Below are 144179 nucleotides of genomic sequence, written 5' to 3' on the forward strand. Positions count from 1 at the left end.
ATTTCTGTAATTCAGTTTTGCCAATCTTGGGTGGTATATTTTCTCTAAAACATAGGTTTCCACAAGGTGTTCTGCTTAGATAAAATCACATGCTTGAGAGAAACAACACTTTTCAAGTGTTTTATACTATTCATGAACAGTGAAACATTTCGGTCTTTCTGCAGTTAATCACAACACTGTTTACAGAGCTAGTAACTTTAGTTTAAAATGTGTTCGTTTGTTACCAAAGAATACAAACTTAACGCCTATTGCAAATTTAAAATAATTCCAATATACTGTATTTACTGATTGTAAATAGGAAATTTAACAGATAAAAAAAGTGGTCACTGATTTCTGACATGATTTAAATGGTTGGTTCAGAATGTGAGTTTTTAGAATTTTTATAGTGTTTTGAAAACCCAAATTTGTGAAAGACTGTAATTTTTAAATTAGAACAATCTTGAGAAAATACATGATTAATCTGCGGTTGTTATAAACTTGGCTCTCACTAGGTTTCATTATTGTTCACACAAGGTTTTAATATACTGTTTAAGCTATTAAGGTGTCAATACACAAGTGTAATGTACACATTCATAACCAACAATTGCACCTGCATTAACTCAGCAAGTTTGATAGCCACCTTTTATTTATGCATTTGTGACATATTGATACAGAACTGACTCAGCATAAACATAAGGGCTGAACTAGAAGCCAGTATATAGATTCTAAATTGTAAGTGATTTGTAATATTATTTAAAAAAAATGTACATTAAATTGAAACAATGTTTTGCTGCATTCTGTCTAAAAGTCAATTATCAATATCCTTGGATTATCCCGAGATGGCTTTTCAGATAAGCTTATATTTATTTTTTTGTAAAGACATTCAATGTATTTTATGTAATCTATGATGCAAGGATATTTTGTTTGATGAAACAAAAAGACTTACCCGAATTGTCTCAAGTGTGTTTTTCCTGCTATAATAAAAAAAAACTAAGAAAAAAGTAAACTTGGGTCTGCAAGTTCAGCAACATACAAAGAATTTTAGTTTTTACCAGAAAGTAGCTCCATTTTAAGTAGACTAACATAGGACATATTTGGAAGCAGACAGCAAGCAAGCAGTTTGAAATGCACTCATATTTAAATGGTAATCAGATTAAAAATTGCTTTGTGGGGAAGTATATGTCATTAAGACAAATGACAATTATAGCATTTACCTTTGCGATACCGCAAAATACAAATCTACAACCACATAGGAAGAAAACACCAAAAAAGAGAGTGGATTTACAGTATGAGTGAATTTATTTACAGAATTACAAAGTACCATGCAGATTCAAACACAGAATTTGTTGCCCATTCCCAAGACCCAGACTAACTTTCTGTACAGTTCTGTAAACATTTCAAACACTATGAAGAATTCAGAAATTACAAAAAAATAGCAAAGAGCTGATAAATTTTACAATGACCTATATGCACTAAATAGTCCAGAGGTATGAGGAGATGTCTCAGTATTTTCTTTATTTTTTAAAGCGCCCCTTCTATATAACAGATAATGTGATGGTCTAGGCATTCAGTTACTTTTCCTCTGCATGTACTGCATGTTGCCAGTTGGGATGAACTGTTAAAACTGCTTTTTGAAAAATTAATAATCACTTTACATTGATAAGTAGCAGCATGAACACACTTGCATAGCACTCTTCAGAGCTTGCCCCATGATTACTGCTGATGTGAGGGACACAGGAACTGCTTCACCAGCGGTCTGTCAGGGATGTAGCTGTATTTCATTGGACTCCTTTTGAAAGGACTTCCTCCTGCAGCCACAGCACTAGACACCAGCTCAGAAAATGTGCTTTGAATTCCATGCTGAAACACTTACAGGAGAACAAAACCATAACTATGTTCACCTAAATTTTGCAGCAATGTAATTTTCTTTTCTTTACTGCAGTTCCTCAATAAAATCTAAAATTAAGGTAAATATTGTCTATGTATACAATTGTGTTAACTAACATCCAATTAAATACATCATTTCTGTAATTCCTCCTCCATTCAACAGTCATTTATCACTCAAGGTAGTGTAGTGTAACATCATAAAGCCCTATCTGCATAATGTAGACGGATTGACCCTCCAATAATCAGAATTATTTTTTAAAAAATGCTGTAAAATACATTTCTGGACGTATTATAAGCCTGTAATTTAAATGCCCTTAAACTGGCGTAATATAGCTGTAAATAGTACATATAAATTTATCAACCACAAATCAGCTTTGGGGACCAATGTCTTCTGTCTACAAGGCAGCCTTAAAGACTGTGAGGTGTGGTGCCTGGTATCTGCTCATACAGAGATCACATCGATTCATTTCTGAAATGAGATGTCTGTGAACCAGGGTCAGTCACACCATGAAGGATTCCCACTGCACATCTCGCTTCATCCAGGCTACTGATTGTACTGCTAAGAAAAGCTTCATTTCTGCATTACTTCACAAACATTACATTTTAAAAAATCTAAACACTTATATATATAAATCAATTTATTTTAACAGAAAACATATGTAAAGCATTAAGAGTACCACTTATTTATACATTTTCTATTAATAACACTTCAATTTACACTTTTATTTTTAAATAGTTTAATATAATGTCTTCAAAGTTGTATGGATAACTCCTCAGCTTTATAAAGCATCTAAACTGTGAGCCAAGTGCAAGTCCTAACTTAGACTAACTAGTAAGGAACCGACTGCCCAGCAAACACACGGAAAAAGATTCCAGACAGCACCAAAAGATTTAAAAAGCATTGGAAGTCAAGGCAGTAGACAGATGTTCTCTGTACAAATTTGAATATTCACATGGATTGCGTTCCTATCCACATCTGGTTTGTCCCATGTACATTTGGCACAAACCAAGTAACTTTTCATTGCTGTTGAGCTTCAGCCTCACCTGACTAACACAAGGTAACTGTGTGAAGTGCTGTGTTTTCCCCACAAAAAGCTAAAACAAAAAAGTGCAAAAACACTGGAGTATACTGCACTTCATTCCTATAACTTATGAAAAAGCTATATATAAAGTGCAGTATTTCTGTAAACTGTAGCTGCTATTTAGTACACTTGTAATGAAACATACAGGTACTGTATGAGTTATAATTTAATAGTCTATACAGTATTCTGTATGGTCTTCATGAGTATACTCCAGTGGTTTTGGCAGCTGTACAGAGTGTTTGCTTCATTATGTACACATGTCCATCAGAAGCATAAAACTCACAATTAGTTGCTTTTCAATCACATGTTGAAGATTTAGTGAAGACTTGCAAACACACCTAAAGGCTAATGGTATTGCTATACTAGGACAAATTTAAAGTAACACTGCTTTTCATTTCTTCTTTTAAGCAGTTTAAAATCCATGTTATGAGCAGTTTAAAAAGTGCTATTAAAACATATATGAACATATCATTTTTGGATGTACACTTTTTTGGTTTTCTAATATTATGGATGTTATGTACAGTATAATCAATGTAATAATACAAAGGCATTTTACATTAAAGACATAAATTATATAAAGCTAGAAGAAAAACATCCTTAGATGTAGAAAGCAATTGCAATATATTTTTTAAATTTTGTGCAAACATTTTGAAAATTTGCTGTTGAAGATGTAGAGTAAGGCCCTTGAATTGAAAACCTCAAGACAATTGCAGCAGTTTTTGAATTTAAAACTGATATGATGAATGCTTTCTTAACATTAATTAGATAAGTGATGTTAGCCATGCAACAACATTATAACACAATCTCAGCTGTATGTGCTGTCTGCAGTTCTAGTCCTTGTGATCCGGGATGAAATGCAAGACCAGAGAGCAGGACAGGTATGCACATTACACACAGGGAAAAGGTGACTTCACCTTCCAGGCTCTTCTGCAGGATAGAATATTTTACCAAACCTGAGCAACATTAATGAAAACCTCTCCCTTTCCACCTAAAACTGGGTCTGGAGGCCCAGCTCCTCTGAACAGCCAGTAACAAGGTTTACTCTCACTTCAGAAACCAATCAAAATTAACCTCATGCAGCATGATGATAAAAAGATGATCATACTCAACAAGACTTTCATTCTCCCTTTACCCATGACTTCTGCAGGCAAAGAAAATAGCACTTAATGACATAATGCCCACCAACATCCTTTTAAACATTCTAAACCAACGGAGTAACAGATGACCCTACTACACTCTCTGAGACACCAGCAGGAATATCTTGTCTGTTTTAGGCTGTGTTTGCCCTCGGTTTGTAAAGAAATGATTTACTTCTATTGGAAAAGATTACAGGTACACTGGGTTTCAGCAGATGTGTTTTTTCTAACTGGATTAGCTAACGTCTCTGTAGTGGACAGTGAAACCTGGACCAAATAAAGTTAGAATGCAAAAGCAACTTACCATAGGTGAGTCGTTTTGCAAACCTGTTCGGTCCTAATTTTAACTAAACCAAAATGAGCACACCTATCCAGGAACTGTGATTCTCATAGCCATGGTTCATATGACTATATTCTTTGCCTGGATCTGTATCTAAACCTTAAAACACAGACCTTAAGTTTAAAAATAAAGTTTAAATTTGAAAAAGAGGCATAAATGTGGTGCACACTGAACAGACGCACTGGGTCTTACTAACAGTCAACATTTACATAACCATGGTAACAAACAGTCACCTGGACTAGTAATAACAGACAACCACTACAAAAGCCCGCATAAAAACTTAAGACAAACTGTAATAAATAAAGATGGTTTGTATAAACAGTTCCAAAGTTAGGTAAAATATTGCCAATATTTAATCTTTATATCATATGACTATATAATACAAATGCTCTTTTATAAAAAAATTCTAATGTTCTATATACAGTACATTTGCATTGTATCCAACATAACCTTTACAGTTTAATTTCTTTATAACCTTTAAAATGACCCCGTAATACCACATAATTTTTATTCTCTAGTGTCTAGCACAGATAAAAGGTTTTATATTAACGAAGCCTGTTACACAATGTGCAAACAATTTGCGAAATAAACAGTCACTCTATTCCTCGCCAGAATGTACAACAGGGTGGCACTCCCCTAGACTAGACCAGACCCCTAGACTAGTGTGTGGGGTACCAGGAAAGGTGTGTGAGTCTGGCCACTGGGCACACCACCATTTCTTTACACTGGCACCCTAATCTCTCCAGGCCTTTGTCAGAGTGCTAAGGAGTCGACCTCAATCGAAGACATCAGTGTGGGGAGATGAGAAAATCGGGGTTGCTAACTGGGCCTTCCTTCAGATGGTACCACTGCAACACTGAGTGGTACCTGGGATAAGGGGGCCAGAGGGGCAGTAACAGATAGGTCTCCCTCCTGGAAAAGGGGCAGGTGGGGAAGCTCTAAAGGCCTAGAGGGAGTGACGGGTAAGGCGGCTCTCTTACAGCTTTGGCAGTTTGCATGCTGGGCCCTGCGGACTGGCAGGCCTGGCCTGCGGGGCAGGTGCGCAGACTGCAGCGGGGAGACGGCAGGGGGTAGGCAGTGGACACAGCTGTGTCAGAAGCAGGCTGGAGAGGGGCGGAGGCGCGGGGTCACAAGTAAGGCTCCCCGAAGGTCCTGCGGCACTCCATGACCCCGGCACTGGGCGGCCGGTCACAGTTGTGTGTCAGCTTGACCTGGCGGGGGGTGAGCCGGTCGTATGCCATCTTGTACTCTCTGTCAAACGCATCTGTGTGGGCAAGAAAGCACATGCTGAAGAAACAGAGCCTGGAGACTTTATGAAGGAAAACTTTTTTGGCACCATTTTATATTAAATATTCATAATTATTTAATAATGACATTGATTAAACAAGTTATTTTTATTGAATTTGAAAATGAGACAAAACTAACAGACACTGAATTCTTTATATGACAGAACTAATAAAATTTCACTAATTATTATTTTTTAATGGGTTTGCTATATAGCATCTTATACCATGCTAGCTAGACATACTTTTAGTAGATATACTCAACTTTCTATTCTGGTTATTTTAGCTCAAGGCAGACCTTACAATGGAGCTCCTCTGAAGACTGTGTAAAGCAGCCCCACTCACCAATGTCAATGTTGTCTTTGCCCAGAGCGACCAGCGATAGGAACAGGATATCCCTGTACAAGCTCCTGTAAGACACACATTGAAAAGAATAAGACTTCTGTTACCATTGTCTATCTCTTCTGAATTACACACTCTCAGTGTTCAGTGAACACTTGGCCCTGTTAGTGGTATTCACTCCTCATTTAGGAAAAGTTTATGAAAGTCTTAGGATACATCCATATAACATGTTAGACAGGTGATTAAATATGAAAATAACAAAAATTGCAAATAAAAATTGCAAATATGAGAAAACTATCATTATATTATACTTGTACAGCATATATTAACTTAATATGTTAATGAAAAAGTCAGATGGATGACTAGAATTATTGGCCTACCACGTGTTTTTTTTTCCGGGCATGCACATCACTGAGCATGAAAGAGATTTTTTAGTTCCCTGGCCCTCACCTCTGCCTCTTCATGCCCAGCTGCTGTCCCAGGATCTCCAGGACCTGACTCATGGGCCGGTACACGTCATTCATCTGGATGCTCTTCACCACACTCTGCAGCAGCTCCTCTCCAAACGGCTCCTCCTCCTCTCGGACTGAGCTCATCACCGGGTAGTTCAGGCCTGCAGGAGGGCAGAGAGCATGTCAGACCTCACTGGGCAACACTGCAAGACTCACACATCAAGGCCAGCCCCACTCACACTACAACAGCTGAAACCACCACCGTTCGGAAACAAAACAGCAACACAGAATCAAATGCTGTGCAAGCAGCTAAAAAAAAAAAACCAAATACCATTACATCTTCAAATATCTGAGCATATTTGAAATTTGCCACAAACATTTGTCACTTTTTTATTCAAGAAACAGAATTCATGTCTATTTTATAAATAGAGACATAAATCCTACATTTAGAGCAGCAGAATTTTTAAAATGACTATTTTTTCCTACTTGTATTGGGGGATACAAATATAAAAGCTATAATTCATTAAAATATTTATTGTTACATTATTAATACACTTTTTATTAGCATCATCACTATCATTGTAAGGGTTGCCAAAAACGTCAATTAAAATAATGATCATATTAGTGCTGGTAGGTTTGAGGAACATCAGCAGCTATAAAACAAAGAGATGCAAATAGAAAGAAACATATATTTACAGCAAATAAAAAGCATTAAGGGTGAAACTGAGGGTAAACATGAACAAAATAATTTTGCTGACAAGTAATAGTCAGAGTAAAAACTCACTCTCTATTAAAAGAGTGCAATTAAGACCTGAAAAACAGAGAATAGAGTACTGTTAGCATCCAAAAGAGCTGTAATCTGTGCAGGTACTAGCCAAAGCAACTTTACATGACTTCTGAATGCTGCTCACCACCCTAATATGACACAGATACTGTGTATGACACAGTGTTAGCATTCACACTTGGCTCTGTTCAAGCAATGCTTATGCTCGAAAGATCTGAGATTACATGAGTGTTTAAGAATCTAGGTTGTTTCTTCTCTGCACAAGACAATGCCCTTTAATGCCTAGACCCATACCTCAATGTATGTGCTCAGGAAGGAACTACTGCAGTAGAGATAACAAAGCCAAAGTCGTTGTAGAAAGCTCACTGACCCGCCCGCCTCCAAGCGGCTGGTGAAACAGCTGTGGATCGTATCGGGTAACACTTACTGTGTGTGTTCCAAAGGATGTAGAAGGGCTGGATGGGGTCCTGGTGCAGTTTCAGATTGTCCCAGAGGATCTGGATTAACACATGCTTACTGTCTTCAGACATCCAGTGTCGAGGCACCTGCAGAAAGTACCAAAGCATTACAAAAAGATCTGTAAAAAGACAATAACTTTTTTATTTTCTGTGAAAGTAAGCACAAGATTTTTATGTTAGGTAAGAAGAGTCTTTTAAAATAGATTATTTTTCAAATCCATGCTTACTTTTTGAAGGCTTTTTTATTTCTATTAACAAAGTGACTTACATAGTGACTAGCTCCACATGACTGCTGTTTTCCGTAAGATAACTGAATTTGTGAATAAGTGCATTTGTGAACAAAATGGATGGATATAAACAAAAGCAAAAAAGCAAGGATGTTAATGTTTAATATTTTTCACTTTGCAATCTTTCTAAAGCATGTACTGCTCTGCCACATAGAGAAATTAGTTCAAATTATACTTAATAGATTAAAAGCTCTTGTGTGATGCTCGAATTAAAGCTGCAGGAAATGAGTTCTATTTTTTCTTGATGTTTATCAAGTGGAAGTACACTCCACTGAAGGTCTGACATCCCAGCAGAGAATGACATCGCGCCACTTCAATACCTAAACCAGTTTCACGGTGCCCATTCTGAACTGAATAGGAAATACAAGAAAATGGGAAAAGGCATGTAATGGACTATTTTCTTATGGCCAGGGAAAATATTTCACAAATCAGTGAAACAAAAGCTTGTTGGCCAAATTGGTTGTGTCAGTTTTGTGTCATTTTAATTTTGAAAACACAATGTACTTAAGCAGTTACATGCTATACAGTTATTTTATTTATATACAGAGACCTACTGAAAAAAGAATAGTGTTTAAATAGGACCAAGTAATAGGTTTATTCCATGCTGAAAAGAGAAGAGAGAAAACACAACATTTCGGCTGTGAAGCCTTCTTCAGCCTTCTTCACACTTGAATCAGCATGGAATAAACCTATTACTTGTTCCTTTGCTGACTATGCATGCTGATGCAGCTACCCACCTGAACTATAGTGTTTTAATACTTATTTAAAGAGAAGATCAACCTAATGTTCGGATTTCATCAACTTGTGACCCACAGTTCAAGACAAAGATATTGTTTTAACACTGAGTTATGTACAGACGCAAGCATTTTACAAAAAAAGACAGGATACTCTTTTTCTCCACAAACAATATAAATGTTTATACCAAACAATATAAATGACTAACACCACATAAATCAGATCTGAAGTCAACAATAAATACACTTGAGAAAAATACTGCTAAAGCTCTGTGGCCCTTAGAATGCCTAGAGAACAGTGAGCCCCAGTCTCTCTGTCTCAAAATGCCCACCTGGGTACCCCGATTGCAGTGTTCTGAAGTAAGGATGAGGCCAGGAAGGTTGCTGGGCAGATCCAGCCTGCGGAAATACCAAACCAGGTTCCAGAACACAATGGGATGGTGGTCCACAATGTCAGATACAGTGATGACCTGGTCCCCCTCGTTCTCCATCAGGCTTTCCAGTTCCTTCCATAGCACCAGTGGACTTAGGTATGGAACTGTTACGGGCTCAGGGTTGTGGAGACGCCAGTCCAGGCTCAGGGGATCCTGCGGCGGAATATCACAGGATCACAACAGATTTAGACACAGGCATCCAGATCTCACCACAGAAGTTTTTACCCATTCTAGAAAAGCTAGTCTATAGTCTCAACATTGGTAATAATAGTACAATATTGTTGACTAGTTGGCGATGACTGTTTATATGGTGATAAAGTATGGCTGGTATAGCTTTACCTGTCTATACTCAGGCAGTGCCATGATAACTGTTAACTTCCCTAATTACTTTTTTTATGCTTTCATCACAGTAGTCACATTGTAAGATGCAAATTACCACATACAAATTTAGTCGCAGTAAAGAGTCATTTATATAAATAGGTTACTAAGACCTTCAAGGCTCAAATGCAATCTTATTTTTTTAAATGTAACTAATTTTTCAAAAGCTTGTTTAAACATTTTTTTACCATTTTATTTTTTATCAACCAACTTTAGTAACAGTACAGTCTACATCATGATGTCTACATCATAAAAATTAAATTACTTTTAGAAAATGAGTAAACAAAATGTATTCATCATGATGTCTACATCATTAAAATTAAATTACTTTTAGAAAATTAGTAAACAAAATGTATTCTTTTGCAAGGAACTCTTTAAGCGGTCCCTGTAGGTCTATCAGTTCAGAGTAATGTGCTGCAGCATCTCACCGTGCTGTCGTTGAGCCTGCTGGGCAGGCTACCTGTGGAGACACAGTGGCCGTTTCTGTGGGGGCCTGGATGCTCCTCTAGGGGTTCACAGGTGCTGACACTGCGGACCACGGGGGCCCCTGAGGGCCCAGAGCTCTGTCGTCTCTCCGAGGGGATATTAATGCAGTGGGCAGGAGAGTAGCTAAGAGAGGTGCTCCTATAAGAAGGAAAACATTAAGCACGAAAAAATGCACAGAGGAGATAGAGGGCAGTAAGTGAAGCAGATTCAAATCTAGAATAAAATAAACCAGGTCACTAGGAATGTTTTATTTTTAAAATATAATAGGAAACAAGAAGGAACAAACCACTGTGTTATTACATATGTAACAACAACACGGCTCCAGTACAGTACTTCAGCGCACTCTTAAACACTTTTGCTTGTTTTTTTTGCTACACTTATCTTAGTTTCACCATGCCCTCATTGTCTCTAACCACTATTCTCTAATCTGTATTCTGTTTTCCTAGGGTAACCGTCTTTATGAGGAGAGTGGTGGATGGAGAGCTGGGGCTTGGCCATTGGCTGTTGTGCAGCCAGGTGCTCCTGTGTGAAGAGCTCTGATTTAAAATGCAGATTCAGCTGCAAACGGGCCCAGAGAGCAATTCTATCACGGCAACATCAAAGCAATCTGATAATCAGCAATCCTAATTAGAGGGGGTCGGAATGGATTCCTGATTCAATTAATACAGTCTGGAAACAGTAACAGAAAAATAAATAATAATGACGGTTTAAACAAGTCTCGAAAGCAGTTCATAGAATTGGCTATGTTTTCAGTGATGTGATGGAGCTGTAGGATTTTCAGTTATTTACAGAAAGGGGATTTATTGGCAGACTGATAACACTGGAAGATATTAAATGTCTGGCAGCATGAGTTTTTGTCATTGAGGATTTCTACCAGTCGAAAATAAGGCTGTTTATCCATCAAAGGACTAATTTGGGCTTATTAATGTGTCTGCAATATCTGGACAGATACCTAGCATTTTAAAGAACGAAGTTAGCAACATATGTACCACGCAAAGAGCAAAGACGTTTGCAAACCCATCTCTCACACAAACCACAGACTGGCAGTGTACCGCCCTGAGAAGAAATATGGCGTTATAAACACACTTGTGTCAGAAGACATCCTAGCATCCTTTAACATACAGTAAACATCTTTTAAGACATACAGTAGGATGTACATGGAAAGATGGAATGCTGTGGGAAAGGAAATAGTGGGAAACTGTGAGAGTTTTTAAAGCAACGGTAGCTACTGGTCCTAGTTTGTACCTGTTGCTGCTGGGGCACTTCTGCACAATGATTTTAGGAGATGTAGGGGAGAGGGCCATGGCTGGAAGAGGCGGGAGGAGTGCAGACTGCCCTGGCCCCAGCCCAGTAGAGACAGAGTATGATGACGACACACCCTCCTCTACTGACGGACTGTTCTTCAGGAAGTACCTGGACAGAAAGTAAATTGGGATAGTAGATTAAACACTGCAACAATGCAACAACCAGAAATGGAGTGAACAGAGAATAACTTAGAGAAGCCATCCTAGAAAGGAAAGAGTTAATTTTTTTTTGTTTTCCTCAGAAACAGTCTTAGTTTTTCCAAAACTAAACTCTAGCGTGACTCTTGTTTTGAAGCCTGGGATGAGGAGACAGTTGATGGAAAATACAGAAAAATGGAAATACACAAGAGCAAAGAAGACAAGGAAGGATGAAAGAGGGAAAATCACAGTTTTAGACAGAAGGAAGGCAACACAAATATGGAGGAAGAGACAGAAAGAGCTTAGAAACAGATAAAAAGAGAGGAAGACCAACCGAGAGACAGAGGAAAAGGGCAATGTGTAGAGCTTGCTCCTACCGGCCAGGCCCCCGCAGGTCCCGAATCTCCACGTTGAGGAAAGGCAGGAAGGGGTTTCCACAGAAGGGGCAGGTGGTATTAAGGTTGGAGTCATCAGCCATCCAGCCAGCCATGATCTCCTCGTCATATACCAGACAGTCACATGTCTTGCAGCGCGAGCAACTGGAGATTAGCACCTATACATACACATACAGTACAAATGTGTTCCAAGATCTGAACTTGCAGGAGCAACCTTACCGTGAACCACAGCTTCTCCACTGATAAGACAGTGAGCACTCAAATACCTAAATGGAGAAACACTATCTACAGGCGAACCATTATTACAGACATACTACATCCCTGAGATATAGTCTACACCTATTCCTCATCCCTAAAAAATAGGATCTCACACACCTTACAGATACACCTTTCACTCAAAAAAGGTAAACCACACCCACTTTCCAAGTGCTCTGCACTTCAGAGGTCTAAAAACAACACGCCATGTATGATAACATGAAACTGAGAAGATACGTGATGAAAGGATTATAGCTCCTCAGAACCCCAGCTGCAACTAGCTTACCTCCATGGCATAGTTCTGGAAGATGCTGGTGTTGCTGGTGTAACGTGAGGAGCCCAGCTCAGATTTGTCTGGCAAGGGGAAACTAGAGGCTGAAGACAGGAAACAGCCTGAAATGAAAAGGCGTCAGAATGAACAAAAATGTAAATAGTGTGATTTTAAACTTAACAAAGCCTCCATAGATGAAGGAGTTAAAGCGAATGGGGTTGCAATTTAACAGCACTTATCCTGTCGAGAAAAAGTGTAAAGTGTGTTCTCTTCACGGTGATTATACGATTTACCTCATTCACGACAAGACAGCACTCCATTTTTTACCATGACTACATTAAACAGCACCGCCATTCGCGGACTCCTAATCAACAAGGTATTCCTGGCAGCTGTAGTGCTCCTGGTTCAGAGAAAGGCATGTCTGGACTTAATGATGATGGAGCCCTTTTAGAACTGTATAAACAGCTGGGTGATTTGAGGTGCTCCAATCAGGCAGCACTTCTTCATGAGAAATTGACTTGGCTCTCTATTTAGCAAGTAAATAAAACCCTCACTCACTGGCCTCACTCTGAGAACACATTCAGAGGAACATGCTGCGCACACATAAAAATATTCTATTTCCCGGCATCCTGCTGCTGAGATTAAGAGCAGTAATGGTGACACATTTATTGAGTTTGCTGTGTTTCGGGCAAGCTAGTATACATGTATTCACCCAATGTTTTCACTAAAACTGATTAAACAATTCGTCACCTTGTTGCCTTTTATATCTCAACGTGCTACACGATTGAAACTTAAACCACAATATGATATACTGCTATTATATTACAATATTACAAGACATAAGATCTGGTCTAACATGCTCGATTATGCATATCATATCGATTATGCAAAACTGTGCCCAACTATACAGCAGTGACAGAGCGACCACTTTAAATGACCTATTTCTACACCTCTGAAACTGAATGCAAGTTTGAAACAATAAACGTAACGTCTGCCCAGGCATGTCTTTTGGACACAATTGAGATGTCTCATGGGGCCATGGGGTTTACCTGTGGGGCAGGGTTGTCGGGTCGTGCTGTGATGCGAGGGGGGGCTGCTTGGGCTGGCCTTGTTAGGGCTCTTGTTGGGGCCAGTGATGCCATTGTGCTGGGGGGACATGGCCCCCTCAGGCTCCAGACCGGGCTCGTCATCCAGCAGGGAGGACCCGTCAGCGTCTCTGGCCCCCACAGATGACACGCTGGTCCTGTCACTGTTCACATCTTGAGCCTAAGGAAGAGAGGGGAGAGCACAGGCTGAGACATCAAGCAGGACAAATGGCCACAATAACAAAAGACTTCCTTACTAACAAAAGTCAATTATTACAAAGACACATATAAGTGTATAAACGTCATCTATCATGTGTACCTAAACACTGCTCACCTCACTGTACATGTTGTAGTTAAAGTAAATACTCCATTTCAGGGCGCTAAAATGTCTACATTAACTCTCTCTTTCCTAGCGTTAATCCCGCATCAGCAGGGTCCGCTTGTCGGCACACCAGTCTCCATTTGGTGGTTTGAACCAAATCTTTGAGCTGACGTTGCCATTAACTGCGACCGAGAAATATTCCAACCGGCGCGTCGCTCCGCCTGCCGTCGGAGTGAAATGTCTACATTAACTACGATAAATAAATAAGAAAAAAAATGACTATGATGCTGAACCAATCTACTAGCTAATACATCACAAAATGTCCATCATTACACTTATTAAAAAAGCACATGATTTTTCTCATATTAAACTGGTATTAAAAAAAGCAACTTTAACACTAAGATTATATTAGGCCAATTATGTCCTCTAGTGGTGTACTTTAGTAACTGCAGAAAAAAGTTACATGGATTTTACAAAGCAGAATTGTTTACTTTTTTGTCATTTACCCTAACAAGTGGAATTGCTAACTGCTTCTCTATGGCCCAGGGATAATTCCTGCACCCACATGGGAGAATGAGGAAGTAAAAACAGGCTCCTTTGACCTCCTCATCTACCTGTGTTTGACTCGCTACAAACTTAACTACAATGTCTGGAGTCACAGGGGTTTGTATTTTGTTGAGAAAGTCTAATCCTAACCATTCTCACTGGCTGAGATTTGCGTATTGTGCACCACTGCTTGGACATTCTGGTTACAGCTGGCTAGTAAGGTTTGAACCTGTGACATGTGGATCACAGAGCACATCCTGGGCTCAGAATGAACCTTCACTGTGGAGGCGCTCAGAAAGCCCCAAAAAACAAGCAATCTGATACACAGATGTAGAAATATTAACCCAAAATAGAGTGCAATTTAATAATAGCATTTCTTTAACAGAAACATTTTCAGTAGGTCTCAACAGAGAAATGGAATCATTAGACCTATTAGTAACGATTAACTTCTGCGTTTCTTATGAAGCATGCTGATGAGATTAAAAACCAGAGACGGATGTCTCTGCCCTGTCCACTGGAGTACAGTACCTTGCTGGGGACTGTGTAGGTGGCGAACCGGGAGTACCAGCGGCTGGCTTTCTCTGCCACACCCTTCCCCGCGGAGAAGACGCTGCTCTTGAAGACATCCAGCGTGGGGGTGAGGAGGCTGTCCAAGGCAAAGGAGGAGGGGGAGGGAGAGGCCAGTGCCAGGGGATCTCTCTCCCGGTCCCTGCGAGGGCTGCCCTGGGAGAAGGATGGTGAAGACCACAGGCGGTCTCGGGGACGGCTCTCTCCTTGGGACTGGTAGGTACGCGAACGGGACAGGCCCGTGGGGCGAGGGGAACTGTGGGGCAGGCTGGAGCGACGGGAGGCAGGCTGGGGGCTCACAGGGTCCTGCAAGTCCATACTGGGTGCCCGGCTGCTCAGGGGACTGCTCATGTGGTTCATGTACATTTCGATCTCCTCAGCAAGGTCACGGCGGGCTGAGGGGGTGCTCATGTCTCCGCCACCCCCCTCCGGCTCCTCCCCCTGCTGCTGCTCCGTCTCAGCTGCCAGGAGTGACAGCGGGTCGAAGCCCTTCTTGATGCCAGTCCTCTTCACCGCCTGGCCCAGGAAGCTGCTGCTGCTGCTGCTGCGCTCCATGCGCCTCACTCGTTTGTCCCTTGCCCGAGTCTCCCCCTCACCTGCATCCCCATCCAAGTCCTCCAGGTCGAAGATAGCTGGAGATTCGGTTTTGTCGTCATCACTGGAGTCCCTCTCCAAGCTGTCTCTGTGCCTGTGAGCGCCCCCTGCTGTGGGCCTATGTCCTGAGCCAATGTCCAAAGTAGTGGGCCTTTGTGCTGTCCCTGAAACACCTTCTCCTGAGATGAGAGTATTTGGCCTCTGTTTTGTTTGGAAAGTACTGGCCAGTATCTTGGCATCAGCCCCCAGCTTTTCTGCAATCTTTTGCGGGTCTGTCTCCAGCACCCCTCCTCTGTTCATCCCCAATCCTAGCACCCCCCCTGCTGTGTCCCCACTCAGTCTCCGACCTCTGACCCCGGCCCAGTCCAGTGCCCCCGCCCCTCCTTCTGCTGCACTCTTGTGCCTCCGGCGCAGACTGCTACTCTGAACCAGCCCGATCTCTTCCAGGGAGGAGGTGAAGAGCAGGCCTGCCACATGGTCTGCAGAGTAAGGGAAAGAAAGTCAGAGAAGAATGTCTTTAAAAATCATCTTCATCCATACTGGATAATTAACAGAAAAAGCCATTCAGACTACATCAGAACTGAACTACATGGAACTTCCATTGGTTCTGCAAGATATGGTATCATATGTTATTCTTAAAGTCACAATATAATGGATTTTGGGCTGGCCTCCAGAAGTTATCTAAGTGATTGTCTGGTTCTTTATGATGCCTGAGAGGAAGAAGAACACCATACTGACCGCTGCTGGAGTTGCTGGCCTCGGTGGCCGAGCTGTCATAGGGACAGTTGGCACGGACAATGCCGCCGCTGGGCTGGAATGTACAGCTCGCCTCCGGGTAGCCCAGCTGGGGGAGGCAGTCCCCGCTGCCCTTGGCACTCTCGCTCTCAGACACTGCAGGGCAGCAGAGACAGGCGTCACTCTCACCACGCTGCACATACAGCCGCAGCCTGCGCAAAACTTCAAACACCCCACTACCCAGCGTTATTACTGTTATAACACTGACAAAGACTCAAGAACTTTAATGCTAGGTAAAATGTCCTAGAGATGGCATATAAAAGCCTCTTTGAGAGTATCCTAGCATTTAACATGCCAGTTTGGCATGGAAACCTGGGGTTGAAAAGCAAAACCAAATGGTTTGGTCCTGAATTGTGAAAATGGCAGGAAAAGGAACTGGGAAGTTGAGCAGCCCCATCTCAGCAATTTATATAAGGAACATCACAGCTGATTCTACACACCTAATCCATTCTCAATTCATAATACTCCCATCAGGAAGACGGTATAGGATACCAAATTCAAATAAAAACATTTATAAGTAGTCCTTAGTTCCCACTGCAATAAAACAAATCAAAGTGTGTAAATATAGTCCCCCCATTTATTATGTATCATGTACTGTTGTTGTGATTTCATGTGACTCTGCTGTTTTGCTTGTGTGTTTTGTACTTGTGTGGGAGAAGCCAAAGACACATTTCCACAGCAGTGCACAATAAAGTATCTATCTGTCTATGGGCTCATTTGCACCTTTTTATTTAGGCTTAGTTTATACATAAAATAAATTATTCAAATACAGAAACAAAAAACAAAATACTAATGACAAGAAAAAAAAAAAAACAAAAATTGGCATTTTATGTAATCAATTTAATAAATGGAGACACAGAGGTTAACTGAATAGATTTTTTGGGATGATCTATTTTAATAATAAAAATAAAGTTTATTATTATTATATGAGTGAGATAAAGAACAACTATTCTGTGGATTCATATAAAGAAATGTAATACATTCATTTCCCAACAGGGGGCAGCAGAGGCATGACTTTGGACAGCTTATTTTCTATGGTGATATCACTTCAATAAATTCTGATACAGTAGAAATGTACTGTTAACAATATCTAAATGTATATATAAATATAAAATGATATAAACTATAACTATAACTGCAGGATAAATCTAGCTGCAAAAGCCAAGTAAGAAAGGACACAAAAAATCATGTAATAGGAAACAGTCTATTCAATTGTAATTTAAGCATCTGACCTGTTTGAAAATAATGTTTATCTTGCTCCAGAGGGACCTGGCTACAGGACAGTGCTATATATATTTATGTGTGTTCAGCACAGTAAAAGCAGCGAGGTGTACTAATGTGTCTGCCACGATGGCCGATTCTGGTCGCACTCACAGGAGCTGGAGTCGCTCTCCTTCTTATCGTCCTTGTCAGGGGTGTTGTCCTGGCTGGCTGCGCCCCCCCGCCGCACCTCCTCCTTCGACAGTGAGTTATACCCCAGGTCAGACTGTCCTCCTGCGACACACACATCGGGACAGCTTTTTACAGGAAGCACATCACACAGGAGTTATTGCATCGACACCAGCTTTATCTTTAACTAGAAGCTTGTAAACCCAGTGTAGCAATAATGTTGGATCAACACTACAGGCAAAAAAACTACTTGGTCCCTTCCCCTACAGGTTTCAAATTACATGGCAAGGGTACACACCCCTCCCCACAATTAAAGTGTCAATTTCTAATGCTTTTTTTTTTTTACAACAAACCAGCAGCCATATCACCTTGCAACTCATAACTGACAACCCGCTGAAAGCAGGTGTGAGCCTGGTCAGTACCTGGATGGGAGACCTCCTGGGAAAAACTAAGGTTGCTGCTGGAAGAGGTGTTAGTGGGGCCAGCAGGGGGCGCTCAACCTGTGGTCTGTACGGGTCTTAATGCCCCTGTACAGTGATACTGTAAAACGGCCTATATATTGGATAAGACGTAAAACCGAGGTCCTGACTCATTAAAAATCCCAGGTTATTTCTCGAAAAGAATATGGGTGTTAATCCCTGTGTCCTTTACCAATCATGGCCTACTTAAAATCACTCTTTTAAGAACTACGTCATTACTCTGCCCTCCTCCCCACTGACAGCTGATGTGCACTCTGGCTGCCGTCGCATCATCCAGGTGGGGGCTACACATTGGTGGTGGTGGGGAGTCCCCATTACCTGTAAAGCACTATTAGTGGAGTTTTCAGAAAAGTGCTATATAAGTGTAAATATTATTAAACCACTTCAAAAGGTTTCTAAACCAAGGATAGTCCCAGGAAGTATTTGCATATGCCTATAAAAGAACAAACAATACTGATCGCTATTAATATATACTGTATGGGAAATTTTAGTAATGCAATCAAATCCTAAGACGCAGAACATTCCACAAATCCATGACAGTGAGAGAGAGAGACTGAGTGTGTCTGCAGTCAGCAGGCAGACAAATATGACCAGGTGTTGATTCCTGTTACTTATGTAGAATTTAATGATTTGAAGGTTACCCAGCTGCTGCAGCTAAAGCTCAGTCACTCCATAGCCCCTGATTATATTTCTTTCCCTTAAAGCCACTGCTAGAAAAATCAGTGAAGTTCGGGTTTCCTGGCAACCAGCTGCTTGATCTGGTCTTCAAACTCTCTTTCATCTATTTTGTGAAATATCTGTCCTTTGCTTTAGTTCTTTCTTGCAGGAAAAAAAACACTTAATGAAGAGGTTCTTTCTTTTTGATATACTGGTAACACTAACATATACATTTTTTTTCTCAGTGATAAGAGATAAGATAAGATCACTTTATTGGCCCTATACAATTTCTTGTATTAGGAATTTGTCTTTTTGCATACCCCAGCTTGCTCTCCATGAGACACACACAGGCGGGGAGAGAGAAGCTTGGGGTCAGAGCGCAGGGTCAGCCATTTATGCGGCGCTCCTGGAGCAGCTGGGGTTAAGGGCCTTGCTCAGGGGCCCAACAGAGTAGGATTCCTCTGGCAGCCATGGGATTTGAACCGGCAACCTTCCAGCCACAGATCCTTAGTCACAGTGCCATCACTGCACCTTACAGAGGTGCATTACACCTCTGTGGGTATGTCTTTTGAAAATGTATTCTACCATAAATACATCCTGCATTTAAACTCTACTGAATATACATACACATTTAATTGTATTTTAATCAGTTTTATGCTGCTGTTAAGGTATGATATGCTTTACACTAGCTTTAGGCTAGTACTAAAAACACACACCAAAGAAATTAACAAATTATACAAAAATATCTCAATACAGAAATTATGTTCACCTGAAAAGGATATGGAAGCACATAATGAGAAGGTGACAACTGGAAGGGGGCAAGTGGAGCAGACAGTGTAGAAAAAAGAAGACAGAGGAGACAGTTACCTGAATAGACGCTGATGTCTCTCAGGTCAGAACAAGTCCAGTGTGTAAGGGATGGCCATTTCTCCGTCCCCACACTGCCACACCCAGAGCTCACTGCATGCAGGGCAAACCCATGCAGGATGGGCGCGGACATGGGGGAGCGGGGCAGGAGAGAGGTGGTGTAGGCGGGTGGAGGGACAGGCAGAGGAGCAGGACAGATCAGAGGGATGTAAAAATAAGAACATTGATATTACATGAAAGGGAAGGGCCGTATGGAAGTGAGCATGGAGGGCAGGGAGAGGAACATCACAAAAGAATGAGAGAAGAAGACAGATTTTAGAATGATGAGTACAACTCATAGTCTCTAGGAACTTGGATAGAGGAATACCTGTGCTAGATCTATCATCAGTGGAATCTATTTTGATTAAGTCAGTGGAGAAGGGGCCCTGCTCCGCGGTGTTAGTGTCGTTAGAGCTATCCAGGCTGCCATGACTGACAGCATCCAGGTCACTGCCATCTGCTCAAAGATAACAACACGTTAGCAACTTTGCCTCTGGGCCACTGCACTCTGTGAGGTCCTGTTTCACTCGGTTATAAATAAAGATCTACATGTGAGGGACTGCACATACACTGCAAAGTAGAACCATATGAGACACTCACCAGTGACCAATAACTTGTAATGAAAACATAAATTAGGAGCTGATCCATTCTTAGTCTTTGAAAGCAAAACTCTTTTCAATATGTACGTCATAAAAAGAAGTGCAGAAGAAAATCTGCTGATTTTTCAAAAACAAAATCCTGGCAGAAATGTCAATCAATAAAGTCTTTGCAGAAAAAAGAATTGCAACGAATGCAAGGTGAATAGAAGATTGGCTCAGTTCCCTTTTCAGAATGTACTTGCCTGATCGATTTGTATTTTTACAGATGGAAAAAAAAAAACTTGTCTTTGAATGACTGAAGAAAAATGCTACACAGTCCTTTCTATGTTGCACAGACTTATTTATTTTTTCTTGAAGCCCTTCAGGGAAAAGTGCATGGCTGATGAGCCTTGCTGAGAGCTCTGTGTGTGGTAGATGATGTTCTTATAGACAAACCTACAGCCCAGTGGAGCTGTGACTGATGTATTCACTGATGTAATGATGTATTCACAGAAACAGGACTCTAAATCCACTTATATACATTTTTAACAAAATAATCTGGCCACCTTAATGAAATCTAAGCCTTTTTTAAAATACTCTTTTCAAAATATTTCATTGGAAAATAAAAATGTACTGGTGAGACTGAATATACACCATAAAACAGACGCTGGCCATTTCAGTTAGAACACTTAGATCTGCATGTTGGTTTCTTTTACCGACTACCTTGTAAAGGTACAGGGAATGGTTAAATCACATCAGTTATAGGGAGGGAATCCTGTGAATTGAGAAGCGGGCAGCTTCCTTATTACTGCATAATTGCTACTGTATATGAGCTGGGTGGCTGAGCTTACTTTCAAATTGCGAAGCTAATGGGAGACCTCAGTGACTGTGTTCATCTGACAGTGGAGTCAAGGTTTCCCATTGAGATAAACTGCTGGAAACTGCCAGTTACTGTCCTCCCGTGAAATTCAAGGAAATTACCAACTGAAGCAATAGCACAGCTCAATAAGCTTTTTAGTAGGAGAAACCTAACCATGAAAAACCTTTTTGTTCTGTTGCCTCATGCATTTCAATGATTATAACATGCTACTGCCATGGTTCTGAAAATTTTGTAGTGCTTGTTCAGTGCAAATCCATCACTCTGTCACACGAAAGTGCAGTATTCATCCATGCCAAGCACACTCCCAGGCGCATAACACTGTTTTTTCCAAATGCCCTCTTGACAACACTTGAGCGCATCAATTGTGTTAATGGGTCATGTTAACAAGTACTGCTCTGAGGAGAGATTGCATACCTGAGAGAGGGGTTTGCACAGGGGTAACGTGTTGTTTCTTTAGTGCTCTCCTGAACTGTGCCACCCCGAGCACAACGTTTCTTAACTTCATCCACAGGAAATAACCACCCCGGGTGCTGGAAGGCCAGGTACTCTCTAACACAGCCTAGGGAAGACAGAAGAGGTCTTCACTGCACTTTCCAAATATATTACGGCTGTATGGAAATTGCTGTATATGTAAGAAGAGGAAATCTGATTTGGGACATAAAAAATTAGACACACTGAAGAATAGAAAGCAAAAGATATATGAAATGATAATCACAGAAAACCACATACAGAGACAGACAGAAAGTCATAGACAAAATGCAAATTTCAGATCACAGATTAATGAATCTCTTTGGATATTTTCCCTTTTTCTATTAAATTCGTCCTTGGGAAAGCAGTAGCACAAGTATGTACTGCTAATGGCAATGTGTGACTGAGACATCACTCAGTCAAGTGTTCAGGGTTTTGGCATCATGCCATGTGTGGGCAGTTCTGTAATCAAATTCTCCTCGCCTTCTTTAAATAGTCAGGTGATCCCAAATTATTCCTTGCTCCTGGAATAATTGTGTCCTGGGAGTTTTATCCGATGTTTGGCATGAGCTTTTTGATCTAGCCAAGCAAATGATTCGAAAGATTTAATATTCATATATTTTCTCTGTTTACAAATCAGAGAAAACCAATGTCATATCAATGTAGGATACCTAAATCAATGATGAAACAAGCATTTTTTCAATTAAGGTGGTCTTTGACATGACAAGAGCTCTTATTTTTTAGACCTTAATCAAGAAATTTAAACTACACCATCATAAAAATACATTTTACTAAAGTACCGCACATATTTGCTATTTCTATAAAAACTTACTGTTACAATCATTGACATTCCAGTGTTTAAATCACCATGACAATTTCCTGTACTAGATTACATATGAATTATACCCGAAGAAGGCTACAAAGCCAAAATGTTGCATCTCTTTTTTTCCTTTCAGCATGGAATAAATCATTTCCTTTGCAGCCTATGCATGATGAAGCAGCTACCTACTCAAACTTCTTCATTTTATATTTATCTGTATCGCCAGGGCATTAGAGCTCTGTCCCTTTGATGACAACATACCTTATTGTAGTAACCATAGGTAATGGCATTAGGTTGAACACCAGCCTTCTTCATTTCAAAGAGAACTCGGACTGCTAACACAGGCTGGCCATACTGTCCACAGAGCTGCATCAGAACACGATAGCACACCTGCAGAAACAAAAGTAGAAGGAAGACATTTTATAAACAAAATATTTACTTAATTTTCAAATATTGTCCTTTGGTACAGCAAACTTTCCTCATTGAATGCTTCACTCCCAGACTGACATTGCACAGGTTTCACCACTTAAATAATAACTTTCAGAATCCACAGCAAAAACCAGACAGACATCTATCTTTAGTGGTTGAGAAACTCCCACATCAAGTTAGCTCTGAAGGACAAGGTTCCCTTTCGACTTTTTCTGACTGTTTTTCCCTCTTTTAACCACCTGAAAAAGCCACTAACAATTAGTTCAGAAAGAAAATCAAAGACTATAAAATGAGATCTCGGAAATCCCATACCTCATCAGGGGGCTGTAGCTTCTTCATCTGCATCTTCCTCAGCACGTCGTAGGCAGTACGGAGAGCGCGCACCTTTGAGTGGCACACCTTTACATAGGCGGGCAGGCAGATAAACCACAGGCCATAACAGTGCCGCAGCAGGCACTTAGACCACATCTGGGGAATTGACGAATACCTCTTGGCAATCTTGTGCGCTGATTTAATTTCCTGTAAAATGTGACAGTATTCAGAGACTCCTGCTGCTTTTCTGGAATATCTACCTGATTCATTTCTCAGAAGCTATGACATAACACGCTTCCAGATACAGTAAAGAAAGATGTGGAAGGGGATGTGGGGCTTTTTCTGGTACTTTTGAAAAAATCAGAACATAGTCCAATACTGAATGGAAGAATAAAAGCTGAAATGTCAGCTTCCCAGTGAAACCCTTACCCTCAAAGCAATGAAACTATTGACTTTCACTTCTGAAAACAACTATATTCATTCTGCCCTTCAAGGGCAACTAGTTTTAGAGCAACACTGTCACTCAGTCAAGCAATACTGTGATTCATAAGTGTTTAAGAAAGGCGATCCTGGTCAAAAGAAAGGATGAAAACTGACGATCGTCTCACCTGCTTGGTCCGGCGGAACATGGGTGCTGGACTGGTTGGGCAGCTGGGTCGTGAAGTTAGTCGGGTTGTGGGGATCCGCAGCCCCTCTGGACGGTCAAGAAGCTCAAGGCTCAGCACAGGAAAACCATTGTACCTGCACAGAATGTGGCACAATCTGAGACTGATGCATTGCAAACAAAACAACATTCCATTGTCTGGACTGTAGTTCTGCAAAGATTTCTTTACAGCCTTTTCTTAAATACTGGTAGGTTATTCTCCAACATTACATTCATTATAGAACACAATAATGACATAGCAGTTATGAAATTTTGCTACAGCTGTACTTTGGGATTGTGGCAAGCAAATGTCTCGGACATTTTAGTTGTAGTACATTACTATAAAGCTTTTCTTTCAGATACTTTTTTTCTACTATAAGAGGACCCTTTCTGGGTGTACTGAAGATTGACGTACCTATACTGCAGGGGATACTCCTCTCCCTCAGGCAGGGGGGGAAGCTCTGGGGGGGTGATGAACACGGTGTGCTCACTGCGGTGTGACTCATCCAGTTCGATTAGACGCGTCTCCTCCGGACGATCACTGTCCACCTACAGAGGGAGGAGAAATACTACCCTTGATGTGAGCAGTCACATTACAGCATTAAGAAAGCATGGTGTTGGGTTGTAAGAGTACTGCACTAAGCACAAAATCCAGATACTGGACTGCACATACAGTAAAAACAACACACAGTGAAGGTCTCTGACCATCTGGCTTTTTCAAACAGCTGTCTGGCAAGATTATACTTTAAAATCAGTAAGTAAGCTGAAACAAAGTCTTGCAAAAACTTTGTAACAGAATGAATATCAGATTATGCTGCTAACAGCTGGAAATTTATACACATATAATTATTGATATGTCTCTGGCTACACAACTCTAGCGAAGTACAGTTTATCATCCAGTGTTAAAGAGGTAGAAACCTTTGAGGTAAAAATTAAAGAACTGTTTTGGGGTGTGGCATTTTATCTCTAGGGCTTACAATCTTTTCAGTTCTATTTCAAGCCTGCATTGAGATTTTATGAAGACTGTGATAGAAATTATAGAATGCAGATGAGTTTTCTCATCTTCTAAAAAATTTGAATCCCTCCACAACACTTAATTGCATATTTATCTGCGTACAGTAGTGCTTAGTCCTGGGCCCCTCAGATTCTAGTCTCAGCACAGAGCTATAGAAGATGCTGTGGAGTTCAGACACATGAAAAATCCAACAAGCCTTGACAGATCTTGGCACTGGGCCTTGGTGCTGACACACCAAACATCTCATTAAGAAATAAGCACCCATTAACAGCCTGGAACGCTATTTATTTGCACAGTAATTACATTTGAATGCAACACATTATGTTGATTAAAGTTTCTGTTGTGCTCCCAATTACTTAATGTCCTTCCAAACAGGAAGCCACGGCACTGAAAGTTAGGTTCTCAAGTGTTTCTGGTGTGTGCAATATTAAGTACGTTTTGTTGAAGAAGAAGAATCTCACTACATGAGTCTGAACATGAGTAATACAGTACGTCTGTGCTTTAGTATTGCTTCTGGAAGGTATACAAACATGACAATGGCAACAGTAAGCTCTGTGCTTTGGAGTGTCGCATTACATTTATATAACTGAGATATCCCACTGTAAGTTAATAACTCAAGGGCAGGTAAACACCTACACATCAACCCCAACTGATTGAAAAGAAGGTGACCTGGTTCTGTAGCCAGTAAGTCTGACGGTCAGTGTTTGAGTCTGCAATACATCCTGGCACAATATATACTGTAAGGGCCAAATGAGATCAGCAATGAATGCAAAGCTGACTCACCTGCATCTTGTGTGTGAGATGGATTGGAGAACATTGCTATGCTATACAGTATGTATTACAGCTGTGGTATTACACAAATTAAAAACACTACATTATATAAAGGAATGATGGATACAACACCAGGAATAAGTAATTAATTCTTCCTAAAACAAAAATACACACCAAATAAGGGTAAATGTCAAAATGCAATTCTTAACTCTACTTACTCTTGTAAAGTAAACTACACTCAAAGTTTCTCCAGGTGTTTGTGTTTATGAAAGAGTGTAAGGAATGCTGAACAGCCGGGCCCGGAGTTCACAACATACAATTACAAACAGGAAAATAAAATTAAACAGATACTGTATGTGCAGGCAGGTAAAGGCTGAAGACTTTGTATTCACAAAGCTGTAGGTTCAAATCTGCAACCTTTTCAACTCTTGCATAAGAACATCCCACCCAAGCCACAGTCTGTATAGTGCTCAGAGAGCAGAGAGCATGGGAGGCTTAAAACATCTGCTTGGAGCTGCTTGTTTCATCACAGGCATTGCATAATTTTAATGAGCCCAGTACAGCTGTAACTTAAAAAGTTCCAGAAATCCACCAGAGCCAATTTCTCTGGCACTGCAGTATGCAATTAGATTTTCAATTATTAACAACCACTGGAAAGCAATGAAGTACATAATGGCCATGCCAATTCAAAATAGCAGGATGCTTCTTCTTTACGTTGCATATAAACTGAACGATTGCCTAAACAAACTACAATACCTCTGAGAGGCTAACTAAAAGAATGGCATTTGTTTCAATATCATTTTTTTAAAAAACAGTATTGACAATAACAGTCATCACTGTCATTACCAGAATACCATGTCACTCCTGGGCCATGTTACAAAAGTGACTTTGTCGTCTCTGAGCGAATGATATTTAATCTATTTTGTATGAAGTCTTTGCTCACTGTAGCTAGACTGCTAATGGCTCACCAATATTCTGTGCTGTCATGTGTATCCTTTTATTATCTATATTTCACTTAAACTCTCTCGCTTCCTCTTTCAATGTTTATTTCAGATGGGGGGACCGTCCTTAAAATCCCTCCACTGTACAAAATGGGTCAGCGGAGCTGTCAGCTGTAAGTAATGCAGCATCACTGCCACTGCTACAGGCCAGAGCCTGAGAGTAAACAAGCTGCTGGCCTCTCATTCCACGCATCAGCAATTCAGGTTTTCCACACAGAAGTAACAAAATAAAGGAACCATTCATAAAATTCCCCATACATAAAACAACACAACAAGGCAGAGATCTGAAGAAAGAGGAACACAATACACTGGGATCTAAGTTGCTGTGATTTTCCTGGTAGATTCAAAACTAATATTAACATAAGAATAAGTGTCACATTTTTATGCTTTTAAACTGAATGGAACAGTCTGCTGTTAAATATACAATATACAAAGCTGTAAACATATTTCTCCTTTATGAAATGTCAATTCTTATGACCAGCTATACTGGATATGCAATCAGAGTAGCTAAGAAAATGCTTATGGGCCTGCTGTTCAAGATGTAGGATCAAGATTACTCATGGGGCCTGATGTGGGGTTTTGAGTTCTGAAATATGACTCATGAACAAACACTACACCCAGAGTGCAGCCCTAATGATATCACGCCTTATTAATCACAGGCTCTATGCCTAGCAGAAGCTTCCAAAATTGCACCTCTATTAAGCTAGTTGGACAAGTACAATATGGCCTCACTCTGAACAAACTCCAGCCAAACCAGAGCAAACTGCTCTTTCCCAGTAAACCAGAAAAGGCTGCTCATGTCCAGTGAAACATACAGACACTGCTTACTGCTTCTTTTCAAACTATTCAAGACCAAAAATACCCAATGGTTCAATTGGAACACAGGTTGCAGAAACAAACAAAACAAGCACTGTCTCTAGCCAGCAAAACACTGAAAGGATAGGAAAACCCCTCGTTCAGCCATTCAGAGTAACCAAATCTCCCATCCTAAACAACATGTTAGAAAAGGTGTATTTCAAAAGAAATGCAAAACAGAAAATAATTTACTTTGAATTAGGATCTTTCATTCCTGCAAAGAATATATAGGAACAAAAGTTTAAAAAAAAAACTGACTTTCCTTTCTGCAAGCAGTTAACTGATTCAACTACAAAGGTGGTTTACTCATGCATAACAACTCTATATAGTGCTCAAATTAACAGTGACAGCTCAATCTAAGACTGCCACACAAGATCTTTCATACAAGCGTACGGCTGGTTTAACCCACTTTCCTGCTGAACGACAGTAACTGAATACATACCTAAGTAAGCATTTCACATTATCTCAGAAATGAAAGGTTACCTTGGAAAAAGACTTAAGTATACAGCACACATAAGTCAGCCATAAAAAAATCAGAACTTGTCATAACAACATAACAGCATTTTATAAGCTTTCCATTCTATTCTACTGCAGGGATTTGATCACTTCAGCCATTTTTCATATAATTAACCTTTAGTTATTTGTCAGATTGTACTGTTGAATATGGTTTAAATATTATTTTGAAGAAACTTTGCATTGATTCAAAGTGTCAAGGTGGTCTAAATCTGACTAATGACTAACCTAAATGACAATGGTTACACATGTGCTACGTCACATCAATAGCAGAACTATAGAAAACATAGAAAACCTCATTATCCCTGATAAGCTTACCTTGGTTGCTTTATCTGCACTGCGTTCTGTGCTGAACAGCTTCACAGACAGAGCGAATGAGATCAGAAGGAAAGAGAAGAGCCCAAGACAAATTCAGGTTTTAGAAACAAGTAACTTGAAAAACACAGCAGAGTGATGCATTACTGTGTTCTCTTCTAGACATTTTATAATTCAGCTTAAGCTAGATAAAAAAAACTTATGGAATCACAGAGGAAGTTTCTATTATGTTTTTTTATAAAAGTACTGATGGGTTACCAGAATGACCTTCATACAACATGGGTGGCAAATGAATAAACTAATTTCCTTTAAAACTGTACCGAATGCCTGTGAGATGTTTGCTGTTTGAAATACAGCAAGGGAAATAAAGGAAAGGAAAAATAATGAAGGGACAGGAATGCACAGAAAAGCAATGACAAAGTAAGGATCAGTCCAAAATGGAAATATTTACAAACGGTAAAAAGCTTACTTTATCAACGCAGTCATCAAAGAAAGCCAAACTGGCATCCTTGTCACTGACAAAGGAGCACTCCTCTATAAACCGGATGAACATCTGCGTCTTGGTCATGAGGGAGTAAAACTTCTGATGGGAGCGATCACGGCTTTTCAGGAACCCTGTAAGAGGACAGGATGATCTGTATGAAGGACCAGGTGACTTAAAGGCTAAGACACTTGACATTTTTCTGTGTGCTCAGAGACGAACCACTCCAACACCAAATAAGTCACTGTAAAGCCCCGAATGTCTAAAAATTATTTAAATGGAAGTCTATTGCACATTTCATTTACGCCGCGTGCTACAGATACATAATAAAAAAGATTTACTTCTTCACGTCTTAAAAGCGCAAGGCTTTTAAACCTTTCACGCCACTTCAATTTTCAAAGTGAAGATTGCTTTGGCTTTCATTGCTTATTTGTGGTGTTACAGGTGTTTAAGCTCTTAAAAAATCTTCCCAAAGACAACTCACCTTATGAGTCTTATGATGGACTTTGGTCTGGCTAGAGTCTAGTATACCCAGTCTGCACTAGAGTCTAGTATGCACCCAGTGCTTCTTGCATTAAAGTACTTCTCAGAAAATCAATATAAAAACCAGAAACAGAGCTCATGCTGTGCTCACCTTGCAGGTCAAAGAGGGAGCTGGCGTCAGTGGCCTTCTCAGAGGGTGCCTGTGTGATGGGCCGCAGGTAGGAGCGATAACCCTTTAAAATAGAAGCCATGAATCGCAGAAAGGCTTCCTGGATCTCCATTTCCAGAGTCTGCAGAGTCTTCCCAGAGTTGAAGTCATAGTCGTTCATAGTTAGCTCCATCAGCCCATCCTCTCTGGGTCTCTGTTGTGCTGGAAAAAACAGTCACAACACATTTAATCCATCAATACCCCTGCAATATTAAGACATTTGGAAAAGGTGTGACAATAATAAAACAATTACTGAACTATATAAATGGCAAATATTTAATTTATTTGTCCACAACTAGAAGTGACTGTCACTATCTTAAAATGATTTCTTACATTTTACATTTAAGCAGCACAACATTATTCTTTGTTGAAGATCTGGAATTTGTATTTTTCATTGGAGATTTTGTGTATATGATCATTTAAATAATGCATGAAGCACCCATTCACAGATTGGAAGAAGCTCTGGGAAATGTGTTTGAAAAAATAAAGGTTTTTCTGTCATTACTGTAATCTCATCAATGTGCACAAACCTTCTGCCAGTTGTTGGTAGAGATTATTCAGGACATTCATCAGGTTTTTGCAGGCTTTCTTTGGCAGGATTTTCCATGTCAAAGCCCTCTTATCTTCAGTACTGAAAACACAGCATCCATTAGGCACAGCAACAACAGCAGCAACAGGGGAGAGAACAAACATCTGAGATCCAGGGACCACACTCATACTGCACACAGAGCACAAAAGCAGCTTCACAAAACCAAACAATGCGAAGATCATTTTTACTGATAGAAATAACACATACCAATGCAGTGAAGCAAGAAACTATGAGTATTACAATTAATGACATTTCTTCGTAGATATATGCACCATGTTCCGTACACATTAGTTAAAAGACAAGGACAAACTTTAGATCCCAGTGTATTTTGTTCCTCTTGGAACAATGATTCTTAAAATGTTATCACACAAAATACAGGGCAGTGAAGCCTTCTGGCACCAATACAAAAGTTGTAATAGGTCTCTTGTTCTTAAACACATTCATACAAGCTTTCTGCTTACTGACGTGCTGAACCCTTCAGTTGACACTCACTGGGAGATGGTGTTAGTGTCCAGGTCCACACAGCTGACATCAGGAGGGGGATCATACAGATCAAAATACCGAGAGTCCACCCCTACGATGAAGGGGCATGGGGCGCTCAGCACATCTGCTAGTGACAGAGGGCACAGTGGGATGTATGGGCAAGGCCAGTGGAAAGGGAATATCATCTAGGAAACAAGGAATGAAACATCAGCCAATAATATAGCTCTGGGACATGATTTCAGTTTATATGAATGTGTGCATGTGGTTTGGTAAGCTGCAATGATTTCAGTGTATGTGCTATCCAATGCACTGCAGCTGTCCTGAGATGAGGGTCATAGACACTCACGGAAACGAGGGCCTCAGTCACGCTGGTCAGCACAGCTGGCCGTAGCGAGTGCACCAGGATTTTATGCTCAGTGACAGCAAAGACCAGCAGTGTGACGGCATTTTCAGGACCCAGGTTCTGCAGCAAAGTGGAGAATCGGCCTCCACTATGAGACACAGACACAGAAAACACCCACCATCAGAGACGGTATCAGAGCTCTCAAGATTGCTGAAAACAATTATCACTCAGAAAGTCAACTACATATTTAACACAGATGTAAAGTTATATCAATACAGTAAGAATATTCTTCCATTTCCATCGTCAATAGAAAGCATTTCAAAAGACAACTTAACTTGACTTAAGTTGACAACTTAACTATATACCTTTAGATGATAGTTAAAACATGCAAAAATAAGTTAAAAATAAGAAATAACAGACTGTGTTGTAAAGAAATATAGATCATATCTAAAGAACCCTTTGTCTAATAAAAATAAACTCAATGCAAGCTGTTCCACAAAAATATTTTTCAGATTTGAATTACACAATATATCAGACATACCTAAGTGGTAAAGGTGATGAAACAGGCTGGCTCAGCATCAGGCTATCGTGTGGGGACAGCTGTAAAATGCACACAGAGATTTATACACAGTGTTGTGTACACAGATCTAGGTACATAACACCCAGCAAAACAGTCGACTTGTAAAAAGCTTGAAGCATATTCTGGGCACATGCACATGGACAGAGGTGTTGATTTTCTTACCTGCACTAGAATCCTGGGTCTCTGAGACGATGGGAAAGGTACTTTGTGCATGAAATGAGATATGTGCCTGAAAAAGGAGAAAAAATATATTTACATAGAACACTGTAGTTTTTAATATTGAGAAATATTGACAAAATCACAATTAACCTGTGAATGTACTGTACATTCAAACATAAGATACTACAACCTCATACCATTAGAGACATTAAAAATAGCTAGTTTTTGAATAACTACAAACAGCAGATAGCTTTTAAGCTTTTGTAAAATTAATTGGACTTGCCATAACAATGTCTTTTTGTTTTCTTAAGTACTGATATCTAAAATGTCAAGAGCTAACTTAGGAAAGATATTTTAAACAAAACTACAGGAAAGCAATGACCAAGCAGAACCCAACACCCCCCATATTCCAATAAAAGCAACTCCAGGGCATCTTCAAAAGATTAAGCTGCTGAAATTCCACAAAATCATTAAATATTGAACTTTCAATTGTCTGGTCTGTAGTTTTTATTTTTCCACATGACTGCAAAAAGAAACAGCAAGAAGATATTTGGAAGCCATGGTATTCAGAGATTGACAAAGGCTTTTAAAACTGATTCATGGAACCTATCACACAGTGTGCCCAGCAGCAGGGGGAAGACGCTGGCTTCAATCAGTGCACAGCCCCATTCCCTGTGGCACGTACAAATACTCACTTTTCAATAGGCAACGCATGGGGTCCAGAAATTGAGTAGCGGTAAAGGAATGTGAGGAATTTCCTGAAGGCATCGAAGAAGGGCCAGTGGGACAGCAGACAGATGCACTTGTTGGTGTGTACAGCCTTCGAAACGATGGATTTACGGGTGGTGTTCGAAAGACCCAGCTGTGTCCGCTGCTTGTCTGTCAGTTTCTCTTGAGGATAGGACTCATAAAATTGAATGGCTGCACCATACACCTGTGGACAGACAGAAAGAAACACCATTATCCCTGACACTTGACGAACAGACAGGCAGAGAATCCAGATTAGTCAATGCAAGGACCTCCACTGCAGCTAGACTAGACGGGAGTATAATTTTAAGACTTTCCCAGTTAAAAAGTTAAAAGTTGTTGCAGATCTTATCTCAAGTGCTTGTATTGTCAGTGTATTTTTCCCCTACAGAGGTCATCAACATATCCCTGGCTTCACCAAGGCAAAAGTGTGGGAAGGTGAGTGAGCAACATCACCAAGGATGGACACTGAACTGTAAACCCGCAATGGTCAGGGTCAATATCTAATATGCTGACTGCTTAGCTAAATGAGCCGGGAGACTCTGTTAGCAAAGCTGATAGACATACACACATTTCAGTTCTGTCAGCAACTAGAAGACACATCACAGTGACCCTGAAATAAAGCTAAAGTTTTATTTTTATTCTTCCCACAGTCCTCCAAGTGGCTGCCAGGTATTTCCAGTTTCTCACGGCCATGATGTCCACAGACTGAGTTCAGCCAGCTGTCAGGCTGACTGAGAACAGAAGTTTTATATTTTGTTTCGCAATCTTTCGGCAATTAAAGAAAAACATTCAACGATCTTTTTTAAAAACAAAAGACTTTTTCTGCCCTGTCTTTTAAATTTAACAGTGCAGCATTTATTTTTTTCATTTTCGTCTACTACAGAAAAGTAATAAAGCTGGCTGCCTACACATCTGCTATAACTGCACAACTCGACCATTTACACCAAGAGGAACTGAAGGGCTGCATCTATGAGGACAGACGCCACCCCCATCCATATGTTACCTTTTCCCCCGAGGCACCTGTCAGTACAAAGGTGGAAAAGACAGGCAGGGAGTATTTGGTCTGAGAGGGCCAGCACTCGATGGTGGCGCCCATAGGCAGGCAGAACAGAGGCACGGACTCTGGCAAAGGAAATGATTCGTAATCCTCCTCTGGGTACCTGCACAGGAGACCTCCAAGCCAACAAAAAGACAAGAGCACATTCAACCCACTGTTTGGTTACAGAGGAAACCATAAACACTGCTCGCACATATGACTGAAAATAAAAATGTGTTCCACAAACCATTTATAAAAACATTTTTGATCTATTTATTATTTGTTTTTAGAAATTTAACCCTTTTTTTTTTTCAAAACCCATGTGTTAAATATTACATGCTGAGGACTCGCAAATGTCCTCCACTGGCCATGTTTACAAGAAAAACAAATCAGGGATCTTCTTAGTTTTAATTTCTTTGATCTGACTGACTTCTGGTGGTGAACCTTGCAGACAGAATCTTAAAAGAGGCTGCAAATGAAGAACAAATTAAAACCAGGATGACCCAGGCTGGCACTACACAATTACAAAACAGCTGTCCTTCATATAAGAAGGTACAGATTCAAGCTGCACTTTAGAAGTTACAGTTTTAATGCTGCCCTGAAAACCAAGAAAAGGCAGATTTCACAAATAAGCATAGGCAGTAAGATCAAACATGTGTAAGGCACTGTCTAATCTGTGAATATAGTATTCCTCTGTTTGTCCCTGCAGTAAGAATACAATGTTGTAATATGCAATGAGGAAAGTTACTCTGTCAGGATGCTATCAGCTCTACAATACTACCTTACTGTATGTGCTGATATTTAAAAAAAACAATAATATACAGTAAACTTCTTATCACAGCCAGCTTGGAAAATACCATTACTTTTATGATCTTTAAACATTTCTAGTCACAATCATTTCACTGTGCACTGCAACTAAAATGATATACAATGTATAACAAGCTACAGCGCATTGGTTTCTGAAAGATTAGATACACCAGGCAAACTGGCATAATGAGCAAGCAAACAAGGGGAAAACTTCCCACAGAGCAAAACAGATCCCTAGATAATTTTAGTTTTTCTGAAGCATGCCTAGTTGAACTTCAGTTTTAAAAGACTCATAAAAAAGTTAATCATATTTTAGGAAAAACTGTTATTTTGTACTTATTTTATTCAGACAGACAAATAATGTAAAGAAGTGAACAAGTGGTCTCAGCTTTTTTAGAAAATAAAGGTCTTTAAAATCTTCACCTGCTTCTGTGTATAGGACTAACTGTTACTGTAGAGTGCAACCTCGCTGACCTGGTATATCTTGGTGACATGAAGAAGAGGGAAGATGGACAGGACCTGCCTGTACTATGAATGTGAATATTTTGCAGGAGAACAACTCACCTGCTTTGTATGCAATGGTGTTGGTTTTCGCCACTGATTTCTTGTAACAAAGATACACTGATGAACCCCACTGTAAGGTGAAGACATGGGTTTAGGTTTTAAAACACAACAAAAAAATAGTCTGCAATCTTCTGTTGCAGGACAGGGATGCTCCCCTTTGAATACAGGACTACAACAATTACAGTACATACTATGGAAACATACAGTAAGTAAATATGCAACATTTTAAAATCAGCTGGGTTGAGTATTAAACTTTACAAAGTGTACAATATCATATATTGCACTAGAATAGCAGAGCCAGTGCTATATGGGTACGTGTTAACCAGAATTAAATGAGAATTCTTGGGCCAGGCTGTCAGTGCTGCTGTCACACTTCACAGCTTGCAGCACAGCCAAGCTGGCTGAAACCTCTCTAGAATGACTGTACCATTCTTGCTTTTAGTCTCACAGGCCTGCCTTTCTAGCATTGCTCCAGGGTATCTCAAGTTTGAGAGAAGATAGCAATACATAAATTAAAAAAGACACTGCTCACAAAGCAGAATGAGATTTTCTGCTGTTGTGTTAAGGTATTTGCTGTCCATAAACATGACCTAGTTTTGCCAAAAAGTCCTGTAAGAAATCTCTGCAAAAAATGAATGGTCTTTTTTAATATAACTGACATTTAACAATGGATTGGGTTTGGATTCACTACTTGAATATTGATTTTTGTTTAATTAGTGAATGTATGTCAAAATTGAGAGCAAGCTAGAGATGTGCTCTACGGCCAAAGGTGAGAGAACTAAAACTCATTAATAAGTGAAAAGGCAAACTTTCTGTTTCTCATTAGTGGATAGACATTACATGTGATCATTAGGGTCACCAATTATTAAAACAATACATATCACCCCACTGTTACAGTTTGAACGATGATAGCCAAGAATAGCCATGAAGGGACAGGATGAAACCATCACTGGAGAATCACTGATTTTATTGCTACCATCCCCATCAACACCTTCTGTCTAGCAGGACATGGCAATCAGGAAAGACCAACCAGCAGACCACAAATACATACAATTTGAAAATCTCACTGAGTGTTTAGGATAAAATAGCCATTATGAAATGATGGCAGAATTAATTACCAAACATAAACACAAATTATTAAGGCCATTTTATCTGCAGAAAAAATAAGGTAATTGGCATTGAAAATATTGGAATTATACACTTCATTGTAACATACCATGCTGCTGTTGAGGTTCTTGTCCACTTTGCAAAACGTGTGTGGGGGCGTCTCCCCTTTGCCAGGGATGATGATGCAGATGTCGGTGACGGCGAGGGAGGTGTGGGACAGGCTATCAGGGGCACGGCGGTACGTGACATATATTCTCTGGGATGATGTGCTGCTGATGTTGGCAGGGCGGCCTGAGGGCGTGGTCTGGATGATCTGGCAGCCCTGTTTCAGCCTCTCCTTCCACTCGTACAGGACCCTGGACAGACACACAGCACTATATTCAGAATGCCCAGTGCAGCTGGATCCTGACTGCATACATTACCACCTCCTAGTCCCATTAACGAAAGGTCTTTATTCAAAGTCACCTCTTACAGGAGATTAGGTCTTTTTGTTGCTTTTTTAAGTACACAAAATTGCAAAAATGAAAAAAGTAGAGGGTGAGGTTTTCTTAATATGCTTCCTCAGGTAAGCATCCTGATAAATCTGTGATATTAAAAGCAAGCATTTACTAACCTAAGAACTGCTTTCTTTAATTGCATATTTTAAGTTTGGTTTTTTTCATTTGCCATCCATTAGGCGTGACTCACAGCTCTCTCAGACATGCTGGGAGTCCTGATTACTGGTGGGCCAGGGAGGCCTCTTTCCGAAAAGACCTACAGGAGCTGAGAACTGCTACACACTGTTTACACAACAGAGAGCTCACACACAGTGCCACTCAACACCATGCCGGAGTACAATACAAACACGGGATTTATTTTGAATCACGTGAAAATGCCTGCACTTTGCTGTGTGAGAACAGGGAACTACTCTTTGGAAAAGGTCCTGAAACCTCCAGGGAGCACCGAACATTAAACACTATTGTCTCAATGTGATCTTTGGAAAGTTTGAGGGAAGTGATGCACAACTAGGATTTCCTGGTGTAACTTTTGCTATATGCTATTAATTTTTTTAATGCCAGATGCATTTTTTTTGTTTTTTTTCTCCATAGCAGTAGTCCCTGACAGCTTAATTTGTCAAATCCATTAATTGACACAATAATGAGTTTGCCTGATAAAGCCAAACAAAGACAGCTGACACAACAGAGATTAACTAAATCCTGTCAACTAAAGACTGTAAAAATGAATGCCTAATATAAATAAACCAGCAGTGTAGAAGAGGATCACTGAAAAAAGCATAGGAGTTCACAGTGATAAACCACAGGGATGGAAAAATGATTGCTATGGCACAGCCATTTAATCCATTTAAGTTTTACCAGCTGCAGGTCCCTGTGCAAACTGAAAAAAGTAGAAAAGCATGTATACATGTACACTTTTAATATGATTTGAATAGTGTATTGTCAGTCTTAGAATTATTCTTAACATTCACACACATCACACACATGTGCACTATGCGCCAGCCTCCCATCTCTCACCCAAGGTCAGTGAGAGGAGGCTTGTCCCGGCCCCTCCTGTAGCACAGAAATATCTGGGGACCCATTAGGCTGCCATTGTTGAGGTCAGCAGAGAGGCCGGAGGGTGTGGTGGCCACACAGGTGTACCCCTGGGGTACCTCCTCGCCCAGCGACCGGATGATAACAGCAACATCAGTTATGGGGGCCTTGGGCTTTGCTGTCTTGTGGCAGATGTCATTGAAGTGAAGCTCCTCCTCCAGAGGTGTGGATGAGTCTGTCAAGCCAGCTACCACAAAGTAGTCGGCAACACGAGGACCTTTGTCTTCCATCATCTTCCATCCCAGCAGGGTCTATCTGTTAAATAACAGAGACAGATGATTAAGAGGGGTTATTAGCAGTTTCATGCTCCAGGGCTACATCTGCTCTGTCATACTCTGAAAGTAATTGGAAAGTGATTAAACTTCAAATCTAGCAAGAGAGGACGTGGGTAAGGAAAGGGCATTTTTTATATAAACATGGTTCTGTAGAATGAATTGAAGTACTGTATATACAGTAGGATTAAAAAAGAAAAGTTAAGGGCATTGGATTTGTGAGCTAGGGTTTATATGCACACATGAAAATAAGAAATAAATGTAAATGAACTACATAAAGACAAAACACAACTATTATTTGTTAACTGAAGGTATGTAGCATCGGTTTTCCAAAATTAGTTCCATCTTTGTCTCTGAATGTTTCTGTGCTGAAGACTACAGGACTCAATATTACCATGTGATTGCTGTAAAGCCTGCTTACTTACTGAAGTCACTTCATTTCAAAAGCCGTGGGCTGAGCTGTCAATTATTGAGTGCTCTTCATTATTCTCCATGTCAGCAGGCCGACTGAAGAGCTGCTAGCTCTTGGTGTGGCTTTGATAGTCTCAGGATTTATCCAACATGCACTGAGACTAGCCAGCATGATTACTTCTAATACAGTATCTCAGTTACAACCTCTCTCAGTAGAGCCGTGACATAAATGAACCTGCACTGTTTCAGCTGGGTTACACATTTCAGAATAGCAAGGTATGTTTGTGTACAGTTCTGTTCTTTTGTCTTACATAGCTACCACAAAGCTACCCACATGTGTATTATTTAAGAAGCATGGCCACGTATTCTCTCTACTAGAAGCTGGTTTAGTTTAAGGACAGTCCAGCACCACACCTTTCAAAACAGGACTGTGACTGAAAGAAAAAAGGCACATTGGTTCAGTCACCATCTTTTATGTTATCATTTTCTTACTCTGTGTTAAAAACTGTATAAATTAAAAATTGCTGAGAAGCCCAGGATACTTGAAAGTGCTGACATGATGTGAAGAGCAATACTCTGACAAGACACTGCTTTAGTATTACAGGCTGTACTTGCACCCACACTGCTGTCAGCATTTTGGGTTGCACATCCTTGCACTTCAGCAAACAGAGAGCTGGAGAGTCAGGAATTCAAATTTTAAGAGAAAGCCTACAAAAGCCACTGTTGCCTGATTGCAATAAACAACTGAGAATAATGACAGGTTCCTCCCTTGCCCAGCTGTGGAATACCCTGCGTACGTACACCTTCTAACACTACCACCAAAACACACCTGTTCAGCCTGCAGAGTGCATGAATGTATTTGCTGCCACCAAGCATCTACTGTATTGATTTCTGTATTGCAGCCAATCCACTTCACTTCCTATAGTACTGTATGTCATACGAATGCATGATTTTATCACTGTGTGACTCCGCGTTCAGTGTTATGTCATTTACAAAACTTATTCGAGTTGCATCCTGTAACTGACCTTGTATAAAAAAATAATAGTAATAATAACATGGAATCCATCTAGAATAAGACACATAGGGCAGTTCAGTGGCATTAGTGTGAAAGGCAACAGCATTAACAGAGGTAGAATGTGTCAATGCAGAATGTTGCCTACATATTATAATATTGAAGCTCTCACTCTCACATGAGAGAGTTAAAGTTCAGAAATACATGCCAGACTAGCCTTTTTTAGTTGTTTTTTTAATTCCTGCATTTCAGAAACAAAGCTTTCTTCCTTCTTTGTTTTTACAAAATAGCTGTAGTCAGCGAAAGAAATCCTGCCAATGTATTACAAACGCATCATGTAAGAGGGTGGGAGCTATAGGAACACAGACTGCTGGATGTGTGCTGGGCTGCAGCATCATTCCTACATTAGGGAGTCTGCTTCTAATCATACTAAGGCAGGGATATTGTCTGTCCCCAGTTCACCCCATTCTGTCACTAAATAGTTTCAGAACTCACTATTCCCCAGTGACTCCACTGCCTCCTTTACTGACTGAACCATGGTGTGTCCCAAAGTCACCCCCATTCCATCCCATTCTCACTCTCGTTCACTCAGAACAACTCCTTCAAAATCTAGTGGAAACGCTTTTCTAGCAGCTGACTAGAATAATCATTTCCTGTGATCACTGGTGGGATAAAGCTGTGGGCTGTGCTCATCCTGTTCCCTCCCAGGCACCTCCACCCCACCATGAGAGGCCTCAAACTCCAAAGGTGAAATCTGACTGAGAATGGGTACCTTCAGCATAAGATCACTTAATACCTGTGGCTTCTAACAGATCACTATATTATATATGAAGATGCACTGTAGCACTTCATAAAAGTGTTATCCATACAAATGTATCTGAATAACAATATTAAATGTGTATTTAGCTTATATAAATTCCTGCAAATATTAGCTAGACTCTGCATGCTGTACCTCACATCAGGAAAACTAGGGTTTTTTTGACGTCTGGTGTTCCAACACACAGCTGCAACTTTACAAAGTAACTTCTTAATCCCTGGTATCCCTCAATGCCAAAGAACGTTTAAGACCTTCCGGCACCTGTGGCAAGCAGAGGATTTAAACTGGGAATTAAAGACCAAGCTCAGGCCAGAGGATTTTAATAAGGAACAGAAACACTGAAACCAAGTCCATCACCCTTTCAAACATATGTGTCTGTCAGGTGTTTCCCCATTGCTTCTATTTTTGCTTGCTGTGCAGTATATACAGTACACAGCTTCAAATGCACAGTATGGATTTTTTTAAAGAAAACTTTGTGGCAAAGAGGAATTAGACATTGATAACAATAAATGATGTGAAAATGCTCATTAAGGCCAAAAAATCTGGATTTTGTATCAACCAAAGTCGATCTCCTAAAATTTGCCATAACTTGAGAAGTACATGTGTCATTCCAAAGCCTGGTGACTGAATGCGTTCCATCCAACCACCTGCTTCCAGTATTAGACCTGCTACTGATGTTTTTTACAGACGCCATGTTAGTGCAGGTTACTGTACCAAGCGAATTAAGTTTACCTAAATCTTTTTCCTACCATACAGGCTCTATGGATTTAACAAGTCACAGGCTTGCTGAGGGTTTTTCTTGAGATGTTTATGTTTCCATAGAAAGATCCTATTTGTAACAGGATACGTTACCTTGCCAACTACTGTATGACTTCAATGATAATCTTCTATTTATTCACATCCGTTTTTTAAACCCATGTAATTTAACTTTCATCTCTATTTTGTGTCAGTTCTGTAACTTCTGTGTGGCGACGCAGTGGAAAACTTAGAAAGAGATTAAAATAATAATACTTAAAAAGACACAGCGGAAAAACAAGATTTAACAGGAGCCGTTGCTGAAATCTCCCGGGAGTTCCTCCACTGTTGTGCTCTGTGTGTTTAATTTTTTTTAATTTCATACAGCTACTCAATAAACCTTTGTTAACAACAGATAGTGAACAGGAGAATCAGCAAAAACTGTTACTGCTGCATTCTCAAGATTTTCTACATTTTATAAGAAAAAGGGTAAGCTCTATAGAGCATAATGTTTATGGTTTTTTAGGGAAAATTAATTTTGTACTTTGCAGTTGCTTAGAACAGATTCTGGGTTTTGAGGACTAAGTACTAAGGCCCTGTGCCCATTCTTGGCTTAGTTCTGAATTACATTTATTTTTGTGGTCGTTTCTTTATGCTTGCTTCTTTCTTTATATAGTTATGACAAGCAGATTTATGAGGACACATTTGAAGGCAAGGTATTTAAGAATTACCACCGATCCATCCATTTCCTAACCGCTTTATCCGATTCAGTGTCACGGAGGAGCCAGAGCCTATCCCGGCAAGGGATACGGGCACAATTACCCCTCTCCTGAGATAAATCAATGGTGGCTCAGTGAGTGGGCTAGGTGGTGTGGAACCTAACTATTTTGATCCCTATGGGAATGAACACTATGAGTTGGCACCACATGTGATGCAGAAAATAGACAATTGTAATAGTTTCAATGTAAAATCTTTGTATTTCTCATGATCACATCACTTTCAATAAATGCTTAATCAGCTCAGAGGCAGGAAGACCCGGAGCCTATCCCAGGAAAGCACTGGGAGCAAAGCAGAATATACCCTGAATGGGACGCCAGTCCATCACAGAGCATGTACAGACACAAACCTTTGTACTGTATTTGAACATCAACATTAAAAAAAAACCCAAGAAATTTAATGAATAAGTGAACCATACACAGCAATGAACACAGGCTAACCTATTATAAATTCTGGTATTTTATCTTTGGTTTATATTCTTTATTTAAATCCAAGCACTGTAGCACCAGGATTTCCCTGGATAACAGCCTCATTTGATCCATGAATTAACCAGCCAATGAATTCCAAAAAATCTGACTACAGAGAGGCAGACATCTACCTCCCAGGACCTAAAGCTTTTATTTATGTAAAGCCTTATCATGCCACTGCAACTCAAAACACTTTGCAGACAAGCATTTAAACAAAAAACTGACTGATATAAAAAGATATAGAATTTGAGATAACTGGATGGAAGGCGATAGCAAAAAAGTTAAATCAATTTAAACATGACAAAACAAAAACATATTTAAAAGTATTTCAGGATTGGGAAAGTTTTAATATATTGCAAGAACACTCAGAAATAATGTTTCCGCTGATATATTTCAGTACAACAACCTGCTTTTTTAATACATCCTGGCAGCATAAATGAGTTGTGAGGTCCAAAAGCAGTAAGTGAAGGATTGAACAAGGCACTGACATCACTTAGCTGATTCTCTCACAACCTGCTCGGCAGCCTCAGACGGTGGTGCTCATCCGTGAGAACAAGCTTGCTAAAAATACAGCAGAGAAGGCCGGGGAGCTGACATGTATTACATAAAGGATTTTATATATATAGCACCAGCACCACCAATCCTCCCTGTCTCCACTCGATTAGCACTGAAGTTTCAAAACGCAATGTTCACCATGGCAACAAATTAGAAAGCCCCTCACATTTCATCAAAGGGAACAGAAACAACTACCTAGATATATTTCTCTCCAAGAACAGGATTTTTTTGCATTCACTGTAAACATAAAAAATAAGGAGTTTTGCCCTTGTAACAAGAAAACATTGGAGTGCCACAAACTACCAGTGCGTACTAATTTCCTCCTAACTAATGCCTGCAGTATTCAAGACTACATCAGATAATACAGAACCAACAAAAGTCAAATGTACCTATTTCTCAGAATGCCAGTGAGAGCAAGGGAGTGCTGTCTTTATATGGATTCTGGCACAGACACCACAGTCAGACTCCAGAGGATGTGCTGGCCACCCTACCAAAGCTCTGTTACTCTTTCTTAGGAAAGAAAGGCCATGCTACAGTGGGCCATCATGTAGTCATGTCGCCAACACTGTGCTGCCAGGGAGCTTCAAACATTGCCTAGGAGAGGGTACTACTGAGACATGAAGGGAGTAATTCAGCTTACAGTAAGAAGGCCACAGCTTTTAACATTCACAATACTGCCAGACGTCACACAACCTGCCATAGACACAAGTAACTCCTAATACAGATGACGGCACAGCGTGCCAGGAAATGTTGCAACATTTTAGAAATGCTATCAGCCACATCACAGCTGTAGAGCCTGTGTCAAACACTACAAAAAGTGAACAAAGGGTGAATGACCTCTCCAGGTACTGCCTGTACTACACTAAAAAATGGACAAAAAACAAAAAACATTGATATCGGTACAAATGATACTGGTACAAAAAATTGTAGCTGTCAGAGATTGGAGCCTTAAAAGCCAAAGTTTAGGAACCATACTACAAATGACTTCCCTTCCTGAACTATTTCTCACTTATATCTTGAATCAGCTGCTTACCTTCAGGATGATGAACCTTGATAGCTATGTTCTGGTGCTTTTTCAGCTCCGCAGCATGCAGCACAATTGTTCAGTGATGACTGTGATTCAACGGGAATGTGTTCAATCTTGTTCAATGTGCTCCGTCACAAACATCCAGACATGTGGCATAGACTGTTGCTTTCATTTAGTAGAATTAGCCCATCGACAGCTCACAATTCTAAATTGCTAAAATCAGTCACAACAGGAGGAGAGACACAAAAAGCCTCTGATATCATTCAAAATATAAGAATACCACGCTCCCTGTGGTCCACTCACTTACATTAAACTCCCTCACACCACACGTCAATTCCTGTATGTCACTGTTCAGCTGAAAATGCAGAGGAAGCTATGACAACATTTTCACATGCTCAGGAAGTCTGAGAGTCTTCATTAGAAATCAGCACAGTCTGGAGAAAATGGACATCATGACCACAAGGGAATGACTGCAACAGCAAAGCTATGAACTGGAACTTTGCACAATGCCTACTTTACCATCACTGCTGCATTTAGGAACACACCACACAATTCAACTGCTGGGTCCTTTCTGAAATCACTTCTACTGCACAACCAAAGCACTTACATTCTCCAGTAATTATTTCATTAGCACTCAAACACTCCAGCTAATTCCCAATGCAACCTACCACACAGACATACAATTACAGTACTCATTTCAGTAACTGGAAGAACACTTGGACAATGCAGTACAACTAACTAGTCGTTAGTTTTAAAATCAATCACATAAATGAGGCAAATTATTAAAAAATGGAAAGCAAAGTTTTCTTTCCCACTTTTGCCAAAGCTGTTTGCTTTGTCAAAGGGAGGCAGTGATGTTCCAGTGAACACTGAACTTTTTAGAACTTTTACTTCTCTATTTTGTACTTTCTTAAACCAGTAATGGCACAGAAAGACCGAAATCCACATTTTGTAGTGGCTGCAGTTAAAAAGTAATTAAAAATCATTTGGCATTTCTGGGCTTTACCTTGAAACAAGCAGCTTTATCAAAAAGAGGAACATAGCCTACGCACATAGAACAAGCCCACAATGTTTTTGTCAAAAATGTATTCCAGCTGTGATCATAACTCCACAGAAACAAGCCAGGGTGACCTTAAGGGAACTCTCACTGCTGGCACCGCCATGTAATTTGGGAAAGATGGATTGTCCTGCCAGGCTCTGAGCAAAACAAAACAGAATGATTTCACGAGCCTCCACCTCCGAGACAATCTGTATGCTTCGACAGTTCTGAAGGATGTTACACAAATCAAGGCTGAAGTAAATATGTACGATGTACCAGCTTTTTTATAGAATTATCATCAGAGAGACATTACTGACATTACTGTACCTTCTTAAATCAGTACACTACACTATCTGCCAAGTAATGTTCTGCATCTCAGAATAAGAGACAATTGCAATGACACGCTACATATCATACTATATTTTCACACCACTGAGAATGTGAGCAACTACATGCATTGTCTCATTACTCTAACTTCCCCTTCTGCAAATATTAAAAGCAGCTTCTTGGGAACTTTACTAAACTTACAGGTCTCACCACTTGCTGAAAAATTAAGTTATAAAATTCCTATTTCTTTGGATTTATTATTTTTCTAAGAGCCATAGATGTTATATAGATATTTATTATATCATTAATGCCCTTGTAATTTTACAGAGTATTCTTGGTTTATTCGTTAACTCTGCCATTTGGGTGAAATTAAACAGTCACTTGGTTGAAGGCAGTCCTGACAGGCACTTGCGTTCATGCAGTTCTTGCTGGCTGGGCTGCAGCAGTTTGACATAGTGAGTTATTGATTGAACCCATCGTTAAGAGAGACCCACGAGGTTTCCTGGAGTCAAGAACTCGGAGAAGAGCTGTCTGTCCTGACCTCTTAAACAGGAAAAGAAAAGGAATTTCCGCCTGGAAACAGAAACACGTGCTGCCTTTAGACTTGAAGCCAGTAAAATCAGAGCTGCTCCAGCTGCATGAGCCCCAGGAGTAATGGTGGAGTCTGGTCAGAGAATCACTCTGCTTTCCACCCTGGAAATGAAGACCACTGACACTGTGCAGAGATACAACTGGTGGGTGTACAGCAGAAAGGACAGGGTGAATAATACGCAAAAGCTGGAGTTAAAATAAGTACACGAGAGCATATGCGCGCACACCTGCTTCTTCTTACTTACACATCAGCATTCAATCCCTTCCCCCCCAATGAAAACAGCACAGATGCACAAGATTTTGTGGAAAAGGGAAAAATACTCAAGAATAGTCTTTATAATCTCTGAACACAAAAATAGTTCAGTGTTAAATGATGGTCATGTTCCTGTTGCTGAACCAAACTGTTTCTTTGTCCTGTTCCTGTCTGTTACAGCAAACTCATTGTATCCATGTGTACAGTCTGTCGCAGTAGTGGACGAATCGTATATGTGTGCATGTACGCAAGAACACAAACAAGGGCTTTTTTGGGGGTGTGTGTGCATGCTCGAGAGGGAGCTGCAGGTGCACGGAACGTCCCTTCGTGACTCTGCAGAACACCTCTGCCTGGCTAACCTGAGTGATTTGCAATTATTAATAAATACATTTTTATCACTTCCAATTTTGTACAGTTCAGGATTTCTATGTAATTAAATCTAATACCCCGTCATATGAATTATGTTGCAAGGACACTATAAAAGCACCTGCTGGTTATTTTCAAAGTGAGACCCGAAGGATGTTCCTCTTTCCCAAGGTGAATTTTGTTTAATATTTCAAGGTTCCCTGAACAAGAAGCTCCAGACTATATAACTCTCCAAACAATGTGCAGGCATGGCTTGTTTCTGTTCACAACACACTTGCTTTTCAGTTTCTTAGTCAGGCTCCTGTGCGTTCGCCATGATGAATCTCCCCATCACTGGTTTTGCAGATGCAGTTGCTCGGCTGTGATGGTCTTACTGCAGCCGTGGCCTTTCTTCCTCCCAGTACCACTGAAATGATCTCCGGTTATTTCAGATGCTTAATCCCATCAAAACTAAAAGCATTGTTATTTGCTAATCAAAAAGCCGGTTATGCAGCAAACAAATCCTGGAATTTTTATACTTTGTAATAAAATTCTAATTCTATTAAACCAATGTGCTAAACACATACACATTTACACTGGAATAGTGTACATGGGAGACACAGTGTTCTCAAAAAGACTAACTCAAAGCCTGCCGCAGGGTCTGATCAACAGGCAAAGAATATGTATGTATGAATTGGTAGACAACAAGTCCATGAATTAACTTAATATGAACTTTCATCCATCCATTTTCTAACCCCTTTACATCACAGGGACACAGAGGAGCCAGAGCCTGTTACAGGAAGCAACATGAACTACATGTGCAAGGCATGAACTACAGCCATTTCATGAACTTTTTAAAACCAAAGTTTATCTGAAACAATCACCGTGATTTAAAATAAATGAGTTGATTCTTTGATTCTTCTTGGAAACCTCAAATGTTTTTCTAAACTTTTACCCAAAGAATCTAAACAATCAACAGCTAAAACGTGCCCCTCAAAACTCAGAAACTTGCTTTTTGGAGCTTAGAAAGCATCTGCACCACAGTTGCACTGTATCACAGAGGCCAAGTTATCATGAAGGCAGATAATCTCTTCAACATCTGCTGCTGAAGCTTCCGCAGCCACCAGGGTTACAAGTGCCACTGTACTAAAGCGTATTTTAAACCGTGCCAGACATTAGTCCTTCTGCTACTTAACTGCTGGTCACAGGCACAAGCTGCTGCCTAAGTGCAAGAACAACTGTACACTGGCAAAACAATTTAATCTCTCCTAAAGCATAAAAACCTAAACCTTTCTGCAGTTTGAATATGCTGCTGCTGCAAATTCTCTCACTGTAATGACATATTGGCCAATAGCAATGGAGCTGTTAGCAGTGGACATATTACTTGGATCCTTCCAAGGTATTTTTTATTATCCACTGTCTGCACAGAACACACTAATCTGCCCTTCGGTCTATCAGTACCCGTGTGCTATAAGCAGTCTAAATATGATCCAGAGCCCCAAACATCCTGACTGAAGCCGCTCATTCTGACCAAGCTAATGGACTAATTTACTTGTCTCCCACAAGAATGTAAAGAGAATTATAATGGACTAAAATCTGAACTCAGTCAGGACCTATCTCCTTTAAACAAAGTCAATTAGACAGCAAACACAAAATAGATGTAACTTCGCCTGGTCTATTTCTCTGACTATTCCAGGTTCCTGAATGGTTAGCAGTAAACAGTTTTTAACATAACATAAGTTTAACATACTCTGTTATAGTGAAGAACATTTATTTCTCCCTCATTCTACACTACTTCAGCCATGCAACACACATTCTATTTATGTTTACTGATATATACACAAAAAAATTAGAACAGAAGAAAGATTAAAAAAAAAAATTCTACACCTTGCAGTTTTTACCAGCCTCTGCACCTTCATGTATCTGCCTCCCTTGCTCTCTCTAGGTGGACAACATCCAAGAGATTAGTATGAACTGCAGAACCTATAATACAGTATGTTCTCCTAACCTGTGACTCATCTTTGGCAAGCCTCTATTAATTAGCCAGGTGCTGTTGATGAATATTAAACAGCACTTTTCCCTGCCTGAGCAGACAGGCTGAGGTTCCCTGCTGGCCTGTCAGGCTGAGACAGCCAACGGCCCAGCAGAGTCTGCTAGCACTGTGCCAGCAACCCAGCACACATACCCAGCTTTTCCCAGCACCATAACCCCCTACCACTATAACTCCAATTAACACAATGCACTCTAAATCCCAGGGAAAAGATGGTGGGATATTTAACTAAATTTGTTTTTTACTTGTTTAATCATCATATGCAGTATGTGTGCATGGCACAAATGCCCCCCAGAAGAAGACAGCAATGGGTCGAACTACTATTGTTTACGCAATGAGTCACTCCTGTTTTCTCTTTAGGTCAAATTAAATTGACACTTACTGCCATCCCAACAAAAGCATGCATGATCAACCAATAAGAAAAATGGGCAACTGCTGCCAGTGAACACTGGTAACTTAACTGATTCTTCCACAAACTGTATGTAACACCCATACCTGCTCTGTAGCAGACTCATCTATGTGCACACAGTAAAGGGTTCTGCACATAGTTAGCGTCATTCAGCTGAGGAGCTGTGATAGTTTTTGCTTTTGTTTGAATTATGTATAATTCAATGAATGTAACCTGGAGACAGATAATCCTATGGGCAGGGCTAGACACCATTATTTCAGCCTCCTTCTTGGTGTACTTCTCATATAACTGCCCTCAAGATTAATTATCCTCACCTTTGAAAAATCAAATCAGACTTCTGACTTCTCTGTTTGCACACTGTAGAAAAATGTATCAAAGTACCAAAAAAAAACAAAAGAAGTAAAATGTTCTCTCTCACTGCCAAACATCAGTGACTAATTTGGTCGTTAGGGAGTATATCAGAGAAAACACCCTTTCCCCTCTCTCCTTCTGCATGTTCTCATTAAGGAGGAGGAAACTGCTGGACACAGACATATGCAGTGACGTAATAACCCATCTCACATTTACAACAGAATATGAATCAGACGATGAAACGCGGTTTCTACTGCCTGTTTCGCCATGGTTTGCACCAAGATGCCTGACTTTGACTGTGTTGTAAAAATATGTCCACACACTGGTGATTTCGTTCTGGGCTTTAAGACACAATTTCCCACATCCTAGTATTTGATAAAAATTTAAATCAACAGGAAGGCCAGTTAAAAAATTATTTCATGAAATAATATATATATTATACTGCCATGCGATAAGCACCACTCAAATTGACGCTGAATCAAACACTATGCCAATATGGGCTAACCATTCAAAATTTCTCACACAAAATGTTTAATACCCACAGGTATCATTTAAAACATTTTAAAATGTGCTAATTGTAAGATCAAATTCGCTACTGCTTAGTTTCAATTTATATACTTTCTTTCAATAATAATATTGTGCCACTAATGTTCTGAATATATTACTGCATTTGTACCAGATTTGTTTGGTGACTGGCCTGCATAGAAAAGGGGAGTTTATTTTACATAATGTGTGGCAGATAATTAAAAGCAAACACGATAAAACAGTATTTCTGTAATTAATTTATGTTGGTTCCACTGTATGATTAATACAATGTTATTCATTTAGAAGCCATCTATAATAACATTTAAAAAAAATCTTATACTAATTTCAGATGGTACATGTGTAATTATGTAACCTGTAACACCCATAGTTTTAAAAATATTTACCCTATGATATGTTATATTTAATGCTTTGCACAGAGTAAATATGTCAGATAGAGCTGATTTAAAAACACACTGAATTAAGTCAGATTGTTGTTTGTGTCTGTTTTGTACATCAAACTGAAAATAAAGCCTTGTTGAAAAAGCATTGGGACACATCTGGCAATTAACACATTTTAATAGGTTTGTGTCTGTTCTAAGCGATACCAGTTGGTGCCAAAAATTATATTGGAGTCAAATGTAAATCTGGAAACAACAATATTGAGAACATGTTTTAGAGGGTAAGATTTGACCAAACCTCCATTACTTCCAAATGAAAAGGTGTCAGAGACGACGGGTTAATTGGTAGTAATAAGAACTACCGTCACATCTTTAGTTTCTATTGTTGAGCTGGTACAGGGGCATCATAGCAGGCTGAGGAGAACAGGCAGAGGATGCAAGAACCACTCTGGGGAGCCCAGCCCAGTCCAGTCACCAGGAAACCGCATCTCTGGAGCCTCTTCTGCACCTGGTTGATTTTACAATGCCTCCCAGAAAACCTGCCTAAAGAGAGCTTATTCTTTTAAGGCCTCTGAAATCCCCATGCAGACAGGTGCTTTCCATCTATATTTTCTGCTTTCCACTTCTAAGCCACTGTGTTTTGAACACATCCCTTTTTCCCAGGGCTGAAGTTGTTCTGCTTTTGCTTTCACCTAATCTTCCCATCTCTCTCTGCATTACAGGAAGGAAGAATTCAAGGTGAAAAAGCAAAATAATATTTTTGACTAGATTTAATTTCTTAAATGCTGTTTAAAATGTGTTAGATCTACCCCACAACAAACAGGATATGTTAATTAAATTTTTCTGAAATACTTTAGACTACTGTTTAATGAATCTAATTATCCCTGTGCCTGTAGAAGCATGTTTTAGCCAGAGTGTGAAAATTATCCTGTCTTCCAAGGGATTCTTGCTCAATCTTGGCCTAGGTACCCGGTAGACTGCATACTGGATTATTACAAAGGAAGATTAAAGACAGAATTATCCAGAGAAAAACGAGCAGCAACTGGAGAGACAATAAAAATGAAATAAAACGTAAAGCAAATTTAAACACTAAGTATAATAAAGAAAAGTACCATTCGTATAAATTAGGATAAATATAAATTAGATTCAGACCAAGAGGTAAAATTCATAAATTAAGTTACTGTTTGAAGCTTGACGATCACTTTGTATGTTGCAAACTGTGTCCAAGTGGAAAGCCATTTTTAAAACTTATGCCATCTTCATTCACTGGCAGTGTGATGAAAGTTAAAGGTAACTGCAAATTTTGCTTCCATAAACTCCAGTGGCACTCTGCTTATAGAGTTAATTGGGATTTTGGTCTTCAATCTATGCTAGAGCAAGACTTCAGAGCTCTAGCTCATCATCAGTGGAGTGCAGGAGCTGAAAGAGCCAAGTCAGCTTAAGCCTAGATCATTACATCATTGCCTCATGGAATCACAGCCTGCCTCCAGACAGCGTTGGGAAGAGGCAAAACAAATCCCAAATCCCTATCGCAAACAAGTACTGTGTTAACATCAGTACTGCATAAGAGAAGTGCCATTCCCGTATCTTCATTTATAAACAAGCTGTTACAGTTGTAATGTACTGTAAGTTTACTAAATGGATGTATAAACTACTTTAATTTTTAGATGCACAGTATTAAGTGAAGCCCAGAACCCCACAAGCCATAATGGCTCTCCCTGTTTGTATTGTGGTTGGCAGAGTTCCCCGACATCAAGACCCCCTTTGGTATTTATGAGCCTCACAAAAAAAAATGCAAGTCATACAGAAAAACACAAAAAACATGTTATACAAAGCCTTTGTGGGTTTCAATATTTATTCAGGCATCAACGACAATATCCTGTAAAACTCTTATTTGATTTCTGTCTGGAATTTGAGGCAGGTCTAAATTTACTAAAACCCAAACAGGAGGGAAAAGGGGCAGTATAAGCAGGAGGTCTGATTTTGACACTTTCTGATTTTGAAGTTACAAAACTACGTACTGCACAAACTACAGACGTATAACTTGATATGTTTCATGCCTGTAAAATGCATAATGTGCATAATATGAAAAACCAAAAAGTCATGTTCTGTATAGTATAAAAGTACTATATTAATTTTAATACAACTATTCCAGTTTCCACATCAGGGCAGAGAGATTAAAGCACCATTCTTATTCTTTAGTACACAGAGCCAAAGAAATGAAACACAAGAGAAGCCAGTGTTGTTAACAGGCTTGCTCACTCTGCTGATTTTCAGTCTCCACATGTGCACATTCTGGGATTGGGTGTGGACTCGTGGATAACCTTTGAAGAACATCCATACAGCTCAATACAGCACAAGCCTCACTGGGGTCAGGACTTCTCTGCTGCGGTCTTGCATGACGGAGTGCCTGTAACCTTGGGGTTAAAGAATGCGTACCAAGACACATGGTGACAGAGTGTGTATTTGGTGTCTTGTATTAGTAACAGGGGAAATGCCTGACTTCTGTTCTTTTCACTGGAGGCAGTGATTGTAGTAGGAGTAAAGCCATTTCACAGCACTGGTGAATGCAAAACTGCACATATTCAGACATTTTAATTTCCTCTAACACAAAGAAGGATTTATTTGAGAATGGCTGTGCCTTCCTTTGGGTTTGCAAGGCCATTCCTGAGAACGGCCTTTTTGCATTGGTCTTTCTCGAGAAGTCCAGGATTCCAGCAGTATCTAAGTATTGATCGCTGCATCAGGAGAACATTTCTCCTCATTCTTAAGAAAAGCACCACAGGAGCTGTGTATGAAGTGAGAGGTTACAGGCTACAAGGATTCATCATTGCAGCCATGTTCTTATGTGCATTATGTCATCACATCCCATTTTATTGAGCGCCCTCTTTGGTTGATCCCCCAGAAAACCTCAACAAGCAAATTTAGTCATTTAAGTATTCATGCTTTTTTTAAAATGCAAGTATTGAAAGGATTTAGTTTTGGACAACTTGACTAATAATGAAGCAATAGGAACTGACCGTTCAGGGAAAAAAGTCTAAGATGTTACACTTTCTATTTTCAAACTTTCATATGAAACCATGTCTTCATAAAGTGAAATAGAATTTAGGGAAAGAGAGGAAACTGTCTTTCTAGTGTCCATGTTTGTTCAGAACACTGCAAAGACCCCATGTCTAACCTGTCTTTTGTGCCTCTGTCTCATCACAGGAATTTTTGTTTTGGTCCAAATAATGAAAGAGTACACACCATTGAAATACTCCTGCCGTCTGCTGTCTGCATCACAGAAACACTTAACCTCTGCCAGAAAGACAGTTAAAGATTTGTCTTCATCTGAAGACTCATCGAAGTTCAGCACTCTCAGAGCTCTGTATACCGGGTTCTGCATTCAATACAAACTTGTGCCCAGGGTGAACATTAGCAATTTCTCTTCAAATAAAATACAGTGTCCTTATTTTTTGCTTCAAATGACTTTTCTACAAACCAATGCACATACCATGAGTGGATTATAGAAACTGAATATTAAATTACTTTACTGGGATAGTGCTGAGAAGTCACTGAGTTTTACAAGTCTACTACATCACATAACCTAAATGTAGGATTCAGCACATCATAGACTGAATCTTAATATTAAGTCAATATTCCTAAATCATAGAATTCATGATGCTTCACACAACAACTGAGTCACAATAGTGACAATTTAGTATCTTACCTAAAACAAACAACCTGACTTCATATCCGCTACGATTCTTAAAACACTTATCTGCCAGGTCGTCTCATAGGCAGCTCTCTTAAACTAGGACTCCGTTTACCGCAAATGACATAGTAAAACCTCCTATCCAATAGTGAAAACGAAAAATAAAAGGTCTGGAACCAAACAGCTATCTGCTGCTGATGATAACTTCAAAGAGTTCAATAAAATGAAAACTACAGTGTGCTGTAGGCAATAGGGCAACAGACGTCCTGTGTCTAGGAGCGCTGAGGCATTGAGTCACCCCGGCGCAGAGTGCCCTGTTATTGGAAACGGCTTTACCGAAATCCCCCGCCACAGTCACTAGCCTCCCTCGTCTACAGCCTGGACCTTAATTAGGCTCTGTGAGTCGAGACCTGATGCTAGCCTTGACATTACTCGAAATAACTCCTGAACTGACTGCCAAATCTCCCCCCCCGCTCGCCCATAGGAAGGAACGAGCAAACTCCGGCACAGTGCCGCTCGGCTGATTCTAAATCACGACCGTCGGACGGCGGAAAATAATTACAAACGAAGCTAAAGACGCAGCTCCAGTCGGAGGAGCCCCGACGTGCCCGGCCGTGCTGGGCAGGCAGCTCCGCCGCGCTCCGCGGCCATCTGCTCGCGCTGCTTGCGCGGCTCGAGCGCCTGCCCCGGCATATGGCGAGCGCCTCCCAGCCCCGTCACAAATAGCCCTACGGAAATGATCTCCCTCCTAACACGCTGAACTATTTTGAAAGCCGAGACAATAATTACTGCCTGTGGATTTACACTGCTAGGGCCGATTACTCCGGTGTCAACTTCAGCGAAAGCCACCCAGCGACGCGGTCCAAACCAGCTCACGGGCAAACCAGCTATGCCGTCCGTTAGCGATCCCAGCTGTCACGTGTGGACATATTAAAATACAGTATTTACGATTCAGCTACAGTAACGAGTCATTAACTTCTCCGACCTCGTGTTCATAGGCGAAAGACTTCACACACAGCATTTTGTCTACCTAGAAAATAATGGTACATTTAAAAAAAAAACTCTGTAAACTGAAAAAAATACCGTACTCTCTTCACTAAGAATAGCAGGATGAAACCGATTCCTTTTAATTCCTTTTAACCGATTTAATTCTGTTCTTCAGCTCGAAGCCGGTGTCTGCTGTGGGCAGAGATGTGGTAGACAGCTGAATCCCCAAACGCGTCCCATTCATTTCAGGAGGGGATTTAAACTAAGGCTACATTTCAGATTAAGGAATAAAAAATACCTCTCTCTTTCTTTTTTCTCCCCAGTTCCCTAGCCTGATTGCGTGACGGCGTACCGGAATGGCAATACTGACAAGCGGACACAGACCGACACTGACAGCTCAACACGCTACATCAACACAGCGGCTACACACAGGAGACGGGCTTTCTCGTTACGAGAGGGAAAAAAAAAAACCGGTTATCGTCTACTTACATCACCGGAAAAAACAAGGTCTCGTATCCTCTTAGGTAGGGAGAGAGGTTTGACTCCACTGATGTTTCATTATCGGGTTTTTTCCCATACATTTACTGAATTGTTTATTTTCAGTTCGATGCCGCCTAATTAATTCCAGCTCATCTTAAAGGCGAACCGACTCCTCTGTTCGCCATCTTGGTTGTGATGGCAATCCGAGGCGCGCGGCCTCTTGTGACGGGCTCCGCGTGTGGCGGGAGTCCGCGCGCGGTCCTAGAGGCAGCGTGTTGAAGTGCTTCCGTGCTTCGACGTGTTTTAATCGTCGTGTCGTACAGCGAGTATTGGAGCAACCTTCCGAGTGTCTGAGAACTTCAAATAAGTCCCAGCGTCTTTCCTCAACTCCGTCCAAACCCAAATTACTTCGCAGTGGCGACGTCCCATACGAAAACAAAGGTGAATGGGAACGTCTCTACAGACACCTGTATAGGTCGTGTATAGCTTAGTTACTTAAGGTTTTGTAACGGCGGGTTACAGTTCCTTAAAGCGCCGAAAACGAGGAGCGTATTCGATAGTAGAGCAATAAACCTCTGAAAATCACCATGCCCATTTGCTGTCGAGCAAGACTACATTCGTAAAAAAAAGTACATTTTTTCTAGACATCATTCTCTTTTATCGAGTTGCAAAAGGGTATTTTAAATAATTCCAGATTCATTTTTTCGACAAAAATAAAACACTTGCTACAGTATAAACTGTATAAGGAGAACAAAAAGGGGAGCCCGACCCAGAAATAAATATAGCTGAATAAATGTAGTCTGATAGGCAGGACACCACAGCTGGTCCCCCAAAACCGCGCACCTCCATCCAGGGCAGGTCTGTCACCTGGTCTCTAAATGAGGTATTATGAATCTCAAAAGTAACGAACTGGGAACACGACGCCGTTGTTGAGTAGAAAAAAAGGTGGATAAACACTCCTAAACTTACAGATGTGTTTGTTCAGTGAGGGATTGTGAAGACCCTGCAAGGTGTATGAACTGGGCTTTATTATTATTATATAGGTGGACGAGCAGTTTTCCCAAACTCGGTAGTGATGTTCTCGGCTTATTCCTTACTGCTAAAACCATCCCAGGGTGGAAAGGAAATGGAAAACGGCATCACAGTCGTTATTCCTATTCTCCCCGTCGTGTTTTAAGATGGAAACGCCATCTCCTCGTGTGATCACCGTTAACACTTGGTCTCTTTCCATGCCTGGTCAGAGGCTGGAGTCGAGGAGGAAGGCGGCCGTGCAGCCCGTGGCACCCCTCAGCCCCCGGGGGAGCGGCGCGCGGCGCGGATTCTCCACAGCCACCCGGTCCAGCGCCAGGACTTGACTGGCACATGGACTGGCAAAGCATCCTGCAAACCGCTGAGCCTAGCACACTCCTCTGGGGGGGGGGAGTGACATACAGGTAGCAAGTCGCTGCCCATCAATATTAGGACGACACAGAATATTTATGGCAACAGCATGATCGTAGTTTTCGTGTTCTTTATTTTCAGTTTGATGTTTTGATGAAGTGAAATATAATTCTTCCTGATCTCTCCACATACGACCTGTTGTGGTGTCTCTCCCTCAGACACACAGCCCGGCGCTAGCCGTGCACAGACTCCAGACACCAACAGTGTGCGAGACTGGCTGGAAATTGCAATCAGGTTTGAGCTATACTTATAAAAAAAAACCCTGAATGAACAGTTTTTGCAAAAATAAAAGTTATTTTGGCAGCATATAATGACTGTTTTATAATTAAGACCATTTGCCGAATTGCTCTGAGGCGCTGAGCTCAACTGCTTGCAACGTCATCACATCCCACCGCTAAAGAAAAACACATCTGTTAACTTTTATGCACGCACTAAAGGACGTAAAGATTTATGACTTATGACCATAATGGCATTCCACATTTCTTTGCATGGTCAACCATAAAAGTCACATTTGGAGCGCTAAGTCGACCACGTAATTGCTGCCAGTTTAAAAGTGGAAAAAATATACGGTTTCTCACACAGGACGTTCATGGACGTTCATTCGGAATATCCCCGGACTCTGCTTCGTGAGTTTGTCAGAGGTCTTGGCGGATGTCTGAAGGGCGTGAGAGGCACCATCAACACTGCCCAGTCACCCTGGTTGAGGTGCAGAACTCTGGGCCTCGCGGACCTTTCTGTTAACATCTGCTTTTCAAAGCAGACTTCTAGCAAAGTGCAAACCATATGTGTCCCGTATTTCACAATGCCTAAAGGAATAGGAGAGGTACCGAGATCTGAGACCGATTTAAGAGCCGAATTAACATGCAGATCCTCCATAGATTCCGGAGAGAGAAAGACAGGACTTGACGATGTCAAGACGATGGTATCACTGTATGGAGGAAACTACCTTCCTATTTCACTAAGGAGGTTTCCTGAAATCAAGAGCTTTCGGCTTGACGTCTCAGCTCTGCACTTCCTGGCTCTCGTGCGTCAGGCGAGCCAAGCGATCACGACAGGGCGAGGGAATACTATACTCTGTGAAAGAGTTATTTTCCACGCAGCTGTTGGGAAGGGTATCCTTCTCCTTCGGGCTACTACATGTGCTTACGACAGTCACTGTGAAACCCGGCTGACCTGGGATGTTAGCTTCTTCATCAAACAGTAAACTGTGCAAACAATTGTTCAAGCCTGCAGTAATAGGTATATACCAAAGCTTTTGAATTTTCTTATAAATTTAAAATAGAAGATCAATCACCTTAGCCTCACGGTCCTGCTGTGAACCCAGTGCTGCACGAGAATACACTTCTATTTTTTGATACACAAGTCTCCAGCTGGAGGTTCTCAGTGGCAGAGAGGTTATGACTTGGAGCACAGGGCAGCAATTTCCAGCTCTCTGGCAGAGACAGTACCACCCTGTCCCAAAACGCAAGTCACAAATTGATCCCTGACTGTCTCTTAAATGATAAAGAACCCCTGTGTGGAGTCCCGCTGCTCTCTTCATGTTCGTGTGGGTTTCCTTCCACAGTCCAAGACATACTGGAGCCTTAACTGAATTTTGGCAAAAGTGTCCCTGGTGTGTGCTTGTTGTACCAGTTCTGTGCCCTGCGATAGACTGGCTGTACCCTGCCTTGTGCCTGTTGCTTGCCGAGATAGGCTCCGTGACTCCAAACTGGAATAAGCAATTAGGAAATGGATGGATCAAGGTTTTGTGGAGGAAATTTCCTCCAATTTGACAGCAATAGAAGAAAAAAGTATGTGCATTACCAGAGTACCGTGCCTTCCATTTGTTGTAGTAGAGTAATTATTTTCTACAGAAAATATATTTTCTAATATTTTAGAAAAATAATATTTAGAAAATAATTTAGAAAAATAATATTTAGAAAATAATTTCCCCCTCAAGGCCCATCATTTTCACACTTTTAATATCTTCTGTAGCAGGTGGGATCATGGCTTCCAACATACTTTAGGAAATAACTTTTCCGAAATCCGTTATTTTCCAAAGTCACAAGGCGAAATTTTCACACTAGCGGATGCGGCCTGTTTTTAGAGTCACTGAGAGGCACCACTGAGCTCTCTCCCCCTCGCTCTCCGAAGAGCAAAATATCCAAGTCCTTCACTCCCATAGATCTTCCTATCAGCATACACTGCAAAACACTCCCGCTCAGAATATTTTGTCTGCTCTCTTCAAGTCTGTGAAGAAAAAGAACTGCTATTTTTTCCTGGGTTTGTACAGAGGTGTCTTGGAAAAAGAGCTGTAAAATTGATTTAATTTACAACGATAGCACCATGCTTTAGATTACATTTTATTCATGGTGGGTTACTGGGTTTATGTACAAGATGGTGTGGACATTTTATGCAATAGGTACCTGGGGTGGAGTGGTGGCTCTGTGGCTAAGGATCTGTGCCTGTGGCTGGAAGGTTGCTGGTTCAAATCCTGGCAGAGAAATCCTACCCCATTGGGGCCCCTGAGCAAGGCCCTTAACCCCAACTGCTCCAGGGGTGCTGTACACGCTGACCCTGTGCTCTCAGCCCAGGCTTCTCTCTGTGTGTCTGTGTCTCATGGAGAGCAATCCTAATGCAAGGAACTGTATATGGCTAATAAAGTAATCTTAATCTCTTATCTACCTTGTGTTGTTACATGTTAAAATAAGTTATATCACCATTAAAATAGCAAGTAAAAAATTAATTAGAAAATAGAGGATTTTTAAGCACTAACAACAGATGAGGAATATACAGATCATTAATCAAAAAATACTTTGCATCTCATGCAGCACTGAGAAATAAAAACTTCCATAGATTATTTCAATAGTTTTTAACTGCATCAGACAACTGAACCCACAACCCTGCTTTCTACAGTCATTTTTTGTGATTAGCCCCAGTACTTGATATACCAGGCTGTGTTTTTAAGACACTGTAACATTTTCTATTCACGTACAATGACAACCGCAAGGACACATTTCCCACCCTTACAAATAGCTGACCTTATGTGTTGATCAAGTGTCACAACTTGGAAAGAAAGCGGCAAGTCTGCCACCTAGTGGACACGGACAATGTTGACAAAAGCAGCGCTCTTCTCAGTGTGAAGAAGCTGTAGAAAAGCGAAGAGTTCAGTGTGGCGCATCAGACAAGGTAGCACTCTCTATTCTTGAGTGAGATTATTGAGTTATAGCTCCCCAGGTCAGAAGTACAAAGTTGGGTGATGAAATATTTCTACATACAAAAAACAACATGGACAAAAAAAAGTAAATACAGACTTTAATATGGAGATCACTGAAGCATATATGCAATTTGTTCATCCACAGCTTAAAAGTTTATTTTTTTATTTGCAGTTTCCCCTCTGTAACCCCAGGGGGATAGCGAACTGAGACCCAAACCTGCCCTGACCTGCTCACACTGAATACTAATGTGCAGAATCTGCCCACTGTATCCAGACTCCTTCAAACAAAACAGAGATCTACACCATTGGTGGTACTGAGCCAGTCCCCAGTTACATGCTTTCTGTGACCCCAACCCAGCTCACAAGGTCGTAATGATGTCTGCGCTGCAGTCTACCAGCTCGCTGTGTTCATCTCCGCAGGCCGACACTCTATAAGTTCAAAACACGGTATCTCACATACAACACACGCTACGTTCAAATCACGCGGAATCGTGATAGGGACGGTTTCTGGCAGCGGTGAGTGAAATCATGCCTTGCCAGCTGTAAGGTTTCCTCAGCTCAACCTGAGTAAGACGACAACCAACGGCAACCCTGAGGTGCTGGGAGCCGCTGTTTCTGTATGGCAAGCTGCACACCCTCTGCCGCACTGGGGAGGTGACCGGCAAGAGAAGGCCGTTTGGCCCATCGGGTTCCTGGGCTCAAAGCCTTTCCAGTGCCAGCCGGCGGCCGGGTCGAGTGCCCGCAGGTCCTGCGCCTCTGCTGGGAGCCCACGCGAGGCCGACGCTGCTGACCTGCGCCTCCGGCCAGCGGGGCAGGAGTGCTTGGAGACGGCCTGGCTCTTGGCGGTACAGTCCTTCGCAGGTGCAGGAGAGGCAGACGGGTGGGCGGGCAGGCAGTCAGTGTTGCCCTCTCAGTCAGTGTGGCACCGTGAGTGCCTGTCGCCTCTGCCCTCCAAACTCTTTTGTGGCTCCTGGCAGCTGGAGCCCACCTGTGGTGCGGGCCGGGCTGGGCCGGGCCTTCTGATATGACCGGTTCTGAGTCCCCATTTCCCACTGCTGCTTGGCTTCCATCTTACCCGCCCTTTGACCTTTGACCCAAACTGGCCAGGTGGGGTGGTACAGCAGGAGAAGATGAACCTACAAGGAGAGACAAGGGCCTGTTTCATCAGCAGCTCACTGCCGCTTTCTCCCAGACATGACACAGCCCTCACACGTCACATTGCAGTGAGCCCCCCGGCCACACAGGTGGAGAGGTATTTATGACACGAGAGCGTCTAGGGTCTGGTGCACGGCCCTGAGCATCAAACCGTGACAGGAGCTCATGCAGAAGTCTGGTATTCACCCAGAGTTGAGAAGGTTAGTCTTAAAAAGGTAACCCATTCCAAAGGCAAGTCAATTCTGCTTTTTAAAATTAACAAGATAGCGGCAGAGAAAAACTTTAAGATGTTGTCAGAGTCATCTATGAAGTGTGTGTACAGTTACTCTGCGAGGCAATACATTCTTTCTTTAAAGCAATCCTCCTTCCTTTAACTTCTTAATTGAAAAAGTTATCCCTTTCTGAAGTGCCTTATACAGTGCCTGAAACTGTCTCACTGACGTCTGGGACACTTCCTTTACGTTTAGGGTATCCTTACGTTGTAAGGCTCTGTATTCATTAATACAATCCTGTAAATTCTTCATAAATATTTATCATGATATGGTTATGTAGTCAGTTTTAGTACAACTTTTCATTCGATTTCATTTGTGTCAGATTTTTTTTTTTCACCGCTGGGTTGCGACCGGCGAACTTGAGAACTGACACGGACACAAAATCAGAATATTTTAGGGTCCAATGCTCTTGGAGCAAAAAATGCCGGATGGACGCCGCGTCTTGATGAGTTTGCATTCCGTTACAGCAGTAACCCTCCGAACAGTACAGGGCAGTGTCACAGAAACCGCTGTGGCTACCTGGAGAATTGTAACACACTGGGGTTATGCGCTGGGCACTTCAGGAACAACATTATAGTTAAGACTTTTCTAATGAAGTTTGAGGTTTCCGTGCCAATCTTACTACTGCCTCCTGCTGGATTCATACTTTTTATTGTAAACAGGCCTGCCGTTCCTTCTTGCCTTAATACAAACTGGGTCATCTTTACAGGCTCCTTGTAGAACTGCGTTCACAACAGTCGGAGGTCTGTAAGCGTATTAACCTGGTAGACAGTACAACGAGGACAGAAGACAGCGTGAGGGAGTGCAATAAAAACGGAAAAGACACAAGTTTTACAATCTAAAAGGGAGGATACATGCGCATTCCGCTGTTGCATACAATGCAACACCAGGACCGGCGCTACTCACTGCTGACTGACTTTCTGCAGCTCGTTTTCTGCATCTCAGCGAACCGCCGCGCTGAAGCTAGACCCACCGGAACCCTCCGCTCGAACCCCGCCATCTTCGCACGGTGGGGCTCCCGTTTTTCCTGTCTGATTGGTGCAAAATGGAGTATAGAACCTGCCCCCCCCCCGAGTCACAGCTACATTGCCTTTACTGCCATCTGTTGACACGATATTGAATTTCCGCTCGTCTAGTAGTAAAAATATTCAATTTAAACGTTTTTATTTAACAATTTCGCGTATCCTCGATGTATAAACGAGGACAGCATGCCAGCTATTTTACTGTGCTGTTATTTAAAGAATTAGGAAAAAAAAGTCAGGTTCCACCGAGATTTGAACTCGGATCGCTGGATTCAGAGTCCAGAGTGCTAACCATTACACCATGGAACCTCCTATGCACAACGCCCCTTGCATGAGCCTAAGACAATCTGAGCAATGACACCGTCGTTAATTCGTCATCAAATTAATGTTTTATCTGCAACATCTAGCAATGCACACACCAACGAGATTTACAAAGCACTCAGTAAATACCACTAAACGTTTATAAAGTTGAATCGTTTCAGTACGTATTCGTACGGGGGTATTAGACGTACATGATGCGGACTTGACAATTTCAGAGAGCTGAATTCACTACGTTTCTTCCCTGGCAGCAGATACATACAGTTGCATTAAGGTGCGCGTGTCACATTTGCAGGATGCGAAAACCTGTGTGTGTGTGTGTGTTCCTTTAATCAGGAGTCATAATCAATGGAGAGATGGTAAACGGGATAGTATGAATCTCGGGAACGCGGACCGTACCGCACTATCAAAGAGGCACACGCGCCCGGCAGCATTACGTCATAGCCTCCAAGGAAACGCTGCGCTCATTTCGTTTAGACGCCTTTGTAGGTTTCAGTAAACCGGACCTGTGTCAGGAGGACGTTTAAAGATCGTGGCCCAGAGAGGAGTGACTGTACATACCGCCCACCTTTGGAACAGATGCGCAATATTTAAGAAACAAATGTGTATCGATGGTGACCCCGCTGTGACCCCGGAAGTGCAGACTTCTTGACTCTTGCAGGTCTCGGGTGGTAATTGGGCTGGAGTGGGCAACACGGTGCGGCTGCCATCCCGTAGTTTCATTCTCACTTGGCTCGATTTACTCCGGAATCAAGATGGGAACCCGAGACGACGAATATGACTATCTGTTCAAAGGTAAAGGGAGTGCTACAAACATCGTTTTTTCTCATTCCGTAATGGTTGATGTTTAGATGTTAGCCTGCGCGTTAGTAACATTAGCTGCACTGATCGCACACGGTAAGTGCTCGGCACTGCCTTCATCGGGTTTTTGTGAGGTACCCGAGATGTCTGGTCTGCTGCTCTGTGAATAATATTACTGTCCATTAAGACCGGGGGACTAATCATCTGTGCCCCGGGCTCTTTTTAGCACACGTATAGCAGAAACAGTCGCTACGGTTGAAAGTTGAGAAATCAAGGCGAAATTACGACATGTTGTTACACTACGTCCGGGGAGCAGAGTCCTAGGTTGCGGTACACCGAGAGGTACCTGAGACAACCTCTTCCCACCTGCCTCTGTCACAGCGGCTGCCGGACGGTAACCGCAGCTGGCGGCGCCATTTCACACCTTAATAATGTGCCCAGACCTGGCTGCCTTCACATTGTAACGTGTAAGGAGAAATAAAAGCGTTTGAATACGCTGACAAGATGCTGAACTGCTCTGCTGCAATTAAGCTTTGATATCAGCTCCTTTAATTCTGAAACTGACACTGTTACAAGTTACTGTTTTTTTTTCTTTGATGAAGGTTGAGATGTTCAAAGCGATTCGCGTAATTCAGTTTTTGTTTTACGAGGCGACCTCTGTGCGTTGTTTTTTTTTTTAAAGATTCAAGACAGTGTCCGCCCGTCTGTACTCAGTTTGAGCAGTGTTAACACGGTACGCCGCCTTAACCGGGACCGTTAGACATATTGTAACTTGAGGTTGGTCGGGTTGTTCATGTACGATTGTGTATGCTGTGCTTTTCTTCACTATTTGCAAGACTCTTAAGATGCAAAGAGGCAGTCTTACTCTAGCGAGGAAGCAGAAAGCGTTGCTCAATGACATTCTCTGAGAGACACGTAACAGGATAACTGGGTGTGTGTTGGTCCGGCACTCGCAGCGGACGAGTCAGGGACGGACATTTGACTGTCCAGGAATCCACTAGCCCAAGCGCGGAAGGAATGCGGACTCTCGGACCCCCGCAGACGCTCATCCTTTAGTTTTAAAACGTTACTCACTGTCGTCACTGTGACCCCCTTTTTTGGGGGGGGGTTGATCATCATTTCCTCATGCTCTCTATCCAAGTAGGCATAAATGCTTTAACAGCTTTACTTAGTGTTTTCATCCGTTTGAAATCGGATACTCTGCCCATTGTTCGTGATGACCTATGCCCTGGTTGTTTGTCCGAGGAGTTGTTTTTGAGCTAAAGGTCTTGGAGTAAACGTCACTTGGAGGTTTGAAGTGAAGCCATTGCACGAGTCTTCCATCACCATAAATTGCACCAGTAGAATGACAACGATCTCTATGTTTCCCCCCAATTTTTACTTAAATCTTCAACTCCTCTGATATTTAACTGAAATATCAAGAATGAATTTCTCAACTTCTATTTCCGTCACTCCAGTATAGCGATTAACCTGAGGGTGTAGAGTCTGTTGAAGAAATACAGGCAGCAGGCCGATACAGGCATCTCCCTGTTGGTCACCTGCGTTCCACTGTAATGTGTCTTACAGTGATCCTGTGAGCCGGAGCTCAGTGACAACACAGGCCTTCTGGAACCTGATAGGCAGTAAGTCCTGATCGTAATGGACAAATCCTAGATTCTAAAAGAAAAGCAACAAGAAACAGGAGAAAGGGGTTGCGGATGGCCTGATGTTTCCACGGCTTCGGAACAAAGGGGTTTATTCATTGTCAGGAAGTATTTCATTGCTCTGTGGAATGCTGTAGCCTACAGGCTTTGTGAACTTCAGTGCATCCACCCTGCTACTCAGGCATGAGAATCACAAGCCATTGCGAACACAGATGCCATTTGAAATAAGCTTGAATACAAACCCAAATCACTGTAGCATGCACATTTTCTTTAAAAATGTTCGGGGCCTCCACAAGTCAGCACATACTGTACCTGCGTGTTTACTCTGAATGTTTAGCAGCTCTTAACCACTGTTCTCTAAGGTTGAGGTATTCACTTGCAGGACAGTAATAGTGTGTGTTTTAGCCTTGTGGAGTTACTGTACAACTGAAAGGTGTTCTACCACTTGCTGAGAGATTCATATCAGAGGCTGTTATTGCTATTTGCTCTAACAGGTATACTGAGATTCTTATAGTGCCCTATACCTTCATGAATAGTGCAGTAAAAACACTAGTGTGTATTTACAGTATCTAGGCTCTTTGTTTAGCAGAATTAAACAGGGCTGAGTTTAGTCTATTTACATCTGTATCTGTACAACTTTAGAACAATAAACAAAGGACTGTCACAGTGTGTTACTATCAGCAGCAGCTGAGCTACTGGGGTTTTATTCAATAGCACAGTTTATATCGGGAAAGGGAAGTTGACACAAGGCAGCTCCTTGTTCTAGGTGTGTTTTTTGAAAGTGCAACTTATGGTTCTTGGGCGCCACAAGCTCACAGCTCAGGCTCAGTTATTGATCCATCCATTGTAAGAAAGAAGCTTAGTCCTTGTAAAAGTCATTCAGGAAGCTGAGGCAGCCAGAAAGGACTGCATCCTGGCTGGGACATCAGTCCCCCGCAGGGCTCGTGCACAGGGCCTATTTATCAACACCAGTTGACTTAGCCAACACGTCTCTAGAGGGGAGGGGAAACTAGCCCCCCTGAGAGAGCCCATGTGGATCTGCTGAGAACATGCAAACTCCATACAGATGGACCAAATCAGGACCCCATGAGCTCTGAGACAGGAGTGCTGACTGCCACCCCATCCTGCCCGATTTCCTTTAGTGTTTTTTAATTTAAAATTATTTTTATTGTTGTTCACATGGTGGGGATTACAAAGGTAATCAATGAACACAGCCAATCATTTAGGTTTAGTAGGTTTAAGGATTTAATCAAGCTTGATAACTGTGAAAAGGGGCTTAAGGAGGCATCATCTAGAAATACAGGGAACATAGCCTGCTAGCCTTGCTAAATAATCTAGTCTACTTAATACTAAGGGATGTTGGCCTTCTACCTGGTAGAAACACTGCTACATTTCTCCAGCAGAGAACTCACGACCTACATAGCGTTCATGTCCTGCAAGAGAAGATTCCTCTTGTGATAAATCAAAGTCGTCCTCTCAGTGCGTGTCAGATGTCTGCATTGCTAGTTGCCCTTGGATACATGAGTGCAGTCAAACTAATTGGGAGCGTACAAGGGTGCTGATACAGTCCACTGGACTTGTTTTGTTCAAAAACGAAAGCCTGTTTTGCCATGTATTGAGTTTTAACATTTTTCATTTTTCATGGGACTGTTTTCTTAGCCGCTGAATCCTAAGTCTTAAGACTTCATATATTTAGAGATAGTTGCACATGCACAGAATACTACAATAAGGTCAATCATGGGCTGAAAGCCCTTATCAGGCATACAGTACTTTGAAGTAGACTTGAATTGCATTCTTTGCATGTTAGTGGGATGTTTATCTTGGCATTCAGGGGTGATTTGGCTAACTGCATACTTGCTGGGCACAATATGAATCACAGCTTGACTCCTCTTCGGCGCTGTGCGTACAGGATGACGTGAGCTGAAGCAGTTTATATGTTTGAAATGACCGAGAAGATAGAACTAATATAGGCTAACGCTAAAAAAAAAAACTTTCAAATCTCAAGTGACATAAGTCATTCATTTAAGGGGCCCTTCGTGAAGCGCCAGTGTTTTCGTTTTCTGATTTTGAAGGCTAATATTGAAAGAGCGTGTTTGTGAAATGAGCTTCACAAGGGGAAATCGCTACCGACCTGGGGGGTGGAAACTTCCTCCATAGAGGCTGGTGTGTGTACGGCAAATATTAGTCAGCCCTGCTGCACCGGCGGGCTCACCATGACCAGTTTAATCACCGGATGTATATTCTGCCATCATCCTTTCTAGGAAATAATGGGCAAAATGTCTCCAGTTGATCTATAATTCATCTTCCCACAACAAGGCAGAGATGTAAGACACATAAGAGACTGATTAGGATCATCATGTCTTCTGTTTGAAGTTCTGCGTGTGCTCGTGTTTAATATTGATATAGACGCTGCGAACAGCCGAGCTGACTCAGAGGAGTCTCTCCCACCAGACTTTTTGCTGCTGCACGGTGTGGAGAGTTTTGATAGCAAAACTATCACGAAACTACTCCAGGCATCGAAACACACTCAATTATTCATGGAGCTTGTTTACCAGTCGCCTGGAAGATGGGGAGCCTCTGCTTTTGAAGTGCTGAATCGCACTAAACATGTCTTTTTATACACGGAGCGTTCACTCCAGGGGAGCCACTGTGCACGCAGGCCCTGGTGTGAAGTAGGTTTCATTTTGTGCAAAGCGAAAGGCTTCCCAGTGAAATGTCTTTGAGGCTTATTCCTTTCAGGAGTGTTGCATCAGGTACTGTAGCGGTAGCATCCTGTTACACAACCTAAGGGAGGACCCCGCCATGTTTGAGGGAACCCTTACCGAGCCCGTGAGAGAGTACAGTGAGCTGGTAGAGCAGTGTGAGGCACTCTGGGTTCCAGTGATCTCTCCCTGCGTCTTCTTATCGCTCTGAGAGCTTATTACGAGCTCAGACAGGGCCTCCTCTACATCGCCCTTCCTCTGCGAGGTCTCCTGCAGGCCGCTTACTGCAGCTCTGGACATTACAGCGTACACCATTGCACCACCTCTCTACAACATCCTCGAGCACGATTGTCTGTGCGCGCTGCTGCACATGCATCCATACACTGAGAATACACTGGTGGGGCCTCTTGAGTAGCTCAACTGGTATGTGTGCCTGGGAGCAGGAGCCTGATCTGGTTACTAGCCTGCTGGGACCAGAGGTCCTGAAGTGTTGGTACATGTCGACAGAGCACTGCCGAGGCTGGGATTAGGTTTGCAGTGCCGTCAGTGAGAGACATGCCTCTCCTCCAATCAAAGCTGCACCTGCTGCATGGGGCTGAGCTTCCTGTGACATGTTGAAAGACGATTGGCTTGGAGGTGGGCGGGGCAGAGGAGTCTGCCCACACTTCCTCATTGTCCCACGGGAGACATGTGAGCTGAGCTATGAAAAACCACACACCTGGCTGTTCCAAATCAGCTGGGTGTAACAAAAAATATTGGTGATTCTAAATTTGAAAATAAAATGTATTGGTACTGAGATTCCAAGTCAAGGAATGCAAACTTCTTTGTGACAGTGTATTGCAGTTACATTAGCATAGACAGTGTAGTGCAAAACCAAGAGAAAAAAAGGAGAAAGAGAGTTGTACTCCCTTGTTTGCAGCAGACAGTGTCTGAAACAGGGAGTGTGAGTCTACAGCCGCAGTAACATCTTGATAGCTGAGGTTGGGCTTCAGTGAGTTTGCTCCTCAGAATAGCAGCTCGGAGGGGGCTCACCAGTGGGAGTGGGCCAGCGCTCACAGGAAGTCTGCAAGCCCAGCAGCTGCTGAGCCAGCGACTCGTGAACGACGGAGTGAAAAACCCACTGCTTTGTAATATTCAAGAGCTGTAGGTCACAAACAACTGGGGGTGGGGCTTGGTCTTTCCGAAATGCTAAGGAGGCCGAAAAATAACATTTCCAGAGCTGTCTGCAGAGCTCATGGGTTTCTGTTTCCTTGTTGCCCGACATCATTTTGCGCGTGACTCCCGCTGGCGTGGCCCGCAGGCGCCCTCCGAGACGGCGTGCCCGCCGCGCTCGCTCTGTAGGGTGCCCCAATAACGCCTCGTCTCCGCCGCAGTGGTGCTGATCGGCGACTCCGGCGTGGGCAAGAGCAACCTGCTGTCCCGCTTCACCCGCAACGAGTTCAACCTGGAGAGCAAGAGCACCATCGGCGTGGAGTTCGCCACCCGCAGCATCCAGGTGGACGGCAAGACGGTCAAGGCGCAGATCTGGGACACGGCCGGGCAGGAGCGCTACCGGGCCATCACCTCCGCGTGAGTGTGGGCCACGCTGCCATAGAGAGAAAAATGGATAATGCAGGGAGGAGGACTGCTTGCATGGTCACCCTTTCCTGTGTGGTATGACCACATTTGACAATCAGTTGTAGCAGTAAAACACAAGTTAGCACTTCATGTAAAAACAACTGCATTACTTGCTTGAAATACACAACTGGCATCGAGCAGCTTCACCCAATCAGGCCTTGCAGCCGAATGCGCTGTAATAAAAATGTCACCCCAGTCAGCTGCAATCCAGCAGCGTTGGCAGGATTTATATGAACAAGAGGAAACTGAAAACCGGTTACAGATGAAGAGGAGGAGTCTGGAGCTTTGCCCATTAGACCCATTGATTACTGTGCCAGAATCCAGGAAAAGAAGGTCCCTCTTTAGCTGGGGGGGGTAAATGAAAGAGCTCAATTATTGTCACTGTGGTTATTCAGTATTGATCAACAGGGCAGTGTTGATCCAAAGTGTCCCTGGTTTCTCCACTCCGTAGGTACTACCGGGGGGCCGTGGGCGCCCTGCTGGTGTACGACATCGCCAAGCACCTGACGTACGAGAACGTGGAGCGCTGGCTGAAGGAGCTGCGGGACCACGCCGACAGCAACATCGTCATCATGCTGGTGGGCAACAAGAGCGACCTGCGCCACCTGAGGGCCGTGCCCACCGACGAGGCCCGGGCCTTCGCAGGTGAGGACTGCGGCACGGTGCCCGACCCGGGGCGCCACAAACCACACACACCCCGACCCGGGGCGACAATGAGGCGCCATGCACACCCCGACCCGGGGCGACACCAGGGTGCTGCATGCACCCCGACATAAGGCGCCACACACACCCTGATCCGGGGTGACACCGGGATGCCACACACTCCCAGCCACCATGGAGACACTGGAGTGACACCAGGACGTCGCATGCACCCCGACCCAGGGTCACACCGGGGCAACAGTGGGGCGACGCACGCACCCTGACTTAGGGAGACACCCAGATGCCACGTGCACCCCTAAATCGGGGCAACACCTGGGGGCTACACGCACCCTGACTCTGGGGCAGCACCTGGGGGCCAGGATAGAGAGAGACGCCAGTCTTAGAAAGTTAGGGCAAGGCCAGTGCCACACATGGGCTTTTAACCTGGACCTGACCCGGGTTACTGGAGGAGCATTTTGGATGCAAGTGAGATGAATTCTCGGAGGCATCTGAATCGGGTCACTGAGCTGCACCCTGAACCTTAATTCTTCACTTTCTTTCTTTTTCTCCTCCCTTCAGAGAAGAACGGGCTGTCCTTCATCGAGACCTCGGCCCTGGACTCCACCAACGTAGAGACGGCTTTCCAGACCATCCTGACAGGTGAGGAGGGAGGGCGGTCGGTCTTTCCCACAATCCGTTTGAGTCCCACAACAGGCAAGCGAACTGTGAAGCAGTTCGGACCCTCAAAGGGCCCGGGGTCCCTGGGTGTCCAGTGCCGCAGCGCGAGGGATGCTCTGGGCTGAGGGCCAGAGCTGCAGGGATGACTGATCACTGGCTGTCCGTGCTGGACTAGAGCCACCAGTATCTCCGTTCTCTCTCTGCTGGAACACCAGGGTCAGCTCAGCCCATTAGAGTCAGTCCTGGCCCGGTCCACCGAGCTCAGAACTAGGGCCTTCCTGCAGAGCACATTTTGTCTTGCTTGAATGTTCAGTTGGATGAAAGAATATCTTGCACAAGAAGAGTCTTTAAAACTTCTGACTGTGAAAGGGGAAAAATCAGCAATAAAGATGTCTTTATAAAAGTAAAAAAAGATCTCATTTAAATCAAATTTAAATTCAGTAAAAAATTCAGGCGATCGAAAACGAGCACTTCAAAAGTGTTTTTGTTCGGATTCTAAATGAGAGAGAGTGAAGAGCTGATGTCATGATGTGTGTTAACTCGTTGACTGCTGGCTGGGCTGGGTTGACCTGTCCCCTCTCGCCCTCCCCCTGCAGAAATCTATCGCATCGTGTCTCAGAAACAGATGACGGACCGGCGGGAGAACGACATGTCTCCTAGCAACAACGTGGTGTCCATCCATGTGCCGCCCACCACTGAAAACAAACCAAAGACGCAGTGCTGTCAGAGCATCTAGCAGCTCCCTGCCCCGCGCAGCTGCCTCCTTCATACAGGTCCCCTCCTGTATAAAAGCCTACTGTGGTCCTGGGTCTAGCCGGCAGAAGCTCTGGGCCAGAGCGCTGTGAGCAGGGGTCATCAGAGAGAGAAGCAAGCTGAGTCACCATGGTAGACTTTTATATAGGCAAGCCCACAGTATCAACGATCCAACTCTTAGATCGTCATGGAAGTCTTAATGTCTCATTTTGGGGTTTCTGTTTGTTCGGCCTGTAATTTTTATTTTTATATTTTACTGTGCATCACGTGTTTTCCATATGCTGTATATGTTTACGGGATGCTCTCCAGGCCCCCTGGCTTTCGGAGCCTGTGAAACCTGCGCGCTGCCAGGGTTCGGAGAAGAGAGGAACACGGTGTTATCATTCCCTCACTGCTGGCTAACGTGTGGCATGCGAGGACAGAGGCAGACTGGCCTTGTACAGTAACTCGCTGTGGCAAGACCACGCATTATCTTGCATTATAGCATCAAAGATTTGGTTCCTTCTGTTTTTCCGCAGCAGAATACTCCCGGCTGTGCACAGGGTGCCCCTGTGTGCGCTGTGAATCGTACTGTTCCCACCTTGTGAGTGCAGCAGCTATCAAAGACAGGCTGACCGGGAGCAGCTGTGCACTGTGCCAACGTTAGCCCAGCAGTACAGTCCATGCTTGTGTGCTTTATCTGCGAGCTCTGTCGGTCACAGAGGACATTGCCTATGCACATGAATACTATATCAAGGGTTTGGTCTGGGTCCAAGAGTATATAGTCATATCACATTACTTACAGCTGAGAGAAGCCAAACTGCTGAGCTTGAACTAGGTAAGCCTTGTGAATAAACCTGTAGATCTTTCATGTACAGTATGGAATAATGTTTCATGAGAACAGTGCATTTATTTGATGTTAGCATCTTGTACTGGCAGTATGGTCGCCTGTGAATAAATCTAACATTTGTGGGTATTTATTTGTTCATTGGGTGTGAGGGAGTCCCAGTGAGGAAAAACCAGTTGTAGTTGTACTCCATTGTGCCAGGAGATAAGCGACCAGTGTTAGAGGCTAGTGTTGTGGTGGTCGCTCAGTCCTGTTTCTTGGCTTAGTTCCTCTGGGCCCTCATAGCTAGTGGACAGTTGTGATATTGGATCTGAAATACTCTGAACAAGCTCCAGTACTGTGTGCCAGGGCCTGTGTGGAGTTCAGGTGATCTGCGTCTAGCTGTGGTCCCCTGCCCTCTCTTCTGTGTAGTGACTTGCAGACTCTCAGATGGTCAGATAGGTTTGACCTTCTGACATGCTGTCCCGTCCTTAAAACCGAACCCTTTCTATGACACTGTTGTATGACAGGCAGTAGCATGGAGGAATTTCATGTACAAAGGTAACTTTGCCAGTCAGAGTAAATTGAAAGTTGTTCTCTGGGAGGCGGAGTACCTGTAACCTGCAGGTACCTGCAACACTATCAAAGAGCAAAAATTCAGTTGTATGAAAAGTGATTTCCCTTAAATTATATGTCTACAAGGACTAGTATGAACATATTAGTTTTAGTAAATACTTTAATTGTAAGGATCCCTAAATGGTTTAATCAGTTTTCTAGAAATTTGCATTCTAAAGAGGGCCATTTAAAAGATTTCTAAATGTAAACATGCCTGTCATTGTGGAAACTGTAGTCACTTTTTTTCCTTTCTGGAAGAATTAAACTGTATCATAGAATGTGACCTTGGCTTGACTTTCTTGTTCAGCGGTTAAGCAAACATTTGAGAAAGAAAGGAACTCTGTTAGAGCAGCCTAATCTACATCTGTGTACAGATCAGCACTCTGCAGCTTCTGCACATTTTCTTTCGTGGGCATGTATATTCTGCTGAATGTTTCTATAGTTAGATTGCAAAAGTGTTCACAAAGTCTCACCCTGTGATACATTTGGTCCTATCAGGTGCAAATAGGTACATTTAATCTCTGACTGGCACCTCTTTTTTTTAAAATACCCCCCTAGTTTTGTTTGGGTGCAGGGTGAAAACTTGTCTCAGGCTGGCTGCTCCTACGTCCTGTCAGTCTGGCCTGCAGTGCTCATGACGTGTGGTAACAGAGGGCACTGCTCTTGGAGACCTGTTGTAAGGCTTTTTGTGCAAAATTGATTATACAAAATATATATAAAAAATACTTTTTTTTTCTTGTACTTTTAGAGAGGAATCTGTTCATACAGAACATTAACCTCCTTTCATTCCAGGTGTCTTATATGCATGTGCTGTGATTCTCTTTATTTGATTTTTAAGATGATTTTAAAAATTGCATTCTAATCACTTAAATTAAAATGGAAAAAAATATTAAAAGGGGGATTTTTGACTCCAGACTAAAACGTAATGTGTGTGTGTGTGCGTGCAGTGCATTATGTCAAGTCTTTGATTACATTTAGGTATTTGATATCTGTGAAAATGTTTCAGTTAACTGAATAACTGGGTCACATTAACGATGATTAACAATGTCAGCGTCTAACAAAGACTTTTACCCAAGACTGACCCATTAAGACAGTCTTCCGAAAAGCCTGTCGCTACAAAAGAAGGGAGAAAAAAACACAGGCCGGTCTCTTCTAGCCAAAAGAAAGCATTCCACATTACTGCCCTGAGCTATTGTCACTTTATTGTGTGTTTTATTAAAGAAAACATCAAGCAGCATTTTAGTAATGACTTCCTTTCCATTTCGGAGACAGTGGAACCAGGATTCGCACACAAACAGAGCGTTTCAGCCACTGAGCACAATCCATACTGAATGATTGTCATTGAGTTATTGCTTTTTAATTAGGTGTAATGCAACCCAAATCTTGACCTTATAAAACAAGATTTCTGATTTACATTTCGCTGGTATCGCTTCTATTATATGATGAATACAGGACAGCTGAGTTCATCAGGAAGTTGGCTTTGCTACAGTGTCTCGTAATGGTTTGCTACGGATCTTGGAGGACAGATGACACATCAGAGAAGCCTACTGATTACGACAGTCTGGCTGGCACTTCAGCCGGCAGACCAGGAATCCCCCTGCTGATGTTGACAACAGGCCTCTTGCTGAGCACGTGACACCTGCTACCACAGCTGTACTGTCCTTCATGTCCGGTGTCTACACATGGAGTACTAAGTTTGGTCATGCTTGCTTTTTTTTCCCTCCATTGTATTAAGCTTTTTAGTAACAAAATCCACTAACACTACTATGAATAAATTAATAAATACAGTACATAAATAAAAAAACAAATAGTTCAAGATAAAGACCATGGTATTGTAAAAGAAATAAGCAGTAGTCTTAACTGGCTCTGTTCAGTAGACTGAAAAAGGAGTATACAGAACTCTTGCTACTTCAGTTGCATTTAACCATGCTCAAGCACCAGCGACTGGTGTCAGTACTAAGAAAGGGATCGTGGAGGGATGGAGTGAAATACCACAGCGGCTCCTGTCCATGGCTTTCTCCAGGCCAGGGCTGCGGTACAGTTCCAGCTGCTGGTCCTGGAGAGCTGTGGGGTTTTCCAGTTTCCATTACGATGTAAGAACTGCCCTACGAAGCACTGTCTGCAGGTGGAATCACCCAGCAAATCTAAAAGACAACAGCCTTGCAGGACCGGGAGAAGGCCAGTTCAGTCCTGGAACTACTTTCAAGATGAAGGGTAAAAGAGATGAAAGGTTGAAAACACCCGAACGATTCTGGCATACTTTTCATTTTATACATTGTTTTTACAGGTGTAGATAAAAATTGACAGGCGCTTTGTATCACGATTTGCTAGGGAGGCTTTTTTTCCCCCATTTGTTGAAACTGCCCTTCTCTATCACAGAGGGAAGTTCATTATTTCCCTCTCAGCCCTTCTCATTGTCCCCATTCAAAATATTCCTTCAAACACTTTTGTAGCTGAATACAGGAACACTTCATAGTCTGTTGTTCTGTTGAACATACGGATTTTTTTTTATAAAAAAAGGTTACACAGCTGGTTTTTTTGAGTTGTGGCTCCCAGTTTGAACGAAGAGTCCCATCTCTAGTGATCTGACCTGACAGCTTTCTTTACAGATCTCTTTAAAAAAAGCTCTAAACGGTGAAACAGAAAGAATGTAACATGAAGGCATGTCTCTTGTCAGGAGTTTGACAGTAAAGAGTCATCATGCAGCCGCAGAGAGAGAGAGAGCACTGCAGCTCTCTGCACCATGTAGTTCTACTTCAGTGTTATGTCTTTTCTTTTCGCAGTCAGCTGCTGCTTCCTCACTCAGCGCTGCCTGCAGCTGACGTGAAGAGATTGTCTGATGGCAGAACAGCTGGCATCCCCGGAGCCGCCCTCTAGGACTGCGCGCTGGGCTGTGCGTCCAGAGGTGGCGCTGTGTGCATGGGGCTGTGCCGCATGGGCAGCAGGTCGTAGTGGCTGGGGATGTGGCTGTTCCTGGGCAAGTCGTAGGGGTTCTGGACATAACTGGGGGTGACCCCACTGGCCCCCTGCAGCACACTGACGGTGGGCTCTGGCAGAGAGGAAGACACAGAGCAATCGGAAAGATCGCTGTAAAATGCATTTTATGTGCAACAGTGGCCAGAAATAGACCGTCTTCTACAGACACATGAATGTTTGTATCAGTGGGGAAGATAAGTCCATGCAAGAGCCCTTTTCACCCTTACAGTATGCAACACAGTGTTAGGCAGTCTGAGGCAGTCAAGCCACCCACCCGCCTGCTCAGTCTGCTCCCCCACTCACCCACTTCATAGACGTTCCTGGTGGCGGCAGGGGTGGGGACAGTGGGGGTGCAGTAGGGCAGGTCGCGGTGCGCGGGGGACTTCATCTCCACATAGCTGCTCTCGTGCTTGCAGGCCAGGCCCGGGGGGTCCTTGATGGTGGCGTAGGGGTTCTCACTGCTGTTCAGGGAGCAGGTGCTGGAGCTGCACATGGAGCCCTTCATGTAGTCTGACAACAACAAAAACACACTAGACGTTTCTATATGCTACACTATATATGGTACCGGATATGCTTCTTCTCACCATCATCTGCTGTACATACTGCACTCTATTACAGCCTGAACATGCTTTTTCCTTGCAACTGTTTTTTATTGTCAGGTCTTTGTTCTGGAAATGAAAGAGAAATACCATGTCAGTCATTCTGAAACAGGATCAGAATTTTGAGATGACCGAGTAGATACACATTCCCCCCCCTGGGGTTAAATGATAAGACTGCATCACCTTGGATATGCATTAACAGGAAAGATTGTTTGCACGTAAAAAAGGTCTGTCCATCTCTAATAGAAAAGAAACACATCTCTGCACGATGTTCTGGAGTGAACAAGAGGCAGTGAAAGCAGTACTGGAACAGAGTGGTTGGATCCTCTGTCTCAGGACCTAGAGGAATTAGTAACACACAAGGCTGGGAGATGTGTAGACAGGAAAACACTCAGCATGCACTTTCTCCCTTTTGCTGGGTGACTAATATCCTGCAAAGACAGAGACATGTTAACACCACAGTCAGCACCATCACTCAGAACAATGAGCTCACGATGCAGTATCGTAACACGCATGAAAATCAGGCACATTTGCCTTTACAGAGAACAAAGTAGATGCAAAGTGACATGCACTGTACAAATAAGTTGATCCTGCACTCTATTATAGAGTGGGAGTCCACTCATGGTCAACTGGACAAGCCCCCTTCGGACAGGGCTCGTTCATCTTCACGGCCTCTCTGCAGTAAAAACAGGGAACATGCAGGCAGACCTGTAGGCCTGTCCTGGGATAATGGGATCCTGGCAGAACAGTGCCTTACCAGCACTTTGTTCTGATGCAATCGGTAAAGATCTCCACAGTGAAATTCTGAAAAGTAAAGAAAATAATATTTCTCTTCTTCAAACCATTGTTAACTTTTAGAAAATTAATCTCTAAAGATTTAACATTTAAAAGTGGGATGAATTTAATGAAAAGCTGTGAAATTCACCATATACAGTACGTTGTGTTGCTGAAGTGCTCTTGACTGGCTGTGAGCAAGTTCCAAAGGTCGCTGGTACGTAAAAGCATGCTATTAAAGACTTCAGGGCAGCAAACAAAGTCTCAGATGCCAGTTCTTGCAGCTCATGCATCATTTATGAGGGAGGGTGAGTTTTGATAACGAGGGTAAAACTGATAACTGTTAGCATGAAGGGGTATTTGAGATGGCAGTCTCTCAGAGCCAGCGAAGTGACTGCTCTCCAGCCCCAACTGTGTCGACTGGTCAGGCACATAAGGTGGCACTGACGGGGTGCAAGGAACTTTATCTGTATCGCGATGTGTGATTCTGTGAGAGTATGTGAGTGCTGTGTGTATGCAAGGGGCACGTTGTTTGAATATCAGTTTGTATCAGTGCATTCTGCACTGCCTTTCCTGTGAGGATACACTAACTGCCGTTCCCCGTGCCTAAGAGGCTAGAAAACACAAAATGACCAAGTTAATCTGGAGATAGGAAGACCGTCATTGATCCTCGGTCCTCCATTCTCCTTGTATTAATGAAATGGAAAAGAGTGTGGGCGGAGAACAGGGGGAGGCAGATTATTGTAAACAGAACCTGCAATGACAATGGAAAGCCAGGGTGAGCCTTCAGACGCACTGCGTGGGGGCTGGCAGTGAGATGGAGTGCAGCGGAGAGGGGGTGGCTTGGAGAGACTGATGGTTTGGGACACGCTGTGCTGTAATACTATACCTTTGAAACTCTGCTCTACAATGTAAGTGTTGTGATGTCTGTCCAGGCCATAAGCACCTACAGGGAGAGGGTCAAAATGCCATGTTATTGTCTGTCCAGTAGTGTTCAGCACCATGAGAGCCAGGGGATCCCTTCTGCTGTCAGTCCTGCACTCCTCTGTCTAAAGATCTGGAACCCCGCTCTCCCGACGCAGGCACTCGCTCTGGAACCCCGCTCTCTCAGCGCAGGCGCTCACGCTCGCTCTGGAACCCCGCTCTCTCAGCGCAGGCGCTCACTCTGGAACCCCGCTCTCCCGACGCAGGCACTCGCTCTGGAACCCCGCTCTCCCGACGCAGGCGCTCGCTCTGGAACCCCGCTCTCCTGACGCAGGCGCTCGCTCTGGAACCCCGCTCTCCCGACGCAGGCGCTCGCTCTGGAATCCCGCTCTCCCGACGCAGGCGCTCGCTCTGGAACCCCGCTCTCCCGATGCAGGCGCTCGCTCTGGAACCCCGCTCTCCCGACGCAGGCGCTCGTTCTGGAACCCCGCTCTCTCGACGCAGGCGCTCACTCTGGAACCCCGCTCTCCCGACGCAGGCGCTCGCTCTGGAACCCCGCTCTCCTGACACAGGCGCTCACTCTGGAACCCCGCTCTCCCGACGCAGGCGCTCGCTCTGGAACCCCGCTCTCCTGACACAGGCGCTCACTCTGGAACTTAGGTCAGATCCTTGGAGTTCTGGAGCGTTACTGGAGTGGATCACCCACATTGGTGTAAATGCCTCCACACCTCTACACCTATAGCCACTGACGGGCTCACAACAAAGTGGCCAAAAACTGGGAGAATGAACTGAAAAGTTTTTATGTTTTATTGTGGTAACATACTTAGTTTCAAATCTTTTTTTCTCAATATTTCCCATATTCCCGTCCTTCGGATGAGACGTAAAACTGAGGTCCTGACTCTCTGTGGTCATTAAAAATCCCAGGGCGTTTCTCGAAAAGAGTAAGGGTGTAACCCTGGCGTCCTGGCTAAAATTCCCATTGGCTGTTACCAGTCATGGCCTCCTAATAATCCCCCTCTATGAATCAGCTTCATTACTCTGCTCTCCTCCCCACTGATAGCTGATGTGTGGTGAGCGTTCTGGTGCACTCTGGCTGCTGTAGCATCATCCAGGTGGATGCTGCACATTGGTGGTAGTGGAGGGGAGTCCCCATTACCTGTAAAAGCGCTTTGAGTGGAGTGTCCAGAAAAGCATTATATAAGTGTAAGCAATTATTATTATTATTATTATTATTATTATTATATACTCTAATCTTTTGTAAGTATAAAAGCAAATACAAATAATTAAGGGATTGTAGACATTAAAAGGTACAGGTTATATAGCAAGAGAGTGTAAGTGCAGAGAAGAAGAAGAAATACTTTCATATCTTATTTAATAGTGTTTAGGAATTGCAGATTTTATCTGACCGCAGAATAGGCAGAAAAAGTCTCGAGGACTTATCCCACTAATTAAGCTTATTTTATCTCATCTCTTTTGATTTGGCTTTTCCCTCGTTACATGCCTGATAAATCTCGCGCACACAGTCCCGAGCTGCGCTCCAGCTCTGCAGGGGGTGAGGCTACCAAAGACAGTCGTTGTTAAGAGCTTCAAGAGTAACATGATCAATGCTGAGCTACACAACTCATTTGTGCTTTCCCTCTCTGTTATACGACAGGTTTCACAGGCTTGTGAATGTTTTATACTGGCCCGTCATTTCAAGAGTCGCACATGAAAAAAAGAAAAAAAAACTAATTAATTCTATCAGTCAGAACACAGAAAAAGGCCTCTGGAGGTTTTGCATAGCACTTGAGCTGCGGCAGACCATTTCAAAACGTTATCAGTTCTTTTGCATATTTTTTGGCATTTGTGCCCATCCTCCTCACTGCTTTCCCTTGACCTGTGCTCTACTCCTGTGTGTAGAACAATACTCGAGAACAGAAATAATTTCCCATCAGAAATAAGAGCCCTGAATTCAGCAAGCACAGGAGCCACAGACTGTCTGTCTCTTTGTCACACAACGCCAACCTGAAGGGCCAGCGCAGACCGGAACTCCCTTTCCTGTGGTCAAAGCAGGTTCAAGTCAAATCTACAACAAATAAATACCTATTTAAACTGATTCACCTGTCTACGTGACTGATAAATGCACCGTACTTCTATTTTTCTGGCCTCCACAATGTGCTGCCAAGTCTGGACCTCTTAATGTTCAGAAAACACTTTTGCTCTGGATCAATGACTTTTTTTGAAGCAGTCAGCTGCTGATCCCTGCGGTTCCTCTTAATGAGCTAATAATGGCCAAGTTTCATCTCCGCCCCCGTCTTATCTATCCTGCTGAAATTCTTTATTAATGCAAAAAGGGATAAAATTAGTCTATCACACAGTGGTACCATTGATAGCGAAGACCGACTCTGCAAGACTTATCAACTCAAACAGGCTGCTTCCCCTGCACTGCACTGACTAGCATTTAAAAGGTGTTACATGTAGCTTGTGCTCAGAGACCTTCACAAAAAACCCACAGAACATGAAGTTTCACTTCACATCACATCTTATGTTGTTATGCTTCATTAAAAGAAGCTGAGCAAGCAAACACATCTAAAAGAAAAATCTTATTAATTACAGCTGCTGTCATTAAAAAGCCATTAACAGAACATTTAAATACCCAAACCAGAGCACAAAAGGAGAAGGTGTATTAACCAGTGGTTGCCAGGCTGGGACAGTGGCACTGACCTAAATCGTTGAGGTTGCAGTACGGTCTCCAGTCAGCACTCTCTCCCCCTGCCTTCTTGTTCTTCAGCTGTGGAAGAGAGAGGAGTGAGGGGGGCAGCACGGAGAGACACAGCTCCAGTCTTAGGGGGATCTGGACATACACTTCAGCACTGCACCAGCCCTCACAAAACAACACCATTTCTTCACTAAGAACACTTACAGTTATCACAAAATGGAGATGACACCAGAACTAATTATTTTTATATGGCAATCCTGATATTTGAATGATTGATTGCGTTAGCTACATACATATACTGTACATATATCTGCACAGAGCAATACTGCATGTGGGATGTGCCAGCAGGGCACTAACTCTCCTTGATGCAGTTTGTCCACTAGACCACCAGAGGGCAGGTATGTTCAAAATAACAACAACAACAACAACAGTAATAATAAAAATAAATCAATATATAATAATATTATACAAATCTTATATAATATATTATATAAGTAGTAGTATATTAGTAAGTATAAATCTAATGCTCATTCATGATTTATATGCCGATTACCTTGGCAGAGGAGCTGGAGTCCAGGTCGTTGGAGAGGCGGGAGGCCGTGCCGCACTGTGCCAGGGTGTGGTAGCTGGGGTTGGAGAAACAGTGGCCACTGCCACTGCTGTGAGAGGTGTCTGAGGGGAGAGCAAGTCAGCACAGTAGGGGAAAACACACACACACACACTGTCTCCCTCCCTGGAGGAAGGTCTCATTCTGCTGTATGAGGAACAGCCAGAGCAGCTTTCCATTTCATGAGTGAACACACCGATCTGTGCAAGAAAACACCTTTGACTGTTACACAAGTCCAGCTAGGACAGGACGCTGGAAGACCGCTGCAGTTAGGGATTCCTCTCTGCACAGCAGTCTTTCCCCCTCAGCTGGAAGCCAGAGGAGTCCACTGGCAGACAGAAACACAGAGCAGAAAGCAAAAGAGTTTGACAGGCTGAGAGAAAGGCTGTTCCTTTAGCTGCTGCAGATAAAAAGGTGAGGACCCCAACCCAACGTCCCTGTGAAATAGAGGATTAGAGACACCACTCATCACAGAACATATTCCTCATAAGACAGAAAGGACAGGTGCGACACTGAAAGAGAACGGTGAGTGGGCTTGTCTTGACGGCAGGAGGAGAGGCGACCAGTGCCCCTCTGAAATGGGAGCCACTGATCAGCGGGATGTGCTGTGCTGCCACCATGTGGCCAGTGTGAGCCGTGTTGCGCAAACCCAGATACTGAGATCTTTCAAACTTCAGCCTGACACAGCGATAAAGATGAGTGTATAGAAAAACAGTGAGATCCTACTGACGGCTCACCACACTAAATCGTCTTATTTTCCCAAGTCATTATTTTAGACATTCTTGTGTGCTTATTAATAGCCTTTTGTGTCCCACAATTCCTCAACTTAGACCAGGGGTGTCTAAATCTTTTCCAGTAGGGCTGGTGTTTCTGCAGGTTTTCGTTACCAGCTCCACTCTTAATAAGCTACATCAGCTCAATTATCGGCTCAATGACACCAGTTTAACAGCTTCTCCCAGCTCCTCTGGTGCTGCTGCTTTGAAAAGACCTAGAAAACCTATGAACACACCAGCCCTCCAGCACCAGGACTGCCCAGACCTGCCCAAGACTTCACTTCCTGTATTTATTCTTGACCTCTTCATGCTCTCTTGTTGTTGCAGACTCTTCCATTTCCCTGTTTGTACTGGTGAGACGGGCAGGGCGCGGGGCACCGAGGGGTGGTGCCAGGCACCACAGGACCCTTACCAGAGAGAGAGTAGTCCGTGTTGGTCATGCGGAGGCCTGGCGTGTAGGAGACACTGGGCATGTCGTGCCCCTTCTCCTTCTGTCTCTGGCGGTACCAGGCGAACAGGCTGAGCAGTGCCATGATGATCAGAAGCAGTACAATGATGCCCACTACTGCACCCACGGAGTGCCGCTCCGACACCAGTGCTGGGCTGATCTTAGTGTAGGGGTTCAGTTCCTCCATCATCAGGGCCGCTGCTCGGGGAACAGCAGAGAGGAGAGATGCTCACAGTTAGCACATTGTCCTTCACTCACATTAAGGATTAGCATGTATGTCTATAGACGTTTCAACCTTTTATGAATATTGTGTATAGGGAGAGATAGAGGAAGAGACAGAAGAGAGGAGAAGAGAGGAGATAGAAGATTATTTTTTTATATGTCTTTGTTGTAAAATGTCTGTAGATTTTATTTTACTTTTATCTTTGTTTTGTTTCATGTTAATTTTATTATTTTTATTTGCGTTGGCAGCACTGATTGTACCCATCGGTCCTGCTAATAAAGCACCTTGAATTGAATTGAATAGAGGTTTGTGGAGAGAAACAACAACTAGCCAGGGTGAAGACAGTATTGACTCAGAAGGAGAAGGAGAGAGAGAGGCACCCCAGAGGAGAGAGGGGGGAAGAAGAGAGTTACTGCAGGGGTCAGAGCTGCTGTGACAGCTGAACGGATAAAAAGGAGCAAGCTAAAGAAAGAGATATCATCCAGGTTCAAACAGAGAACAGAGACAGGCAGGAAAACCCTAAAATATCCGCGAATAAAGATGCAACAAGTGATCAGACCACGCGAGGGTGCAGCGTGAAGCCCACTATAGGAATCTCAACCGTCATCGTCTGGCCCCCTGCTCCCCCTCACCCCCCTCACCCTGGTCACAGCGGATGCCCTTGTAGCCGGGGCTGCAGTAGCAGGTCCCTGTCACGTGGTCGCAGGTGGCATTGTTCATGCACTCACACAGCTGCTGACACCCATAGCCGAAGGTACCAGGTGGGCACTCTGCGAGAGACACGGAGAAAGAGGTCACACAGGTCCTCTGGGAGGAGGCGAGCGCTGTATTCATCATTTCCGAACGCTGCTCGTTGTTTTACTGGCTCGGCTCAAGTCCTCTGCAATTACTTACTGCAGGTTTTCTAGATCTCCCTCTCCTCTATGCTGATTATAGCCCATAAAGAAGAACAAGGCAAGCTTTCCTAGACATACTAGTGAGAGCTTAAAGGAAGGAAACATGTTCAGAGACATGCACGGAAATTGTCTGATGGTGTTTGGCACTTATCAGCATCACTTTCAATATCCGCTTATCCAATGCAGGATCATGGTCTATCTACCCCGAGAAGCACTGGAAAGGCCATCAGAAACAAACATGCACACTCTCACACCACAGGCCAATTTTACAGAAGCCCATCCACCTACCAGTATGTCTTTAGGCTGTGGGAGGAAACTGGAGCACCCGGAGGAAACCGGGAGAGCATACAAACTCCACACAGACAGCACCGCAGGAAGTGCACTCAGGACCTGCTGTGAGGCAGCAATGCTAACCCCTGAGCCACCGCGCAGCCTGTGTTCATCATTTACCTTCCTTTTTAATTCAGTCATTATTATGCAGGACCCCGAAAGGATGAAGCATTCGAGAAATAGCTTATTCTTCACAGGCAGAGGCCACAGGTGACAGATTTAATCCAGGCCAGTGGGACGCTGGGATGCAGTGGGCCGCACTCACTCTGCTCACAGTGGGTCCCGATGAAACCAGTGCGGCAGGTACACTGCCCTGTGATGTGGTCGCAGTCTGCACCATTCTGACATCTGCACACCTCTCCACAGTCCCTACCAAAAAATCCCATGGGGCACCCTGAGAGAGACAGGGGAACGTGAGAGGCAGGTTTTCTCAGAGCATCTAGAAATACATGTTGGTTCATCTTGGATATTCTTCTCAAGATGCTTACATCACAAAGAAAATTAGAAGAAGCTTTGCTGGATGTGAGAAGAGTATCACAATTTGATTTAATAACAAACAAGTTAAAAACAAAGGAAGTGAGAGAATTCCACATCTAAAACATCCACATTTCCATAGGTACTGCTGTTGCAGTGCCAGGGGCTGCCAGCAGATGTCAGTGCTTGTGTGCACAAGTTAGAGAGAGAACGAGATGTCTGTAATATGTCTGTAGATTTTATTTTACTTCTATTTTTGTTTTGTTTCATGTAAATATCATTACTTTCATTTGCTTTGGCAACACTGATTGTACCCATCGGTCATGCTAATAAAGCACCTTGAACTGAATTGAATTGAATTGACTCACGCTGAGTGCAGTACAGACCGGTCCAGCCAGGGCTGCATTTGCATTCCCCATCATAGGCGCTGCACAGGGCTCCATTGTGACAGTTGCAGGTGTGGATGCAGTCAGGACCCCAGTACCCTGAGGAGCAGGCTGCAGAAGGCACAGAGACACAGGGTGAACCCACACATACAGTACAGTACCTGTCCTTAGATTCTGCTGGGACATGTTAGGACAGGACAGGCTTTTCAAGGAGTCCTTCAACTGGGATCAAATACTGTGGATGTCAAAAATGTAACAAAACATGTTTTTAAATAATGCACTTTATCAGGATTTTGGAACTACAGGGGGGCGCTCTCAGTTGTCTGAGACAGAAAGCATTCAGTTTTTATTTTTTCCTTTTAACTATAAATCAAATAAGGAAACTTTGCATTTTCCTAAGATATTGTCTGACTGCAATTATTGGCTTCATCCCTGTTTTTCAGACACTTCCAAATATCTTCTAACAGCGACACGCTTTTCAATTCCGCAGTCACCCCAGACAGCAAAATAACAAAACCAATTACAGCTGCTCCATCTTTTTCATCTTCTATCAGCAAATTTAAATAAGTTTCTGTGATGGCTGCACTGAGCGGGCGTCCCTCTTGCTCCTGCGTGAAGTAACGTTGAGGAGAGACATGATATTACCTCCCAGAGAGATTCCGGCTTCAATTACACTGCAAATTAAAAAACTGACACCCAATAATCAAGACATGCCAGTGACAACACACTGACGCAGGGCAAAGGAGCCTCTCTGGCAGCCAAAGCTGTCCTCGCTGTATCACCAGTCCTGACACAGGAGTGCTCTGATTAAGGGTCTGTGTGTGAAGTATTTAATATTCACGGGCCCTGCCCTCGCTAAAGTTTCTATGCCAATTCTGCATTGGATTTCATTTAGAATTAATTTCTCTTTGCTTTCTTTGTTATTTTACCACCCTCTCCATGAGCATAAAACATGCTAAACAATTATCATTTACCACTGTGAATTTTATATAAGAGTGGCACGTAACTGTACAGTTGCACAGTGCTTGTGGTAGTGTAAGCTGGAAGTGAAAAACTGTTGTGTAAGTTCACCACGGACTGCTTGCCTAAGGGTAGCCCCGGGGATGAGCACAAGTGTGCTGTGGTCAAGACAAAGTGAATACCGTGACAGCACCCTTTTCAGCAAGCTGGCAGAGGGACTCCGTTCTCCTTCCAGAAGATCCAGCAGCTTTTTGAGCTGTAAAGTTCACCCATGTTGGTTCACTTCTGCAGGTGTAGTATCTACTTGATGCCCACAGGTCTTTGTTCACTTTTCATCGTATATTCCTTTTTATCAGTGGCGACGCGCCTCTGAATTAACAGTGATACTGTGATTATCGTGACCTTTCTGATTGATCATGGGGCGCCCGAGAGGAGAGTTAAGCGACGATGGCCGAGGCAGCGGGGTGGGAGAAGAGCCGGAGGAGCGGGAGGTTACCCTGAGAGCAGTCGTCCCCGATCCAGCCCGGAAAGCACTGGCAGGAGCCGTCGATGGGATTGCACGTGCCGTTGTTGGTGCAGGAGCAGACTTCCGCACAGTTCCTCCCATACCGGCCACTGGCGCACACTGCGGGGACAGAGCTGTCAGCACGGGACTGAACTCCCAGACCCTGGTGCGCTGGACAGAGCCGCTGCAGAGAGCCCAGTGCTGGCTGCAGAGGTGACGCGGACCAGCCCACCGTCTCCTCACTCTGCTGTTCGGAAACAGAGGTGCTCTCTGCCAGGGGCTCCAGTCCTCAACCTGGGGACCCACACTCCTGCGGGCTTCTGTTCCATCTGAGCACTCCATTACATAACAGGACCTGTGACGGACCTAATAATAGGCTTTATTTGAGCTCTTTAATTGTTTTTATACCTTTAACATGAAGGGGGTCCTCTTTGAACTAACCGTGCCTCATTAATAATTTAAAATCTCTAATGTCCAAGTTGAATAACATTTTTTGCAAAGGTTCTAACCAAGGAGTTGAGCTGCACCATAAACCAGTAGTGTAGGGTGTAGGGGTCCCCTACGCTACCCTTCCTGGGTTTGGACATCTTGCACTACCCACGGCTTGAGGAGTGAGGAGTGACCAAGGGGCAGCTGCAGAGGTGCAGGTGGGCCGGAGGTGGGATGCAAAAAGATGTGTGTGAGGGAGAGAGGGGGATGCCGTATGGTATTTTGTGAGTGATTGCTAATTACTGACAACCATGTCTGAATGAACTTGGTTGCTGTCATCCCTCCTGAATTTTTGTTACTAACTCCATTAAAAAAAAACCAACTTAAAAGATCAAGTTAGTAGGCCTTTGATTTGCACATCCCTTCTTAACAAACCCAGTGAGATGCAAATCAGAGCAGCTGAAGAGAAAATGTCCCTAACAACTCTAGTGGATAACCAGGAAACACAGTGCTTAATCTTAGAGGTCCTGTTTAATAACTGGGATATGCACAGTTAATCCAGGCTGCTTAGATACTGCACAGACAAGCCAAATAACATTGAAGAGAATTAAAATAGAGCTTGTGTACATTTTTAATATAATTAATATTTATATGCTTCGTGACATTCTGTTAAATGAAATTTTTAATTTTAAATTAAACCTCACTGTAAGACACATCGTACATGATTTTGGACAGCGGGATTAAGACGAATTTGAGTTCAGCCAGGTTTCAATATGATCTGTTTTAGACGTACAACGGGACACACAGAAAATCGAAGAAACAAAAACATAAAAAATGATAACCTACTGTGCCGTGTTTAACAGAATCAGAGAAGCTAAGAAGATAAAATTGCAGAGTCGCAGTTTGGAAAAGGCCACTTGTTTGAGACAAAATGGTAATTAAATAATTTTTGATTGTCATTTCTTTATTATACTTCAACAACTCCTTTCCTCATTTCTCCCCTAAAGCTCTTCCAACATCTTCAAAACTGGCAATTTGCATTTCAGGCTCATGCAGGAGTTCTTAAAATCCCAGACAGCATTTTGTGGTGAGTAATTCATTAACACCTAAACCACCTCTCCACCTGACAGCGAAGGTATCATCGGATTGTAAGCACTGCTAGAGATAAGATTCTCCCTTTTCAAAGTAATTAAAATCAGCACAACTACTGGAAGATTTTTTTTAATTCTTCTTATTAATTTTTATATATATATACAGTAAGTCGGCTTTCAAATTCATGAAAATGAATTTTAGATATTCTGTCCTGCTATTTCTTAATTCATGCGAAGTCCAGTTAATTACTGTTAAGTGCTGTCTATGTTTTATCTCTTTTTAACAAGTCTCCCTTGCTCTGGGTGTGCAGCTTGGAAAGAAGGCAGTCATTAGACTGAAACCCTGAAGGCTCCTTACTGTGGTGTGGAGATTTGTGTGTGCCATCCCCGTGAACTGACTCTTATAGACACAGATCTGGACACCCCCAACGGTCAGTTAAGACCTCCTAGATTTTGACACGGCCTCTTGAAATAAGCCGGCAGTGACACATGCATAACCCTGTGTGATCTGAACCCATTTTCACAACGGGATAGACTTTTACCGTGCAAAGGCCCTACTGTAACAGCACCCAATGAGAAATGAGAAATACCTTTGTAAAAATCATAATATGTTTAACCTAAAGGGCAATGACTTACTGTATACACACATCAATAAATAAAACATGCAGCTGAGTTTGTACATCAGAATATATTTTTCAAGAAATAATTAAGCACGGATAAGTCTCTTCAGAATGGTGCATTGAAGTCTTACAAGATGGATGACTGCAAACTCTACTGTTCCAAATGGACTGCCTTAAATTGTCTGCAGTCAGCACAAAACTTTAACGTCACTTTCTGTAAGGGGTGTAGCTGCTGTAATGAGCTACAGTATGCTGATGAACTGACCTCACAGCACCGACAGACATGATCGGACATATTCAGGTTTCCTGCTCTGCAGACAGCCTGCGAGCCTGGCAGAGTTGAAGCTGGCTGGCAGGTTGCAGGCAGGAGGACTCTGCGGGCAGGCGACACCCACCTTGGTTACAGAGGGAGCCGAAGAAGCCAGGGAGACACTCGCAGTGCCCGGTGATGTGGTGGCATGGGCCGGTGCTGTGAACACACTGCGGGCACGTCTGGCTGCACCACTGCCCATAAAAACCAGGGGAGCAGACTTTGGACAGAAAGAGAAAGAGAGAGGAAGAGGGAAGGAGAGGGAGAGTGAAATCAGGGACAGAAGTTAGGAAGGGAGCGAACAGAAGGAAGGAAGCAAGGAAGAGGAAAGGAGACAGAAGAGGAGTGACAGGACAGGCAGTGGGGAGCGATGAACAGGGAGAGAGTTGGAGAGAAGGTACAGAACATTTTTAGAGACACAGAACTAAAATGGATAGTTTTCTTGTAAAGCATGACTGGGTTGTATTCATTTCAGCTTGACAAACAACGATGAAAGGCTTTCGTGTGGCTATTCCCATTCCTTTAAGTGTCAGGAGATCTGTCAGGTCCACACTGCTGGACACAGCCCTGCCTCCCTTTCTCACTGCAAAGCCATCTTTCTTCATTAAACTCATAACAGGCTTTAATTGATGTAGGCTTTAATGGTGGTGTGGTGTTTTTCTAGTTGACCTGTTTTTGCCCGCTGTTAGCTTTTGTAATTAAGGTAAAAGGCTAATGTTGGAGACACAATTAATCTTGTGGACAAACTCTGTCTTGTTTATGGTCTTAGCTTCTAAAGATAAACACAGATCGCCGTTGAGATCACTTGATCTTCACCACCTTCTAACTGGAGATAAAGTGAACAGAGGAGAAACACCTGTTTCTCTGCTAATAAGCCAACTGTGATGTTTCCCTACACTTGCAGTACCAAGACATAGACAACCTGCTTTCCCCAAGATCAGAACACTCATGTTTATTTCTCAAGAGTTTAATAATCACGTCATAATCCTGTATCAGAAAAGAAAACAGCGAGGATTATAAAGTGGCTTGTTATTGTAGGTATTAATGATTTAAGAAGGAATATTACCACTGGCTTTGCGAGACCAGGACCCTTGTAGTTAGAATGTTTGTATCGCATTGGAATGGAACAAAATGGGATTGGAATTCACTGCCCGGCTGTGATGAGACAGGTCTCTTACTTCTCTGGCAGGACGTCCCTCGGTAGCCAGGTGCACACTCGCAGGTGCCGTCCTCAGGCGAGCAGGAGCCCCCATTGTCGCAGTTACAGGACACAGAGCAGTTGGGCCCCCATCGGCCCTGAATACACACGTTGTCACAGTGGATTCCTGCAGGGAGACACAGCATGTGCCTTTGAGTGATTTCATTATTACTTATGAGAGATTACAACTCTGCCATGGTTTCCCCTGAATTTTTACAATGCATATTTTTCACTACCTGAATGAACAGATTATGATATCAACATCCTCATTACAATATCAACGAGCCCTCAGTTACACAATCAAACCCTTAATAACAATAACATTGATTTGAGCTGTTTGTTCCCCGCTCTTAAACATGTGGGACCTTTGACCATCGTATGTTTCAAGTGAATGTTTGACAGGAAACAAAATGCAAATATTCCGATGAAGAAACTTCTTAAATCAATTAAGGCTTCAGTGATCTAAGGAATGAAAACCAGCAGGTGTGCGGGTCACCAGGACCAGGACTGGAAACTGCTGGTGTGCTGTGTACTACCACTACGGTCGACACTACTACACAGTAAATCACAGCATTATACGGTTCTAGTAAAGTAAAAGGAGAAGACAGAATGGGACAATTTTGCATGGATCAGGACGAGAAAAACTGCAAGTGAGTTATCAGGGTAAGCTCTAATAAGTCATACGCAAAAGCCGAAAAGAGCTCTCCAGAAGGAGCCCCTGTTGAAGATTCCCTCTCACTCCGGCTGGCCACCTCTCTGAGCTGCATGTTTATCTCAGAGGAGCAGCTCCTGTCGCACAAAGAGAGGAGATCAATCCGACAGGGAGGCTCAGCCCGCTCTCAGGCCACTGCGTGCTGCTGCCTCCCCACTCAGGGGAAAACACACACAGCCAGCGGAGAGGCTGCGGTCGTGCATGGAGAGTGAGCACAGCCTTATTAGAAGTGCCTGCCATCTGCATTTCCTCCAGTTTGTTGAGGCATGTTTCCTAAATGCGATTTAAGAATGAAAACATTCTGCTTGATTAGCATTTTCGGCAAACATTTTTTTTTGGCCTGCAGAAGTATTCTCTGAATTCTCTACATTAGTTTCTATTTGAATATATTCTGAGATTTTGTTTTGTACTGCATTTTATTTAATACAAAACTTTTCCTATCACCATAACCAAAACACTGTAACATGGATATCTAAGAGAAAGAATCCCTTGTCTAACAGTAGGAAATACCCTTTGTTATTGTTTCTCTCTTAAAACCCTCGTTATAGAGATTATATACTGTACTGCAATAACTCCAGCTCTATCTCTTCATTAAAAGTTCTGAAGATGCAGGGAGCCTGTCAGTCCACCTCCTCTTCTCTCATTCTCTTTCAGCAACAGATTTAATGCGCCGAGCTCGGCGGGTCTGGAGGGACTCCCAGTTACAAGAGCGGGGAGCGTGATTCCGGCCGAACCCCCTCTGTGTCTGCCAGCCCCTGCCAGCCCCCAGAGGGGCAGACGCGCGGCACATTACAGCACACAAGATCCTTTTAAGATTGTGCTCGTTTGGAAAATGAGCCTCGTCTGTCTGGGTCTCATTTGAAATTTCCTTTGACTAGAAAATCTCTGAGTGCAGAACAACCATTAAGATGCCATTAATCAAATACCTTTGAATTAAACCTACAAAATTCACAATGTTAATTTCAAACTGGAGATTACAATGTCGTGAGGAGGGGGCAGAGAAGGACGCAGATCCCCAAACATCAAAAGAGAGCACAGAATTACACGGGGTGGCAGAGGTCAAAGGACCTTGTCATTTTCCTGAAAGACTCTTTAAACTAAGTGTCACACTTCATTAAGTGTGAAAATTAATCTGAAGATTCAAATTAATTGGCAAAATGAATTTTTCAGCCCCTTTTATTTTCAGCAGAAAATGAATGGGCACATAACACTCTGAGCCTAATGGCTAGAGGCAGCTGTTCCTTTAGAAACCGACAGAAACAAAAATGGAAAAAAAACTCAAAGTGTCTTCAAATAACTTTGCCTTTTCAACTCAGGAGATTGACATGTAACTGCAGCTTCCAACCAGGGGAGGAATACACTGCTCACATACAGTATGCTAGTCCCTGCCCCTCCCACAGCTTCTATTCCTTTACTTTGTGTTTAGTATATCATTGTGAAAGTAAGAAATAAGGTTTGTATTTCTGTCTGGGCTTGTTTTTTATTTTATTACTAAAAAATATTCCATCAACCGGTTACATTCTTTACTGCCAGTTTCTTCTTATTACTATATATTCATTTTGAGGCAACCGAAAATAAATATACCAGTAAAATAATGACTCTGTGCTCTCCAGCTATAAAAAACCCTGTCTAATACACAGCAACACATGCCTCTGCAATGGCTTCCTCTACCCACTACTAACATAGTTATTCCCTTTACATTGTTATGCACATTGAAAAGCACAAAATAGGAAAAACTGTACGCATTTAAAACAGAATAAATGCGTGAAGAGAAGAGATGCTCACTCCTGACTCTTGGAGGGTTAATGCCCTGCAGGCCTTACAGAGATCTTCAAATCCTCGGTAGAGCTGGAATTAGTTGATTTTATACCAATTAAGTCAGTAACTGATTCAATGAAGCCATCAGGAACTCAGGTGGGCAGAAATGTACTACACTCTGTGGCTCTCCTGGATATGGAGTGAGCCACGTCCCTCTGGTCATCACAGCTTTAGAGGGATGTAGCTGGGGAGACAGCCAAAACAGCACGGAACTATGCTGTTCACCTGGAAGTGTAACATGTTAGTCTCTAGAACCCTCCTTGCCCCCTGAAGGACAAGAAGGCCGATCCCTGAGAGTGGCCCTGTTTTGCATAGCTCCCTGGGATGTAAGAAGGGGTACACTCACAGAGCTCAGGGGAGCTGGTTTAATGCGTGTCCCCTCTTGACTGACAGTTGCCGCACTCTTTAAGGGCCGCTTCCTTCTTTAAAACTGAGCTTCACTCCCCAGGCCAAGTGCTTCTCTCTCTGGTTCTCCAAGACCCCAGTGACTCAATTACACTGGGCAGATGGCACAGCCCCTGCCGAATATTCAGAGCGTGAGAGTGCCAATGATAATGCTTCCTTCAGCAGCTAATTAAATTCTACCCTCTCTGTGAATACATGCCCTCAGCTCAGACACCTTACCAGTTAAAGACCTAAGAGGCCCTGCAGGCATAACCTTTGCTGCAAAATCCTTTTTATTTTTAATATAATAATAATACAGCTACGAGTCTTGGCTGGGTCTCTTCTCCCCGCATTAGTAATTCAGAGGGTAATGGTTCAGTAGAGAATATAATAATCCTCACCCTTGCTGTGACATTCAGTTTTTTTCTCCAACAATTTAACACCCACTGTTTTAAAAATATCCTATCTATAGATAAAAAAAAGAAAAGTGAAATATTTCAACTAAGCTCAAAGTTATTACTATATAGTCTATATAAAGTAGTTACTGTACTATACACTGTAACTGCTCTACAAGCATCTAATCTAGCAGCTTTATGAACATGGCATTCAGAGGGTAAAATGCTGAATTGTTTCAGATTTCTTCCATACATTCACAGCACCTTTACAGTTCTGTGCACCACAATAAAGTACATGAAGATACTCGGGGCATCCCACTTGGTCTTGGTCAATGATGTAGCCCAGACACAGATAACACAGGGCTTTAAGCCGAAACCCATGAGTGCAACCTTAACTGATTTCCTATTCTGCAACATCGTGTCATGTTGTGATACGTTGTTGTGTCACGTTGTGCTATAGTGTGCTGTCGCGTCACATTGTGCTATACTGTGCTGTCTCGTCACGTTGTGCTATACTGTGCTGTCGCGTCACGTTGTGTTATAGTGTGCTGTCTCGTCACGTTGTGTTATAGTGTGCTGTCCCGTCACGTTGTGTTATAGTGTGCTGTCTCGTCACGTTGTGCTATACTGTGCTGTCTTGTCACGTTGTGCTATAGTGTGCTGTCTTGTCACGTTGTGCTATACTGTGCTGTCGCGTCACGTTGTGCTATACTGTGCTGTCGCGTCACGTTGTGTTATAGTGTGCTGTCCCGTCACGTTGTGCTATAGTGTGCTGTCCCCTCACGTTGTGCTATAGTGTGCTGTCCCGTCACGTTGTGTTATAGTGTGCTGTCGTGTCACGTTGTGCTATACTGTGTTGTCCCGTCACGTTGTGCTATAGTGTGCTGTCTCGTCACGTTGGGCTATAGTGTGCTGTCGCGTCACATTGTGCTATACTGTGCTGTCCTGTCACGTTGTGTTATAGTGTGCTGTCGTGTCACGTTGTGCTATACTCTGCTGTCTCGTCACGTAGTGTTATAGTGTGCTGTTGCGTCACGTTGTGCTATACTGTGTTGTCCCGTCACGTTGTGCTATAGTGTGCTGTCTCGTCACGTTGTGCTATAGTGTGCTGTCCTGTCACGTTGTGTTATAGTGTGCTGTCGTGTCACGTTGTGCTATACTGTGCTGTCTCGTCACGTTGTGTTATAGTGTGCTGTTGCGTCACGTTGTGCTATACTGTGTTGTCCCGTCACGTTGTGCTATAGTGTGCTGTCTCGTCACGTTGTGCTATAGTGTGCTGTCGCGTCACATTGTGCTATACTGTGCTGTCTCGTCACGTTGTGCTATACTGTGCTGTCGCGTCACGTTGTGTTATAGTGTGCTGTCCTGTCACGTTGTGTTATAGTGTGCTGTCGCGTCACGTTGTGTTATAGTGTGCTGTCCCGTCACGTTGTGTTATAGTGTGCTGTCTCGTCACGTTGTGCTATACTGTGCTGTCTTGTCACGTTGTGCTATAGTGTGCTGTCTTGTCACGTTGTGCTATACTGTGCTGTCGCGTCACGTTGTGCTATACTGTGCTGTCGCGTCACGTTGTGTTATAGTGTGCTGTCCTGTCACGTTGTGCTATAGTGTGCTGTCCCCTCACGTTGTGCTATAGTGTGCTGTCCCGTCACGTTGTGTTATAGTGTGCTGTCGTGTCACGTTGTGCTTTACTGTGTTGTCCCGTCACGTTGTGCTATAGTGTGCTGTCGCGTCACATTGTGCTATACTGTGCTGTCCTGTCACGTTGTGTTATAGTGTGCTGTCGTGTCACGTTGTGCTATACTCTGCTGTCTCGTCACGTAGTGTTATAGTGTGCTGTTGCGTCACGTTGTGCTATACTGTGTTGTCCCGTCACGTTGTGCTATAGTGTGCTGTCTCGTCACGTTGTGCTATAGTGTGCTGTCCTGTCACGTTGTGTTATAGTGTGCTGTCGTGTCACGTTGTGCTATACTGTGCTGTCTCGTCACGTTGTGTTATAGTGTGCTGTTGCGTCACGTTGTGCTATAGTGTGCTGTCTCGTCACGTTGTGCTATAGTGTGCTGTCGCGTCACATTGTGCTATACTGTGCTGTCTCGTCACGTTGTGCTATAGTGTGCTGTCTCGTCACGTTGTGCTATACTGTGCTGTCCTGTCACGTTGTGTTATAGTGTGCTGTCGTGTCACGTTGTGCTGAAGCGAGACATATAATTTTCACCAGCCCCGGTGTCAGTCCTGCACATGCTGGGCTCCGGAAACTCACCAGCTAAACGAAACATAAGGAAAGTGAGATTTTGGCGTGGGGCGGGCGGTGGCAGCTGCGAGAGCCCTCCTCCTCCCTCCTGCCGTGCGCCTACCTGTCCAGCCAGCCAGGCAGCGGCAGTATCCGGTCACAGGGTCGCAGCCGTCCGCGTGGCTGCAGTCGCACCGCTCCCGGCACTCCAGCCCGTAGCTGCCATCCTATTGGCGAAGGCAACAGAGAGCAGTGGCATCAGGACAAGGCTCGGCGGGCAACAGCGGTGACGCGCGCGGGCAGGGCGGAGACTCACAGGACAGGGCTGCTCACAGCTGCTGCCCCTCCAGCCAGGGGAGCAGGTGCAGGAGCCGTCCACAGGGTTGCAGGCTGCCCCGTTCGCGCAAGCGCAGGACTGGTTACAGCCCAGACCCCAGGACCCGCTGGAGCAAGGAATGGAGCAGTCCACACCCTGCCAGCCTGAGAGACACAGCGAAGGAGCAGCCGGAGACGGAGAGAGAGGGAGAGATGACAAAGACCACAGTCATTATCGGGACCGTTCAGCTCTACTGTGCGTTTATCCGCAAGCAATGCAAGTGAAGATCTCTCTCTTGTCTTTGTGATTGTCTGTTTTTCTAAAATCAAAATCAGCAGTCATACACGTGTATGTGCTTCAGTTCAGTTTGTGTAAAATGCCTCAAAAAAGTTACATTAAAGTTGAAATTCATTAATTCTTTGCCAATATTAAAACATAGTTTAATAGAGATGATTGCTAGCAACATTAACATTACGGTTTCAGTGGATTTTTAATTATAAATAAGACCGCAGCTTAATGAAAAGAGTTTTTAATGAAGGATCGTTGGAGAAGGAGATCTAGTGTTCATTAATGGCTGCTCTGGGCAGCTCTGAGACTCTGCAGCTGGTCATGTGGTCTGTATACAGGAGCATCGCAGTCCAGCCTGATTTCACCACATAAAAAAGAGCTGTAGAGCAAAATATGGAGAAAGGGTATTGAGCCCACAGGCTCTTATATGGTATCACGGTGTGTGTTCCCTCTTTCATAAACACTTCACAAGACACTAGTGTCATGTTTCTGGTTTCAAAAACTTGTAAGGTAATACAAAGTGTTTCTTTTTGGAACTCTTGTTCTCTTTCTGAAACAAGTAAAAGTTCATTCCATGCTGAAATGAGAAGAAAAGAAACACAACGTTTCAGCTGTGGGGCCTTCTTCAGGTGTCACCTGCAGCCGAAACCTTGTTTCTTCTCTTTTCCTTTCAGCATGGAATAAACCTTTACTAGCTTCTTTGCAGCCTATGCATGCTGATGCAGATGCCTACTTGAACTCTTTCTCTTTTTGCCTGACATTTTTCTAACTGTAGCTCCTACATCAGGAGATCCAGGAGTTAGTTTGGTGAGTTGCTTCCTGATGCTAGTAATGCCAGGGCCCCTGAGCACTGAAGAAGAGCTAAAAATATGAATCTTAAGACCGCGATCATGACTTTCTACCTCACTTCTCAAAAATGTTCGTAAAACTATTACAATGAAAGGCTCGGGAATTTTATTTGAAAAAAGTATGCATGTCTGCCCGAGGCATCGCAGCACATCCTGAGAAGATCCTACAGCACGTCCAGGGAGCACAGTACCTTCCCTGCAGGTGCAGGAGCCATCCATGGGCGAGCAGGCGGCCTGGTTCCTGCAGGTACAGATGGAGGAGCAGTTGGTGCCATAGAATCCAGCGGGGCAGGGCAGGGAGCAGTCATCCCCCTGTGAGAAAGCACAGACTGCAATGCACCCTGGGAAACAGAGCCACAGCGGTTCGCGACTTGAGGGCAAACAAAGCCAGCCGGACTAGTCTCCTTCACTGGCTTGACCCTTGGCACATCTGAATCGGCACAGACAATTTCACACTTTTCTGCTTTGTATCCCTCCCTCCCCAGAGTCAGAGATGCACAGTAGCAGCTGTTTTGCAATCCAACGGTCTCTCTCTCTCTCTCACAGAGCTAATGAGCTCACTGAGGCTGGGAGCTGCTAGTGTTAAATATGCCAGCCTTAGTCGGCTGAACCCCAGAATCCCACAGAAGCACTAGAATAAAGTATCTTGTGAAAAAAACATAATATTCTCCACTAGAAACTGTTTCAGGCTAGTCATTTAAATCTCTGTTTTTAACTTTCAGCAGAGTGAACCTAAGAGACACCATGGTTTTCCCAGCATTGCATATCTTCTCTCCCTAGCTATGGACTTACAATATCAGCAATGGATCTGAAGGCCTGACTGACAGCTGACAGAGCCTCTTAAGTTCTCCATTAGCTGCCTGCTAGAGACGTGAATTGGACAGCCCTTGCTTGAAAGTATCTGGAAATCATGCATGCTTAACTTTTTAAATAACACTGTGAACTGGGTTTAAAGGAAGACCCTCCTAACAGCTGAAGCAGTAGTAGATACCACAGGTGCAGTAGGCAGCTGAAGAGCAACACATTAGCCAGACACCCATAAGCCTAACTGGTAAAATGTTTTAAACACAGCAATATTCCAATTTTGGTACTTAACCTTTGATGTGTTTAAAATCAGTATAGTTTCAAAGCACACAAAAGCAATCAAATGTAACTACTGCTGTGTGAATTACAGCTCCATACTGCTCTAGTACATAAAGGACCAGTGATATTATCTCAATAGAACAGTAGGATCTGGTGACCCTGAAGTCTCTGGGGTACATCCACCTATCCCCCCACTATTAGAAAGCCATTTATTTCTGGTAAGGGTCATAACAACCAGGAAGTAAGGGGGTTGAGGCAGAACAGCAGATCATATGGCACACACACATACAGCTGTGCACACAGGGACCACTTAGGGACACCAGTTAGCTAAGTCATCATGTCATTGCATGGTTGGAGGAAGGAAAAAACTATTAAAAATAAGTACACATATTTTACTTTTCTTCTTCATCAGCACAACTGTAGATTTCATTAAAACCTGTGCGATGACAGGGCTTATATACATCCCATTATGGCCAACATAGCTGTAGAGCCTGCTGACTTTACTCTAACCCAGAAAAGTGCACATGTAAAGCATAAGGATATTACAATGGAAAGATTGGACCTAAATGACCATTCCTGTCTGGCCTGCTGTCCTGCCTTCATTCTCCTGTCTTGGTAGCTTTGGTAACTGTGTCACCCTCCAGCTCTCCACAGCTCTCCAAGCATTCCTGCCGACACTTCTGCCATGTTTGATGTGATTCCCTATAAGAGTTTGTGGTAAATGTATTTATTAGGGGGTGTGCATGTGATTCCACACATCATCTTCATTTGTAAGCTGTATTAATTCCACCTGTTGTGCCATCAGATACATCATCTGTGTGAGGATGTGGGGAAAGGGGGGGGGACCTTTTTTGGTGTTTGACTAGTTTCACCATTAGTATTCCAAGCACTCTTGATCAGGCAGGACCTACAGTATAGGACTTTCTTTTCTCACTCCAACCTGTACTGTAGTTCTTCAGGCCTGTACTGGTGGATATTCAAACAACACACTGCTAATTACAACAGGTTTCACTTGCAAGAAGTTAATTTCTTTGTTTCTCTGAACTATTTAATGTTTAAAAGAGCAAAATGGAAAATATGAAAAGGAAAACCGATTACTACTATGCAGGTAGCGAGGATCGCGTGAACACTAAAAGCAGTATCATACGGCCCAAAGTGAGTTCATTTAACCAAGTCTTTTACTTATTCTGACATGAACAACAAGACCAGTACTCTATGTAACAAAGCTCAGCGAAGCGTTATAATTATCTCAGTTGATGCAGAATTAAGCTTTTTTGATTTTTAAAACTGTGCTTTCTGCTGGAAAGTCACCCAGCGCTGCGTAAAGGCTTACTTATTCCCCCTCACTGGGACTCCTGGCACAGTCTATCAGAAATAACACACACACCAGGTTTATTTAATTCCTCGAGCAATTCTGAAGACTTCTCCATTATCAGAGACCAGTGCATGGCTGGAGATGTGCAGGTAGGTGCAGATTCTGGCCATCACAGAGGACAGTCACCACGCCGGGCATGAGCTCTTCACCCCACTGCCCTCAGGCAAGAGATACAAAAGCATACGGACACTTACCACTAGATTCTTCAATAGCTTCTATCCACTAGCAGTGCGATTGGCGAACACATTTAGATTTAGCCATGCCCCTCGGACCACACCTACTGTACACCATCTACCTCATTATGATTTCTTATTTATTGCACATCTCCAGTCATTGTTTACATGTCTGCATTGTTTACATTCAAACTGTTTACTTGTTCAGTTGTACACTGTCGACTGTTTGTTTGTATATTGTCTTGATGCACTGTCTGCACTTTGTGTTTTTACACGTGTTTTAACAATCGAGAGACTTTCTGTAAGTAGGAATTCCATTGTACCAGTACATGTACCGGTTACTTATGGCAATAAAGTTCAAGTTCAAGTATACATACAGGAGGTCCCCAATTACAATGAGGGAATCGAGTGTCATGAATGAACCCTCCTGGTGTCCGACTCTGTAGCTCCCTCTGCACCCCCGTGATCCTGTGCTGATGTCCTGCCACGTACATCACGCCTGATCCGCTGCTCACCCATTAGGCCCACTGGCATGTAAAAGGGCTCGTCTCCACGAGGAACCTCTGCGGCTCCCGTGTTTTTTTCTAGGCGAATGCTCAGGCAAAGCCTTTGACCCAGCTGCCAATGGCCAGCTTCAGACACTATACTAACAAGACAACAATGTGAAGGACTCAGGGATGAATTTGTGGCTCGGAGTTTCAGTTTAATCTGGATCAAATCAGAATGCTATACACCAGGCAAGGTATCAGATATTTATGCTAGTGCCTCAATGTTTTGTACTTGACTTTTATGTGATAGTTGTGTTAAGGTAGCTCTAGTTAATACAGTAGGACTTTGTGTCCAGGGGACAGGAGTGTGAAACAGTCCCTGGGGACTGTTAATGGACAGGAGTATCCTCCAGCTTGTCCAACCGAGAGTGCCCTTCTGCTCCTAGTGGATCATCTATCCCACTCTGGTGCACAGCCATTCCTTTCTCATCCTATCTACAAATAATGAAGTCTCCTGGCAGCAAAGCCTTAGTCCTCGGAGTGTTTTTAATTACTGGCCACATGCACTATTACTGAATCAAGAGAGCCTGCCCAGATCTCAGTCTGTGGAACAATGTGGGGGTATTAATTCATGCCCAGTGATTGATGACAGCTAGGTCAGGTTGCCCAGTCTCTTCAGCCATGCACCATGGGATACTAGCACCCCCCAGGGAGACTTGGGCACCATTCCTGGCTGACCTGGCGAGGGAAGCATGGTTTCCCCTGTCTGAGGATAGTACTGGACCTGCTCTCACAGCACAGAGCCCGTGATTGAGGTGTAAAAGGTGTAAAAACATTTTGTTCTAAGAAGAAAATGATACACAGCAGGAATCTGACTTTAGACTCCAAGCTCTCAGCATTGATCATTGAGAATTTCGAGAAAATATTTTATGAGCATGATGTTCTTTAACTCTTTCTCCCTTCATCACTCGATGGGAGTAACGTTTTAAAGACTAAGCTGTGACAGGGATTTTTAAACAAACTGTTTAACTAAACAGAACGTAGAAAAGTTCTGAAACAACTAGAGATCTGTACAGACATTCCAGGCCTAAAATACTGTTCAAGGTAGTTTTTCAAATTGAAACTTGAATTTTTTTATTTTAAAGCACCCGTCCTCCACTACTGTAATAGTATTTATCTATTTGGTCTACTGTGATAACTACTTCAACAAGTTCTGTACATGCTCACTAGGTGTTGAAAGCCCCAATAATAATGTGGCAGTGCATTAAAGAGGCACCCAGGCAGAATTCTGCTTTTCTGAAAAGTAAAACATGTGCACTGCACTTTGGTACTAGACTTTGAGTACTTTCTGGGGAACATTTGCAGGGATGATGAATAGGAAAAAGTGCCCAGAGGTGTTTAAATGCAGCACCTCATGTGCTACAGCTGAGTTGGATATCAAGCTGTACAGGTATAATAACTTATATTTAGCAACAGATTTAGACAATTTTAAGACATGATGCAGATTGTAAACCAATGCATCTCACTGCCTCAAGGGCTGACGCTGCTAAGCCCTACTATTAGACCCACTGACTGGCAACTGTAAGCCCAGACGATAGTGGCATAAAGCACCTTCAGTTCAATTTCCCCTTAGACTTACTATCTCCTTACAAAGCAGCTGAACGCTTTGAGGTCAGTGGCTGAGTGAAGGGATAATGTTCCCATATTTAGCTCTCCAGGTGTTCAATGGGTCCCCGAGCCAGGAGCCCACCCAGCCTTACCGTGAAGCCTGGCGCGCAGATGCAGGCGCCGGTGATGCTCTGGCAGTCGGCTCCGTTGGCACAGTCGCACACCTGCTGACAGCCTTCGCCGTGGTACCCAGGCGGGCAGGCCTCATTACAGTAGAGGCCTGCCCAGCCTGCCGCGCACGTGCACTCTCCAGACAGGGGGTGGCAGCTGCCAAGACAGAAGGCACCGCCACTCAGCACAGAACCTGAGACTACTGTGTGTCTGCACCTTCTGTAACACTCCCCCGCAATACCCAAATAGGCTGGTAATCTGTGCAACCCTCATTTTTAGCAGACAAGTCCAATGTGGGGGGGGGGGAAAGGCATCCACAATGCGGACATAATACGTTCATGCTGACTCAGGATGGCTGGCATACCAGTTTGGTTTCATTAGTAGCATTTACAGATAAAATGCGTTTTTCATCAGACACGTGCTGCACTTATACAGCAGCATTGTTTGCTGCGCACCAGCAATAATGTTGGCTCAGCGAACACCCCCCAGCAGCAGCGCAGCTAAAGGTAAAGCCCAGGTGCTGCGCCCATTTGTCTTGGGAGAGCAGTGCATCTCTTCAATCCTGAAGTGGCCATGCACACATGCACACACTCCTGCCAGCGCGCAGTGCACAAGACGCGCTTCAGTCACACTCCTCTGGTACCACAGCACATGTGCTCCCCAGCCCCCACTCACATCTGTTTCCTCCAGACAAAAAAAAAGATCTTCCCCAGTGTCTGACAGCAATTTTTCAAACTTGTACAGGCGAAAGTCTAATGAGTGAGTGCAGATGTGGAAAAAAAAAGTAGTTTTTTTTTTTTAACATGCGCATTTTTTTAGGGATTTAGGTCATTCGAAGTAAGAGAAAGAGGAGGATAGTCTGCACTGGAGCTGCGCTAAAAAGTTTGAAAGTCATGTAAATTCCCTGTCTGTGCGCCTGAGAGACCACGGGTGAAAGCCTAGCTGGGACAGCAGAGGAGAGAAGAGGACATGTAACACAGCATCGGGCTGTTAATATTAAAGATGCTTGTGAAAAATGCTCAGCGCTCTGTCTCAGGGTTTCAAAACTCCAGTCATGGTGGGAAACCCTCCTGTAGGTCTGGTAAGCCTCTTTAAACATCAAAAGGGATAAGGATTCAATTGGGCCAATTAAAGACCGGAGCTGAGGCCCTGCAGGGTCTGGCATCAGAGGAAACCCTGCCCTTACCTGAGTGTGTTTGAGGTGTTACAGGGGCAGTACTTGTCGCAGGTGAGCCCGTAGAGCCCCGCTGGGCACATCCTCTGCTGGCAGTGCGCTCCCTTGAACCCCAACTCACACATGCAGGCCCCGTTGATGTGGTAGCACTTGGCACCATTCTGGCAGTCGCACTTGTGGGCACACTGTCGACCATAGGTGCCGACAGCACACTCCTCTTGACACCTGTATTTAAACACAGGCCCCCCACAGGAACAGCGTCAGCAGAGGGCATTGAGCAAACCGCTCTCACACGGTCTGAGTGCAGGAAAGCACAGAGCCCCAGACAATGAAGAAAACAGAGCTGGCCTACAGATGATGGAAATCTGATAAAACGCTAAGCACCAAGCTTGTTGAATAGGCACAAACACATTTACGTGCAGTGTGGCCATGTGTAAAAAGCAAAAGAAAATACTCTGTATGTTTCTGGGCCCTTAAAAAAGGACATAGGCCACTAACATGTGCTGGATGCATATGGGTAACAGTGAGACATATGTTCCTACTGTAGCTCCAGTTCTTGGGCCAACTTGACTGACCAGAAACATGTGACTGGACGCTGGCCTCTGAATGGACTGGTGCTGTGGACAATTAGACTCCAACCACCAGCAAAGGCCACCCCTTTGATTACAGAGCTAGCACACATAGCAGGCGGCTGCAACCGGAAAACCACAGCTAAAAGATCCAGCTCATGTACACGTTGTTCAGCCTTGCTCCCCTGAATCCAGAGGCTGTGTCTTCTCCTGTCAATATAACCTAAGGAACAACTACATTAACTATGCAGATTGGTCTCTTTTTTTCTTAAGTCCACCTTAAGGATTTGGGCAACTAGACAGAAAGACGATATGTATACAAATGGTGTGAAAGGTCTGTGGGAATATCGAAAACTTAACTATTATGGGTGCCAGCAAAGCTCAATATAGAATGATGGGATTGTGTAGATTACTTCATTTCGGGACCTAAGAGTTAATTTTCCTTCAGTGTATTCTAATCTGAAAGACGAGAATGAGAGTGTGAGAGTGAGACTGCAGCTGCTGATGCAAAAGAAGAGCCGTGAACATTTTCTCAACTCCATTTCAACAGAACAGTTCTAAAGAAGAACAGCCATTACAGTTCTGCAATAATCCAATCTTCAGCTGACAAAGACAGAACGAAAGTCTGGGCTCCAGCAGTGTGGATCAGGACAGGCGCCACGTAAGTGAACAGTATTCTCAAAACAGTGCATACACATTCTGAGACTATGCTTTGTGCAGGCTGCAGTTACACACACAGCAGCAACCTTCACAAAGCTTCAGAAACTGACCCTCACAAGGTCATAACACCGGACCTCCGGCAGACCCCTGTTATTCGCATTCATCGCTGTCCTGCTCAGCACTACGGCTGTCTGAGGCAAAGCTCCAGTCATTAATTGTAATGAATATAATTAGAGCTTCAAAGATTCCCTGTGCAGAATAACAAGGAGACCAATGGAAGGACTTTTCCACAAAGCTAAATATACATTCTTGGCAAGCCATCAATCTAACATGTCCAATAAAGTCATTAAGAACCAGATAAATAGCTCAATTAAATTATAAAATGGACTAGTTATGTTTCATGTTTAAATTACATTGGCTTTTGGCTTATCTGGTGAGACTAGCATTATTACATGAAGTGAGCGCTAACACAATCTCAGATTATTCCGAGCAGGTTAATTCAGTTGTCACTAGCAGAATGAATGAGGGTAATTTCACAAAATATTAAACTAAAGACACGAGACATTTCAGCACGAAAATGCTTCCTGAAGAACTGCTTCATCTGGGAAATTAAGACCAGGCTTGGCATTTAAAACACAGTAGGAGAGTATATATTTTTTTGACTCTCCGTGTTTCTTAGTTCTGATCTTTAAATGGAGAAAATCATGCATGCCACCCTGAAGGAGGCGCTGTCGAGAGGTTACTCCTGAGGGGCCGAGACACTGTCCGGGGTCATCTGTCTGCTATGACTTAACATCTTTGTATAGTAGTGTGATAAACAGACTCTGGCTCCAGCCATCGGCTGAATGGGATCTTCTGAGCTAGAGGGACAGTTTTATTTCTGACTTTTTGATTAAAAAAAACATTGTTTCAAATACCTACAGCTTGGAACTGAATAAGCTCTGTATATAAATTACAGTTTGCAAATGAACTGCCTAAAACTAAAGCCTGGAAGATCTATACACTGTCTAGTGAAAAGACAAACAATCGAATAGTGGACATCATCTATACTGCAAAGGAACAAGTAATAGGTTTATTCCATGCTGAAAAAAGAAGAAAGAAAAAGAAGGCTCCACGGCCAAAACGTTGTGTTTCCTTTCTTCTCTTTTCAGCGTGGGATAAAGCTATTACTTGTTCCTTTGCAGCCTACGCATGCTGACGCAGCTACCCACCTGATCAACTATACTGGCCTGGTTCATGTCTTCTAAAACAATACACTGACTTACAGAAGAGGACAGTATATCATGGGAATGTTAGGGAGGCTGGCGCAGATGAAAACTCCATCATTTAAGGCGGCAATAGGGAGGGAGTGCCATTAAAACATGTAGGAAAGGTTGGTGCCCATACCTCTCTCCAGTGTACCCAGCTGTGCACTGGCACTGCCCGCTCACGTGATCGCACAGCCCGCCGTTGTGACAAGGGCAATCCTGGCTGCAGTTGATGCCGAACTTCCCAAACTGGCATGGCTGGGCACACACTGAGCCCTGCAGACACAATCAACCCACAGAGAGAGAGCTTCAGGAGTGGATAATGTATTACACCAAGGATCTTAAAACTGCCTGTCTGACATCCCGATTAATTGCGCATTACTCCTGAATCAGGCAAAAGATACAGGTCTGTGTAAGCAAACGTCAGTCACTTAGAACAGCGACCATGATGCCAATCCATAATGCAGCTGTGCTGCTGTTGAGACTTGATGTTGGTGCTATAGCTCATACAGTGCTCCTCTTTTGTTCACCTCAACCCCCCTGTTACTATTAATTAAATGGAGTTTTTAATGAAAGTTCGGGAGGAATGAAGGCAGCCGCGCTCATTCGACACAGCTGCTGCAATTCTCACTAATCCTGACATAAGCAACCGGTCTCCATAAATATCAAACGTCACCCTCTCCTCTTCCTCGTTCGTTTTCTGCATCCCTCCTCCACCCCCTCTCCACCTTTGCAGCTACCCCATTGGTCGCATGGGGGTCCTATCCTCCCCGTCCAACGGCCAGGAGGTTGGCCCTCAGCCAAGTGGGTTACGCCAAATCTCCACATCACAATAAATGATTCTAATTTCTCCCAAGCTTTCGGCTGCTGTCATTCCTCGTGAAAAACTGACTAAACAAGCAAACAGGGGATCTTAAAGAAGAAATCATTGGTGAGCTAAGAGGCTACACTGACAAAACTGACTTTTGAGATTGGCAGTGTGGCTTTATGGAGAGGTCTTGGAACAATTAGCCTCACAATATTTTTAACTACAGCTGGGCATTGTTTACATTAGCACTGGATTTCCCCTTAAATCAGGCTGCTGAATGATTCCTGGGACGCGTTTTGAAGCGCATTTGCATCTTGTTCTCAGCAGGGGGATCAGAGGCGAGGCTCAGCTGGGTGGTGAGTGCGACCACCGCGCCCCCCTCGCGTACCGTCCAGCCGGCGGGGCAGGAGCACTCCCCGGAGACGTGGTGGCACACTCCTCCGTTCTGGCAGGGGCAGCGCAGCTCGCACTGGGCGCCGTGACTGCCGGGCGGGCAGCGCTCCTCGCAGCTGGGCGGCCGACCGGCAGAAACACGCACGTAGAAAAACAGCACGAAAAAAGGGAAAAACGATGACAGGAAGCGACAGGACACAGAAACACAGAGTGCTAGCCACTCACAGGGAGCCAAGCTGCTGGGCATCACTCCTTGTCCACGGCCACAAAATGCTGTGGGACCCACTAGTGATTTGTTCTATTTCATTTTTCTGTGGCACCATTTCTATTTCTATTTATTGTCTAGTGTTTTTCCAGTCAGGACACACGACTTATTTTCTCTCACAGTGTAGCCATCAGTTTTCCTATTATAATCAGTTCTGGTGGGTATTAATGAATGCTGTCTTCTGATCCTAACTGGGAGTCTCCCATGCCTCACATGCTGGGTCAAAAACATCTGTTTTTACTCCAAGGCAGAAAAAAGAAATAAAAAAACAGCACCCAGCAATTCCTCCAGGGTAGACTGGAGCACCCCTCTATTTCTACCCCTATGCAGCAGAGCTGGACCCAGGAAAGGTGAAAGGTGCTCAGCTTGTCCCGCAGATACTCACAAGGCGCCGGTGTAGCCTGGGGCACAGTGGCACTCCCCTGTCTGGTGGTCACAGGTGGCTCCGTTCTGGCACTGGCAGTGCAGCTGGCAGGCTTTGCCATAGTAGCCGGGAGGGCAGGGCTCCTCGCACCGCCAGCCCTGGTAGCCGTCGGTGCAGACGCACGCGCCAGTGATGGGGTTGCACAGTGCACCATTCTGACACTGGCAGCGGTTACTGCAGTGCGGCCCCCAGTAGTCTCTCTCACAGCCTGCAGCACAAAGCAGGGAGAGGCTGCACATTTAGAAAACTCAGTAAAGAAATACCTGGGCTCCTACAAGCAGAATTGGTACCACAACACAGGTATAAACTCAGTGTGGCGGAAAACGTTTTATGAATCCTTTAGACCATGATCAGTAAGCCAACTTCTCCCTACAGATTAGGACTCCTCTAAAGGCAGTCCCCCCAACAGCTACATTGTAAAGCTTCATTAAAGTCAGCTCTTTAATTATTGAAATGAACAGAGTTATAATCAAGCGAATAACTACAGGTACGGCTGCAAAGTCCTACAATAAAAGAAATGTCTGCTTTACAAAAAAAAAGAGCCAATACAAAATTCTGTTTCATGTGTTTTTTTATAGCGTTGTCAGACACTGTGCCTCATCATGTTCTTTTTCACAGAACTGCCATTCTCTCACAAGCAAGTAACAAAAACAACAGATAATTGAGTAATAGAGTATAGCTGTATGGCTAATATTGGGTTATCTTTTTCAGCACGTCTTCTTGGTGTCTGGACAATCCAACACAGTGGTATACCCCCACTGACTTTCATTTCAAAGTGAGGGTACTCAGTACAGGCACACCTTCTAATGCTGCAGATTTAGGATGGTCAGCCCTGACAACAACACAGTAACAAGAAGTGGAAGTTAACACAAACCTTCTCTCTTCAAGTCAGTTCCCCATCCTCTGACTGATGACCACTGTATGATCAGGTCTTCTTGGAAGTAACTGCCTGTTTTTGCAGCTTCCAAGAAAACCCTGGCTGCTTAATATGGTTTGATGCCCCAGCTGAACTGCAGATATTGATTCAATGTGTTTGCTGTGCTGCTCCAGGCCCTGACACGGGGAGGGAAGCTCTGCACTGACGATTTCTCAGAAGATAAAGCAAACGACCCTCACACATTAGATATGAATGGCGTGTGGAGCAGAGCTGATTTAGGAACAGATTACAAAGGGCTTGTATCTTTAGCAAAGCAGCAAGGTCACCCATCAGCATTCATCAGCCTTTTTACCTAATTCAAGCTTTTTACTTAAAAAAAAATCCATGTGGGTAAATTAATGAGACTCCTGTTGCACAACAGTTTGATCAATTCCAGGTTTTATCACCTGAAGAATCTTGCATAAATTGCATATGATGGAGTTACACAGCATATTTAATATTGGCTTTACTTTAACATCATGTTAAACAGGTTACCTGCTGTAGACTGACAAGCGGAAATCTGCATCCTGTATAAATTTTAATGGCTCACACAGTTTTGCAATAGGAGTCTCATCAGTTTCCATGGAATTGCAGGCTAAGACTGAAATCTTAAATACAGAAAGCATGAAATATACCAAACACATTTAGCATTTGCAGTATGGCCAGGATGCATCCATGCAAAGAAAGAACAATGTGCAAAATCTAGCTGATGTTAAACAGCTTGTTTCTGTTCTCTCTGAATACTCCTCAGCTGACACAGCTGTGTGCAACTACTGTATCTCTAAGCTGCCTGTATTTCTTCCATTATCTTGCCCATTATTAATTTAACTATAAAATAGACCCAGGTGACCAAATATATTGAAATGTAGGCACTGTTTAATTTGCAGAGTTTTCTAATTCCCAGTAACTCAACCAACATTGCAAAGGGAAATTCTTAATTCCTCTTCAGCTGCAAGTTAGATGCTTCAGCACATTTAAGTAAAGCCTATTTATTACCCCTCTCCTGCTGTACTGTATCTCTAAACTGACTATTTTTTTCCCAATAGCATGAAGGGATGCAGTCAGAAAAATGTCGGAAACCCATCTCCCCTGCGGGTGTGTTGGGAAAGGAAGCACTTTGCTAAGACGCCTCCTCAGGTTGTAACTAGTTTAATGTTCAATACACAAACCCATAGAGAAGGGAACTAACGTAAGCTGTCCAGGCAGAAACACAAAACTGCCTGGGAATGGGGATTCCCAGGCTAAGGGATTACCTGCATGGTCTTGTTTAACTAACATGTTACAATTCTATGAGCAATTCACCCAAACAAAATACAGGATATGGCAAGTTTAGATTTTTTGAAGGCTTTTGATAAAGTTGCATATCTTTGGGTTGAGAGCTGGTTAACGTTAGAAAAGAGAGTGTACAGATAAGGGATGAATGCTCAAACTGAAACAAGATAATTAGGGGAGTACCACAGGGATCTATATTAGGACAATTTCCTTATTAATATCAATGTTTTCGATTCAGGTCTTGTCAGTTAACTATCTAATGACACCCAAACACAAGGATTAGCCAACACTTTAGAGGCAGCATGGAAAATTCAAAAACATTTAGAAAAGAGTGGGCAAACACCTGACAAATAACATTTAATGTAAACAAAGTGCAGAGTGTTGCCTGTAGGTAGCAGAAGCATAAACTATAAATAAAATGAAAAACCCTGAGCCAGAGAAAGCGTCTGAAGAGAGACGTACATGCTCACCTTTGTTTACACAATGAGGAGGCAATAAAAATGGCAGATGAAATGTCAGGTGAGAGAGTGAAAAGCATAGAAATGAAATCAAGAGACATCATGTTGTAATTGTAAAATCTTCTTGTACAATTTTAGCCACCACTTGAGAAAAAGATATTGCTGTTCTACAAATAAAGAAAGAAGAAATGACCACATATATTGCCAGGCTCAAAGGACTGGGACAGGCTAACAGAGTTTAACGTTTCCATCTTGGACCGTGAAGCTTACAAAGCATTTAAAATCCTTAGATCCAATAGTCTCTAGAAACCAAACGAGTGAAGTCAAATGCTCTCATCTGGTTTATAACCGTCCTTATGTTCTTATAGCATTGTCAACTGTACAGATTTTTAATTAATTTTAAGTTTTTGCTAATAGATAAGAATACATGTTTGATATCTTTACATCCGATTTCTGTGTATGCAAATCAATACGAAATAGGCAATACACTCCCGAAATATCCACCTCCTGCTACTGGCTTACGTACAGGAGCCCGCAGTGTGTAAAGCCTGCAATGGCTCATGATCTTGTGCAGAGGATTGCAACCCTGCATTATGACAGGATGTGCTGTCTCATCTCGAGTCCTAGCAAGGGGGGGCGGTGGACAGACACGAACCCGAGGAGCGACACCTGCCCCATACACCTTTACAGCTTCGCCGCGGGACCCGATGAGAAAACGTGCTGGTTTTTATTCCGCTGGAGGAAGAACAGCGAACTTATTAAACACCCTCACGTTCTTTAATCAATAGGCGTCGCGGGGAGAGAAGAAAGGTTCAGCAATTAATCGAGTAAGCAACTTTTAAGCAAGAGTATGATTGGGAATTGGTCTTATGAGGGAATTGGTCTTCAAAAGTGCACTTTAAGGCACGGACACAGAGCTTTTCACCTGGTGTCGCCAGGGGAACAATTCATCATACAGTAGGTCTTTACTACAAACTATTCTGCCTGTTTGACTGTTGGATTTTGGTGACGAGTTGCACACAAAAGTAAAAGCACACTAGGCAAGGCGAATTCAGAATAATACATGGATAACTCAGAATGATGAAGCATCACAGATAATCTATTTTTAAGGAGATAATCTCTTTTAACAAATATCTCCAAAGAAGCATATAGTGAAACAGAGCTTCCTAAGTACAAGATCCTAGAGCAACAAGAGTGCTGTGTAAAAATGGGATTATCATGTTAAGTGTGTGTGACAAATGCCTCTTCCTTCAATAAATCTGCTGTTGTACGGGCTGTCAATACACAATATCAGGAGCCTCCTGGCTCCAGCAGAGCTCCTAACAGTTATTAGAATGTTATTTATGAGCTTATTGACGATAAGGGAGCAAAAAGAAGTCTCTGAAATATCATTCTGAAAATTAATTCATGCTTGTCTGAATATGCTAAAAAAAAACGCCAATACTAATAGTCCTGAATTCTGCTGACTTGCTAAAATCTCTGTGGTAAGCTGCTGGTGTGGATGTCATTTGCACACTCATGCTCTCACAGGATTCAAGACGATTATCACTGTTTTCCAGAAACATTTTTCAATTAAATCTGTGCCATATGACTTTTGTATTTCACCGCCAATAAACTTTTATTGAATCTGAAATAGACTTTTAGAATGATTTTCTTGTAAAGCTTACATTTCGAATGCCGAAGTCTGGACTGTCTGAATGGTTCTTAATAACCCCTTTTTTAAACAAAATGCATGTACTGCAGAAGCTCTGAGTGTGAGTGAATAGGAATAACCCAAAACAGGCACTTCTGTTTGAGGAACTCTTATAAAAGCTTACTGGGCCATGGTGAAAACAGTAAGGTATGGTGAAACACAGTGATCATACAACAGAGAGAGAGAGATGCAGTGAAACTATGAGAAACCATGGCCAAGTGTACAGAGACTGGATGCACAATAGATGCATGGGAATAATTCTAACACTTACAGTGGCAAACTCCCACAAAGGGGTTTCAAGAAAAGGTTTCTCATCACCCTCACCAAGACAGGCTGAACTGAATTTGCATCAGATTTGCATTTGAATTTGCAAAAAAAAAAAAGATTATTAACCCCACAGGAGCCCTCCCCGTTAGGTTATGAGGCAAGGTCAGATGGCTTTGGCGCCTGTGCAGTCCTGCAGTCGAGTTGGCAAGCTTGAACCAGCTACTGCAACATCTGATCTTTCAGCTCCCAGGGGTCCATGCAAGCCACACTATCTCTTCATTTACCGAGACACGCCGAGCCGAAACTTCACAGGAAAGTTAAGAGGAGAACCTGTCTCTGCATAAAAGAGACAGCTCAAGACCTGCTATTATGCAGGAGTAATATGAAAAAATCCTTGACCCAGCACACCAAAGTAACAGATAATTTCTAAACCTGCAGACTCCTGCTAAACCATCTTCATCAGCACATTGTCACACCGCCTTCACAGCTAAATAATTCACTCAAAAAAAAACCTTCCCCTTGAAAACGGGACAACAAAAACGATAAGCAGACACATGTAAATGAACCTTCGGCTGAATGATGGAGGGCTTTAAATAAATAAAAATAAACACATTTCAGTTTGGACTCACGGGGTCAATAACAGCTAACAACAGGGACTCTGGAGACAATGTCAGATGACTAAAACACACTTGTATGCTGTTTAATTTGTGTCCATTGATTTCCTATTTTTAATTAATAATTCTAATTATGATGCAGCAAATTTAGCCATCAGCCAGAAGCGGGTCGATGGCGGAGTATTGATCTGGGCAGTGGAGTGATCCAGATGTTTCTGACACGATTGATTTCTTGTTGCGAGAGGGTTAGGAAAGCCTGGAGCCTGCGGCTTCGTCTTCCTGCTCCTGTTCTCACACGTACAGCCCTGGGGGGCCGACCCCCCCCTCTCTTGGCTCGTCCACACGGAGTCACATAAAACAGAAGTGATAGCGAAGGCAAACAGTGTGGAACAAGTCGTGCTGAGCTTGTCACGTTTGGACAGAGGCCATGGTTTTCAGTTTAGATTACTTTGGGGCTTGTTGTTTTCTTCGCTCTGCAATCATTTGTGCGCTTTTTATATTCATTTCACCGTTTTGTTTATTGATTTTCCTTCTGCTGAAATTGCCGTGGAAGGTGTTAATGTGTCAGTCTGATTGTAAAATGAGAAGCTTTGCTTTTTGCCTTTTTTGACGGAATTCTGAAGGTCACTGTGACCCGAAACAGATGGACGAGATGGCTACTACATTTGACTAAAAGGAAAACGAGGCCATGCGGCATCACCTCAGCAGGGGGGTGGCTCTGTTGGACAAATCAGAAAGAAAAACATCCCAAGCTCTTCCCTATAGCCTCTGGGGGATCTTCAATAACAAACCACGCAAGAAACACTGAGGCATGCTGGGGATTTTACCAGTGAGGAAAAAATAAAACTTTGATTAAAGACTAAGCTCCTAAAGTGGAAAGGTAAAGCACATCAGCACAGCCCAGTTTATACTGCATCATACAGAATGGCCTCCAGTCTGTGCGTGCTGGTTCGGGCTAAAGGAAGTCACTTACTGTAAGTATGAAATTCTAAAAATAAAAAAAAGGACAGAATGTTCAGGTCCTTTGAGAAGGCCTGATTGGTTTTATACCCCCAACACCTGGAACTAGACAGTCATAGACCACAGACCATAGACTGGTGCCAGAAATCCAAACACTAATCACTCCTCCTCACCTCCCAGTCCTCCAGCATCCCTCACAGATGGCTGGTAGGAGCGTAATGATAGCCTCAGCACACTGCAGGCCACACGCAGGGCACACAGCCAACAGAGCACTGTGAATCTGGCATGTCTTTCTTTTGATGTAATATTTATGCTGAGCTGACACAGGAGGGTGTGTGCCCTTACTCCTGTGAGCTTACACACGTGTGTGTCTGTACGTTGCTTTCATTTGGAAGCCTGTGTGTGTGTGTGTCACCTGCAGTAGAAATGGACTGTTTCCATTTTGGGTCTTGATGATTTTATAGATACAGTAGGGTACTTAGCTGAGAGGGGGATGATCTGAGTCTTCATCGGTCCATCCTCGCGTGGGTCGGTGCGTCTCACGTGAAAGCGCAAGAGCGCACTGTGGCGACAGCCGGAGCAAAGTACCCACTATGGTAAGGGCAGCCAACAGGGGCAAGCTGTGAGCATCACGCCTTGCGGAGCCTCCTAAGGGCAGCTGTGGCGCAGGTGCAGCTGCTGCTTCCTCAAGGACTGCCAATGTTCTCAGCATCTGGACTCCCGCTGGCAGAGCGAGAGAGAGGGGGGGGGCAGAGAGGCACGTGGTAGGCTGCGTGTGGCACCCCTTCCCCTCTCCCTGTCCTGCGTGATCCTGCGGCACATGTGGACATACGGCCCCCTCTCACCCCCGAGAGGGATCCACCCCCAGAGCAGATCAGGACAGTGTGGTAACATGCTGTCCGGCCGGAAGGGCTGCTGTTCCTGGCAGCAGCGACTTGAAAAGGGCTCCGGATGACAAGTGTCTCCTTTAAACACTCCGCACGCTGTCCTGAGCTCCATGCCTCCAAAGAAACTGAAGCTCTTTACCTTAGAACCAAAATAGCTAAAACAACTTTGTCCATAAATGAGGTTTTAAAATGAAGGGATAAACAAGAAAATATTTTTTTTTCTGTAGAAATCCAAAATAATAAAGCGGTGCGCTTCGTGCAGAGCCGCGATCTGGTGGGCTTTGCCACCTCGAACAATTTTTTTAATGCACCTCTCAATCTGCAGAGCCTCATGGCACGGTAATTGCCTTTTAATGATCTCACATTAATGCAAATGTGCTTCATAAGGAAATAAATCTTGCGAAGGGTTTATGACTCTCTCCAGGTAGCTGTCCTCTCACCGACAGAACAAGTATTAATCCTGGGGAGGAGGAGCAGGCTGGCTATTTACCTCACTGTCGGGGTGAAAGGTGAGCCTCCTCCAGCCCTCCGTGCCCCACGCAGGCCAGGAGATGGAACTCAAACCACAGGCTCATTAATACTAGCATACATACAGTGTGTACTGTTCACAGAGCAGAAGGAGGAGGTGATCACTACTCTGAGAATGAAGGTTAACTGGTTGAAGATCTTCTTATTATTTTTTAAATGTCCATAAAGTTTTATTTCCAAACTGTTCGCACTGAATTTGTGGTTTTAAGACGTTTTGCACACAGCAGCCTGCCTTGTTGTACTGTTTTATTGATCTGACTAAGGCACAGCCTAAGACAAAGACACTCTATAGACTGATCTACTGAGAGATGGTGGTCGGTGGCTGGGAGATCACTGAGACATTCAGCCCAGCATTACCCAGCGGTGCTGCTAATCCCTGCGTAGCGCCCCTCAGTACAGTCTATTGTCTCAAACGCGCTGTCAAGTTGCCTGTTGATGGCAACAAATGTGCAAAATATGAGTGGATAAATACAGAACTACCAAACTGCCTTTGCATTGCACATCAAAAAGCAGGCTATTCAAAGCCAGTTCTCAAACCTGAATTTACCTTGGCAAATATCCTGACTTTATAAGGCCCCATCTTCAAAATCGTTCGTAAACCCCTCCTTTTAAGGACACTCCAGCCCTTCCTTGTTTTCCACTCATCTCCCCCACCTGCTCCCTGTTCCAACCCCCTTTCAGTTCTCCTTAAAAGCCAGACACTCACTCTATTCCGGGCTCTGCTCTGGTTCCCATACCAGGTGAATCCGGGACCTGGAAGCGCCTGGTCCTGTCAAGGTTTTAAAGTTCCTGTTCCTGCTGGTTCCGACCCTGTTCCAGTTTTAATTCTGTTTGTCTTGGATGGACCGCCCGGTTCTGGATTTTGCCTTTCCTCTGATTCCCCATTGGACTCAGTTTTGGACTGTTTGCCTCGGCCACACCTTCCCCGAACACCAGCGCACTATAGACACGCCCCTTGTTTTCATTCCCGACTCCTGCATGCTTTTTTTCCCTGTGTTTTCCTCACTCTACCCCGGATTGTGTTGTCTGCATAAGGTCCGGAAAGAAAGCTTTCGTTACAGTGGGTCATTTAAGGCTCTCTGTTAGAGGCTGGCAGCAAGTTACAAGTAGGCCTAGCAACTCTATGCATGTAGGACATTGTATGGCTGACACTGGCAGTGTGTCAGTTAGGACAGGGGGACCACAGAGCTGGTGGCAGTGCACCCCCGCACCCCAGATCTCCACTTCACTGCCATGCTTGCGAGTGAAAAAGATCATAAACTCACTGAAGCTGTGAATGCAGTAGTTTCCCTACCCTTCCTCTGTCCTGGCACACTAGCCCCCCATGAATTATTCCAATGTGTTTTTAAAGTCACTGGGGGGCCGAATAAAGCAATAAAGAACAAAGCTGCCTTGAGCACTGCTGAAGGAAGTCCATGGAGAGACTCCGTGCTGGCAGGGAGAAGAGCTGTCCCTCGTGTGTTACCAAAGAGGCCGCATGGTAACTCATTGAAAGCAAAGAGTTGGGACGCACGTTCTTTGCATCTTAATGGGTTGTTTGTCCACGAATCCCATGAGAGGAAACCAATGACAGTCACTGTCTTCAATCAAAACAATTTAGAATGATTTACTTTCTCCATTCCACCCAACTACTATAATACAGTTGCAGATGTCAGGAAAAAGCCCTACTGTAAAAACACATTTCAGCTTATCCATTCAGGGCTTTCTTTCAGACTTCATCACCATTTATTGCTTTGGCCCTTTCCCAGCTGTTAAGATGTGTAGGACTGATCAGCATTTTTACAAGTGTCCGGCTGGAGAGACCTGGAGCTCTGAGAGCTTCAAAAACATCACACTCCAGATGGAGTGGTACCTTTGCCTGTGTTTGGACCTAAGTTAATCATGTTCAATTAATAATAAACAATAATCATTGATTAAGCAATAAATGGTTCCATTTTCTTAAAGCACAGAGGACTGCTGTCTGGCTCAACCAGTAATGGCGCGAGTTAAGAAATGCATGGTGAGCTCTGTGGCCCAGAGGTTGCCAGTTCAAGCTGGGCCAGGCCAATCCCTGGCAAAGCTGGTTGTGATTGAACTGTGGCAGTCGTGTGGCAGAATCCTGCTGGGGCAGGATGTGTGATAGCAGGCCAGCGCCCTCTCAGTGTTTGGAGAAACAACCGTGCATCTCATGTAGTGCCTCCAGGTTTGCAGTGATGTCAGCCCAAGGTCCACCCCCCACCTATTGGCACGCACTCTACTGCGAGGCACTGTGGGAGTAGCTCTGACAGGAGAGTGCTGTGTCAGTCCATTCTCCTCATGTCATACAGCAGGCGTAGCTGTAAAGACAGGTCTTAATAAAACTGGCAATTCTAAAGTGTGTTGGTAAATAGAAGACTAACAATAAGTGCTGATTGCAAAACATGAGGAAAAAGAAAAACATTGGGGGTTTGGATCTGGACCCATAACTAGACAACTATGGGTTCAACTCATGGATCTCTGCTGCTGTTGCACCCTCGAAAAAGGTACCTTTCCTTAATTGCTTCAGCAAAGTACACAAGGTACAAAGTAAACAGGTACAAATAAAAGTTGTTTTGAATACAAGCATCATCCAAATACTGTACATAATAAAGTAATCAGCAGGATCTTCCTAAGAGACAAAATTGTCGAGAGAACCAGCTGGTTGGAGAGAGAACAAGTGGAAGAAAGAGAAGGAAGTGGGGTCTCTCGTAAGTTTACCGTGCTCTGCTCTGCAATTCTAATTCCTTTAAGGTTACCTTTGATCCCCATCAGCCTCGTGACCTTTACAGACATGATAGATTACACTCTGCTTCTGTTCATTCTTCTTATTAAACCAGCTCGAGATGATAGCGTCACATCAGTTCTTTTTTCCTGCTCAGTGGCAAAGTCCTGAATTTAATTTAATTCCGAGGCTTTTAAAGACTACATTAACGTAATCAAACAAGGAGGAAAGAGAGTTGTTTATCTCGACCTTGGGGAATTCTCTGGTCTGTTCTAGGGCAGTACAGCTTCCCTGTAACACTACCAGTTTATTGGGGATATTAAACACCCTCCTATTGATCCTCAAGTCAAATTCGCTTAACGAAAGTAGCAGGCAAATGTTCTCTTGCTTTCCCATCTCACTGTCCAAGGGAAAGCAGTGAGTTCTCAGTCACTCATTCTTAATGACTTGATACCGCACTGCCCGAGTATGGAAAACGGAACAGATTTAAAGTTAACGAAAAACAAATTCAAAATGGCACACTTATCCATGTGTCCAGAGGACCGAGACATGTTTCAGATTTAAGTTCTTTATTTCTAGGTTTGTCCTGAGCCACCCAAGAAAGCAAAACAAGAAAGAAGGTGAAAAACAGAGACCACTTGAACGAGTGCCTCTATAAAAAAGAATTTATGATAGAGTTCCTGCTATCAAATCCCCCTTCTAATAACTTTTTGGCACTCCAGCGGTCTGGCTAAGAGGACAGAATCACCCGTCGTCATCAGTCTACATGCTCGTGCTGAAGGTCTGGCAGCCGAGCACAGGGGGAGTGAGCTGGGGAGCCAGTATTACTGCTCGTTTAACCTGGTCTGCTAAGCTCCTCTAAACCTACTTGCTCAACTCGTCCAGCAACGCAGGGATATGATCAATCAGTTTAAAAGAAGCTGGCTGTAGCCCTCAAATGGCTCAAGTGGTAAAGGCAATCCACTTGTAAATATTCCCAAGTGTAGATGGAGCTCTGTGATCGCGGGTTCGAGCCACAGTCATGTCACTAACCGACCCTGATCAGGGTTCCTCATGCCTCGGAGCACAACCGGCTGAGGAGGGCAGGAGGATAGGGCAGGACTACTCATCCAGGGATCTCTCGGCTCACAGCGCAAGGCTGTGCTTCCTGTGATGTGCTAACGGGCAAGTGGCTTGAAGGTGGGCGGGTCAGAGAAGTCTGATCACATTTCCTCGTTGCACCCTGTGTGCAGTCGTGGGGTTTCTACTTGTGAGCCAAGATGTGAAAAACGCACAACTGGCTATACCAAATGGGTGGGGTTATAACAAAGGCAATATTTTTTAATATAATTGGCTGAATCTGAAGGTTCACCTCCCACCTCCTGGCTTCAGGATTTTGTTGACTTAAATCTCTTCTGTTAATATATGTTCTGAACCACACCAGGATTAAAAATGCCAAAAAAAAAACATACAAATATACTTCAAAACAAGCATCTTTTGGGGACCATTTTCTGTGATGATTTTTTGAGGACCTCACTTTTTCCAATGTTGCTGAGGTCCAGAGAGGAGATCCCAAGCCCACACAAAGGACAAACAAAAATCAGACAAACAGATCAACGTGCCAGGGCTTCATCTGAAATCTAAGTTTTAAAACTCCGTTTTTAACTTTACTCAAAGCAAAAAGAAAAGTACATCAATGTTTCGCTGACAGTTAATTGGGCTTGGCAGGGCTTCGAGTTAATTCGTCAGCACCGTGGACTTGCTGGGGAAGAGTGTAGAATCAATGTCCCTTAGGACAGTTTGTAATCACTACAAAGCTCAAATTAAGTCCAGGGTTAAATATCAAGAGATCACAGGTACAACTTGGGATTTGCAAGAGACTGCTAACATGCTCTTTCCTCGCACAATCAAGGACACTGCATTAGGGTAGCCAGGAAGAATGAATACATCACAGCACAGAGATGCACCAGAACTAACCACTGCAGAGCTACACTGAGCATCAGCTCAAGCACAGACTTGTTTACCCTCACCAGCTGCTGAAAGGACTTCACAAGCAAGGCGGCTTCTCTTTCACTTTTCCGATTGATTCATCATTAAACACCACAAATGTGCACCTGCCTGGATTCTAGACGCAAGTAAATATGTTCTTGTTTTCTGATTAGTTCTATTCAGAGTACACTTTTAAGATTAGTGATTCAGGGGTAATAATTATCCATTATTGATATTATAAGCTAGACCCTGGAATTTTAGAAGGATGGCAATGTCCCAAACAATGAATTGTGATTCTTTACAGTTTTTGAAACAGCAACATTCTTTACAGTTTTCTTCTGGCAGCATTGAGATTCTGTTATCAGCTGGATGTGATCCTTACAACTGAGATATTTTAGAAACTGCAGCCTTCTCCTAAGGATGATAGACAGGAGGTCTAATGTCTTATGGAAATACTACATACTGTATTCCACGAAAGAGACAGCAATTCATACAGAAGTCTCAAAATGACGAAACAGAAGGTATTTGTACTATGATACTCTGTGTATAAATAAATTATGTATTTTCCTTTTATACCGAGATGTATGGAGTAAAAACGGCTGAGGCAACACATACAAATAATGGTAGAGGCAACACTTTAGAAAAGTGTTCTGAATACAGTAAATCTCATCTAATGGGATTTTAAGAGTACCTAGAGGGCCGAGAAAGTGATTTCTGTTTAGAATGGCTACGCTGGGCTATTGTAGCAGACAGCACACAAAAGAAGAACTACGAGGTCTCTCTCTAATTCCTCCTAACTTGGTGGCAGGTATTAGCTCATTATTAAGATCTAACTAATGAACAGCTCCGGGATTTATCACATGTGCCTCCATGCATCATTAAACAGCACTGTGTCAGGCATTAGAATGTTAATGTAGTGATTTATTTAAGCAATTAATGTAAAACAAATCACCTTGCACCTGGGACTAGCCCCTGTATTAGTGAACACATACTGCACACATACTGTATGCACCTGACCCTTTGCCAGAGTAATCACTGAAGGCAATTTCTGCCAATTTCTGCAAAGGAGATTAGATCAAGAAAAACATACTTCAGCACAAACATGCCATTTCTGTGTCATTGTTTCAAATCTTCATGGAGGAAGCCATAATTGAATAGTAACTTTCCACTGCAAAGTTTTGCAAGAACGGGCTATATTACATTTACTGAGATTGCAGTGCTTTTGGTTCTTGGTGGCAAGACTGACAGCACTGTTGCCTCATATTTGTTGGGGTCCAGGGTTCAATTTCAGGCTGGGGAACCTGTCTGTCTGGAGTTTTCACAATGACCATGCGTTTGCATGGGTTTTCTTTGAGTAGGTCTGGTTTCCTACCCACTTCAAAGGACACTGTGAGCATGCTGACATGTTGGACATGTGAAACAGCCCAGTCCATGAAAAGAAGGAGAGTTGGCCATTTCCTCATTACTACACCTTCTGGATTACTTCTGTTACAAGTAGTTCAGGCGATGGAGGAGATGGCGCTTAATTTTTATTTATTTTCCAACAATGCGTAAATAAGGAACTGAATATGAGAGCGATAAGCACCAAGTTAGTCATTTTTCAATTTAGAACTTCTGAATTCTTCAATTTTTTTCCTTCCTACACACTCCAAACATAGTCTAACACGCATAGTGAGCAAATAATCGCTTGCTGCGGAGAAGAAATAATAATAACAACGCAAGAATAAATTAAATCAATCCTGTGCGCACCTCTCGTACAGTATGTCAAGCCCACTGAAAATGAATCCAGTCAGGTCAGGAGCTGAGCTGAATGGGGAAATGCGGTCAGTGCACCAGGGGGTGAGTGCAGCCCGCTTCTTTCGCAGCAGCAGGCTCTGCAATTGCCTCTCCTCTCCCTCCTGCCCCAGTCGGCGCCGCAGCCTCGCGGATCTCCCTGGCAGGGCTAATGGAAAGAGAGCTGTCAGGCGGGCCACTGGATCTAGCTGTCCGCTTTCCCGGTGATTGACTGGGGGGTAAAATCCCAGGAGGCCATGCTGGAAATGGAGAAATCTGTTTATGAAATCTGCATCTCCTGAATCAATCTCGCTTCACGGGCTGAACTGCCTTGAAGGCACAACACTTCCCCCCCCCAGTCGCGGGACCAAGAAGCGCGAACGTGAAGCTGCGCTGTAAACTTTTTTCCGAACCTGCGCATCTGTAAGCAGGATGGCAGCCAGCACGTCTCATCTCAGCAACGCGCTGGGCCCTATTACTGTTCCTTTAGTAGCCCTATAATGAATGGACCTCTTACCACTGAGTGTGTCAGGCTGCTGCTGTAACTAAGAGAGGCTGACAACCATCTAATCTGGGGCTTCACCTGGAAAATGCCGGCTTCTCAGGGTGATAGAAACCATGATGGATGGTTACCAATTGATGGAGAGTGAAAAGCATCAAACTAGAAAGGAGGAAATAAAGAAACTGACAGAACAAATTAGTTGCTGATGTAGATGCCCTATAAATCTGTTGGCTTTGTGCTGGAATGCGAGTTTCAGCTCTGTCGAGGCGGGGGTGTTGGTCTCCTTGCAGCGATAACTCTGTGTGTGCTTAACCTTGAACTGCAGAGCACAGCCTGTACCTAAGAGAGGGGCAGCTGACAAGAAGACCCAGCTCTGACGCTCAGCCTGTTACTATCCCCACTTGGTACTGGGTTGAAGGGCTGCGCTCAGAGAAACTCAATGAAATGAACAACCAAGACGTTCCACTCGTGTTCCCAGAGCACTGAACCGTGCAAAGCATTTTGCTTCAGAGAAAACACAAGGGTGTACATAAGTCTCCTCAACATCAGAAAATAATGAAAAGTCAAGCTTTAGTTCACAAGGAACTGAAACTGCACTGCTGGTCACAAGGGAGCACACATACTGTGTGTATCCTGAACACTGAGTTGTGGAAGTGTAACACAGACTGACCCCCGGCCTTTCAAACACCTGCCAGGCCCATACTTGTTAAGCCACATGGGCAATGCCTCAGAAGAGGGTCAACTGAGGGTCAACTGTCAACTGTCAGTCACTGTGAAATTTAATAAAGATCTGTGCAGCACACACTCTGAAATCACTTTACTCATGTAAATTAAGTGTACTACACTGTCTATGCAAATTCACATTAACAGTGAATAAAGATTGATTATGTTCACAAACAGTAATATATTCAATTGAACTTCTATAATGTTTAAAGATCAATAAAGATCCCTTTGCCAGCAGCCATATCACCCTGCAACTCACAACTGGCAACCCACTGCAGCAGGTGTGAGCCTGGTCAGTACCTGGATGGGAGACCTCCTGGTAAAAACTAAGGTTGCTGCTGGAAGAGGTGTTAGTGTGTTCAGCAGGGGGCGCTCACCCTTTGGTTTGTGTGGGTCCTTATTCCCCAGCATAGTGATGGGGACACTGTACTGTAAAAAGGCACTGTCCTTCAGATGAGAGGTAAAACCGAGGTCCTGACTCTCTGTGGTCATTGAAAATCCCAGGGTGTTTCTCGAAGAGAGTAGGGGTGTTACCCCAGCATCCTGGCTAAATTTCCCATTGGCCTTTACAAATCATGGCCATAATTCTCATCTCTGAACTGGCTTCATCACTCTGTTCTCCTCCCCACTGATAGCTGATGTGTGGTGAGAGTACTGGCACACTATGGCTGCCATTGCATCATCCAGGTGGATGCTGCACATTGGTGGTGGTGGAAGGGAGACCCCATTACCTGTAAAGCACTTTGAGTGGAGTGTCCAGAAAAGTGCTATATAAGTGTAAGCAATTAGTATTATTAAAGATCGTTTTCTATAGATCAACTCAAACAACAACACTCCAAAGCCGTAAGAGTGACTTACTGTATAACTCCCTACAGTGTGCAATATATCTTCATAATTTTCTCTTCTACGGTACAGTTGCAGCACCTGGCACAATCCAAAGGAGTGAAATTCAGCTCTGTGCTAAGATTGCTTGCATCTTCCTTTTATAAAAACCAACAGGAGGCCCGTCTAAATTTTGACCAAAGACTGAAAAGTAGTTTACAAGAAAAACAAGAATAAAAAGCCCAGGGGTCTACAGATTCCTGCAGAGCTGCAGAACGACAGGTGAGAGTCAGAAGGAGAAGAAGACAGGAGAAGGTGCCTCTACCGTTTCTCTGCCAGTCTCAGAAACCCACACCTCTACTCTCTCTGTATTCAGGAACAGGCTGAGTAGATCACGGAGATCTCCAATTTTACCAGCCTTTCAATATATCCTGAACGTCAAAGGAGAAGACACTTGGAGATCAGGCTGTGCACTCCAAGAACGTTTTACGCTGTGTACTCTTCATTAAACGACAAGAGGTTTACTAATGTACAATGCATCTGCACACTGTAGACAAAACTGTATAAAAACCAATGTATTGTAAAATGGGCTAATGTGCTGTGGTAAGTGGAGTAATTCACTTTCCAGTCAGTGCTGATGTCAAAGACAATATTCCTGGAGATAGCCAACAGAGAAGGGCAAAACCTTTTTTTTTATTTTTAAGAGCACATCTCAGAGAAATGTACGTTTTCCCTGCCCTTTGCGTGGTGCTGGAATAACCAAGAGGTCCTCTGAGACTGTCCGGGTGCTCGGCCAATTAATGTTTATTTTGAAGAATTCAAAGTGACAATGTATACACGTTTTTAAGTCTTGAGACTGTCTCATTTTTTTTCTTCTGAAAAAAAGAGCAATTTTTCATTCCAAGGCCTAGTAGTGTGTAAAATCAGACTTTTTGTACATTAAATCTGTCTTCACAGCACAGGACCTACTGACCTACTGTTCTGCTTTTTATGTTATAATTAGCATTACCATCATTTGCAATACCTTAGTTTTGGTTTTACTGTATAGGTTTATGGAATGGAGTCCTCCAGCCAGAAGAGGGTGAAAACAACAAATGTATATGTATATGTACTATGTATATGTCCAGTATTTATACTTTCCCATGTTTATGCTGGTGCATGAAATTCCTTTTTACAAATGACAGACACTCTAATAATATGGAATACCGTATGTGCACCGTAACTCCTAATTATGTTTGATGCATAATCAGAAACTCTGAAACTGCAAGCATGAAAAACACAGCAAAACACATTCACAGGAAGTCTTAATGCAGCACCACTCTCAGAGGATGTTATTATCTCCTTGCAAGTCCGTGTCCAGAACCAGGTTTATGCTACAAAGCAGAGTCAGCATCCAAACCCCACTTACCTCACTGGGGCTCACTGAAAGTTCATTTTCTTTGCTCACTGATTCACACACTTCAGCCGGCACTTGGTTTCCATCCAGTGGCTGGGTTGGTTGTTTTTTTTTTGGAGGGGCACCAAATTCAAGATTTTTACATTTACCAGCTCAGTAGAAAAACCAAAACCTTTATGAATACAGGCACCACTCTCCTCAGATTTGCCCAGTCCCACTGAGGGTCTTTAAAGTACTCTGCAACTAACAAAAAGAGGCACACTTTAGAAATGTGCTGCATGAATTTCACAGTTTATCCTCTGACACAAAACCTCTGACGTGTGGAGCCCACAAAGTAAGAAGGGATTCAAATCGAAAGTCATGAGAAAATTGCCAAACTAATTTCTGTCTGGAATCAGGCAGCGTGCAGAGAGACAGGGTCATCCTGTCCTAATATCCTAAGCAAAGCATTGCTGATTTAGAAAAATCCTAGGCAGTTAATATCTAAAATCCTTGAATGGTTCTGCTCAAACTATGCCCATGCCACGCTGGCTGAAGTGCATTAAATCTCCTTCTTAAATTCAAACAGACTTGCAAACTACAGGGCACATGTAACGCAGTGACTGAAGACAGAAAAAATGCAAAAGAAAGCTAAAAAAAGAGAAAAACACTGCAATGTTTCTGTCTGTTTCTTCCAGTCACTGGAGACCAGTGCATTCATCCTACATATTATTCTGTACATACAGTAGCAGTACCTGGAGAACAAGTAAGCTCTTTCACTACAGCAGCAAGTACAAGGGTCTCATGGTGTTTATGAAAAAGTCTTAATAACACACCAGTAAGACACAGCGAAAGGAAACCCACTGTTCCTGTATAGGCAGCCGCAATTGCAAGAAAAATCACATCAAGATCTGAGTGTATTTTGAGTTCCATAAATTCAGAAATATAAATTTTACATTCATAAAATACATTTTACTTCCATCCTCCTGACCATTTCACTTTGCTTCCATGTGTTTTTGGAGGCATTTCCATCTTAGTAGAGAATCAGCTGCACAGCAAACCAGGGCAACCTTTCTGTAGCTCAAGCACTGCCTGACAAAATGCCCTGACAGTATTTATATATATACTCAAAAGGTCAGTGCTAACTGTGCACAAAAGCGAAGAGACATTAGAAACACAGCAGATGCTGTCTGAATCCCAGCTCATAAAACTAGCAGGCACTAAAGTACACTCAGTTGCTCTTGGTTTAAAACTAGGTCTGAGGTCAAGGATTAGGAGGTCTGGCTTCTGTCTCCATTGGCTTTTCCCCTGCGGGCCTGTTTCGCTCTGTGTGGGGGGCACTGAGCTGCAGGCCGTGACAGGTGTACAGCGCAGGGAAAGTGCCCACAGGTAAACTGGCCATGCTGCCTCTGCCCCAGCACACAGTCCCCCTAGCCACCCACAGCTCCCTTTCTCATTCTCCGGTGACCCAGTTAAGGCTCCCCAGATAGGTACTGTTCCAAAATACCACCTCACCCATCTGCTCCCAGGTATTTAAATTAGGCAAATAACATGTGTTACCAGGTTCCCCACACTGCTATTATTATTAAGAGCTGGGAGTGTTTTTGAATGTGGTCTTGCGCATGGGAGAAGCCAGCGGAGAGCTCGGATTTCAAGGTCATACAGAGAAGACATTTTGCTCAGTTCTTCTGAAGGAAAACTGAATTTGCTACCAGATCCCCTCACTGGGTTCTCTAATGTGGCCATTAATGGTTGTGCAGGAAGAAATTTCAAATCAGAAGGACTGGGAAGAAAGACAGGAAACACCATTTAGAAGAAGGAAAGGAGGCAAATTTAATTTAAAAATTGGCACCCATACTTCATTTTACAGATGAAAGCTCATAAATGAAAAAATCCTGGATACCTGCCCAGTATGGAAATGAGAATTATGAGCAATGTCTCCGTCTCAATCATCAGGCCTGCTTTTAATATTGTGAATTAGCAGAGTACACTACATTTTTGTTTGTGAGAAAGGGCTCAATAAACACAGCCTTTCCTTCCCGGGGGGACTTACCCTACACAATGCATTTACAAATGGCTATGCTGTTCTGCGCCCTCACCGATATCTATCATTCTTTTGATATTAATAAAATATGCAAACGTACAGTACAAACTCTTTACGTCAGATTTTTACTACCATACCATTTTTATACTACCAAGATTACCGCCATAATCTATGAGCCCAAGACATGTCACTAGCCGACTAAGATTAGGATTCCTCAAGCGATGGAGCGCAATTAGCTGCTGAAGGTAAAGTGGGATTAATCGGACAGGAATTTCTCGGATTTCAGAGGCACAACGCCACCTGTAGCCTCTCGGGTGCCTGCAAGTCTGTTTTCCAATTAGACGTGAACCTCCTGCGTGTGCTGCCTGTGAAGTGTTGAATGATGACTGGCTCGAAGGGGGGTGGATCAGAGGAATCTGCCTACGCTTCCTCATCCTCTCCCGTGTGCGGTCAGAGTTTCTAGCTGCCAGCCGAGACGTGAAAAAAGAACATTTGGCTTTTCCAAAATTAGAGCCTGTATAACAAAAACAAGTGGCGATTCTACATTCAATAAATAAAAGAGTGCTTGCTGTCAACAGCATGAAGCGTTGCGGAAACCTTTAACCTGGCTTGTAATATTCCTTGTCATTCCATTTGGAAGTGTATTAATGCCTAGTCAATACGCCACCTGTACTCCACATCTCAAGAGTTATTTAGCTGATTGCCTAACAAATTTCCTGGACCTTGGGACCTTTCCCCTTGTCCCAGAACAGCTATAAACCCATATAAATAAAGAGCCTGGAGAGCAGCATTAAGCAATAACGTCTGGAAGGTCAGCTGGCTGATTGTTTTAGCTCTGCATTGATTGCTCCATCTAACAACACAAACCTACAAGCCTGATAACAGATGGGTCGAATGGCCTCCTCTCATCTGTAACCTTTCTTATGTTCTTCTGTTCTAATCCATATTCATAAACCACTTCACAGCTCCACTCTCTTCCTTCCAAAACCAATTTAACAAGCACTAAAGCAAAGGGTATGCAATGCTTTCATCGTTTCCTTATCCCTCCCCGTCCAGTCCAACCTTTCATTCTGCTAAAGGGATATCGACTTTTTTTTTTTCTCTCCGCACAGCCAGCCCGGTGCAGGGCCTCGAATCCTTTTAAGTGTGACTCACCGCTGGAGCAGTCCAGGCCTCCCCAGCCCGGCTCACACTGGCAGGTGTCCGGAGAGACGCAGCGTCCGTGGGCACACTCCTCCGTGCACAGGGCTGTGGACACATGACCACATGGGGCTCGATTAGGGACACAGCACACGCACACACCCATGCACCACCCACAGTCACTGCGGTCTGGTGAGCCAGGACAGAAGGTGAAACAGACAAGTGAAATCTACTTCTACTTCCTAGGAAAATGTAACTTTAGCGCAGAACGTAAAATAATTAATAGATCTCATCTTTCTAATATATTTGGCAAACAGCGGTACAGCATATACTTTGTTTTTGTCATAGATATATAAACTCAGGTTAATGCTGTGTTTTAAAGTGCATGCAGCTACTGTGAGTTGTGAGATTAATTAGCGCTGGCTTTTTTTTGCCAATTTTGACACAAAAGGTAGAATTAGAACTTTCTTTAGTTGGTTCCGCCCCCTCATGGTTCCGCGAATAGCAAATATTAATCTCCATAACATTTAGATAAAGACATGCAAGATATAAACACTGTGGAAATGAGAGAAACTCTTTTTTAATGTAGCGCTTGAAGTCTTACAACAGCACAGAGTAGAACACGGCAAGATTGAGCTCTTGGCTCACATTATCAGTTTAATGCATTGACCTGCTTGAACACACGCTTATGCAGCACTTTAAAAACCCAAAACAAGTTGTAATCCCCTCTTAATTTGATCAGCTGCACCTCTGTCATGACAACACGTTAATGAAACAGCCCCCGGTATCGGAGTGTGCTACTTCTCTTGATCGTGCCTATTGAGCAGCCCATTGATCGCAGGCGATATCAGCATTCCTGGCATGCCTCTCAGATCGGCGCGGAGTTTGATTCCAGCTGGTAATAAAGTGACCTACATTAAGCTATGCCAGCGTGCCAGCTTTTCAGAGAAAACGCATTTAGCTCAAATTGCATTGCAGTGACCAAGGTCACCCCACCAGCAGGGTCTGAACGGGCAGCTCCTTATCGTGGACACAAAAAAAAAGGCAAGCATGGTGTGACCGAAACAATCTGCTGCGACTGTTATGAGCAGCTGTCCCAATTACTATCGGAGAGAGAGGGGGACTTTCTATAAGACAGTAAAAGGTCTTTCAGATACGCGGGATCCACCACCTGTCATGACAACAGCAGCCGCTTGTACCTCCACAGGGGTAGGGGTCAGCCCCACTTTGCTCTCGCTCACGATGTTGAAAGGAACGTCCCAATTCAGCAGTATGAACTCTCAGTCGTACAGTAAAGGTAGTTTTCAAACCTGACATTAAACGCGTTGCGTTAATTACGAATCTCCACGTGCATAATGCAGGCAAACACAAATTCCCAAACACAAGTTAAACAGCGGCGTGCTTGTCTGCTGTTAGGCATGGTGCAGCTGAAAACATTCCTCGGATTGGCAGAACTGCCAATGAAGAGCCAGTGCTGGAGTGCTGTTTAACCCAGCAGGGAGCAGGGGCAGCTGTGATGAAGCGTCTATTGAAGAATTGCTGTCTAGCACGACAGACCGATAGATTAACGCTCAATCAATAGATTGCAGTGCCTAGGGGGAAGGACAGAAGAGCTAGGGGGTGTGACAGGGGGTTCAGAAATCAGAAGACCAGGGCAGCGGGATTCTCTTCTCCAAACATCCCCCCATCCCGCCGCTACACCACTGACCCTGCCCCCCGGCCCAACCCTGAGACACTCCTAATCTCCGAATTGCTCGAAAGGCAGAATGCTAAACTAGGCAGTCAAGCAAATAATACCTAAGAATCTCACAGCATTGGCAACTCTCAGTCAAACTGCCTAATTCCTGCCACTGCTAAAAAAAAACAGCAATTTGTGCTGACTAAGATGACAAACAGACTACTTGAAATCAATGGTACAATGCAGAACATTTGAAGAAGAAAAAAATCTCAATTCAATACTGACACAAAGACAGATTTATTTTTTGTTTAAATCAGCGATTTCTGATGAAAGGGATAGAAGGGAGAGGGGGACAAGAAAGATTTAATTTGTTACATTTAAAAAAAATGAAAATTGAGTTGTGTGAATTATGGCAAAAAAGGACATGGTTAATAGAGTTATTAACAATCAAAGAGCATGCACAGGTACCCACACCGGAATGAACTAGGTTTGTAAAATGAAAACTGCGTATTAAATTAAGTCCAGTCACTTAATCTCTACTCACAAATTAATTGCTTATCTAAGAATTCCGTTCTGAGACACAGCCTTTTATCTAGATGAAAGGGTAATCTAACTCACTGCACCAAGGGAGTTATCAGAAGAGGTAACAAAGGAACTAATTGTTAATTTTCATTCAGTGATGATAAAAAGAATATTCCTATTTTTTGAATAAGAAAAGACAGGCAGAACTGTAATTCCTAACAAAGCATAAGACACTTCTTTTTAAAGACAAATGTCAATACTTGATTAAGGTCTGTCCCTGGTTCTGCTTCACTACAGAAACAAATATGTTTAAGGAAACTGTTCTATTTAGCAATACTGTATGACTAACAGGACAAGGCAGATGTTCACACATTTCTGTAGCGTACTCACTACTAAGAAAAAAACGAAAAATAAGATAAGGGCTAACTCAGACACTACCAGAGGCTGTAGCTGATTTGTAGGGAAAAAAAAAACTTGGATGGATTTTACAGGTGATAAAAAATCTGCAGAGGCAAATATTATGCCTAACTGGCTTAAAGACAAATACAAGACTAAAGTTAAAATAAGGTGAAAAGAAATCCCAAGATGCTCTTTCTCCCCGGCATCATCAAAGCCAGAGATGGAGTATCCAAACACAGCTGGATCTGATTCCCCAAAGCCACGACAGCAGCAGTATGGGGCTCACAGGAGGGTCTTTTAAGATTATGGAGGTGGTGGGGGGTCATTCATATCTTAGTGTTCCAAGAACATTCAGTATGTAATTCAGCACTCATGCTTCTGCAGGACAGTCTGTCCAGTTTGTGTCATGAAGACCGAGCTCCTGGTCTTTAGGTCCGAGACCTGAATTTACTTGGGGGGTCTTGAGGTGGGTTCCATTGCGGTCCTGATTTCTGGCACTGTGTTCATGTGTGACCACGCTGCCCATCGTACGGACACCACTTGGGAAAGTGCAAAGCGAAGCCTCATCAGACTTTACAGCCAAAACCAGGTCAGGAAAATCCACATCGCTAGCATGCTACAGTTCTCCACCGCAGTTCCAAAGACTTTTTTTTAGAAACGTTTTCTTTGAAGTTTTTAAAAAAGAAGCAACAAAGCCAAGAAAGAAAAATCAAAGAAAAAAAATCCTTTTAAAAAACATGAACCCAGTCTAAAGATCTTCCTGCTCATTAAAACTCAGATGTATTAAAACTCAGATATACTTGAAATTGATGTACAGAACTTTATAAGTTACTGAACCGCAATTTAATATTTATTTTATCAACTGATTCAGATTTTGGATCTCTCTCCCTTCCCTATTGGTACTGTACTATTCACTGGGAATGGTGAGTGTTTTTTAAATTTCAAATTTCAAACATTGAGTCCATGTTGGGTTGGTGCCAACCTATAGAAGAGCTATCGAATCCTATAGCTCTTCCCCAGCCGTAGTAAAGCCTCAGAGATTCTCACAGCCACAGCTTATTCCAATTTCTGTAACCTTAAGCCATCTGAAAGCATAAGACCCGCTCTAGATGTGACACTACTACACTCTCGGTTATCCCTAGCGCAACTACAGCTTATTTAAATGACAACTGACAGGCACACGCAGGGCCGAGTGCAGTATCTTACTCAAGGATAAAACCGCAGTGTAGTCACTGAATCAGAGCCCTAACTCCACGCTGCCATCCCCACACACAGCTCTTTTCAGATTCTAAGTTCTATTTTTGTTCTATGTTATTATTTGACATTAATATCTGCTCGTTGTCGGAAGCAGCGATGTTAGTTGGGGGAAATTCAAGCCATGCCTGCTGTAGGGTCTCTGTGACTGAATACACTAGCAACTCAACTGTACGAATGCTTAAACATCGTGGGAGAGGTGTTGCAGCCTGCACAGCCCACAGTTTGCCGCGCCACAGTCTCCGTCGCTCCGAGATGGCATTACACACGCCAGCAATTACCCACGCTTTTTTAAGGAGTTGCATGGTGCAGAAAAAAAAGGTAACGAAAGATATATGGCACTCTCGCGCTTCTCGCACATTCAGTTCCCAGCTTTAAGACATTCTGGGGTGGTGGATATGCTTTGTAACTGAAATCAGCACTTGCATTCCAAAACATTAATGACTGGGAGTGATGGCAGGAGAAAGAGGGGGCTTCTTTAGTCGATTGGTCTTGTGATTGCCACAGCGGCCTTTGCAGAGCCGGCACCCAGGAAAATCCCAACAGGAACTCGCTCAGGAAAGAGATCCATCTCTGAGGCTTAACGACTTAGCAATGTCATGTGCAGAATGGGTGAAAGGGAGGTCTTTCTAGGCAGTGAAATCACCGAGTTGGCTCTAGACCTGCATCCGCCTTCTAGTTTCTCCTCAAGGCGGGGAGGCAAAAAGAAAATGATGAAGGTCCCCCCCCCCCCCCCCCCCAATTAGAAAAGAAAAAAAAATCAAGGAAGAACAACAGAATATTATAAAAAGATTAGGAAAGACGAGTACCTTTAATATCATCTAGCCATGCATGCTAAAACTCATTCGAAGTACAAATCTTTTAATCCTCCTGGAGATGCCGGAGGGCTTAGTGAGAAATTAACACTATGCAAAGACGCCAACAGAAAAGCAGAGCAAAGAAGCACTTCAGCACCACAGACAGCTCCTCTGAATAACTTTGCTTTTGCACACCTGGGAGATGGTAATCCCCAGACAAACTGCAAATTCAACTTCCAACCCCACTGTATACTATGGTTGCATGTATTACATTCTGCAGAGCACAGCAGGAATTTGTTATTGCGTGTGTCTGTGCATTATGTTTTACCTCACAGGACAAATAAAGGGGAGCATATCTGGCACTAAATTAAAATCCTTATAAATGGGAAAAAAAACACATATGATCTGCGATAATACAATATTTTAAGATGTTTAGGAGGGATAAGGCAAGGGATGTCAGCTTCCTCCCCTGAAATAAATCTGCCTGACCACAAACTCTCCTGAGCCTAAAGACACAAAGGTCCTAAAACCTAAAAAGAAGCAGGTGACCCCTCCCCACATCACCAGAAACATGATTGCTCTGACTGGGGGGTGCTGGCATCTCTTCTGGACAGGAGAGAGGTGGGAGCGATGCCTACAGTGAACATCCTCTCACTGTTGGCAGACATTACACTTTCCATAAACTAGCTGTTCCCCAACTTAAACTTCCAAACCATATTGATAGGCAAGAAATAAATTATTGATTAGCATATTTACAGCCCTTGGGACCCCTGCTAAGCCCACATGCGCTTGATGGTCCCCTGCTGGTGTATGAACGCTGAGGGAGGGGCAGGGGGCAGGGGGGGACACCCCCAAGCTGCTGACTGAGCCAGACAGCAGACGTGGACAGCAGTCGGGCAGGGTGGCTCACGGGTGTGAGCAGTCACATCTTGTCAAGGGATCTCCCAAATTGCTTAGCAGTGACGTTTTAAGGGATTCTCATAGCAGGAAAATGCATAAAGCAGGAAAAACCCAAGGTAGATATGCATTCTTTTTTAAATACTCAGAATCCCGGACATGAAAGAGAAGATTTCTTCTTCCTTCTTTGTAAAGTTTCGCTGCACAACTGCAGTGTACAGGACAGTGTGAACGAGGTCTTTGGGCAGTGTAACTCGACTCTATTGTTAGCAGAATGCTTCAAAACACACACTCAGGTTGAACTCGATGTAATCTACTGTACTACAGTCTTCTCTCGCCTTCTGTTGAGCTCCTGCCACCAATTCATTCCTTTCCCTCAAACCAACGGTCTGAAACAATTTTCACTCTGACTGCTGCGAGGCCCTTCTGCCCTCGTGATGCTGTTAACGCAGCATAAGAGACAGTTTATGAAGGCTTTTATCACAGGGGTTTTACTCGAAAGAAGAGCATAAACCTCGCAAGTTACAGAGACAGCCCCCGATGAGAGGGAGTGCTTTTCACAGCATCCTGCAAATACTAACGCAGACCCTCGCAGACCCACTCAACATACCGGCTCCCTGCCTTCATAAAGAATTAAAACAGTCAACGGCATGATCAAAGCGAGAGTGAAAAGGGCAGCATGAAGAAAGCTGTGAGAGAAGGAAAGAGAGAGAGAGAAAGGGATACAGAAGAAAAACAGAGAGAGAGGGAGAGAGAAATCCATTTAGTAAATTAGATGCTATTTCCACCTGACTCACATTTAAAGGGAACCTTTCAATTAGCTTATGCTTAGAGTATTGCAGAACAAAAGGCCTGTCCGCTGTACTTATCATTAAGAAAGCAAGCAAGGAACATTTGAGAATTGCTCTACTATATCACGGTCAGTAACAAATCTCCACAATAAAGTCTGAGGCTGTTTGCCTGAAGAGCCCTTCAGGGCGATACCTCTCTGAGACGCCTAATAAATCTGTTTACAGCACCGGCTCGAAAAGAAAAACCACTTTGCCTCTCTGGACAACTGTTTAAGGAGGAGAAATGAAGACATTTCTTTCCAAACTTGGTATAGAGTATACAGCAGAAGAAGAACAAAACCAGAACTCTTGCTGCAAAGCAACATTAGGCGGCTGATGTATTTCCTTAGTGGCTGTTTTTCATTTCCACCCAGGATACCAACAGTGTACATGGTGCTCTGATGGAATTAAAAATCGTCTTTGACAAAGCTAATGATCTTCTCAGCAGGAGCAGTTAAAATCCTGTTTCTTTACACAAAACACAAAATGCTTAGGTTCGACTTTCATTTCAAAACAGAAAAATAGAAATGCAATTATGAGCCCAGAAGAAATTCTACACTATAAACTTGCAATCCCCAAAATGTGCTTACTGCTGAATCGTTTTGCGCATCCTTCCCATTTCTTTGATGCTGTTATTTTTCCCCTTTCATCCAGCCCTCTGTGGTTTTATGACTATTGTCTGATGCTGCTCCAGCCCATAACTTGATCCCAGGCAGGCCGTCAATTTCTTTTAGTGTTTGAGAGTTCAATTAAAAAAGCTCTGGTCTAGGCTGAGCAGTAAGGGGAACTACAGTGTGTGGGAAGAGAAATTCAGATGGATGGCACGCACAATAAGAAAGCAAGCAAGATAACAGTAAAGAGTTCCCAGTCTAACATGGCCAAGGCTTGTGTGCTGCAGAGCCTTTGCTTTACATGATGTCAGGACATTCCATGCAATTAAAGGAACCTTCTTTACTTATTTTTTATGTTAGGCCATTGCTGTACTGCTACGCCTATAGCCAATATGGGGATATGAATAACGTAGCTTAAAGACGTAAAAGAAAGACAAAAACTGGTTGTAATCAGTGGCAGTTTAGGATTTTTTCTGAGAGGTGCCTGTTCTCCTAGAGGGCCTAAGGAATTGCATTTAATTTCTGAGCCCACGAGAGCCTGAGAGAATTAACCTTTCAGAACGATCTCTCAGGGGATTTTTAAACAAGCTTTTGAAAGAATCCCAAAGGCACAGCCTGAGGGGGGTTAGCCTACTGACAGTTCAAAACAACAACCAGAGTGGAAGCAAAGCTCAAGGAATGTATTAGTGGCGTTGATTGGGAAGGCGTTTGCCTCATCAACACTGACTGAAAAAATACCAAATTCCAAATGCATTACCTGCCAAAATGGGTTTCTGAAAACAAAGCACACGCTGAACTTGACAGCACTTATCAATGACCTCTGAAAATGTCATTTTAAACAGCAGGAATTTTAATTAAAAGAAATTTGACAAACTCACAGCCCTGGGGTATTCAGGTCTTATTGTCTACCTATAATGCATTGTGCAGTGTGCAGCAGCAAATAAACCTTTTTTTTAGATGGTGAAAATTCGGAGAACTCATGTGACGCTATGTTTTACACGACCAGGAGTTCAAAAAACCTTGTTCCTACATGAGATTTCCAAACCAGGTGTTTAAAATCTGCCACAGCTGAAAGGCAATGGAGGGCCCTGGCTCTGAGCACAGGCAGCCAGAGGCAGCAGGGTAGCTGGGACAGGGCACTCGGAAGAGACCGTAAGGCAGGAAGAGACGTGACTCACGGACACACAGGTCCCCGCTCTCGAAGTACCCCGGGCAGCACTGGGACCGCCGCCGGTACATGGTCCTCACGCCCCGCCGGTACGCAGTCTTGTAGCTGATTCTAGAAAAAAACAATCAGGCAACCAAAGAAAAAATTATTAGACTTCCATGCTCAAAAGGACACTGGCACCCTGCTCTGAGCCCACTCTTTATTATCTGCTGCTCTTCCCCATAGCCCTGGCAGCCCGCACACTGCACTAACATGGTCTGTCCTACTGCCTTCCAGTCCATGAGAGCCCCCTCTCCAGCCTGAACACATACAACAGACCCAGACAGACCTGCCTCTGCAGCCTCTAAGACACCCTGGGCATGGCCAACTAGTGCCAAACCAGGGACAAGTAGCAGAAGCGGAGAGTAAGAGCCAGGTCAGCCATTTGCAGACTGACGGATTTTTAGCTGGGTTGGGCTTCTGTTTGTTCTCCGTTTGGTGCGCTTCCTGCAATTTGGCAACTGTACGCTTATTGCAAATAAAGTGCTAAAACAGCAGCCCCTAGCCTGGGATTGGAGGAATTGCCTCAGTGTCAGAAGTTAGAATGCAACACTTTGAAACATGAAGAAAGAAAGCAATACCCTGGAAAGGAGTCATTCAAAACTCACCTCAAGGACACCTTGGATTGCCGGGTGAGTTTCAGAATAACGACACACCGCATGCACAGCTCTTAGCTGTCGACTATAAACCTGTAATGCCGTGATTAAAACTTAGGGTGCATGGGGGTGACTGTCAAATGAAGGTATCAGGAAGACAACCATAAAATGACTTTGTCTATCTTTCTGACATGAAGCAATATAGAGAACAATGGATTTTTTTTATCTTTTAAGATAGCAAACTTGAACCTTTTCTCCCTTCGCAGCTTTATATTTAAGTAATTTAAGCAAAGTCATTCAAAGCATGTGGTCGCTTCGGATATTAACACAGCCCTGCGCTGGCAGCTTGCGTGATGCATGGTTTTGAAGCAATTCAGAGGAAGTAGCTTTTCCAGGTTAAGTGCATTGCCTATGGTTATTGTGTTGTACCCACCTGTGCCTGGTGCATTTGAACCAGTTAAGAATATCAGTGCATCTGGTGTAGTAGATCTGATCGAAAGGGTGGGCATAAGACTCCTGCACAGTCACGGCATAGCTGGAAGGAGAGCAGAGGAGCACCTTAACATCTTCGAAAATGATAGGTTTTACTTACAGCTGATTGCTGACTGGCTGCAGCAGGACTTCATTTCTATGTAGAGAGACAGATAGTAGCTTGGTAGTAAAATAAAATTCAATTATCGCTATTCCTAAAACAATATTTTTCTTTAATGCAACATAAAAGTAAAGCTGCAAAGAAAACAGAATTTAAGATTGCACCCTAAAAATGAAAATAAGGATATACAGATCGCACTTAAAGAAGAAATGAGACAATGTAAGTACCAAACATTAATCTGGTAAAGTACTGATGAGCAAGTAAGGCGAAAATTGTTATTTACCATGCTGTTTTTTTCAGACAACAAATTTATTGTTTAATGCTTTGAGGACCGCATTGTATTCCAAATTCCAGCTGTATAGCTTGATCCAGTAATATTGCGAATAAACTGACACATTGTTTGAGACCAAGCATACTGATATGCAAGGGGAACTGTGTTCTCCACACTGCCTTCATTTGCAAGTCTGTAGCACCCGGCTCTCCTGTCTGAGTTACAGTCCCCCCTCCTTCACGGAGAAGCTTTCTGGCAGGACAAAACCATCCGCAGAGATTACATCTCGTTCAACACGCACCAGAGGAAATTAGTCACCATATATCTTAAAGGGTTTATATTTCCCTCTTTGCATAAGGAGGAAGCGATTATCACAGCATATTTTTCACAGCTGACACCACCAAATACAACATAATTATTTCAGCGATAGGGTTCATTTGATTGATTAAGGTATAAGTACACCCATCAATCCGCTGGGGTGTTTCATTTCTATTTGCACTTTCTCACCCTGCAATGCTCCTGGCGCTGCCTGGGAAAATCAATGTGCGTGTGCTGTCTCTAAGCTAACTTTGGCTGAATGACCAGGAGAGGAGATCTGACTCCTTATGTATAGCAGCAGCTTCATCCATTTCAGGTTTTAGGAGCAGCGGGGTCTCAAAGCAAATACATATTGTTCATGTCATTGCAACTCTATATCTGCTTATACAGATATACCCAAGTTTGACAGATCCAGCATTTTGACCTGGTGGCACGTACAAGAGCCTTCCGCTCATAAACCCTGGAATGGCTGAGAGTGAAAGTGTGAAACTGTTAAGAAAAAGGACAGGGCAAAGGACAGGAAACCCTTTTCGTGGGATTTGGGAACCAAGAGCTTCGTTGCTGCTGACTCTAAGAAAGGCCTGATGGAATTCGTGCTGCTGGCAATGAAAGAAGCACGATGGACCACTTGATCTCCCCCCACCTCCCTTGTAACCTTTCTTATGTTCTGGCCCGACTTGTATGCCTACGTACTCCTTTCTATCCCTAGAAAAGTGGAAGGAAGTCTCCTTACCTCTCCCAGTGACTGCAGACGTTGGGGTCATCTGGGTTGAGCCCCACTGCCCTTGGCAGGACCCAGAGAAAGGCCACTAGTGCCAGGATGCAGGGGGAGCCCCCTCCTGGCTCCATGTTCGCAGCCTGGGGAAAGCAGAGGCAAGTACTAGAGTTCTGTCAAAGCAGTTTTCACTATTGACTGAAATCCATGTATTTTTACTAAGTCCCAACATAATACACTTGCAAATACAGTCTTTGAGTTTAAAAAAATACCAATGTCACAAAATCCTCCGATTTAGATAAATCAGGAAAGGAAAGTTTGTAATGTAATGGTGTCACACTAGAATCTAGTCTTTAAACTACAGGAATACTGAAGGGCAGCCTTATTTCCATAGCCTGAATATTCTTTGACACACTGTGACTTAATCTTTAAAACCCCAGAACCTCAAATAGGACCGTAACACAAGAGTCAAAAAATTAAAAGGAGCACATGCTTATTCACTACTGTTCCATTTGGGAAATAACAGTAGTGTTTTATATGCCAACTAAGAAAAACGTATAGAGAGTTGTTTCTGATTTTATAAAAGCAACACAACACGAAAGAAAAATACTTAACGCCTTCATGAACTTTTTGGAGACATATTGCTGTCTTCTAAGAGCAGAGCCTTGGGATCCAGCTGGAAATATTGTAACAGGCACACTGCAGAGCAAGATAAACTATGGACCTGGGAATTTTCATGCAAAGGCATGTAAACGATATATAAAAGGCTATGGGTTCTTAAGGGAAACTGCAGAGAAATGAACGCTCTAACACAAACACTGTATACTGTGAAATCGAAAAGGCCATGGAGGCCACTACTGTACATCTTCACACACAGTGTGTTGCTTGATGGTTATGCAAATCACCTGATGAAGCTAAGGACTGACGCCTGCAATGCAGCTGTTTATTAGACCTTCCTCTTAAAAGTATGACCATTTCTCTTTCCCAGGCCTTCAAACATCCCGACAGTGATGTCAATAACATCACAGTAACCCTTCCTGGAGCACCGCAGAGGATCTGAGGGTCGGACATTTAGACAGACTGATAGCAGCAACCCCCCCACCACCACCACCTCTTACACAGATGCGCGGAATCCTGGCTCAGTCAGCAGCGCAGGACTGAGATGTATGTAGTTAATTCATGAAAGGAAATCGATAGAACCTTCACTTCACCTAAGTACCAGTTCATATACAGAGTCAGAGGTTAAATTCAAGATCACCCTGGTAACACAATGATTAATTCTCCAAAACACTGAACAGCAAACTGCATCCACTCTCTCTTTAGCTCTCTGCTGAAGCGATAATCAGATTGAACTGAACTTTTTTTTACAAGCAAGTATGTCCCATAAAGAAGAACGTGATTAAAACCACTGCTGAAACAAGAAATAAGCTAATAGGGTCAATAGAAATGTAAAAGGCTTTTAAAAATTTTAAGACTTGTGATTTCATTGATAGGAACAGTTCTACATGACATGGTCTGTGATTATGTGCTGATTTTTGATCAAATGAGAAATCTTAAAAAATCCATTCACAATTAACATTAATTATGGTGAATGTTCACAATGATCAACAAATTGAATTGAATTGGATTCGTGAAGAAGAATCCCCGAAACATTGTTTTGAAATAAAAACACAGCTCCCGTTATCATCTACAGAGCTCAGTCTCCAACGCAGCTCACTCCGATTGAAATTAAGGGGGAACTGCAACACTATTTTTATATTCCGGGGTTTGAAAGAATCGGCATTGATGAATACATTTCAAACCACAGTAAAAGTAAATATACACAGTAACGTGTAGAACCTCCAATTTACATCACAAAACAGATTAAATTTCCAAGTACGCGCAGCGCCATATTCTGTGATTCAGAACAAGGCAACAAAACTTCCGGTGAAGTGAAGTGGCCCCTTTTACATTAAACAAGCCCTTCATTAGTGTCAAACTAGTTCCAGTAAACAACTTCAATCGACATTAAACAAAAGGCCTATGTACGCATGCATATGACGCACAAAACACAGACATAGGGTATATACAGTACCAAGAGGGAGAAAAGCAGAAATTCCAAAAGAGCAAAAGCAGTTCTCCACACGAATCAGGCTCACCTCCAGCACTACCTATTCCTGCACGGTCTGTCAGTGGCCGCACGGTGACCAGAGGGGTCGAGCAGCCCGGGAGCTGGACCCGCTGAAGCCCACACAGAGACCTGAGGCCCCGGGCAGCAGGAGGACAGGGGGCGGTCAGTCGGGCGGGCAGGCAGGTGTCCAGGCGGTCCGGGTCTGTGCGTCAGAGAGCAGCAGTGAGGACACTCCAAGGAAAAGCAGCATGATGAAGGAGGGGAGGAAGTGGATACTTGTGCATACATCACCATAGTAATGGAAATCAACGTGCAAGACAGGGGCACAGCGGCAACCCCACACACCCCATGGAACACGCACAGGTTATAACAAACGGATCAGTCATTCAAGTGAGGCTTTAAAATGAAAGCCGAAAGCACAAGTCAGATTGAAGACAGGTGCCCTTCAGGCTGTTTACCAGTTTATCAGAGTCTCAGACAACAATTTGGTAAAGTGGCAAAAGTGCAGGAGGCTTTAACCTAATTAAACCATCAAAACCTCGGCTTTCTACTGAGTTGTTTATGCTCTTGAGGAGCTAATGACATAAAATAAATGACATGCAAAATCATGCTTTTCAACCACAGGCAGAAAATGTCAGTAATTTGAATTTTTTTCAGTCAAGGCATAAATGCTTAACATTCATGCTGGTAATCTGACCCCATTGAAAGAGGTCTCTGTACAGGCAGGGCTGTGCATCATGAGAGGACTGATATTCTGTGATACTAACAAGATTAATCTGCAGTTTGCAGCAATTTGGGCAGGTGATTTTATGGTAATTCTGACAATATTTTGTTACTTTAAGATGTCATGCATGGTACAATGATTACCATTTTTGTCCTGTGAAACAAAAAATATTTTTTAATGTTGAATAATAATGAATGAAGTAACCACAGTTTACTGTGGTTTTTAAATAAATATTTAACCCACAAGCCCCTCCCTTCGTCTCCAGAGAGCAGGCCCTTAATTTCCATGTTTTCAGGGTAATTGCACGCCCACTCATTCTACTTTCCAGGGCGAAAGCTTGCATTATTACAGGCAGGTTTGTGTCATTAATGTCTTTCTGGATTGCCAGCACTTTAAGTGATTTCTCAACAGTGGCTAAATCTATGCCATGCCATTATTACAATTATTGTAATTGTCTTGGGCAGCTCTAACGAAGGGATAATGACAATAATAAAGTTCTGCAGGTCTTATCAGAAGCCCAGGATTGTTCCACAGATGACCAGAGGTCACTGCTGTTTCTCTGCTCCCTGCTTGCTTTCTCTGATGAAGGTGCGCTAAATGCAACAAGCCTGCTGTGAATAATTTGTGTCCGTTTCTCTTTCAGATGTACGTGCGGCTCTCCGGCACCCGGTGCAGGCAGGCGGCTGGCTGCAAAGAACTACTCAGCCCCCCTCACCTCACCTCACCAGCGCCCCCTGTGGCCTGCTCCGTCTCTGCAGCCCAGCTCTCACCTGCCCATGCAGACACACACCCGCCCCGCCCCGCCTCCAGAGAGGCAGTCCCGCTCAGGGCCGGCGGGAGTGAGGTGTTACGCCAATCAGTAGGAGGAGAGGCCATGCCACTTCCAATTACTGGACATAACGAACCATGTCATCTCCCATCGGCTGAGTAACTCCTTCTTACATGATGCGAATAAGAGCGAGATTAGACACAGGGTTGCGGCTTTAGAGTTTCCATGCAATTACATGACATGTCGCGGTCCTGGCGGTGCGCCTGTAATCACACACTTGTGATTAACACACACATACCCCCCTTCCCTTTCTCGTGCTTTAAAATGTTGAACATTCCTGAGAACTGAGTTATCTGGGGAATAACTTAGCACATTGGAAGCAAAGTGCTCAGAATAATTGAGGTCTATTATTTATTTGCAGGAAATCATGAAAAGCAAAGCTTCTTCAAGTTATTCAACAGAAAGGAAATGGGAAAACTGACATTTAGCAGGCTGGCTGTGTGTCAGTGTGCGCCAGTGTAGCTGTGTGCGAGTGCGAGCGCGAGCGTGCGCCAGTGTGTGAGTGTGGCTGTGTGTCAGTGTGCGCCAGTGTAGCTGTGTGCGAGTGCGAGCGCGAGCGTGCGCCAGTGTGTGAGTGTGGCTGTGTGTCAGTGTGCGCCAGTGTAGCTGTGCGCGAGTGCGAGCGCAAGCATGCGCCAGTGTGTGAGTGTGGATGTGTGTCAGTGTGCGCCAGTGTAGCTGTGCGCGAGTGCGAGCGCGAGCATGCGCCAGTGTGTGAGTGTGGATGTGTGTCAGTGTGCGCCAGTGTAGCTGTGCGCGAGTGCGAGCGCGAGCATGCGCCAGTGTGTGAGTGTGGATGTGTGTCAGTGTGCGCCAGTGTAGCTGTGTGCGAGTGCGAGTGCGAGCGTGCTCCAGTGTGCGAGTGTGGCTGTGTGTCAGTGTGCGCCAGTGTAGCTGTGTGCGAGTGCGAGCATGCGCCAGTGTGTGAGTGTGGATGTGTGTCAGTGTGCGCCAGTGTAGCTGTGTGCGAGTGCGAGCGCGAGCGTGCGCCAGTGTGTGAGTGTGGCTGTGTGTCAGTGTTGCTGTGTGTGAGTGTGTGTTAGTGTGGCTGTGTATGAGTGTGAGTGCGAGTTTGTGTGGCTGTGTGTCGGTGTGGCTGTGTATGAGTGTGAGGGCGAGTGTGTGTGAGTGTGTGTCAGTGTGGCTGTGTATGAGTGTGAATGTGTGCCAGTGTAACTGTATATGAGTGTGAGTGTGTGCCAGTGTCTGACGTGAGTGTGAGTGAGTACCTGTGTTTCTTACTGCCAGCTGTGAACCATTTAATCAAAATTGGCCTTTTCCACCGTCCACCCCGTCAGGACTCCTCACCACATCATCAACAGCAACGCTCACCCAAAACAATAACAGAAAGCTAAGGCCAATATGGTTTTCCCTTGTCTGTCACTCACTCCTCACTTTCACTCATCAAAAATGTGTTCATCCCAAACATATTTTGCCCACAGGTGTTCACTGCTCAGTGTCCATATCCCTTCAGAATTCACAGAACCGCGTTACTTCATACATAGTTCAAGCATCTAGTTGCTAGTTTCAATGTTGCTGTCTTTATGGTGCTCTCAAAACAAACAGGACAAGAGAAAATATTTCAATGTAAGAAAGAAAGAAGTTACATTTTAAAAATGACATTCAACATATTTCAATCTTTTTAATTCCTTTCCGTGATGAAACTACTAGTCTTTAGGCTTGAGAGTGAAGGGGAGGCACATAGTCATGCAGTGATGCGTCACTCGACTTTGTCTTAGGCAAACAGAACCACAAGGCCTGTCCCAGGTGAGCCTGAGCCGAGACATTAGACCAAT

At 43.4% G+C, this 144179-nt stretch overlaps 4 protein-coding genes, 1 long non-coding RNA gene and 1 other non-coding gene across 10 annotated transcripts; 1 reads left to right on the forward strand and 5 right to left on the reverse strand.

The window, feature by feature from the left end:
• Positions 1 to 1255: 1255 nt before the first annotated feature.
• dennd4a (DENN domain containing 4A) lies at positions 1256 to 55260 on the reverse strand. Of its 5 annotated transcripts, none has more exons than XM_088921909.1 (33): positions 55076 to 55260; positions 37467 to 37799; positions 36065 to 36311; positions 34849 to 34918; positions 33445 to 33614; positions 32387 to 32625; positions 31695 to 31761; positions 31494 to 31552; positions 30956 to 31100; positions 30619 to 30794; positions 30068 to 30168; positions 29481 to 29699; positions 28835 to 28980; positions 28369 to 28407; positions 24311 to 24444; positions 23861 to 23993; positions 23253 to 23459; positions 22773 to 22901; positions 21638 to 21782; positions 20094 to 20222; positions 17709 to 17828; positions 16278 to 16430; positions 14907 to 16018; positions 13475 to 13691; positions 12441 to 12547; positions 11882 to 12057; positions 11308 to 11475; positions 10005 to 10200; positions 9097 to 9351; positions 7713 to 7830; positions 6500 to 6662; positions 6053 to 6117; positions 1256 to 5688 (listed from the first exon to the last, which is right to left on the reverse strand). In XM_088921909.1, exons 2-33 carry the CDS (start codon positions 37775 to 37777, stop codon positions 5552 to 5554), a joined length of 5853 nt encoding a protein of 1950 aa, XP_088778035.1. In that variant the 5' UTR covers positions 37778 to 37799; positions 55076 to 55260; the 3' UTR covers positions 1256 to 5551. The 5 variants fall into 5 exon arrangements, with proteins under 5 accessions (XP_088778035.1, XP_088778037.1, XP_088778038.1 ...); XM_088921911.1 differs by lacking the exon at positions 55076 to 55260 and adding an exon at positions 43624 to 43735; XM_088921912.1 differs by lacking the exon at positions 28369 to 28407.
• A 4523-nt stretch (positions 55261 to 59783) lies between these two features.
• Positions 59784 to 62158, reverse strand: LOC148831322 (uncharacterized). Its single transcript, XR_016091326.1, has 2 exons — positions 62036 to 62158; positions 59784 to 60838 (listed from the first exon to the last, which is right to left on the reverse strand). It is a non-coding gene; the product is annotated as an uncharacterized LOC148831322 (long non-coding RNA).
• Positions 62159 to 62388: 230 nt separating this feature from the next.
• trnaq-cug (transfer RNA glutamine (anticodon CUG)) lies at positions 62389 to 62460 on the reverse strand. The gene has a single exon. It is a non-coding gene; the product is annotated as a tRNA-Gln (tRNA).
• A 469-nt stretch (positions 62461 to 62929) lies between these two features.
• Positions 62930 to 73005, forward strand: rab11a (RAB11a, member RAS oncogene family). The gene is made up of 5 exons (XM_088920490.1): positions 62930 to 63264; positions 68989 to 69184; positions 69684 to 69877; positions 70451 to 70531; positions 71146 to 73005. The coding sequence occupies exons 1-5, from the start codon at positions 63225 to 63227 to the stop codon at positions 71283 to 71285; spliced, it is 651 nt and encodes a 216-aa protein (XP_088776616.1). The 5' UTR covers positions 62930 to 63224; the 3' UTR covers positions 71286 to 73005.
• Positions 73006 to 73902: 897 nt separating this feature from the next.
• On the reverse strand, positions 73903 to 77754 carry LOC148831325 (multiple epidermal growth factor-like domains protein 11). The gene is made up of 2 exons (XM_088920491.1): positions 76002 to 77754; positions 73903 to 75771 (listed from the first exon to the last, which is right to left on the reverse strand). The coding sequence occupies exons 1-2, from the start codon at positions 76201 to 76203 to the stop codon at positions 75596 to 75598; spliced, it is 378 nt and encodes a 125-aa protein (XP_088776617.1). The 5' UTR covers positions 76204 to 77754; the 3' UTR covers positions 73903 to 75595.
• A 3492-nt stretch (positions 77755 to 81246) lies between these two features.
• Positions 81247 to 86882, reverse strand: LOC148831326 (uncharacterized). The gene is made up of 6 exons (XM_088920023.1): positions 86805 to 86882; positions 86287 to 86500; positions 84813 to 84941; positions 84236 to 84364; positions 83386 to 83514; positions 81247 to 82719 (listed from the first exon to the last, which is right to left on the reverse strand). Exons 1-6 carry the CDS (start codon positions 86880 to 86882, stop codon positions 82379 to 82381), a joined length of 1020 nt encoding a protein of 339 aa, XP_088776149.1. The 3' UTR covers positions 81247 to 82378.
• Positions 86883 to 144179: the final 57297 nt, after the last annotated feature.

Source organism: Atractosteus spatula, chromosome 7, assembly GCF_055471065.1.
Source record: "Atractosteus spatula isolate fAtrSpa1 chromosome 7, fAtrSpa1.hap1, whole genome shotgun sequence".
Lineage (NCBI taxonomy): Eukaryota > Metazoa > Chordata > Actinopteri > Semionotiformes > Lepisosteidae > Atractosteus > Atractosteus spatula.

Bases quoted from the DNA above. Each gene is read 5' to 3' on its own strand.
- dennd4a (XM_088921909.1), bottom strand. From the start codon at position 37,777: ATGATGGAAGACAAAGGTCCTCGTGTTGCCGACTACTTTGTGGTAGCT. The intron at 34,919-36,064 runs GTATGTTACAAT...TTCACCTTACAG, and splicing joins AGAACCTCAACAGCAGCATG to TGGGGTTCATCAGTGTATCT. The intron at 23,460-23,860 runs GTGAGACGATCG...CACATTTTACAG, and splicing joins TGTTCCGCCGGACCAAGCAG to GAAATTAAATCAGCGCACAA.
- rab11a (XM_088920490.1), top strand. From the start codon at position 63,225: ATGGGAACCCGAGACGACGAATATGACTATCTGTTCAAAG. The intron at 69,185-69,683 runs GTGAGTGTGGGC...TCCACTCCGTAG, and splicing joins TACCGGGCCATCACCTCCGC to GTACTACCGGGGGGCCGTGG. The intron at 70,532-71,145 runs GTGAGGAGGGAG...CTCCCCCTGCAG, and splicing joins TTTCCAGACCATCCTGACAG to AAATCTATCGCATCGTGTCT.
- LOC148831325 (XM_088920491.1), bottom strand. From the start codon at position 76,203: ATGAAGGGCTCCATGTGCAGCTCCAGCACCTGCTCCCTGAACAGCAGT. The intron at 75,772-76,001 runs GTGAGTGGGGGA...CCTCTCTGCCAG, and splicing joins CAGGAACGTCTATGAAGTGG to AGCCCACCGTCAGTGTGCTG.
- LOC148831326 (XM_088920023.1), bottom strand. From the start codon at position 86,882: ATGTCCAAACCCAGGAAGGGTAGCGTAGGGGACCCCTACACCCTACAC. The intron at 84,365-84,812 runs GTGAGTCAATTC...TGTCTCTCTCAG, and splicing joins CGGTCTGTACTGCACTCAGC to GGTGCCCCATGGGATTTTTT. The intron at 83,515-84,235 runs GTGAGTGCGGCC...TGTCTCTCGCAG, and splicing joins CGGGACCCACTGTGAGCAGA to AGTGCCCACCTGGTACCTTC.